The following is a 144179-nucleotide window of genomic DNA, read 5'->3' as shown; positions in this document are numbered from 1 at the left end:
TGTAAATTTCCCTCTTCAGTGTCAAGTTAGGTAAAGACTGTGGATTCTTGCATTACACATCACTTCCATTATGTAAGAAGTGTTTTATTTGGCATGATCGTGACTCTTGCCTTTTAGGAGAGGCACAGTGACTTTTATTATATTCCAGACCACCTACATGGAAGCCGTGGAAATGCAGGTAGATAGTAAGCTATACACAATTTAACCCATAATACATACTATATGCAAGTTGTTTTTATCTCTTTCTATTTTTTACTATGATGTTCAGTGCCAAATAGAAATTGGATCATCTGTACCTTTATTAAACAAGTAGACATAGCAACAGTTCAGCAGGTCATTTCTAGCCTCTACATTCTAATCTTGCTTAGCAAACTCAAAGAAAATTCCTAATGACAGCTAGTTGTAACCGTACCAAAAGTAACTGGCTCAATTTTTTTTCAGCATTTGGCTTTTCAGTTATGAAGTCTATGGACCTGTGGTCACCAGTACTGCAGTAGTAAACTTATGCAGGGAATTTAAGGTGCAGTTTATACCAGAACTTGGAAGCACACTGCCCTTTCAAGCAGACACATTTATTTTATTTTATTTTATTTATATACTTGTTCCATAGATCTATACATGTGAGCAAGTCACTCAGATGTGGAACGTGTCAATGTACATAATAAAATACATAGAATAAAGACATAGTTATAGTATTAATAACAGTGCACAAAAGTCACTTATTAGCTTAAAAACTAGTCAACATAAATGTGAAGATAGCAGTTTCATATTTAGGGCATTATTGCATCTATTTTAACCGTGAACAGTAATCAAAACTCCCCACTTTGGGTTTAAAAGTGACCCAAAAATGGAAATGAGAAAAACAGGAATTTTTACATTAGGGCATTATTACATTAGTTTAACAGTAAACAGTGTCAAAAAATTTAAAAACATCTTTCCAATCTGGGTTTTACTTATTTCTTTGAAAGAATTCCTCTAGTGTATAAAGTGAGGTCTCAAGTAAATAATTTCTCAAGCTACGTTTAAATACTGATGTACTACTACTTATACTTTTGATGCTGTTGGGTAGGGAATTGAAAATTTTCGTTCCAGTGTACTTTACCCCTTTCTGAATAAGTGTCAAGTTCTTTAACTCACAGTGGAAATCCTCTTTTCTTCTGGTGTTATGTTCATGATATAGGCAATTCGTTTCATACAGAGTGGGGTTATTTATTATGAAGCACATCAGTGAATATATGTACTGAGATGTTGCTGTCAGTATTTCAAGTCGTTTAAAAAGATTTCGACATGAGGTTCGTGGGGGTACACCACAAATGATTCTTATTGCTCTTTTTTGTGCTGTGAGGATTTTCTTTGCGGCAGGTGTATTGCCCCAGAAGATGATGCCATAACACATGACTGAATGAAAATAGCCAAAGTAAGCTGACTTTGAGATGGTAATGTCATTGAAGCGTGACAAAATTCGTAAAGCAAATGTTGCCGATGTCAGCCGTTTTAGTGTTTGTAGAACGTGATGTTCCCAATTCAGCCTACTGTCCACGTATACGCCTAGGAATTTTGATAAGTACACTTGCTTTATCATCTGATCATTCTGCGTGATAACTATTTCTTTTGGGTTTTTGTGGGTTGTCTGGAACTGGATAAAATTGGTTTTTTTCAGGTTTATTGAAAGGGAGTTAATACTAAACCAACCCAGAACTTCTTTAAGGATATCATTGACCTCAGATTCTAAGTCAGTAGCTGACACATTATCCACCACAATGCTCGTATCATCAGCGAACATTGTAAATTTACACTTCTTATTGATGGATAAAAGCAGGTCATTAACATATATGAGGAACAGCAAGGGCCCAAGCACTGATCCCTGTGGCACTCCATGCTGCACAATTCCCCACTCAGAGTCCACTGTATATTGTGATACACTATCTGAAACATCTAGAATAATCTTCTGTTTCCTATTTTCGAGGTACGATTTTAACCAGTTCCCTACAGGTGCTGTAATTCCATAATGACAGGCCTTCTTGAAGAGTATCTGGTGATCTACACAGTTGAACGCCTTTGATAGGTCGCATGCTCAGGCCAGACACAGTGCCAAAACTATATTATGTATGACATCCCTACTATTTGCCCCCTAGAGAGCAGCGTAAACTGGAAGTATTGTAATGTAACAGATGGAGACTCACCTGTTGAACAATATGATACACACAACTAATATACACTATTGGCCATTGAAATTCCTACACCAAGAAGCTGACGTGCTACAGACACGAAATTTAACTGACAGGAAGAAGATGTTGTGATATGCAAATGATTAGCTTTTCAGAGCATTCACACAAGGTTGATGCCGGTGGCAACACTTACAATGTGCTGACATGAGGAAAGTTTCCAACCGCTTTCTCATACACAAACAGCAGTTGACCATGTTGCCTGATGAAACGTTGTTGTCATGCCTCGTGTAAGGAAGAGAAATGCGTACCGTCACGATTCCAACTTTGATAAAGGTCGAATTGTAGCCTATCGCGATTTTATCATATCACGACATTGCTGCTCGCGTCGGTTGAGATCCAGTGACTGTTAGCAGTATATGGAATCGGTGGGTTCAGGAGGGTAATACGGAACGCCGTGCTGGATCCCAATGGGTTCGTATCTCTAGCAGTCAAGATGACAGACATCTTATTCGCATGGCTGTAACGGATCGTGCAGCCACGTCTCGATCCCTGAGTCAACACATGGGGACGTCTGCAAGACAACAACCATCTGCATGAACAATTCAATGATGTTTGCAGCAGCATGGACTATCAGCTCGGAGACCATGGCTGCAATTACCCTTGTTGCTGCATCACAGACAGGAGTGCCTGCGATGGTGTACTCAATGACGAACCTGGGTGCAGGAATGGCAAAATGTCATTTTTTTGGATGAATCCAGGTTCTGTTTACAGCATCATGATGGTCGCATCCCTGTTTGGCGACATCGCACTGAACGCACATTGGAAGCGTGTGTTCGTCATCGCCATACGGGCGTATCACCCAGCGTGATGGTATGGGGTGCCATTGGTTCCACGTCTCGGTCACCTCTTGTTCGCATCGACAGCACTTTGAACAGTGCACGTTACATTTCAGATGTGTTACGACCCGTGGCTCTACCCTTCATTCGATCCCTGCGAAACCCTACATTTCAGCAGGATAATGCACGACTGCATGTTGCAGGTCCTGTATGGGCCTTTCTGGATACAGAAAATGCTCGACTGCTGCCCTGGCCAGCACATTCTCCAGATCTCTCACCAATTGAAAATGTCTGATCAATGTTGGCCGAGCAACTGGCTCGCCACAATACACCAGTCACTACTCTTGATGAACTGTGGTATCGTGTTGAAGCTGCATGGGCAGCTGTACCTGTACACACCATCCAAGCTCTGTTTGACTCAATGTCCAGGCGTATCAAGGCTGTTATTACGACCAGAGGTAGTTGTTCTGGGTACTGATTTCTCAGGATCTATGCACCCAAATTGTGTGAAAATATAATCACATGCCAGTTCTAGTATAATATATTTGTCCAATGAATACCCGTTTATCATCTGCATTTCTTCTTGGTGTAGCAATTTTAATGGCCAGTAGTGTACTTCAGGGTACACTTCTATATCTCAATTTTTTCCTAGCTACTTTGTCAGTTCTTATATTATTTAATGGTATTACATTAAAGGTATTCAGTTATGTTCATTTTTCTGTAATTTTTCTTTCATTTACACTTATTATTCTATAAATGAAATCAAATGATAAGAGAGCGTCATAAAACACTGTATTGAAGTGGATGTTCCCTGTTGGGTCAGGGTGAGTCAAGAGCGGCTTGTTGACAGCAGATATTTTAATTTACATCCAGAACAGCAGTGAGGAAGAAATAACCAGTAAAACTTGAAACTTGATTCACTCAGCCAACACTGTTTTTACAAGTTCATGAACTGTTGTTAGTGGACTCTGGCACAGCAAGTCGGTAAGTCATTTACATATAAATAAGATAACCATTGTAATTATGGAACAGTGCAACAAACTGTGTGCAATTTTAATTGACTCAAACAATTTTTAAGTGATAAATGGCTGGGAAAGGATCGACTACATGTGAATGGACAAGGTTCGATGAGTTCCAGCAAAATTTTTGTAGAGATCTGCTGAATAATGAAAAGCAAGGGAAATTGATAATTTCTGAATGGGGGTTGTGAGGTAATGCACGAGTTGTGGCGCACTGGAAATATTCTAAGTTCAGAGTTGGCGGCCACCGCTCAGGCCGCTTGGCAAGCCGGGGCTTGTTAGCAACTGTGTGATGCCGCGTACTGGCCGGACCACGTGGTCCAGCTACGTGGCTGGGAATTCCATGGTGATCCTGTGTCGACGAAGGAGACATGCAGGGAGTGCCAAAGATGGCGAACTTTGTAAAACCTTAATGGCAGACATTTCACAGTTGGTATAGAAATTAATTGTAGCCAGATGACTCATGATACCCCAAAAACAAACATGAACAATACCATTATTTGCACAACGATTCTGATGGTGTAATCAGATTTTCAATATATTTATTAGTTTAAAGTGTAGTATCTTACGATAAGTTATACAAGTAACATCCAGCAACGAATTTCCAAAATCTAAATGCTTCATCTGATTTTGGCGATCGATGCATCTTTAGAACGCTGTTAGTGTAAACTTAAATTGGTATAAATAACAGGTGTGTAACTTGAATAGTATATGAGTGATTGGAGGTCAAAGTGGCCGATTACTATTGATCGCGCCAGCCATAAGTACTCCACAGTTACATGAAAAAACGGTAGCAGCATGCTTAAAAATATATTTATTCATCTATGCCTTTGTTTATATCTGATATATACTATTCATGAAGAAATTGGTCAATAATTTGTGTTTTGGAAAGCACAGAGACATTAGGCTATTGGCTTACTTCTGTTCTATTCCTTTGATTTATGTTTATTTAATTTGGTTATGTATTTAATAATGTGTGTTAGAGTGTGTTTATGGTCCAGTTGTAGTAATACTTATTTAATTTCAAGTTATTTAAATGTAAATCCAGTATTTCGAATGTGTTTCATTACGTTTATGAGTACGCGTTGGCTTGGAGACAGGGTGGGGGTGATCTAGCCAATCACAGCGATCGTTCCAAAAAGGACATGTGGAGAGACTGTATGGAAGTGGGAGTGGCTGGACAGTACAGGAAAGGACACAGAGAGAGTGCTGGACAGTATGACGCGACGGATGCACAGTCGCGGGAAAGACTAGGAGAGCGGAGCAGTTTGTGCGTGGTCACGACAGAGAGAAATACTTTGTAGTGGCGACTTGTTGTGCACTTTTTTTTCCATGGTTCCTGCAGTGAAGACATCAAATGCATTTACACTACTGGCCATTAAAATAGGTACACCACAAAGACGATATGCTACAGATGCGAAATTTAACCTGCAGGAAGAAGATGCTGTGATATGCAAATGATTAGTTTTTCAGAGCATTCACACAAAGTTGGCGCTGGTGGAGACACCTACAACATGCTCACATGAGGAAAGTTTCCAACCAATTTCTCATACACAGACAGCAGTTGACCGCCGTTGCCTGGTGAAATGTTGTTGTCATGTACACTGTTCAAAGGGCCGTCAATGCAAACAAGAGGTGACCGAGACATGGAGCCAATGGCGCCCCATACCATCACGCCAGTTGATACACCAGTATGGTGATGACAAATATGTGCTTCCAATCTGTGTTCACCACAATGTCACCAAACACGGATGCAAGCATCATGATGCTGTAAAGAGAACCTGGATTCATTATAAAAAATGACGTTTTGCCATTCGTGCACCCAGGTTTGTCGTTGCGTACACCATCACAGGCACTCCTGTCTGTGATGCAGCGTCAAGGGTAACCACAGCCACGGTCTCCGAGCTGATAGTCCATGCTGCTGCAAACATCGTCAAATTGTTCGGGCAGATGGTTGTTGTCTTGCAAACGTCCCCATGTGTTGACTCAGGGATCGAGACGTGGCTGCACGATCCATTGCATCCATGCGAATAAGATGCCTGTCATCTCAACTGCTAGTGATACGAGGCCGTTGGGATCCAGCATGGCATTCCATATTACCCTCCTGAACCCACTGAATCCATATACTGCTAACAGTCATTGGATCTGGACAGTGTGAGCAGCAATGTCACGATACAATAAACCGCAATCGCAGGAGGCTACAATTCGACCTTTATCAAAGTCAGAAACGTGATGGTACGCATTTCTCCTCCTTACACGAGGCATGACAACAATGTTTCACCAGGCAACGGTGGTCAACTGCTGTTTGTGTATGAGAAATCGGTTGGAAACTTTCCTCATGTCAGCGCGTTGTAGGTGTCGCCACCAGCGCCAACCTTGTGTGAATGCTCTGAAAAGCTAATCATTTGCATATCACAGCATCTTCTTCCTGTCAGTTAAATTTCGTGTCTGTAGCACATCATCTTCAAGGTGTAGCAATTTTAATGGCCAGTAGTGTAATTAACAGTTTTGTCGACAGTACTTTTTACGTAACCATATCTGTTAATTTCATCATTTAAACAAATAATTCGGCCTAAACCTTGTAGTAGAAGAAACTGTTAAAAGGAATGAATTTTTTGAAGTATGCAGTTAATTTAACGAGCTATGTTTTAATTCCCCCCCCCCCCCCCCCCCCCCCCCCTCCCCCCATGAATCATGGACCTTGCCGTTGGTGGGGAGGCTTGCGTGCCTCAGCGATACAGATGGCCGTACCGTAGGTGCAACCACAACGGACGAGTATCTGTTGAGAGGCCAGACAAACGTGTGGTTCCTGAAGAGGGGCAGCAGCCTTTTCAATAGTTGCAGGGGCAACAGTCTGGATGATTGACTGATCTGGCCTTGTAACATTAACCAAAACGGCCTTGCTGTGCTGGTACTGTGAACGGCTGAAAGCAAGGGGAAACTACAGCCGTAATTCTTCCCGAGGGCATGCAGCTTTACTGTATGATTAAATGATGATGGCGTCCTCTTGGGTAAAATATTCCAGAGGTAAAATAGTCCCCCATTCGGATCTCCGGGTGGGGACTACTCAAGAGTACGTCGTTATCAGGAGAAAGAAAACTGACGTTCTACAGATCGGAGCGTCGAATGTCAGATCCCTTAATCGGGCAGGTAGGTTAGAAAATTTAAAAAGGGAAATGGATAGGTTAAAGTTAGATATAGTGGGAATTAGTGAAGTTCGGTGGCAGGAGGAATACAGGGTTATAAATACAAAATCAAATAGGGGTAAAATAGGAGTGCGGGTAAGCTACTACAAACAGCCTAGTGAACGCATTATTGTGGCCAAGATAGACACAAAGCCCACGCCTACTACAGTAGTACAAGTTTATATGCCAACTAGCTCTGCAGATGATGAAGAAATTGATGAAATGTATGATGAGATAAAAGAAAATATTCAGGTAGTGAAGGGAGACGAAAATTTAATAGTCATGGGTGACTGGAATTCAAGCGTAGGAAAAGGGAGAGAAGGAAACATAGTAAGTGAATATGGATTGGGGGGAATAAATGAAAGAGGAAGCCATCTGGTAGAATTTTGCACAGAGCATAACTTAATCATAGCTAACACTTGGTTCAAGAATCATAAAAGAAGGTTGTATACACGGAAGAATCCTGGAGATACTAAAAGGTATCAGATAGATTATATAATGGTAAGACAGAGGTTTAGGAACCAGGTTTTAAATTGTAAGACATTTCTAGGGGCAGATGTGTACTCTGACCACAATCTATTGGTTATGAACTGTAGATTAAATACCGAAAATACTACAAAAAGGTGCTAATTTAAGGAGATGGGACCCGTATAAACTGACTAAACCAGAGGTTGTACAGAGTTTCAGGGAGAGCATAAGGGAACAATTGACAGGAATGGGGGAAAGAAATACAGTAGAAGAAGAATGGGTAGCTCTGAGGGATGAAGTAGTGAAGGCAGCAGACGATCAAGTAGGTAAAAAGATGAGGGCTAATAGAAATCCTTGGGTAACAGAAGAAAATTGAATTTAACTGATGAAAGGAGAAAATATAAAAATAGCATTGTGTCTTTTGTATTCAGTCCTGATGCAATTTCTTTCTTTCATCGTCAATGTGAAGGTCCAAGGGATACAGTAAAACTGCAGTGGTGCATTGGAATCTAATACTGTTTTCCCAGGAAAGGCCCAAAACGCAAACTCTTAGAAGAATCACTCTTCCTGTACTTAATTCAGCATTGTGTCTTTTGTATTCAATCCCGATGCAATTTCCGTGTTTCATCGACAATGTCAAGGTCCAAGGGGTACAGTAAACCTGCATTGGTGCATCGGAATCTAATACTGTTCTCCCAGGATAGGCTCAAAGCGCAAACTCTTAAAAGAGTCACTTTTCTTGTACTTAAGTTGGCATTGTGTCTTTTGTATTCAATCCCGATGCAATTCATGTGTTTCATCGTCAATGTGAAGGTCCAAGGGATACAGGCAAAAACGAATACAAACGTCTCAAAAATGAGATTGACAGGAAGTGCAAAATGGCTAAGCAGGGATGGCTAGAGGACAAATGTAAGGATGTAGAGGCTTATCTCACTAGGGGTAAGATAGATACTGCCTACAGGAAAATTAAAGAGACCTTTGGAGAGAAGGGAACCACTTGTATGAATATCAAGAGCTCAGATGGAAACCCAGTTCTAAGCAAAGAAGGGAAGGCGGAAAGGTGGAAGGAGTATATAGAGGGTTTATACAAGGGTGATGTAGTTGAGGACAATATAATGGAAATGGAAGAGGATGTAGATGAAGACGAAATGGGAGGTAAGATACTGCGTGAAGAGTTTGACAGAGCACTGAAAGACCTGAGTCGAAACAAGGCCCCGGGAGTAGACAACATTCCATTAGAACTACTGACGGCCTTGGGAGAGCCAGTCCTGACAAAACTCTACCATCTAGTGAGCAAGATGTATGAGACAGGTGAAATACCCTCAGACTTCAAGAAGAATATAATAATTCCTATCCCAAAGAAAGCAGGTGTTGACAGATGTGAAAATTACCGAACTATCAGTTTAATAAGTCACAGCTGCAAAATACTAACGCGAATTCTTTACAGACAACTGGAAAAACTGGTAGAAGCCGCCCTCGGGGAAGATCAGTTTGGATTCCGCAGAAATGTTGGAATGTGTGAGGCAGTACTGACCCTACAACTTATCTTAGAAAATAGATTAAGGAAAGGCAAAACTACATTTCTAGCATTTGTAGACTTAGAGAAAGCTTCTGACAATGTTGACTGGAATACTCTCTTTCAAATTCTAAGGGGGTAAAATACAGCGAGCGAAAGGCTGTTTACAATCTGTACAGAAACCAGATGGCAGTTATAAGAGTCGAGGGGCACGAAAGGGAAGCAGTGGTTGGGAAGGGAGTGAGACAGGGTTGTAGCCTGTCCCTGATGTTATTCAATCTGTATATTGAGCAAGCAGTAAAGGAAACAAAAGAAAAATTCGGAGTAGGTATTAAAGTCCATGGAGAAGAAATAAAAACGTTGAGGTTCGCCGATGACATTGTAATTCTGTCAGAGACAGCAAAGGACTTGGAAGAGCAGTTGAATGGAATGGACAGTGTCTTGAAAGGAGGGTATAAGATGAACATCAACAAAAGCACAACGAGGATAATGGAATGTAGTCGAATTAAGTCGGGTGATGCTGAAGGAATTAGATTAGGAAATGAGACACTTAAGGTAGTAAAGGAGTTTTGCTATTTGGGGAGCAAAATAACTGAGGGTGGTCGAAGTAGGGAGGATATAAAATGTAGACTGACAATGGCAAGAAAAGCGTTTCTGAAGAAGAGAAATTTGTTAACTTCGAGTATAGATTTAAGTGTCAGGAAGTTGTTTCTGAAAGTATTTGTATAGCCATGTATGGAAGTGAAACATGGACGATAAGTAGTTTGGACAAGAAGAGAATAGAAGCTTTCGAAATGTGGTGCTACAGAAGAATGCTGAAGATTAGATGAGTAGATCATATAACTAGTGAGGAGGTATTGAATAGGATTGGGGAGAAGAGAAGTCTGTGGCACAACTCGACAAGAAGAAGGGACCGGTTGGTAGGACATGTTCTGAGGCATCAAGGGATCACAAATTTAGCGTTAGAGGGCAGTGTGGATGGTAAAAATCGTAGAGGGAGACCAAGAGATGAATACACTAAGCAGATTCAGAAGGATATAGGTTGCAGTAAGTACTGGGAGATAAAGAAGCTTGCACAGGATAGAGTAGCATGGAGAGCTGCATCAAACCAGTCTCAGGACTGAAGACAACAACAACAACAACAACAACAATTCCCTCAGCATCACCCGACTTAATTCGACTACATTCCATTATCCTCGTTTTGCTTTTGTTGATGTTCATCTTATACCTTCCTTTCATGACACTGTCCATTCCGTTCAACTGCTCTTCCAAGTCCTTTGCTGTCTCTGGCAGAATTACAGCACCAGAAACTATGGAAAATTATTATTCTGTATCTTTCCTTCCAGTCTTTTCTAAAATGATTGAAAAACTTGTGGCAAAACAATTTGAAATTTTTCTTAAAGGAAATGACATTATTTCTAAAAATCAGTTCGGTTTCAAATAGGAAAAAGCATAGTAAATGCCACCAGCAAATTACAGAAAACATAAGCATTTCATAAGAGCGGGGTAAAAAGGTTTCAGGAATATTCTGTGACCTAAGAAAAGCCTTTGATTCAGTGAACCAGTTGTTATGACTGTACAAGCTTAAGAGCTTCAGGGTTGAGGATAGTGTATTACAGTGGTTCAGTTCTTATCTGACAAAAAGGAGCAAAGAGTTATTTTAACATCAAACTCAGGTAACTGCTGCTCTGAATGGAAAATAGTTTCCCATGGGGTCCCACAGGGTTCAATACTGGGTCCATAACTGTTCTTGTATGTGAATGATTCACCAATGCTCATTCAGTCCTGTTCATAGATGACACCTGTGACAGAAATTGGCACTACTGAAAAAGTTCCAGACAGTGTACAATATCCTCTAGGAAAACTTTACTCCTGGTTCCATAAAATGGACTAAAATTGAATGTCACAGAGACTCATCATCAGCAATGCTCCCTGTAAAAATAGCTCATAATAATCAGTTGATGAGAGAAGAAAGCCATGTGAAATTATTAGGCCTAAACCTTGACAAAAGTCTAAACTGGGAGACACATACAGACGTCTTGGCAAATAAATTATATACTCTAGCTTTTGAAATGTTTATTTTATCTGCTGGTACTCATATTGACACTAGAAAGACCGTCTATCATAGTTATTTTGAATTGGTTATTCAGTGTGGGGTAATTTTCTGACAAAATTCTACAAACAGCACAAGGCTATTAATTTAAATTATTCAGAAGAAAATCATTAGAAATGTGTGCTGCCCATAAAAATGAGTCATGTCACCCATTATTTAAGCAATTAAAAATATTGGCCATTCCTTCAATTTACATATTTGGATTTTGATTTTTATATACAGTAACAAACATAAACTTGAAAAGTACTGCTTTAATCAAAGCAATGGAAGTCACAGCAAGGAGAACTTTAAACTTCCCTCACATCACTTAAAGCTTTACACTCAGACATCACTGTACATGAGGCTAAAGATATATGAAACCACAAGGTAGGAGCATATTAAACATGGACCTTCGCTCTTTGAAAAAATTACTCCATAACATTTTAGTAGAAAAATGTTACTATACCACTGAAGAATTCATGGAAGCCAGTTTTGCACTTTGAACAATAGAAAGACATAGACTATTAGTCTGTAAGTGGTTAGTATATAACACATTTTGTAGTATTATATGTGTTTTGCATCACTGGTAATCTATATATAATGCATAACTTTAAGGTCTTTTGGAAAGCATTATATGCTTTTCAATCTTGATGTGTCTCCTGTACAGCAGATATAATGATTTGTATACAGTATGTAGTGAGACTGATAAATCACACTTCACATTCCCATTGTGTACTGATAACTTGTGCCCATATTATGCGGGTAATAGCTTATGGGCCTTGCACCCATGGACTGCAGTGCACAGTGCACTCAGCTGGGTGTTGCTACATCTAGCTCAGCATGACAGTGAGGAGACCTCGTGATGCATGCATACTCAGGTGACCAGTGGCACTGTCGCTACTGCTGAGTAAAATGGCACAGCCGGCTAGGCCACAGGCGGACAGGTTGGCAGTCGGCCTGTTGTGAGGTGACAGAGGCATCCAGATATGAACCTTCAACCTGTAGACTGTGTTAGATACTCAGGGCCTCAGTGAGTATAAGGTCCTCTGTTCGAACTTTGGTCCATCAATGCTGTGGAAGGAACTCCCCGGCAGGTGACCCTAACAGGATGATGATTAACCCATGATATCCTCACAGCAGAAGACCACAATACAGTGGATGCAAACTCAGTGACTCACCAATATGATCAACCTGGTCAGATGGCCAGTATTTATATGCAGCAATGTGAGTTTGTTGTGATGTGGCTGCCACAAATGTCATGTGTTCTGCATATGTATCATCTCTGGTTTTGGTAACTAGCTGGTCACTGACTGACATTCCAGTTCCGTACTTAGTCGCAGAATACTGTTGTTCTGTCGGGCTCAGTAAAATAATTGTCACACCTCAGTCAAGAAATATCTCATCACATGGTACATTTGTCCTACAAGCATAAACTGTCTACCGGTACTCACCAATATTTCATCACCACCCATAAGAAGATCACAGACTTTGCCTAACATGTGGACAAGAATAAAAAAAAAAAAACCAGAATCACTAATTCATTCAGAATTTTCATTATTGGTACCCCAGCAATTAAGGTCTAGAAAACCATCTTGGTGTGCGGCAGTCAGTGTGCAGAACAGTCATTTTGACATCCAAGATGCCTAGAACAGTCAAGGTTGGGAGCAAAATTTCTTGATGAATCGCCAAATAATTAAAACTACTGGAGAGTGAGCACCAGCTTTTCATCAGTCCCAGCAACACAGGTGTGTAATGAATTGAATTGTAACTGATTGTGGCAGATATGGAGCACTGCTGCCCCGATGGGGATAGTAGTCCACCACTCAGTGTGACTGCAGTGAAGAGCAGCAAACTGCACATCATATAACATTTGAATGTTTCCTCAGAGCTCAGAGGGACAATGGAAAATATTCACAATTTGTTTGCTGAAGCTTCTGACTGGATTTCAAACATGGGTGTAGGGTACAAACCCATTATGAACTTGAGAGTATGTATACCTGTGCAGAAACATGTCTATTTATTGTTGTAACTGTCTAGTATTTTTTCCTGTCATCATATGATGAATAAATAACAAGTAAAAGCAAATTTTTTCACTTATTACTTTGTTTAGTTTTGGGAATAGCTCTATGACAAGGAGTGGTAAATTTGTTGGACATTCTATCAGTCTTATTACTGCCAAAGCATTTTTATCTGCAAATGCATTATCCAGATGCAATATATATTTTTTCCTTATTTTGCAATCCCCCCTCCCTCTTATGTAATTTTTTCATCTGGTTGATCCAGATGACTCATCAGTCAATGTTTTACTCTTTGCAAGGTAATCAAGGAGTGGTAGTGTCCCCTTTAGATCTCAGGCAACAATGGTCATATATTCTTGGCAGGTGAACCTAGATTAATTTTTATTTTATTTTGGTGTAAAGATTTTGGCTTGCACCTATTGCTTTCACTGCATGAAGTGTTGGATAACATATCATTCAAAGTAACAAATTATCAAATAAAAACAGTTTTTTTTAGTGGTCCAAATATTTTTTCCATTAACTTTTGATTAATATTCAGCAAAAAGAGGCACCCAAATTAAAAACAACATTCCCAATGTTAGCTGTTGATGTAAAACCACTCTTGTGTTCCCGGTATGCATGTGCCATCAGCTATTTATTAAAACTTTAATCACTGATTATTCAATACCTTACTGTACACCTTCTCAAGTTTACATCTGTGAGTGCAGTTTTGGAATGTATTATACAAGGATGACCTTGAGGAGAAGTAGGGTGACATTTAATCCTGCTTCCCACATATTAATGATCAAAAATGGTGTCAACCACTTACACATTTTCACCAACTTTGGATAAATTTTCAAAAGTAATAAACTGTCTGGAGCAAAGAATTTTAGGAAGTACGATATACCATTTTATCTATTTGGACAAGACACATACACATTAACACCTACACTATTAAAAAAAATATCTCCCCAATGACAAGGTCATTAAAGACAAAGCCTGAGCTATGGTTGAAGAAGAAAGGAGAAAGAAATTGGTTGAATCTTTTTAAAATGACATACCAGCATTTTTCCTGCTCCATGAGCAAGAGAGTGTATACATAAACTAGAAAACGGATGCTTGTTTGCATGAAAGCAATGAAATTATCCATGGTGTTGAGTATATCTATGCTTTTTGTGAGTGAGTGGTTGTCTTTCCTCACCTTTGTTGTTTACGGTATACAACATATGCTTGATTCTAATGTTCGACCATCATATTTCATGCCGTGAATCAAATAAATAATGCTCTTCTGATCATTACTGTAATGATGACTTTTGATGGTCTGAACAGAACACTTTGTGAGCCAACGGTCTGGTATTGATGTGAAAGTTTTAGAATACATTATTTATTTTCTTTTAATTCTACATATGAACAGCAGAGTGTAATCTTAACCACTTACAATTGGTAAATAATTCACAGTGCACTGTGCTATCAGTAAATCAACTTCAGAATGAAAATGAACCCATAAAAATCAAAATATATTATTATATTAACTGTTACTAAGATCACAGTGAAGTATCGCTCTGTCATTTGTACATTATGTTATTTTGAACTTGGATTTAAGTCTATTTGCAAAGAGCTTTGCTGTTGAGAGATCTTCTTGGTCCTCTTGTGTTTTCCATCTTCTTGCTCTGAATTATCAAATGCTGGATGAAAGCTCCGTAACCCACTTTCTGCACCCTTTGATAACAAGCAGAAAATCGAAGATAATTATGTTTCACACAAAATTTGAATAAATACAGGCTGATTTTTTCCACTGAGTACAAATTCTATGGATTGATCAATGGGAGGATACGGAACAAAAAAGGTCTAATGAACTTATGTCCAGAAGTGCATAGGTTCCATGATAGAGACCATTTATTCAATCGTACATTGTTATGGAGACCGCAGTCTAATACGCACTGTAGCATGCAGCCACAGTTACTGTATGTGTTGTGTGCTGAAAATGCTTTCCATGTGCCTCAATGCAGGTGTGTAAGTGCCATGTTCATGAATACACTGCTTCAGTGTCTTCACATCTGGAATGGGCATTGCTTCTTTTGAGATGTCCCCATAACCAGAAATCACATGGGCTGAAATCTGGTGAATGAGCAGGGCATGCAACTGGACCCCTTCATCTGATCCACTGACCAGAGAAGACACAAGTGAGGTGGTCCAGACGTTAACAGTTGGAGCACCATCATGCAGCAGCCACATAACCCTTCGAATCATCAATGGCATTTCTTCCAGCAGGTGAGAGAATGTCACCTGCAAGAAACACCGATAGTTGCAGCCTGTTAGGCGATGTAGAAGGAAGACTGGTCCCTCAATAAGCTTGCCAATTATCCCTGCCCACACATTCTGGCTGCACCAACGCTGGTGATTCGCTGTCATTATACTATTGGCATTCTGCATACTATCCGTCAGATGACTGTTATGAAAGTTGAAGATACCACTCCCTGTAAAGAAGGCCTCATCTGTGAGTAGGATGGATGACACAAATCCTGGAATCATGGTTGCCTGGTGAAGAAACCAGTGACAAAACTGCTCCTGATGTGGAAAGTCTGTCACTAATAAGCCATGCACATGCTGTAAGTGATAAGGGTAGCTGGTAAAAATTGTCATGAAGAATGTTCCACATGGTCATCTGGCTTGCCCTGTGCTGGTGAGCCAACTGTCTGGTATTGACACGGCGGTCACCTTCCACATTGTTAATCACATTTTCCTCCAAGTTTTGTGTCCGATCATTTTGGGTACATAACATTACAAACGACTATGGCAGATGAGGGCGCTAGGGCATGATGTATGAGAAACACTACCACCCTCTAGGGGGAAACCATGTATACTGTAACCGTGGCTGCATGGTACAGCATGTGTTAGACTGCAGTCTATGTAATACTGTATGATTGAATAAATGGTCTGTAGCATGGAAACCATGCATTTCTGGCCATAAGTTTATTAGACCTGTTTTGTTCCACATCCTCTGCTTGATCAGTCCACAGAGTTTGTACACATTGGAATTATCCTGTATAATGTGACATAATATGACTAATTGAATAATTCCATTCATAAATTTGTTAAGTTCACAAAGATACAGATGGTCTGTCCAATACCCTCCAAGTGCAGTTAACATACATATGTACAAATAAATAACAGGAGGGATCCTATATTTCTCTCATCTTCAAAATCATCTGTTTCTGTTAACCAATGAGAAACTGAGAGTTCCAAGTACTGAACTCCCTCCAATTATCTTTGGTACTGCTGTAATAACCCATGAGCAATTGGAACACTGGTATCACAGGAGGAATGAGGTGGTCATTTGATGATGGGTGGTGGACAGACATTAAGATTCTAAGACACATTATGTGCTGTTCAGAGAAGCAGATATATTGAAGATGATATAGATTTAGAGATTCTTCTTGCATAAATTCTATATCTCAGAAAATTATTACATTTGTAATAAAAAAGTATTGGTTTAGATGTGTCAAAACAGAGATTTGTTTTAAAATGAGTTATTTTAAAGAATGGAGGATCAAAACAAGCTTTTTGAAACTTTTATTTACAGTTCAGTGACACAGGCAGAGTGACACATAATCTCTACAACCACTGAAAATGCTGGGAAAGAAGGTATATATGGAAGCCAGAGAAAAAAAAAAGTGGACTGTGAGAAAGGAAGTGGCGAGGTGGAGAGATTGACAGCCAAAGCCAAGATGGAGAGGCAATGAATAGTTTGTGCACTGTGCCTTTTAAAAATGGAATAGTTCATCAATACTGCACCTGCCCTCCCATGAAGTGCTGAGATACTGACACACCACCACTCACTAGCCACTGTGATTGATGAACTCCAGCATAGAGTTGAAGCAGCATTGTAAGACATACCTGTGGCATTCACATAAGCTCAGTTCAGCTCAATACCCAGCCATTGTTGCTGTCAGAGATGGCAGCTCAGTGTACTAAATTTTATACTGAAAAATCAGCAACAAATTTAATCATCTGTTCTTCTTGCTGTACTGCACATGTGCAATAAGTGAAATTTATTTATTTGCTATCCTTTCTGGATTGCAATTTTAATGACTGTGCAAAAATTTCATTAAAAAAAGGAAATGAGTGTATAGCATCGTTGGCCAGGAGACCCCATTCGGGGAAGTTCGACCGCCAAGTGCAAGTCTTATTTCATTTGACGCAACATTGGGCAAATTGCACACCAGTGATGAGGATGAAATGATGATGAGGACAACACAACATCCAGTCCACGAGCAGAGAAAATCTCCAACCAGGCCGGGAATCGAACCTGGGCCCACTTGCATCGGAGGCAAGCACGTTTCCACCGAGCTAAGCAGGTGGACATAAATTTCATAAATCTTAATAGTCTGGTACAATTTGTAGCATTGACCAGTCACTTTTTGTATTTCATAAATGTTTCAAAAAGTTTATAAATTATAATGAAGGATTCATCATAAATTTGACCATAAATATGATTTGTAAAATAAGAAATTCATAAATTTTGAATTATATTATACAATTATGTTCAAAGGCATGTTGTGTTACAGTGGAATTTTATCATTAAATTTCAATCATGAACTTTCTCCTCCAAAGGCAAAAATATTTTATTGACGCTGACCTATGTAGGAAGAAACAATCATCATACTTTGAATTATATTTTACAATTACGTTCAAAGACATTTTCTGTTGCACGGAATTTCGTCACTAAATTTCAATCATGAAATTTCTCCTCCAAATGCAAAATATTTTTTTAAGCTGACCTATATAAGGAGAAACAATCATCATAAAATAAGGGAATTCAAAGGACGCACAGAAAGATATAGGTGTTTGTTTTTTCCATGCGCTGTTCAAGATTGGAATAATAGAGAACTGTTGTAAAGGTAGTTTGATGAACACTCTGCCAGACACTTAAGTGTGATGTGCAGAGTATCCATGTAAATGCAGAAAAGAAAAATCATTTGCTTTCTCATAAAAGTAATGTTATGTAAAATGCTTGACCAAGTGCTTTCAACTGTAAACAATATCTCTCGAAAGACAATGAAGGAAGACTTCATTGTAATATGTGGTGGTGCAAATGACGTCGCACACAACGATGGTTTGCATGCTGTTAATGCCCTAAAATCTGCTCTAAACCATCTAAATGACTCAAACATCATTGTTCTCAATATTTCACACAGGTATGACTCGCCTCAATTCTCGTGTGTAAACAAGGCAGTAGCATATACAGTCAATATGCAGAAATTTGCAACCGTTATGCAAATATACAAATGGTTAACGTGCAACATTTTAGTAGAGATCTTTACACCACTCACGGTCTTCACCTCAATCAGTGCGGAAAAAGTCACTTAGCGTCCATTATTTTTTGTGAAATCATCGTAAATGCTAGGAACAACGTATACTCAAAACTCACACATTCGAAGAATGAGTGCTCCACAACACAAGAAGACTGCAGGAATGGGTATAGACAGACGACATTGGACAAATAGCTGCTGAAAACAACAGGTAAAGCTGATTCTTCACAGGCTCCCAGTACATGGAAACAGACCAATTCGAATAAATGGATAGTGAAAAATACCAAACCCACTCTGTCAACTGATATTTCTTTTTTAGGGATAAATGTGTAAGTGGTTCTGGTAGGGCGACACGTCCATCAAGCGTTCAACAATCCAAACTCACTTTCAAATTAATTCAGCAGAACTTTCAATGTCTTGGCAATAAGCAACGAGTTGGATACCGTTGCAGCAATTGATAACCCTGATGTTTTAGTTATAAGTGAACACTGGTACACAGATGAGCTAATTAGTGTATGTAAGCCACTTTCTATGATCTTTTGCTCTGCCTTCAGTAGAAAAGAGAAACGTGGTGGTGGGGTAGCTATCTTTGCAGCCAGTGGTAGTAATTATAATGTGATAGATGTAAGTGCTTTCAGCATTGAGGGTGTAATAGAACTAGCAGCAATTAATTATAAGTGGGGGAAAGAGAACTTAATTATTACAGGCCTATACAGACCTCCACCTGGTAGCCTAGATAGTTTCTTTGATGTTCTTAATGACCTGCTTGTTGACATTGACAGTAAACACTGCAATAAAAATGGCTGGGTTAACATAATACTAACTGGAGATACAAACATTGACTTGCTGTCCATTGACTCTGTATCTAAAAAGCTAATGCTAATACTAGCTCAATTTAACTTAGCATTTCTGATAAATGAGCCCACTAGAGAGGTCAATAGTGTAAAATCATGCATTGACAACATTATAACTAACATGTCCCACTTAACATTCAGTGCATCAGTTATGAAGCTTACCATTTCTGACCACCACGCGGTACAGGTATTGATAGAAGCTGAAAATCTTCATGTCAATAGAAAAGAGAAACAATATGTGACAAAAAGAATGACCAATGATGACAATGTTAAAGATTTCAACAGTTTGCTAAAAAGCCTGCTATGGGGTGAAAAAAACAGCTTTACTTTCAGTGAGTTTTCATCAGATTTTTATTATTGCTTCAATGTCTCATGTCCAGAAATGACCTTTACAGTAAATGACTGCAAAAAGATTAAAAAAAAAATAACTGGATAAATCTTGAAGTAAAAACAACAAGAGAGAAACTTAGACTTTTCCAATATGCAATGATAAATAATAACAATAATAATAGACTAAAGGTAGAATTTAAGAACTATCAGGATTACTATAAAGATCTTCTGCTAGAAACGAAAAGTAAATATGTAGCCACAATGTTAAGAAACTCTACTAACACAGGTTTACCTGTTTGGAAAGTAACAAGTAGCTTTAGGGATTGTAAGGACAGATCAACAAGTGATTTTACTATAAACCATAAAGGGCATATCATGAAATGTCAATGTCAGATTGCAAATGTTTTTAATGAGTACTTTTCTTCTGTTGGAAAATCTGTCAATGACCATTTTAAGAATCTTCAGCATAGATATAGGGGCATTCCAATCAAACAAACCATATACTTGGCCCCAACCAATAACAAGGAAGTCAAAAACATAGTAATGTCATTAAAAAATACAAAATCAGCAGGATATGATGGATTGTTTATCAGTACACTGAAAAGATGCATAGACAACATATCTGATGCCATGGCCACAGCAGTAAATGATGTAATTGCATCAGGTTGTTTCCCAGATAGTCTAAAGACAGCACAAGTAACCCCGATTCACAAGAAAGGTGATAAATCTAAAATTGAAAACTACCGCCCCATCTCAATCTTACCTGCATTTTCTAAGGTAGTTGAGAAAGTTATTTATACTAGACTAATGACATTCCTGAGTCAACACAATTTAATATTTGAAAATCAGAATGGCTTTATGAAAAACAAGTCAATATCAGTAGCAGCAGCACAATTAATAGACAAAATAATAACGGCCGTAGAGAATAAGGAGTATGTAAGTGGAGTGTTCCTTGATCTAGAAAAAGCTTTTGATTGTGTCAACATCACCATATTACTTGACAAGGTGTGGAACCTGGGTATCAGAGGAACTGGCTATGAGCTAATAAAATTGTATATGAGCAATAGAAAACAATTTGTCTTGCTTAAAACAAACAGTGGGTCTTACAAATCTAAAATTATTGATATCAAATATGGAGTGCCTCAAGGTTCTGTCTTGGGACCCCTTCTTTTCTTGATTTATATTAATGATATACAGTATTTTTCTCCTAACTGTACAAAAATATTGTATGCAGATGACACATCAATAGTGTGTAAACACAAAGACTATCAGAGTCTGGAGGTACAGTGCAACAATGTAACTAATGAAATAGTCAAGTATTTTAATGAAAGCCATCTAAATGTAAGTGCTTCAAACACTGCAATGATGGAATTTAACACAAGGAAACAAATAGAATTTGACATGAAATTATCCATAGGAAATGACGTTGTAAAAAAGGAAAAATGGACAAAGTTCTTGGGAATTACAATCCAAGACAGCCTCAAATGGGACATGCATATTGATTCCTTAGCATGTAAGCTGTCAAAGAATGTGTTTGCTATAAATATGATTAGCAAATATTGTAAGGACATGTGTGTACTAAGAACTGCTTATCATGCCCTATTCTTATCAAACTTAAACTACGCTGCAGAAATATGGGGTGCAACAACTCAAACCAACCTAAGTACATTATTATATCTAAAAACAAAGATGGTGAGACTTACCAAAAAAAAGTGCTGGCAGGTTGATAGACACACAAACAAACACAAACATACACACAAAATTCTAGCTTTCGCAACCAACAGTTGCTGCGTCAGGAAAGAGGGAAGGAGAGGGAAAGACGAAAGGATGTGGGTTTTAAGGGAGAGGGTAAGGAGTCATTTCAATCCCGGGAGCGGAAAGACTTACCTTAGGGGGAAAAACGGATGGGTATACACTCGCACACACACACACACATATCCATCCGCACGTACACAGACACAAGCAGACATTTGAGGTGAAAGGTGGCATGCTGTTCTAATTTGTCTGCTTGTGTCTGTGTATGTGCAGATGGATATGTGTGTGCGTGTGTTTGTGTGTGTGTGTGTGCGAGTGTATACCCGTCCTTTTTTCCCCCTAAGGTAAGTCCTTCCGCTCCCGGGATTGGAATGACTCCTTACCTTCTCCCTTAAAACCCACATCCTTTCGTCTTTCCCTCTCCTTCCCTCTTTCCTGACGAAGCAACTGCTGGTTGCGAAAGCTAGAATTTTGTGTGTATGTTTGTGTTTGTTTGTGTGTCTATCGACCTGCCAGCACTTTTGTTTGGTAAGTCTCATCATCTTTGTTTTTAGATATATTTTTCCCATGTGGAATGTTTCCCTCTATTATATTCATAAGTACATTATTAATACTACAGAAAAAAGTTATCAGAATTATTTGTGGTGCCAAACCTCGAGAATCATGTTGGAATCTGTTCCCAAAATTAGGTGTGCTTACCATTATAGGTGTATACATATTGAAAGTTATATTGCTTGTGAAAACAATAAATCCAAATTTCAACTGTGACCTGCACCAGTATGATACAAGGCAAAAGTTCAGATACCATGTAAATAGCCACAGAACAGCTTTATATGAAAAAAATGCACTTCATGCTGGGCTGAAGCTAGCCAATGCCTTACCAAAAAGTCTCACAACCCTTCCTACTAACAAATTAAAAGATCAGCTAAAAAAAATTCTAATTGAAAACCCTTTTTATTCCCTAGACGAGTATTATATCTGTATGAAAAGTGCTTCATAAGTATGTCAAGCTCATAGTTTTAAGTAACCTACAACTAATATAATGTTGATAAAAACAATATTTGTAATATCGTGATTGCATACTACCAAATGTAAAATCCATCAAAATGTAAAATTTATTAATACAAACAAATCTTTAGTTTGTAATTTATAAACTGACGTATTCAGAAGAATAATCTGTATGATGTCCTGAAACTGTATTATTTTTAGGGATTGTATTTGATTATTCGATGTTGAATAAATATTATTATTATTATTATTATTATTATTACATAATAAAAAGTTGCACACTGTAAAGGCCGGCCGGAGTGGCCGTGCGGTTCTAAGCGCTACAGTCTGAAACCGAGCGACCGCTATGGTCACAGGTTTGAATCCTGCCTCGGGCATGGATGTGTGTGATGTCCTTAGGTTAGTTAGGTTTAATTAGTTCTAAGTTCTAGGCGACTGTGACCTCAGAAGTTAAGTCGCATAGTGCTCAGAGCCATTTGAACCATTTGAACCATTTGAACACTGTAAAGTATGTGTATGTAACTGATAACTCCACAAGTCATTTATGATTGTGAATTGTGTTTTATTCATCTCATGATGTACCTTTGCAATCCATTTGGTTTGCATACATGGCTGTACCATGGTTCAGTTAATTGTGGTATGTCAATCAAGTTAAAGAGAGTCATGCAGTCAGTTTGTCAGTGTAAGTTTGTAATTAGATGTAATCTATAGTAGTATAAGGGTAAAGGCATGTTTGATAAACAGGGGAGATATGAGTAGAACAACTGTACCCTCAACAATAGCTGTAATTGTGTAATGAATAGTCTCAAATATAGCGTGTTCAGACAGCTTTGGGTATTATTAGTTAAGGTATTGATATGATTCTGGTGTTGTTTGTTTGTTGTTATATTTCCAAGGTGTTCCTGGAGCACTGTGTGGTGACAAAAACTGTGCTTACATCATTCCTTGGAGTTTGCAGTACCATGAACTGCACTAAGTGGCCTCTTCATGGTGAAGTTTGTAGCTTGGGCATCACAGTAATTCTATAAGTTCTCTACATGAACATATCAAACAAAAAAAGAAAACTGTTGATATGGAAATTAAAACTTATGGCTTGACTTCTTTTGGGTTTATAAACATTTTATATTTTCTGTTATTACTTTTATGTTGTAGTTTCATGTATTGACACATTCAGTGACCCTGGTGATTTGGTTCTCAGTTCGAACCAACAGAACTAGACATGTAAATATATAAATAACAATCATATTTGTATGACAAGTGTTTGAGTTGTTAAACATATACATTGTAAACTGAACAAAAAGTCCAAAATTTGTTCTCTACATGTTCACATTACCTGAACAAACATGAAGCACAAAGTTATTTATTTAATATTTTATAACTCATGAGCAACAAATGAAACTAAGGACAGCACAAATATTCATACAATGAATGTGAAGTACCAGTTAAACAAAATTTTGACATTACCAGTGAGCTGACATGTATTAAGTTATGGTTCAGGGCTGTGTATAGTCCTGAAATGAACAACTGCGGATTGAAGTCCTGAATCAGTGGTAGGTCAGTCAAGTTGTTACTCATTTTGATGAGAAGTTCCTCAGATATCTGACCACTATGTGCAGCATCTTGCGAAGGAAGAGTAATTTCAGCTGAGGCTACTGACTTTAGAAGAAGTGACTTGTCCCCTGTAATATTAAATTCATTTTGAACAGTGTTTCCTATGTGAGTGTGTGTGTTAGATATTGTTTCAAAATATTTACCTGCTACTAAAATATAGAAGCCAAAAACTTGATCTGAGCGATGCTGGGCTTTTATCCTGGTAAGTAGATATATTTCATTCTCAGTCAGATACTGGCATATAGTTGCAAAACACTAGCAAAACAGAAAACACATATTTCATATTAACATTACAAATACTTCAATTCAGAAATTCTACCTGTTTTCATTGCTGAAATGCATTTGCATAAATAATTATCCATTAATTTGTTTCTTAAACATGTATTTAATTTCAAAAAACCACAAGAAGGAACTGTTAATCATTGTAAAGTATTTCTTCACCTATTGGTAACTGAAAAGTATTGAATGATTTCACAAAACTATATTTTTATCACAACTAAAAATAATAGCACAATACTCCCATCTCCAATAGGGATTTTTATAGCTTCTTTTTGCCATTGAGCAAGAGGCACATACACTGTTGTTGTTCAGGAACATTACATTGTTAGTGACTGGTCAAACTATTAACATTACTTCAATGACCATCACAAGATGAAATGGTAGAATACAATTCTATGTTTGTGGAGTACTGACAGTATCATGAAAGGAGTATATTGCTAACTTACCATGTAGAAGAGATGTTGAGTTGCAGGCATGCACAACAAAAAGGTTGCTAAACATGTGAACTGTTGGCCAAGAGGCCTTCTTCTAAAGTAGATAACAGACACACATTCACACAAGCACAACTCATACTCACATGAACACTGTATTTGGTCAGTGAAGAGCCACATTATTTCCACAGATATAATTAATATGTAATTTTCTGTACCTTCCTGTGCCACACAAATCTGTTGTACCTCGTCTTACCAAACCTCCCCCCCTACCCCCCCCCCCCCAACCTTTATCCCCTTTTATTTTAGTATGTACATACTGACGTCACCTAGTCCTGTCACATCTGATGTCCCCTCTTCTTCATACAAACTCGCCCACTGAACTCGCCCTACACTATCATCTTTATTTAATATTTTCTCTTTGATCTCATTGTGTTTTCATGCCTATTTCAGTTTGTTTTCGCCTTTCACTACCAGCTCCAGTCCCTCAGGCTTCGCCTTGTTTCCCTATACTTCATCTGTTCCCTAGTAGTTGTGATTTTTCCCATGTATTTTTATTTATTTTGCATATTTTTGCATGTATTTTGCACTCATTTCTACACAATGCATGTATCTTTATGAGTTTTAATCCTCCACCATGGATCCTTGCTCTTTCTATTTGCACCAGTACAGAAACATTTCCTTATCCCTAGCCAGAACCCAGCCTCACTCACTGTTTCTGTGTTCTTGCCTGGCACATGGAATCCCCCAAATGGCCTTACCATTAAATTACCCATTTCCTGCTGTGACCCCTCCTTATGCAATGAGCCACCCTGTGTTCAGATTCTGCCAGTCCTTAGCCCTCACCACAAGATTCTCCTGCTCTGTAATCCTAAATTACTGTGTCCTGCCTCTCACAATGAAACTCTGGCCCTCCAGGAACTAGAGCAGCATGTACAATGCTTCATCAAAAAACTCTCCAACCTGTTCACCTTCTACACTCACCTTGGCCTACCGCTATCCACCAACTCTACAACAGCCTCCAAACATACCCTCATATAGCTAAAAAGCCTGATTAGCAGGCCTATTACATTTATCACACCCTCAGAAACTACTTCCCATTACCATACAGAATCCAGAGCCTAAACAGACCTGGAACTTAATAGGAACAGCCTCAGTGACCAGAGACAGTGGTCATGTGTGTACGAATTGTGCTTGTGTGTTATCTACGTCAGAAGAAAGACTTTTAGCTGAAAGTTTACATGTTCAGCAGTTTTATCTTGTGCCCATCTGCTGCTCAACATCTCCTCTATATGGTGAGTAGCAATCTGTCCCTTTCATAATACTTCATTATTTCAGTCTGGATTTTCCATTGTATTCCATTGTATTCAGCTTTGCCAGACTTGTATTTTTCTGCTGTGTATAAAATCAAACTGCTTCTCAATTGATTATTCAAAAGCACTAGTGTTTATCTGGGGGTATTCATCTTAAATACAGTCATCTATTCATCTAAAAGAGGTTTGTAAGTGTGCATTGACAGAAACAGGTAGCTTTAGTTTCAAAATCAAAGAAAGATATTTTGAGAAGACAGCATCTTTTTATATAGATTAGAGATTAGATTAGATTAGATTAATACTTGTTCCATAGATCATGAATACGGCACTTTGTAATGGTGTGGAACATGTCAGGTTAATAAAAGATGTCTGAACAAGATATTACATTATACAAAATATTGCATGACACTAATGTTTAATTTTTTCCCCCTTAATTTATATCTAAAAATTCAGCCAATGAGTAGAAGGAGTTGTCATCTAGAAATTCTTTTAATTTATTTTTAAATGTTAGTTGGCTATCTGTCAGGTTTTTGATGCTGTTTGGTAGGTGACCAAAGACTTTTGTGGCAGCATAATTTACCCCTTTCTGTGCCAAAGCCAGATTTAACCCTGCATAGTGAAGATCATCCTTTCTCCTGGTGTTATAGCTATGCGCACTGCTATTACTTTTGAACTGGGTTGGATTACACAAATCTTTGCAAAATATAGCAGTAAATCTGTCATTAGTTAAGCGATTTAGAACTGGGAATCTTTCAGTACAAGTATCACTCAAGTTCTACCTTAAATCCATCATGAAATTACAGCGTGTAGGTTGGCCTTCAGAAAAACAAAGAATTGCAATTGGCTTGGCATGAATCTGAGTCATATGTGTTTTGTGCAGCTTAACTCAAAAGAAAAAAGGTCAATGACTTTTTTTACATCAGTTTTTAGCTGCTTTAAATGAGATTTCAATGGACAATAGGCACATGTTGTCATTGCTTGAGAATCGAAACTGATTGAAAGAATATGGGTCACATGAAGTGTCTGTATTTAACACATTCCAGCTGGGATGCAGTGACTGCTGCAGTCCGCCAGACATTGTTAAGTTTTTCGACTTTTGTGTGTGGCTCCTGCTTATAAAATAAAGCATTCAAGCAGATTACCACGCATTTCAGAAATACTGTCATTGATTCAAAACCATTATTATCAATCAAAAGGTGCGACATGGTCACAAATAAAACAGCCACCCGAATATAGGATAAATTTCCTTAACTTTACATCTGTGGTCACAAATTTTTTGTCATCAGGCTACCGGTTTCAATCTATAATGACCACCTTCAGGTCTGCAGCAAAATAGGGAAACCATAAATACACTAGCAGAATGTCTACATATCAAACTGTAGACAATCTGCTAGTGTATTTATGGTTTCCCATTTTGTGACAAACTTTTGCAGTTGAGATAATTATGGAAGCACACTGCACCAATGAATGTGCAAGAAGTGATCACACCTGAAATACGTTTTTCAAGTTTGTAACATCCATTTAGCAGCTCTTCAAAGCACTAAAAGAGTGAGCAATGACTTCAAGCCATCACTGTTTGGAAATGTACATCATGAAGTGACAATCAGGAAAACCACACTCAGTGATCGTTTAGCACTGACTGTTAGGGAAATCACAATGTGCCCATAGTTTTTACGGGCAGTGACCAGAATATATTAATGAACAAATGATCAAAAAGGAAATTTTTCTGGCTACATCATACTTCAAACTGAAATGTTCCTGTTACCTGACAATCATATACACTGTTTGCCTTAACTCTCTTGGCGGCTGTAATTTATTGCAACATGGCAGATTGGGAAACATTGTTATGAAGCTATTGGTTCCAGGACTCACGGTTTTAATGATCCCCCCAGAATCAAATAGAACAAGAATTCTGTACATAGTTATTAACTTATTCAGGCTTGTTTTCACTTACATATGAGTTTGTAATTACTTTTTAGTCATGCAGCCACAGTTTTGGCTTTCAGTTCATTCTTTTACCAAAATTTACTTCCATAGAATTTTCCAGAAAGATCAGCATGTCATCAGCTGTCAAATGATGTTTTTCATTAATTTTTGAATTAAAGATATATCTAACCTTTAGGTAACTATGTCAAATGTTTACCTCTACTTTGTTAAGTACATAAGTAGGTTTCATATATATTTTGAAATCTGAACATTTTAATATAAGTTTAATTATGTAGTTAATAATGCCTTATAAGATTTTGATCGTTGTGTTCATATATTTTTTTTGGGTGGCAGAGCTTGTGAGATGACCTACTTGCAAATCCTTAGTCTGCCATAGACATCTTATTTTTCTATTTTATAGTTCTCATTAACAGCCCAAAAACCATACTGATTTTCTTTGAAACATTTTTGTAGTAATACTGTCAATGTTTTAAAATTTTTGGAGTGGTTAACTATGACAAAAGTTTCACTGTTTGTGATGAAGCAAGCTGTGACAGTTTTACTTCCCTTCTTGTTTTGCCATCTGCCCTATCATTTTGTGCTTAGTTTTATGTATGTAATTGATTTTCCAATTTATTTTGACTATTCCTAGTTAGTATCTTTTGTTATAGGGTGAAATCAGTAATTGTTTTGTAAGTTAAATTCTATTGTTGACATATAAACAAATACCAATTCTATAATAATTGTAAAGATTTTGAAGAAGAAATGCTAGGATTCCTAAAATACGAGGGCTATCCACGAAGTACATTATGTTTTGGAATTAAAAATAAATGAAGTATTGGAATTTTTTTATTTTATACAGATGAAAGCCACACTTAAATACTACATTTCTACATAGTTGCCATTTAAATTAAGGCACTTATCGTAGCGATGGACGAGCTTGGAAATTCCTTCGTCGTAAAATTCGCCCACCTGCGCCTTCAACCACGTGGTTACCTCTTCTTTTGGGACAGAAAAGGTGTGATTTTTGTGGATTTCCTGGAAAGAGGCACTACAATAAACTCTCAAAGGTATTGCCAAACTCTGCACAACCTCAGAAGAGCAATACAAAACAAGCACAGGGGAAAGTTGGGCTCAAAGATCTTGCTGATTCACGACAATGCCCGGGCCCACATGGCAAATGCCACTCGTGAAGTTCTCGAATCTTTTAAGTGGGAATTGTTTCCTCATCCGCTGTACAGTCCCGACCTGGCACCGAGCGACTTCCACTTATTCCCAGCAATGAAGAAGTGGTTGGCTATGCAGTGTTTTGATGACGACACACAGCTTCAAGAAGAGGTAACCATCTGTATATAATAAAAAAAATTTCCAACACTTTATTTATTTTTAATTCCAAAACGTAATGTACTTTGTGGATAGGCCTCATATCTATTTGGCTCTAGTTGGAAACATGTTAGCAAAACCAGCCATTCATTAATTCCAAAGTAATTAACAGTTTTGTCAACAGTATTGTTTATGTAACCATATACGTTAATTTCATCATTTAAACAAGTAATTCGGCCTAACTCTTGCAGTAGAAGAAACTGTTAAAAAGAACCAATGTTTTGATGTATTCAGTTAATTTAATGAGTTAAGCTTTAATTGTAATTTCTGTAAATTAAACATCGGACAATGTGTAGTTTCAGGGCCTATTATTGCGATGATATATAAGAACCAGATTTTTGGTCACGAGACAGTCAGTCCACGGCCGAGTTTCAGACAAGGAACATGTGTTAGTTAGACGACAAAAATGCATCAACTTAACAGTGAAATAAGTGTTACACCAATAGTCAGTGTGCTAAAGCAATGACAGTGACTGTTCAATTTATTTGAAAGACTGTGAACTGTATGGTTAGGCTTTTACTGCTCATAGATGTACAACAGTAAACTACTGTAGCAGTATGTGGATGTTCACCTGCAAACTATTAATGAGGCTTATGGAAAATTAAACAGTAGTACACTGGCCATATTAAATGTGTATATAGGGGGTTGTGAAAAGTGAAAGTGAACATTTGTGAAATTCAACTGTGCACCTGTCAGCTGCATTATTTACCGCAGTCAGTGTCCAAATTACAAACCCCATTTTCCAACAAGTGTAGCAACACAGTACGTCAAAACCAAGGACAATCAACAAATGAAGAATAAAAGTAGGCGAACCGCTGCATGTGGTGCCCCAACATGAGGATTATTGTATGTGGGCACAATAAACTAGTACCCATGAAAGTTGAAAGTGAAGTGTGAACTCAAGTGGTTTACAGTACAGTTTTACATGGAAGAAGTGATACAGCCAGTCAGCACTGGGGTTTCATAACGGAAAAGGTGCAGCAGCCAACCAGTGAGCGGGTTGTATGGAAGCAGCCATTGAGTGCAGGAGCAGCCAGTCAGCATGCAGGTGGACACAGCTGACCAGAGACAAACAAGATGCCTTGCTGAGAGAATCACAACATGCCACAGCCGTGCAGTTACAGATGACAACCGCTAGAACCACAGCAGATCAGCAGCATATGAGTAATTAAAACAACATAATTCATTGCAAAAGCTGTGTTGTATTAAGTGAAACATAATGAGTGACCCTAAGGAACAAGACAGTGTGACTGAGAACAAAGCTGTAGGGGTTAAGTTTTTAAATGAACAGAAAGACCTAAGTAGGAATAGTTCTGTAGACGAATGTAGTTATAAATTAGACATGAAATTAACTTTTTAGGATGGGGGCGAATGTCCTTTTGTAAAGAACAAAATGGACGAAAACAGTACTGAAGTGGGTGAAATCGTTAAGAAGGAGGAACGTAGTAGCAAAAGTCAGCAAGAGCAACAGTTTATGGCAGATGGAAACTTGGAAGCAATGTTAAGGCATATTATCAGTACTACGTGAAAGGTAGAAAAGAAAACTGACAGCATTAAAACTGACATGGTTAGCTCAAAGGATGAACTGAAGAAAGAAATTAAAAAGAAGGTTCAGATAGTCAACTATAATCTTTCAAAATTAAATAACAGAATTGAGGCAGTAGCTAAGATTTGTGATGAAAAGATAAAGAAAGTAGAGCAGAATGCTGATGAGAGCTTAACATTAATGAGTAGCAAATGTGTAGTAGAGAGAAAGAAACTATGTGATGACTATAGTAGAAGGGTGGAGGTTTCCAAAAAATAGTTTAAGGATGAAGTCAAAGATGCCAGGAAATTTTGTGCTGAAAACAGGGTGAAACTTGAGAGCCAAATCGATCAGATGACAAATAATTTTGAAATGGGGGTAGAAACCAAGTGTGTAGTAGTGGTAGAGGTAAATCTGGTAAAAGTAAATAAAAATTTAGATTCAGAATTTGCTGAAAAAGATGGAAGAGGTACAAAATCGAAAGCATAGAGTATGGAGAGTATGCAGTGTCCCAAACAGTCCTCCATTTGTTAGCTGTAAGAAATTTACTAATTTTGAACCATATGGAGAAGTGCATCCACCGGATTTTATTAGGGAATTTAATAATTTGGCTGAAACATGGAATGACAAAGAGAAAAGGCCATTTGTGAGAGGTTTTTTGAAAGGGGATGCTTATGGATGGGCAGCTCAGGTAGGTGATTGTTGTACTTCATGACAAAGCTTTGAGAAAGCATTTTTAGATTAATATTGGTCCAAAGAGAAGCAGCAGAGAATTTTGAGTGAATTTTGGGGAGAAGAGAGATTTGACTCTGGCGACTGTGAAAGGTTTCTGTCACTTTTGAATAAACAAACTGAAATATTTGGACAAAGAGTGTATAAGTACATGATGAAAGGCCCCCAGGACGCTGTAAAATTAAGATTTACACACACACACACACACTCACACACACACACACACACACACACACACACACACACACACACACACACACACACACCGCCTTCTCAAAGTTCGAGGCTTTATTGTGAGCACCTTACAAAAACTTTACATTTCAAAGTATTGGCCATTGCTGGCCACTACTTTCTCCCATCTTTTGGGCAGCATACGAATCCCGTGGCAGAAGAACTAGGCATCTTTCGAGAAGATCCATGCATCGATCCAGTTTTGCAATTGTTCATATGACAGGAAGTGCTGGGCAGCCAGGTCATGTGCCATTGAACTAAAAAGTTGTTAGTCAAAGGGAACAATGTCTGGAGAATACGGCGGGTGGGGTAAGATTTCCCATTTCAACGTTTTCAGGTACGTTTTGGTGCGTTTTGCAACAAGGGGTCGAGCACTGTCACGCTTCAAAATCACCTTTTCATGTATATCATTGTACTGTGGCCATTTGTCTTTCAGTGCTTGGCTCAAACACATCAATTACTTTCAATAATGATCTCCTATGATTGTTCTCTTTGGTTGCAATAGCATCGAAAGCTTTCTCTCTTTCACAACCATGCCGGTCTTCAACGTCAAAATCACCGTTCTTGAAGCATGAAAACCATTCTCTGCAAGGTTCTGTCACTATCAGGCGTCTCATCATAGGTCTTACCCAGCTTTTTATGAGCTTCAGGTGCAGATTTATTCATATCAAAGAGCAGAAAATTAAAACCTCCCACAGATGATGAAGATTGGGCTCATAAGTTGACATATTCAGCCAAGAATAACTTTAAGATGCAATCAAAAATTGACTAATATTCTGATGGTGTTATGTTCACAAATGCCTAAGCTTACGTGTGACACTTACAACCTACGACTTGCACCACTACTTTCCACTAACGCCGTCTACTGCAAAAGGCCAGAAGCAAAGTTGTAGACCTGATATAATGTCAAAGAACCGTATCAAACATTTTATTTATTGAAGTAAATGAAGAGGAAAATTACAGGAAGAGGATTTTTGTGATTACAATAAGTGCCAGTGTGCCCTGAGTCCCCCGCCGTCTGCCGCTTCAACAAAAATGTAAGGAAGTCCGATGCCCAAAAGGATACCAATAAGCACAGAACATTTTAACAAGGCAACCATATTACTATTCTTATTCATTTTTATTGTACAACTGTTGACCTGTGTGCCAGGACTTCTGGGCACCAGTCATGAGTAATGTTTGTTAACTATTGTTATAGTAAGAAATTTCTATGACATTGTTATGAATTATAAAAACTAATTGCCTGTATTCTCTGTTTGCATGAATCACTGCAGGGAACAAGTATTACAAAAAGGCAAAAATTGAGGAGAAAATTTTTGAAAGAGATAAGAATTGGACGCAGGTTACGTAAAATTTTTTCCATAGTAAGCAGTTTTATTTGGTGCAGCAAAGGTAGGACTGCCATGCAAGTTGCTTGCATGGTTACACTTGGTAGTGCCTCTTTTGATGTAGATAGAAACCTTTTCCTCATTATTTCCTTCCTTGGGTTTTACTGGCGAGAAATTTTTCAGTGTGATACACATTTTCAGTAAAACGTAAAGATTTGTGACACAATAGTTTGAGCGTCATAATAGATGTAAAACAGGCTTTGACATTACATAATTTACATTTATTAAGTGTAATAATTAGTGTATGAAATTTTTAACATTTTTGTAAAATTTCCATTTTTTGCAAATTCATATAACATGGCTGAAAAATGTATGCCCATTGTTGATAGTGATAGCGGAAGTGCAATCAGCCAAGATGGCACAGAATTGCAAGATCGAACAATTGAAGTTCAGGTGCCATGCACGCCTACTGCTGAAGGATTAAGTAGATCAGAGATAAGTGTTGCAGGAGTGACAAATGATAGCAACACTCCACAACAGAATAACCGTGACAACACAATGTTTACAATTGATGAGACAATGTCACGCATCTCCCAGAGCGACACACCACTCATGAATGAAACGTGAGATAGCGATTTAATATGAATCTTGACAACATGTTACAAACATCACTTGATTGCAACACAAACATTAATTTGGGAAGTACAGTGGACAGCAATCACAGTAGTACAACTGAAGCACTGCTATGGCAGCTACTATCTAACATAAATGTGAAATTTGATGACATGAAACACTAAACACCAATTTCAGTAATTTGACACAAGATATGAACATGGTAAAACAGCAGCAAAACACCGTTACACAAGATATGAACACGATAAAACAGCAACAAAACACTGTTACACAAGATCTAAACACAATGAAGCAAGAACAAAAACAAGTATTCAAGGATTTTCAAGACATGGTCTCTCAGAAATGTGATGACTTAGCCAAAAATTTTCGCACTGAAATCGAGGAAAAATTGAATGATATGAAAACACAGGTAAAGCATGAAGTATTTTCTGAAGTGAACAGTAACGTTACAGAGGTAAAACAGAAGATAGATGGGACCATCACAATCTAGTAGAACAATGGATAAAAAAAATCACAATTGCAAACACAAACATTGAAGCCACACAAAACCAGTTGATTTCTTTCGACAGTAAAAAAAGGTAACCACTGTCATTAACAAACTAAATAAAGACTATGAAGGCACACCTCTAGCTGTAGAAGAGCTTACTTTAAAGGGTAGCGACATTAGAAGTAGACTCAGCATGTGCTAAGAAGGAGAGAGAGAAGATTCATGAAAATCTGAGTGATATCATTAGTCAAGCTGAAGCAGGCAAGCTAGATAAGGGTAACACCATTGCAGAGAAGTGAGTAACTGATTCTAAGTTGTACACAGATGCAGTAGAAAAGGTCATTCAGTAAAAAGAAAATGAAATTGTGAACAAAGTAAACATTAACCTACAAGCCACGGAAAATAGGATCTGCAATCTGTTAGAAGAAAATATTACCGGATCTCTAACTATGCATGTAAATAATACACAGGCTACAGTGAACAAACCACAACCTGTTGGTATCCATTCACAAACTGTCACAAGTCCCACAGCAGGTAACAGTGACAATTGTAGATTGCAAAATGGTAAACATACCCACAACTCCAATACCTGAGCAATTACCAGCCAAAATTACAGAAAACAACATAAACATGATCAAAAATTCCACAAGTCTATCAACTATTTTTGCACACAAAGTTTTGCTGAGACATCGACAATTTCCTACATTTACTACTGTAGGTAAAAGAATGAATCCCATAGTATTTATTAGTACTTTTCATCATGTATTTCCACACAACAGGATGGAAGCACAGAAAATAAGATTTGTCATGGGATACATGCCACGTGATGTGCTCATATGGGCAACTGAAGTGGCTGAATGTTGCAGCACTTATATCCAATTTGAACAAGCTTACCTCGAGAAATACTGATCTGAGGCAGTGCAAGAAAGACTCTGACACGAGGTTTTCAACCATGCACCATTGAATGGCAAATATGGTAGCTACGTTGATACTTTGAAAAATACCTGAACAAGACATGCTACTGGATGAACCCAATATCACAGGTAGATCTGTTAAAAATTTTGAAAAGTCGTTTACCATTGCACATTAGAGGAAAATTAGTCACAACGCCTGAGCACGACACTTAATATTTTCTGTCTGTGTTCGATTCTATCGATTTAATCTATGAGGGAAGACCTGTACCTCATAGAGCAACAGAAAATCAGGCATAACAACAACATAATTGCGTAAATCAGTCAGTAAAATGTTATTTAAACACACAGCAAGGTTGGTACACACAACAGCAAAATTACATACTCAGAAGTAATGAATACAGTAATGGGAATTGAAAACAAATGATTTAAAAGAAATTTCCAAGACAACATGGGTAGTTTCCACACATGAGTGAATTACAATTCACCACCACAAAGCCCTATGCCAAAAAAGAATAGAAACAGTCAGCCACAGCAGTGGCTGGCACACTGCAACAATGCCATGCCTTACACTGTATTGCAGCTGACCTTTGGGCAGCAAAACAACTGCACAGCAGGTAACAACACAAATTAGTGAAGTACACACACAGTGCAACTCACTGAAACTTCTCCAGGTAATGAACTAAGCCACACTACACTGCCGGAAAACACCAACCGGTCATAGTTAAGCCCCATGCTATTGGCCACACAGGGAGTGGGGGCAAGGCAGAACTACAAACATGTTTCATAAGATCTGACAAATGAGGTGACATCAAGGATGATTTGTATCAACATGAGTTAGGTGTAGAAGATAAAGTCAAGGAAAAACAAGTACAAGCAATCATTAAGGTGAAAATATTTAACATTAACACACAGTCAATTTTAGATACAGGTTCATCTACCAACCTAATGTCAAATGCATTTTTTTGTGAATTGAAGAAGAGAGGAAAGTTCCCAACATTTCCTGTACAAAATTGCAAGGTACAAACTGCTACAGGCAGTAAGAATGAATTGGTTAAGCATCAAGCACTTATTCCAGTACAAATTGAACATTTTACAGTGAAGTACAACTTTCTTATAATTGACAAACTTATAGTTAATTGTCTTATTGGCATGGACACATTTAGAAGGTACAAAACACAGGTTGACATAGGTAATGGTAAATGCTACTTTTATGTGAAGGATCAGATCTTTTCTACTGATGTAGTCAAAACACTTGATGAAATTAAGAAAAACAAACCAGAGTCAAACGTCGTAGTACAATATTCCTTTCCAGCTGTGTATCTCACAAACAAATTTGATACTGAACACGAAGTGAACACTGAGGTTAGTTACAAAATGGTAGAGCAGAAACTAAGTGTATCACAGGCACTAGATGATATCCAGCAACAAGAACTTTTCAACTTGTTATTTAAGTATGCCGTGTTTTCAGTAAGGAGCCAGGAGTAACCAAAGACCATGAATATAAATTTGAAGTCTATCCACATGAGACATTTTGTGTAGTGTCATATCCTATTCCATGGGCAAAATGAGACACAATAAGGGAAGAGATCAATCGTATGATTAAATGGGGAATTAAACAACCTTCATTTTCACCCTACTGTAGTCCAATATTACCAGTAAAGAAACCAGATGGTTCTGTTAGGTTAGTTCTCAATGCTAGATGTATCAATAAGATTATAATACCAGTATGCATAAGGCCAGAGAATTTGGACAAACAGCTTCTAAAGTTTTACAATACAAAATATTTCAGTGTACTTGTTCTCAAAATTTCCTACTGGCAAATAAAACTCCATGAAGAAAGTCGAAAATAAACAGCATTTGTTTGTGGTGGCAGAAGTTATGAATTCTGTGTTCTACCTTTTGGACTGAACATTAGTGCAGGAGTGTCTATATCTGCATTAGACAAGGTTTTAAGACCAGAATTGCTTAGCAAAGTCACTGTCTCTGTAGACGACCTGCTAATAGCCACATCTGCTTAGTTAGGACATATCAGGGTCATTGAACAGGTGCTTCAATGATTTGCAGATTACGAAGTAACAGCCAATTTAAAAAAGTCTAGTTTTGGTAAGGAGCAGGTCAGATTTTTAGGACACGTTGTGTTGGAAGAAGGTACATTACCTGATCTGAAAAAACTTGATGTCGTACGCAGTTGTATTGTATTGTACTGTATTGTATATTTATTGGTCCTGTGAATCATACACTGTACAGGGATACATAATGATATAGGACAAGTCAAATAATTTGCAATGAAGTTTAACAGAAAAACTATTGTATGGTTTTCAGTATGTAGCAATATAACTCTAACATATGGGAATAACATTTCACAAATACACAAATAAATTTTACACACACACATTTCATACTTTCGGCCTTGATTGTACAGACATACACATATATGTAATAGACCACATATAATACACAGATACATCTACATGCACACATTTCTCATTTTGGCCTTAATTGTATAAACTATTTAAATTTTTCACATATTTACATTGTAGATAAAAATTCATCAACACTATAGTAGCAATTCTGTAGCAAGTAGTCACTCACTGCAGTTTTGAATTCATGCATGCCAGTTATTGCCTTAATTTCTCTAGGTAGTTTGTTATACAGTTTTTTTCTTGCTTGCAAGGGTCCTTTCTGTTTTAGTGTTGTATGTGAAAACTGCATATGTAAATCTTGATTACTCCTTGTGTTGTATGAATGGATGTTTTGGTTTTTTGGAGCAATCTTGCTATTTTCATGTACAATTTTCCTTATAGGTAGTTGTGTGTGTTTCTGCCATATTAGGTCATCTTGGATCCAAACTCCCAAAAATTTGGTGCTATTTAAAATTTCAGGTCTTTTACCTAACAGTTCTATGGTTGCAGTTAAAGGCTGTTTATTCTGCACCGTGTGTAGATGCATAGTGTTTGTTTTATGTGTGTTTATTATTAAGTTGTTCATTGTGAGCCATTCTGATACATGTGAAGTGCTCTTTTTTATTTAATTTTGGAGCACTTCTGGGGTCTTTCCTTTGATAAGTATATTTGTATCATCAGAATATTTAATATACTTATATTTAGGGATGGATGGTTCCAGGTCATTTACAAACAGTAAGAACAAGATTGGTCCCAGTACAGAATCCTGCAGCACACCGTATTTAACACACTGTTTTTCTGATTGATAGGAAGTTAAATTTTTTCCTTCTTTGTACAGGACTTCAACTATTTGGTGTCTGTTTTGTAGATATGACTTTAGCCACTCATAGGCTGGGCCTCTGACACCAACATTTTCTGGCTTTCTAAGCAATCAACCAGGGTTAATGATGTCAAATGCTTTTGAAAGATCTCAGAATATTGCGGCTCTGTGTTCTTTTTTATCTAATGCATTTAAAGCTTCATTTAAGAAATCGATAATAGCTGTCTCAGTGGATTTACATTTTCGGAAACCATGATGCTGTGTAGCTGAGGAAAGTTTATTTTTTTCAATGAAATCTACGAGTCTTTTATAAAAGATTTTTTCAACTATTTTAGAATAAACAGATAGTAGAGAGACTGGCCTATAATTTGTTATATCTGTTTTTTCACCCTTTTTGTACAATGGCTTCACTTAAGCTATTTTTAACCTTTCTGGGCAGATTCCCTGAGAAAGTGAACTATTGCATATGTCTACCATGGGCCTAACTACTAAGGGTGCACATTTTTTAATGATATGGTCTGGTATGTTGTCAGTACCAGAGGAAAATTTCGATTTTAGCTCCCCTATTGTTTTTAGCATTTCCTGTTCATCTATTGGGTATAGGAAGAGAGACTTGTTATGACACATAGTTTTAATCTGATTTGCAGTGACAGCATATTGAAAGTTTTGCTTCACCAGAATCTCAGCTGTCTCAGAGAAATATGAGTTAAAATTATTTGCTATGTGCTGGGGATCAGATGTTACAGAAGTGTTTTCGTTCAGTTTGACATTATGGTATTCTCTCCGTTTTACTCCTGTTTCATACCTTACAATGTCCCATATGGCTTTCATTTTATTTTTGTGCATTTGCTATGAAGGAACTATTTGCCATTCTTTTGCTTCTTTTATGACTTTAGTTGAAATCTTTTTGTAATTCTTAAAATAGGAATCAAATTCTGGGGATGTGGTGTGCTGTCTAGATATTTCATGAAGTAATCTCTTTTTCTTCACAGATATTTGTATCCCTGTTGTGTCTCATTTTATTTTCAGATCCTTTTTTGTGACTGTCTTTTTATGGAGTGGAAAGTTCAAAATAATAGCTAAAACTATTTAGGAATTTGTTGAACTTATCATTTGTACTTTTACATTCATAGATGTCTTCCCAAGTTTCTTTACACAGATAGTTAAGTAAATGTTGTATATTCTGGTCATTATACTTCCTAGATGTAGTAGTTAGACATTCAGTTGAACTAAACAGTTTTCCTAATCTTATACTAATTTCTTGGGCTATGTGGTCCCCAAAGCCTGTATTGTGGGTTTGTGTTGTATGTTTCAAAGGCACATTTGTAAATATTTGATCAAGGCTTGTGGCTGAGGTTTTTGTGATTTGTGTTGGCGTTTCTATAGTAGCCTTTAAATTGAAAGTTACTAAGAGGTTCAGTAAAGCAGTTTTTTGATTGGACTCACTTGCAAAGTCAGTGTTGAAATCCCCACATATAATTAGTTTTCTATCTTTTGTGTAGTCTTGTGTAAGATATTTTCAGGGTTCTTTAACATGATGTTAATATTGCAAGTTGGCGCCCTGTATAGACAAATTATAGCAATTTTTTCGTCCGTGATTTCAATTCTATTTACCTCAATATCTTTCTCTATGGATAATTTTTCTACATATGGCATACATTTAAAATTTATGCTATTTTTAACATAAATGCAACTACCACCATGTTTATACAATTTCCGACAAAAATAACTACCCAATACAAAATTTGGAATGCATAGCACATGAAGTTTCACTTTGTCAAGCCAATGTTCAGTAAAACATAATACAGAGGTGTTTTTCATGTCACTTTTCAACAAAATTTGAAATTTGTTTACTTTGTTGGATAGCGATTGTACATTTTGATGAAATACCGCCAGGTTTGGAGTTAAACACGAGTTCTGAAACTTATGATCCTTAGTACTTATATTTATATTGGAATTTATGCCTTATTTTCAATTTTCACTTTTGAATTTTCACCCCCTCCACAGGGTATCAGTTTCCCTTGTTCTTAATGATTTTACAGATGTCTGTAACCATTTTACTGAAATTCATTGAGCCTAGTCTGTTTAAATGCACACCATCCTTTCCCAAGCATTTGTCACTTAAAAATTTGTTGCGGTCAACGAATATTGTGCCAAGTTTGTCGCACTGTTCCCTGATAGCACTGTTTAAGTTGCTTATATAAGAACTGCTTACTGGCCTTCTGTGCTGAATTCCACTTATAACCAGTTTGTGCACAATGCTTTCGCTGAAAGAATGATGTTTCTCGTCTCACTTACAATTTCTTCCTGACTGCTGCTTCATATTGAATTCGTCCCAGAATGAATAAAAATACCTTCGTGATTGGTCTTTGGATTGTTTGCATTTTTAGTTGTAGACTGTTTTGCACTTAAGAGATTTTTAAAATGTTTGTTGAGCTGATGAGGTTGGATACCAGGGCGAACATCGATTTCACAGTTTGGTGAAACTACATTTTTTAGTATAGAATCGCCAAAAACAAAGAATTCATTTTCATTACTCTGCAATTTCATGTATTGTATTGTCCAGCTCCAAGGAATAAAAAACAATTGAAAGCCTCTTTAGGACTAGCTTCGGTTTTTTGTAAATTCGTACCACAACAACTGATGAACAGTGGTGCATTGCTCAACTTGTTACAAAAAGATAGGCTTTGGTTATCGGATGAGAAGTGTCAAGAGGACTGTAATAACATTAAGCAGGCATTGGTAAATGCAAACATTCTTATTCACCCTGCCATGTCCAAAGATTTTTGTCTATGCACAGATGCCTCATCTCAAGGGCTGGGAGCATACTTATTCCAGATGCAAGAGGAAGAAGGCAAGGAAGTGCCCAATGTCACCAGTTTTGCTAGTCGCACATTATCAGATGCAGAAAGATCTTACTCTGTGTCAAAATTGGAAAGTTTAGCAGTAATATGGGCATTTAAAAAGTTTGAATATTTTTTGTTGGGCAAGAATACCAAAGTTTACTGTGACCACCAGCCACTGTCATTTCTTTTAACCTGTAAACTATTGTTTATTTATTTATTTATTGTACATGACATGCACATGGTGATGCACAAACATACATTTGATGTTGGAGATTGTGATAATTTGCTGGCATGAAGTAATACGCCAAAAGTTTACACAAACATGAGCTTACATACATATTTTCTGAGAAGTTATGGACACACAAATTACATACTCAGTTACACATTTGTATTTTAGTGCTATATTCCTCTAACACATATGCACAACAGTACCTGGTTGGATATTCTTTCTGCACTTGTTTGCTTAGTAGCAGATGATACAGATCCAAGATTTTTGCACATACATGCATTAATGTTTTACTGTTTACAAAATTCTTTGCTGCAATTTGTTTCATGTTTCTTTCCACCAATGTGGAGCAGAAATTCACTTGCACTGTAGAAACAATGATCAGATAGGAACGATTTTAATTTTTTATTAGATACAATCAGGGACTTACTGTTTTTTATTTCTGATGGCAGGCTATTGTATATTTTAATGCCTTTGTTGAAGGGAGAGTTTTTAAAGGCAGAGGTGCACATTTCTTTAACATGGAGTTCCATTTTCTGTCTAGTACCATAGTCATGGACATTTACATTTTTATTAAATTTTGTAATATTACTTTTTACAAATTTGCATAGTCTAGTATATACAGGCTGCTAAGAGGTAGGATGAGCAACTTTTGGAAGAGAGGTCTGCAGCTATCAGCCGGCTTTGCCTTGTTCATTATTCTTATAGCTCTCTTTTGGGTGAGGAGAATGTTTGGACTATGTGTAGAGTCTCCCCAGAATATAATACCATACTGCATTACACTGTGGAATTGTGCATAGAAGGCTGTGTGGACAGTTTCTGAGCTTGTGCAGTATGCAATGATTCTTAGGGCATAGCACACTTGGTTTAGCACTGTAGATTAGCTAGGGGGTGTCTATATTTAAAGTAATTCAATTTTGAAATCATTTATATAAATGGAAGTCAGAACGTTATTCCAGACACCTTGTCTAGGCTACTACAGAGTTTAGAGGAATTTAGTGAATTAACAGAGCAAGATGCAGAAATCAAAACATTATTAATGCATGGTACAACAGAACAGTATGATTATCGTAAGTTTTGTAAGCAGATGAAAATTATACAACATCAAGATTGCAGACAGAGTAAAGTCATGCAAAACCTTAAGCAAGATGAAGGTGGAAAGGTAAGTAAATGGTATCAGGAGTACAAGGGCGTTTTGTTTCATAGGAAACATGAAAAATATGATCAATAGTGTGTTTGTATCCCGGAAGATTATATTGAAGAATTTATATGCCACACATATGAAGTATGGGGACATTATGGAGTGAGCAAATCTACTGCAAAAATTGCAACACTTTGTTATTTTCCAAATTTGAGAAGGTAAGTCCTACAGGTATTAAGAAAGTGTGCAATATATCAAAAATCAAAACAGTCCAATGTGTCAAAATATACTGAGCTACACCCAATACTCACATAAAAACCCTCTAGATATTGTATCCCTGGACATAGCTGGTCCATATCCAAGAAGTAAAGAAGGAGTAAGATATGAAGTAGCACTATATGATATTTTCTTGAAACATATCAAAGTGCATGCCACTAAAAATGCAACAGCCACAAATATCAGAAAAAGAATAGAGTAAAAATATTTGAGATGAGTAGGTAAACCAAAGGTACTACTAACTGATAATGCTTCATTTTTCGTTGGGTGGAAGTGGAAACAATTTATGACCTCACAGGGCATAAAGCACATATTACCAAGCTTTCTTCACCCAGAAGCAAGCACAGTTGAATGAGTCTTTAAAGAATTTAACCAGTTTATTAGGACATACACCCCTCACAAACATACCCAATGGGTAGAATATGTAACTCTTTTTATGCAAGTTGTCAATAACCTTCCACATTCTTCAACAGTTTTCACACCTAATGAATTGATATTCTGGACAAAGCAAATGAATGATTGGGAGTTGCCCATACCAAAGGTACCCACTACAGAAATGACACTACAAGATAAAATCAAGCAAGCCATAGTTACTCTAGAAAGCAGGTCTGAGTATAGAAGGAAAATTTATAACAAGAAACTGAAATGTGCTACACAGTTTTTTGAAGGGCAACGAGTTCTCTTACGGACTCACCCTAAATCAACAAAATTTGGCAATTACTCTATTCAGGACCATATGTAATTTGCAAAATACCATATCCTGGGACATACAGATTAGCTTATGAGAAAACAGGAAGAGACAAGGGTCTCTACCCTCACAAAGATATAAAAGCCTTTATAGAATGATAAAGCATGGGGACATTTTTTTTCACACAGTAACTGTACATCGCGTACATAATTCTAAGTGTATTTTTTCTTCTAGAGCGCATTATAAGATAAAGTAATGTGTATAGACATAAGTGATTCTTTTGATTTGTACACATAGGCATAAAAATTATCTGCAATGAGAAGTAACACACTGCTTCCTGCAAAGCGAAAGCATAAATGAAATTAGCTTCTGGCTCAGCTGTTGTGCGCTCTACAACACACGCAGATGCCAGTGGCAGCAGAGGAGACATTGACCTGTGCGCAGGCACAATAGACTGGCAGAAGGTGCAACCAAAATAGGAATGCAATACGTACCTAACTTAAATACAAAGTAAACGGAAATACTACGCAAATACATCTACTCTCTAAGAACTAGGGAACCTATTGATATATGTACACAGAGATTTAATAAAATACAAAGCTATATACAACACATTTACAACCAAAAGGAAGCATTATGAAAAACTGTATGAGACGTGTAAGCTAAGGCTGAACGACAAAATAGAGTAAGAAATGTCATATAATTTTCTTCGCAGGGCAAATGATCATAAAGGGTAACTGAATAAATGAATGTCTATGAATTTAAACAAAATATCGAAATATCTGCGGATGTATGCAATGACTGGTTGTATCAGTGGCCATCGAGCTACAAAATGCAATTAGTTTTAAGTTTTTTTTTTTTTTATTTCAGTGACCAGTGCATCATCCACAGCACAGAAGAGAATTAAGTCAAGAGTAGAAGGTACCAAATTAAGAAATGGGCCACACCTCAAGTAAACAATTTAGTTATAAGGATATTTACAATAAAGGTCATAAGGAAAATGAAATATTCATTATCACAGTGTGTCTCAGTGACAATTATCACTACCTATTCACTGCAGAGTACACAAACATTTAAGCATGTGATTTTACAAAAACCAATTAATTTCTTATCGTCACACATGAAAGCTTGAATAGTGGCATTTCCAGGTATTGGAGAAAGATAACTATATGATGGTTAAAGCACCAGATTTCACACTAAGCTATCTGTGAACTGAAGTAAACAACACTAGTAATTGAAGAAACAACCTGACACTTCATCAATGATTACTCAGTACACATTATTTTGATGAAGCCAAAGTTCCTTGGCAACTAGTCCATGATTGTACAAGTAACATTTCCTCATAAATTCTTGAACCAGTGGATGAGTATTTCCTTCCTTCCCTTCCAAAGGAGGCATCGCAAAGTGCAGTTAGGCCAGCAATGCACTATGTATTACCGTAGTCCTATTTCCAATGTTTTTTCCACTCCTCTACCTAAGAAAGAAATAAGCTCCCATAAGTGATAAAAGCCTATCTATAAAAGAAGCAAAAATGTATCATGTGCTTGTATTGTGTCATAAAAATGTGATACGTAATTAATTTGTGTATGTGATGTGAACGAAGATAAAATGAAACTAACAAATGAACTGTAGTAACAAAATCCAGTTAATGAAAATTTTTATGACGTTTTAGAACTTAAGAAATTTATGTTCATGATATAACCAATGGATGGAACATCAGACATAGGTATAAGCTATCATGTTGTGTCTATTGTTGTAACTCAATACTTGTATGAATTTTCATTGGAAACCAAACTCTATATGAAGAAATTAACGTCAAAGACAAGCAATTTATCCAATGTTTGGGATGGCTATACGTGTCTTTCAACAAGTGCACGGTCAAGTGTGGTGACATGAACATGCATGTGCGATGAAATAACTTATGAACAACGTGGCTCGCAATGCTTGATACATGGACAAGTGAACTATAGTTGTTCGAGCAGGTACCTCATTGACGGATGCTATTGGTCAGGGTTCTCTCTGCTGAAAATGTGACTACGGTGGGTAGTAATGATGCCTGGGCAGTAAAAATGGAGATATTCTGCCACAGCGTCAGATTTTGAACAATAGGCACACACTCACTGCACCCAGAATGAAGGCAAAAGCCACAGCGATTCTTCGATACGTGGCACTCAGGTGAAAGTGTGACACTAAATTTGACATCGACACCAAGAAAATGAATGTACACAGGTAACCAGTAGCATATAGCATGTTGACTGTTGGCAACTAGTTATTGCTGCCAAATCAGCCAGTGCACCAGCGTAAAACCCGGCAATGAGAATGAAACAAACTGGACATTATTGAAACTTCCTGGCAGATTAAAACTGTGTGCCCGACCGAGACTCGAACTCGGGACCTTTGCCTTTTGCGGGCAAGTACTCTACCATCTGAGCTACCGAAGCACAACTCACGCTCAGTCCTCACAGCTTTACTTCTGCCAGTATCTTGTCTCCTACCTTCCAAACTTTACAGAATCTCTCCCGCGAACCTTGCAGAACTAGCACTCCTGAAAGAAAGGATATGGAAGAGACATGGCTTAGCCACAGCCTGGGGGATGTTTGCAGAATGAGATTTTCACTCTGCAGCAAAGTGTGCACTGATATGAAACATCCTGGCAAATTAAAACAGTGTGCCCGACCGAGACTCGAACTCAGGACCTTTGCCTTTCGCGGGCAAGTGCTCTACCATCTGAGCTACCGAAGCACGACTCACGCCCGGTACTCGCAGCTTTACTTCTGCCAGTATCTCATCTCCTACCTTCCAAACTTTACAGAAGCTCTCCTGCGAACCTTGCAGAACTAGCACTCCTGAAAGAAAGGATATTGCGGAGACATGGCTTAGCCACAGCCTGGGGGATGTTTCCAGAATGAGATTTTCACTCTGCAGCGAAGTGTGCGCTGATATGAAACTGATATGAAGCTGTGAAGACCGGGCGTGAGTCGTGCTTTGGTAGCTCAGATGGTAGAGCACTTGCCTGCGAAAGGCAAAGGTCCCGAGTTCGAGTCTCGGTCGGGCACACAGTTTTAATCTGCCAGGAAGTTTCATATCAGCGCACACTTTGCTGCAGAGTGAAAATCTCATTCTGGAAACATCCCCCAGGCTGTGGCTAAACCATGTCTCCGAATACAGAGTTATAAATACAAAATCAAATAGGGGTAATGCAGGAATAGGTTTAATAATGAATAAAAAAATAGAAGTGCGGGTAAGTTACTACAAACAGCATAGTGAACACATTATTGTGGCCAAGATAGACACGAAACCCATGCCTACTACAGTAGTAGAAGTTTATATGCCAACTAGCTCTGCAGATGATGAAGAAATTGATGAAATGTATGATGAGATAAAAGAAATTATTCAGGTAGTGAAGGGAGACGAAAATTTAATAGTCATGGGTGACTGGAATTCGAGAGTAGGAAAAGGGAGAGAAAGAAACATAGTAGGTGAATATGGATTGGGGTAAGAAATGAAAGCGGAAGCCGCCTGGTAGAATTTTGCACAGAGCATAACTTAATCATAGCTAACACTTGGTTCAAGAATCATGAAAGAAGGTTGTATACATGGAAGAACCCTGGAGGTACTAGAAGGTTTCAGATAGATTATATAATGGTAAGACAGAGATTTAGGAACCAGGTTTTAAATTGTAAGACATTTCCAGGGGCAGATGTGTACTCTGACCACAATCTATTGGTTCTGAACTGTAGATTAAAACTGAAGAAACTGCAAAAAGGTGGGAATTTAAGGAGATCGGACCTGGATAAACTGACTAAACCAGAGGTTGTACAGAGTTTCAGGGAGAGCATAAGGGAATGATTGACAGGAATGGGGGAAAGAAATACAGTAGAAGAAGAATGGGTAGCTTTGAGGGATGAAATAGTGAAGACAGCAGAGGTTCAAGTAGGTAAAAAGACGAGGGCTAATAGAAATCATTGGGTAACAGAAGAGATATTGAATTTAATTGATGAAAGGAGAAAACATAAAAATGCAGTAAATGAAGCAAGCAAAGAGGAATACAAACATCTCAAATATGAGATCGACAGGAAGTGCAAAATGGCTAAGCAGGGATGGCTAGACGACAAATGTAAGGATGTAGAGGTGCATATCACTAGGGATAAGATAGATACTGCCTACAGAAAAATTAAAGAGACCTTTGGAGAAAAGAGAAGCACTTGCATGAATATCAAGAGCTCAGGTGGAAACCCAGTTCTAAGCAAAGAAGGGAAAGCAGAAGGGTGGAAGAAGTATATAGAGGGTCTATACAGAGGCGATGTTCTTGAGGACAATATTATGGAAATGGAAGAGGATGTAGCTGAAGAAGAAATGGGAGATATGATACTGCACGAAGAGTTTGACAGAGCACTGAAAAACCGAAGTCAAAACAAGGCCCCGGCAGTAGACAACATTCCATTAGAACTACTGACAGCCTTTGGAGACCCTGTCCTGACGAAACTCTACCATCTGGTGACCAAGATGTATGAGACAGGCGAAATTCCCTCAGACTTCAAGAAGAATATAATAATCCCAATCCCAAAGAAAGCAGGTGTCGACAGATGTGAAAATTACCGAACTATCAGTTTAATAAGTCACAGCTGCAAAATACTAACGCGAATTCTTTACAGACGAATAGAAAAACTGATAGATGCCGACCTCGGGGAAGATCAGTTTGGATTCCGTAGAAATGTTGGAAGACGTGAGGCAATACTGACCCTATGACTTATCTTAGAAGAAAGATTAAGGAAAGGCAAACCTACGTTTCTAGCATTTGTAGACTTAGAGAAAGCTTTTGACAATGTTGACTGGAATACTCTCTTTCAAATTCTGAAGGTGGCAGGGGTAAAATACAGGGAGCGAAAGGGTATTTACAATTTGTACAGAAACCAGATGGCAGTTATAAAGAGTTGAGGGACTTGAAAGGGAAGCAGTGGTTGGGAAGGGAGTGAGACAGGGTTGTAGCCTTTCCCCGATGTTATTCAATCTGTATATTGAGCAAGCAGTGAAGGTAACAAAAGAAAAATTCGGAGTAGGTATTAAAATCCATGGAGAAGAAATACAAACTTTGAGGTTCGCCAATGACATTGTAATTGTGTCAGAGACAGCAAAGGACTTGGAAGAGCAGTGAACGGAATGGACAGTGTCTTGAAAGGAGGGTATAATATGAACATCAGCAAAAGCAAAACAAGGATAATGGAATGTAGTCGAATTAATTCAGGTGAGTCTGCAGGAATTAGATTAGGAAATGAGACACTTAAAGTAGTAAAGGAGTTTTGCTGTTTGGGGAGCAAAATAACTGATGATGGTCGAAGTAGAGAGGATATAAAATGTAGACCGGCAATGGCAAGGAAAGCGTTTCTGAAGAAGAGAAATTTGTTAACATCGAGTATTGATTTAAGTGTCAGGAAGTCATTTCTGAAAGTATTTGTATGGAGTGTAGCTATGTATGGAAGTGAAACATGGACGATAAATAGTTTAGACAAGAAGAGAGTAGAAACTTTAGAAATGTGGTGCTACAGAAGAATGCTGAAGATTAGATGGATAGATCACATAACTAATGAGGAGGTATTGAATAGAAATGGGGAGAAGAGGAGGTTGTGGTACAACTTGACTAGAAGAAGAGATCGGTTGGTAGGACATATTCTGAGGCAACAAGGGATCACCAATTTAGTACTGGGCAGCGTGGAGGGTAAAAATTGTAGAGGGAGACCAAGAGATGAACACACTAAGCATATTCAGAAGGATGTAGGCTGCAGTAGGTACTGGGAGATGAAGCAGCTTGCACAGGATTGATTAGCATGGAGAGCTACATCACACCAGTCTCAGGACTGAAGACCACAACAACAACAAGGGAGTATGACATGGGATGTGTCAACTGGGAAGCTGGGCATCATTTCTGTTTTCTAAAACGAAATTTGCAATCTGACTATTGCCACTACTCATTGTAGTTGTTCTGTCTGAACCTTTACTTCATCAATATTGTTTGCCAACAGTGCCAAATCATCTGCAAATGCAGGGCAGTTAAATTGAATTTTTCTTCCAACCTTAACGGATGGTGGGCATATCTTGTTCCACTCACACATGATTTTCTCCAGCACACATTTGAACAATAATGGAGACAATCCATCATCCTTGTCGAAGGCCAGTATGAATCTCAAAAGGTTCAGAGAATTCGTTTCCGAACCTTACTCTAGCTTTAGTATTTCGAAGGATGACTCCAACGGGGTTGACAAGTTTCTGATGTAAACCAAATTCTTTAAGAATTGACAGTAGAGATTCACAATGGATCCTATAGTAGGCTTTTTTAAAATTGACAAATGTGATAACTATTTTCTTGTCCCTACCCTTTGATGTTTCACTATCCATTTCAGACTAATAATTTGATCAGGACAGCTTCATCCTGGACAAAAGCCTCCTCGATATTCACCTAGTTCACCATCATGCTGTTCATGAATTCCAAAATACAGAACCTTGGAAAAAATTCTATAAGTAATATCCAGCAGGGATATACCCCTATAATTATTTGATTCCAATCTATCTCCTTTTTTGTGTAGTGGATGGATTATTGCAACATCCAATTCCTCTGTTAGCTTCTCAGTATTCCAAATGTCAGTAAGATGTTTGTGTAAGTTCACAATAATTTGTACAGTTGCATATTTTAAAAGTTCTGCCACTAGTTTGTTCTCACCTGCTGCTTTGTAATTCCAAAGTGAGTTAATCACTGCTTGTACTTCATCTGGCTGCAGTGGTATAACTTTTTCTAAAAGCATTTTGTTTCTTGGATAGGGGTCAAAGTCCAAATGATGTTCAGGTTCCACACTATTTAGTAACTGTTTGAAATATTTAGCCAATATCATTGAATTGTCATAATTGTTATGTGCTACCTTTCCATTTGTATCCTTCACCATAAGAATAGGTGGAGCGTATTTCGGCTGGTACTGTTTGAATGTCTGATAGAAATCTCTTGTCTTGTGGCGACTGGAGGCATCCTCGATAGATTTTAGCAAGTCCTTATGAAATTGCCTTTTCACCCTTCTAATTTCTTTGGCAGTTGATTGTCTAGCATTTATTAATTCCTCCCTCGAGCTTTCAGTTCTCTTTTGTTGGACATTTAACCAGGCCTTCCGTCTACGTTGAATCGCTACATCACATTCCTCATTCCACCAATCATGTTTCTTGCGTTTTTGTACAGGAGTTACTTCTTCAGCCAAGGCTTTTAATCAGTTGACAGTGGCTTCTAGATTGTGACTTAAAGGTATTCTTGATCTCTCGTAATATATCTGATTATTAATAATACAACTAGGGTCATATGTTCTCTTTGTACCTAACTTCTGAGGTTTGTTTTTTTCTTTTAGGCATCAGTTTGATTTTAATTTTTGAAATGTAGTGGTCTGAATCAACATTGATGCCATGCAGCACTTTAACATAATAGATTTCCTTATGGAATTTCTGATCCATGGCTACATGATCTATCTGGAACTCTCTGAGCTTGACGTTAGGACATTTCCATGTCATTAACTTATGTGGTCTTCTCTTAAACCTGGTTGTCTTCAGAACCAATCCATTTGTAGTACGAAATTCAATTAACCATTCCCCGTTCTTGTTTGTAAGTTTATGTGCTGGCCATCGCCACACCACACCTCGAAATTTCTTCTCTCGTCCTATCTTTGCATTAGTCTCCAAGCAGAATTTTAATGTTAGTTTCCGGTATGGTCCGTACTAGTTGATCAAGTTCACCCCAGAATTTTTCCGTTCCATCCTTGTCAGTTCTATTTTTAACATTAGTTGGAGCATGAATATTTATCAGTGTGTATCTTTTCTTTTCCACCTTAATTGTTAACAATGCCATTCTTGAGGAATTGGATGAAAAATCCTCAATGGAATCCAATATTCTGTTGTGTACCAACAAACCCATACCAAATTGGGGAAGATTTTCTATTACCCTTTCTCCTGGTGGTCCCTTTTAAAGTCGATATCCTCCTGATTTGATCGTGTCCTGGTCAGTAATATGTAACTCTTGAAGGGCTGTGATAACTATGTTCTGTTGATCTAAGACATCTGTTAAATGTTTCAATTTACTAACTTTCTGTAAAGAATTAATATTTACTGTTGCAAAATACGAAAAACTTCCTGGTTTGTTTAATTTTAGCACCTTCTTATGTGGAGTATGTTGCTTGTTTGTTTGTTCATTCAGTGCATCAGTAGGCACTCCGACTCGCCTTTGTCCTCAATGTGACACCCCACCATATCCGAATAGTGTCTTCACCTGGATAATCTCATTGTGACTGTCCAAACTGGTGGATTCTTTCAATAAAAGACTCCTCATATTTGTTTGATTATCTGACCAATGATCAAGTGTCCGACCAAGGTATATAATAATGTATATAATATTTTAATTCCATGTAGAACTTTAACACGCATAGGATAAGCTGACATATCCATTCCAAAAAAAAAAAGAAAGAGAAGCCGACAATATAGGACATCAACCCTTATCGGCAAATTTATGTAAAAAAAAAACAAAAAAAACACTGTACAGCTCCACAACATATCAACGTACAGTGTGGGGACAATTGTATAAGTACATGATGACAGGCCCCCACTGAGTAACCAGAGGGTTGACAAAGATGTCAATTATGAATGTGCAGTAAGGTGCAGACAAACGAAAACATTTTCTCATTCAATTTGTTGTACAGTTTTTGTTTTTAGACAGACACAGTCTAACTCTCCCATATGTAGAAGGACGATGAGGATGTGTGATTTTAGAGATGAAGTATTGCATTCTCGATGTAACAATACGAGAAAAGTAAAGTTGCTACTCACCATATAGCCGAGATGCTGAGCCGCGATAGGCACAATAAAAAGATTCACACCAACATAGCTTTCGGCCATTAAGGCCTTTGTCAGCAATAGACACACATACACATATGCGCGCGCGCGATCGCGCGCCCACACACACACACACACACACACAACCGCAACTAGCACACACATCTGCAGTCTCAGAAAGCTGAAACTACACTGTGAGCAGTGAGCAGCAGCATCAGTGCATGATGGGAGTGGTGACTAGGTGGGAGTAAGGAGGAGGCTGGGGCAGGGAGGGGGAGGGATAGTATGGTGGTAGTGGTGGACAATGAAGTGTTGCAGTTTAGACTGAGGGTAGGAGAGAAGGTGCGGAGGGGGGGCGGGAGTAAGTAGTGGAAAGGAGAGAAATAAAACTAAAAATAAAAGAAATTAAAAGACTGGGTGTGGCGATGAAATGACAGCTGTGTAGTGCCGGAATGGGAACAGGGAGGGAGGTGGATGGGTGAGGACAGTGACTAACAAAGGTTCAGGCCAGGAGGGATACAGGAACATAGGATGTATTGCAGGGAAAGTTTCCACCTGCACAATTCAGAAAATCCGGTGTTGGTGGGAAGGATCCATATGGCACAGGCTGTGAAGCAGTCATTGAGATGAGGGGTATCATGTTTGGCAGCTTGTTCAGCTACAGGGTGGTCCACTTGTTTTTTGGCCACAGTTTGTCAGTGGCCATTCACGTGGACAGACAGCTTGTTGGTTGTCATGCCTACATAGAATGCAGCACAGTGGTTGCAGCTTACCTTGTAGATCACTTGACTGGTTTCACAGGTACCCCTGCCTTTGATGTGATAGGTAATGTTAGTGTCCGGACTGGAGTAGGTGGTGGTAGGAGGATGTATGGGACAGGTCTTGCATCTAGGTCTATTACAGGGGTATGAGCCATGAGGTAAGGGATTGGGAGCAGGGGTTGTGTAAGGATGGACGATTATATTGTGTAGGTTCGGTGGACGGCAGAATACCAGGGTAGGAGGGGTGGGAACGATAGTGGGTAGAACATTTCTCATTTCAGGGTATGATGAGAGATAATTGAAACCCTGGCGGAGAATGTAATTCAGTTGCTCCAGTCCCGGACGGTACTGAGTTACGAGGGGAATGCTCCTCTGTGGCTGGACTGTGGGACTTTGGGAGGTGGTGGGAGACTGGAAAGATAAGGCACGGGAGATTTGTTTTTGTGCAAGGATGGGAGGATAATTACGGTCAGTGAAGGCTTCAGTGAGACCCTCGGTATATTTTGAGAGGGACTGCTCGTCACTGCAGATGCGATGACCACAGGTGGCTAGGCTGTACGGAAGGGTCTTCTATGTATGAAACGGGTGGCAGCTGTCGAAGTGAAGGTATTGCTGGTGATTAGCAGGTTTGATACGGATGGAGGTACTGATGTAGCCATCTCTGAGGCAGAGGTCAACATCTAGGAAGGTGGCTTGTTGGGTTGAGTGGGACCAGGCGAAGCAAATGGGGGAGAAGTTGTTGAGGTTCTGGAGGAATGTGAATAAGTTGTCCTCACCTTCAATCCAAACAGCAAAGATGTCATCAATGAATCTGAACCAGGTGAGAGGTTTAGGATTCTAGGTTTTTAGGAAGGATTCCTCTTGATGGCCCATGAATAGGTTAGCATAGGATGGTGCCATGCAGGTGCCCATAGCTGAACTGTGGATTTGTTTGTAGGTAATGTCTTCAAGGGAGAAGTAATTGTGGGTGAGGAAATAGTTGGTCATGGAGACTAGGAAGGAGGTTGTTGGTTGGGAATCCATAGGGCATCTGGAAAGGTAGTGTTAGATCGCAGTAAGGCCATGGGCATTGGGAATGTTAGTGTACAGGGAGGTGGCATCAATAGTGATGAGCAAGGCACCATGTGGTAAAGGGAAAGGAACTGTGGAGAGTCGGTCGAGGAAATGGTTGATATCTTTTATATAGGAGGATAGGTTCCGGGTAATTGGTTGCTGGTCTACGAGAGCAGAGATTCTCTCAGTAGGGGCACAGTAACTGGCCACAATGGGGCGTCCTGGGTGGTTGGGTTTATGGACTTTAGGAAGCATGTAGAAGGTGGGAGTGTGGGGAGTGGTAGTGGTAAGTAGAGAGATGGACTCTGAGGAGAGGTTCTGGGCTGTTTAAAATTGAACTGCTTCATAATATCATAAAATTGGAATTCAGCAAGCCTCTTTGTAGCTTCTTCTTCTTTCTTGAAGTCCCATCTTGTCTACATCTAGTTTCTGATGCTGATTCTCATGCATGCAACTGCTGCAAAATAATATTCATGGAGCCCCCATGCAAACTACCTATCATCCAATAGGTATGGGACCTGTATCATGTAATACTGTAGACCATAAGAAATAAAAAATTGTAATTCTAAAGGTATTACATTCATATCCTGGATGAGAAAATCCCAATTGTAGTGTTACCTAATGTGGCTTCCCCCGCCAGCATTACATACAAGCACATCAGCTGCAACTTTACCTCATGGCACTCACACCTACCGTAACTGTGATATGCAACTGTTTAAAAATGAATATCTTCATAATGTCTTTGGGTCGAGCCACACACATCAGCTGTCATGATCAGCAGTTAACTTGGTGCATATAACAACCTATAGCTATGATCCTGCAGTTTCATAGTCTATGCATTGGCTAGAACTGCAAATTAATAAAACATACAAAATATTAAATGAAAGGTAAATGAATAATTTAATAATAAGGCTCATATTCTAATGTCTGTAACTGACATTGATGACAGGGAACTATGCTGAATAATGTTTATTCAAGAAAGTAAAACTCAAATAAATGGAAAGTTATCCTACAATTATCCAGGAAAAGTTACCCTTATGAAACACAGTAAAGTTGCATTGAAAACCTTATGAGAGTGACAGCAAAACCCCAAGTTAAATGGTCATCCAGAACATGTGAAAAACTATGTCCATTTTGTGACCGCAATACAGAAAATATTTGCCAGCTCAAAATAGTTGAGAACTCAGAGTTCCTTATGATGATTTACAAATTAACACATGTGAGATAATAAGTAGGTACTCATACTCTGTCTAATCTCAGTTCTGTAATGCAAGCTGAAAAAGTTAAAATTCTGCACTGGAGAACATTCAGCCCTTGTGACAGTTGAAGTCCCATCGAAAGTTAAAGGACTGTAGAAGCTGTTCCCTACCAGAATCTATCACACACACGACCGAATAACACACATTACCACAGGAAGGTCTGCCTTCTTCCAGAACTAACATAAAGTGTCTTGTTCCCCTGAGTGCAACACTCATAAAGTGTCTGTCTCCAATTAACTCCAGTAGTGTTCCATCGTTGTGTGATTCTCATTGACTGATGCCCATCCCCACCAAAATACATCATTCTGTAATGGGATAGCCTTTATTAACATTGCCCATTTTTTTTTTTTTTTTTTTTTTTTTTTTTTAAGAGATAACCGATACTGTGTGTACAATTGATTCTTGTACAGGTGAACCTTCTCAGCTGTTTCACTGAAAGAATTTCATTTGATTTTTTATATGATGTATTATATTTCAGACTAAAATGTATAACAATAAATTAAGTTGTTACAATCAATACAGCTAAAATTATTCTTCTTATAGAATAATTTGAAATTATGAAATTTCTAGCATACCTAAAATTCATATTATTAATTGCACAAGCTAACAAAAATTATTAAATTTGTTTCTGGACTCATTTATAAAATAATGTTATAACTTGGTGATGGTTCCTCTTTTGTCAAGAAAGTGTGTAAACTCTTTCACTTTGGAAACTCTTTCACTTTGTAAACTTTTTGGAATTTTGTGAGTACCACAGAATGTTAGTAGTAGTGGGCAGGCCTGTGATGGATACAGATGTACTTTTTTATGGTCAACACTAACAATGTAATTTGGAATATTAAGTGTAAAGTGTAAAGGTGGTGTGATATCTAATAATGTGACAAAGAATAAAATTCAAAAATAATACAGGCAAATCTTCATTAGCTATTTAGTCATCAGGAACCCACAATGTTATAAAGCAATTTTTCAGCTACATAAATGTACCCATAGACACAATAACCAGCCAACAGCATGAAAACAAAATGAAGATAAGTAAAAAGTTTTTCTTTTGTATAACTTATGCCTCTCAAAACTTTTCAAAAATGAAGATACTAAGAAAAATTTAATAGTGATATGTGGGCGGGTAAGCTTACAGTTCTTATGTACTGTGTGGCTTTTCTGGCTGTAGCAACTGACTGCACACAGAAAACTCCAACCAACTGTGATCAGGCACTTTTATTAAGTTCGTGTAATTACACAAAACACAAGAAAAACACTACAGAAATTCACAACACGCACATTGCAACCGAAGTCCACAAGACCAAACCAAAGAACTCTGAGACCCCAAAGACTGTTTACTCGGCCCCTCGCAGGTGGCAGTTACTTGCACTCGATGGTCACCACAGAGCCCTCCCCCCCCTCCGCCGGGAGTGCAGAGCAGTGGGGGAAGGACGTGGGTGTCTTCCTGTGTAGTGGTGTTGTGGGATGCTTGCTGGTTGGCAGAGGCGTGTGCGAAGAGTCCATGCTGTCTGTGCAGGGTGGACTAGTGCTGGTATAGTCCACCATCCGGTAGGGAGGATGGACTGGTCGACGTGCACGTGTGAACTGGACTGGTAAGGAAGATGTTGGTGTTGCAGTACAGGTGGAGAGGGGGATGCGAATTTTGAGCTGAATGTTGCAGCTATGCCAGCCGTATCCACCCTATTTTGGATGGGGACTGTGCGCGGGATGGTGATATGTGACATGGGAATGGACTCGCGCGAAGTGTCCCCTATGCGGAGGACGAAGATGGATCCCTCGTGGAGCTGCAAGGAAAGCTTGTCGTGTGGGCACTCAGAGGCATTGATCAAGATGCAAATTTCATTGACAGTGGACATAGGGGGCACTAGGGGAGGTGGTGGGTAAAAATAACATAGTCCAGGAGCAACACTGGAACACTCTGTGGTGGCACTGGCCGCCGACACTTGCGACGGGGTAATGTCACACGCTACGTCTGGTTGGGCCTGAGGTTGTGGGTTGTCACAAGCAGTGCTTGAGTGAAGCATGTGTAGAGTATTGTCACATGCAACAACTGAGCTGCCCACAGGTGTAGGCTTGGTGCACATATGATCATGGTGGGGTGTAGGGGAGTGGGCGGTCTGTGTGAGTTTTGAGTTGTCACCTGACGGAGGAACACTCAACTCAAGATGGTGTGATACCGATTCCTACATCGTCCAGGCTGGTTTTGTGCATTGAAGGGAAACAGTCTGCTGATGGCCACTGATGAGAATGTCCATAGTATTGTCTGTGTGAACCACTACTCGATGTGGGCAGAGTAAGGTGACTGTAATGCTGGTTTGACTGTGTCATCCCATAACATAATGAACTCGCTAGAGTCCAGTGCCGAATGCAGAAAGACCCGACAACAGGTGTCTGGTTGTGGAGGGGGCATATGGATCGCAGCTATGTGTGTCTGTAAATGCTCAACTAGTGCGGGGAGGTTGGACAGGTTGATGATTGTTTTGTCGTTGACGAGCTCTGTGGGGAGAACTAGGATCTCCCCATACAGAACCTCCGCAAGTGAAGCCTGGAGGTCTGTCTTGTAAGCCATGCATATTCCTAACATAACCCAGGGAAGGGCATGAGACCACTCACCACTGTGGCACATGAGGGCCACTCTCAGAGTCCTGTGCCACCACTGGACCAGTCCTTTGCTCTGTGTGTGACAAGGCATAGTGCAGAATATATCCACCCCACAGAGTACACAGAGTCTCTTACACAGCAGGGATTCAAACTGCCTTCCCTGGTCAGTGGTTATGGTTGTAGGGCAGCTGAATCGAGCTATCCAGGATGATACGTATGCGTGTGCTACGGAATCCGCTGGGATGTCCTGCAGGGGTATTGCCACCACCCAACGTGATAACGCGGTCAATTACAGACAGGATATACTTGAAACCATCAGACATGGGTAATGGTCCTACGAGATCCAGATGTACATGTCGGAAGTGGCATTTTGGGATGTTGAATTTACCTAGACGGGGCTATGTGTGTCTGCCAACTTTACTGCGCTGGCACTGTAAACAAGCACGAGCCCAAGTATGACAATCCCTCTTCACACCTGGCCACACAAAGCATTCTGTAACAATGCACATAGTAGCCTTAGCACCAGGATGTGAAAGGTTATGTAATGTAGTGAATACTTGGTGACGCAGCACAGGGGGAACAATAGGCCGGGTGGTGACCATGGACATATTGCACCACAGTGGCCTGACCGAGCCCAGTAATTGCGGGAAACTATCTGGAGGGAAGTATCTGGGTCCAGTCGGATGTTGTGCAATTCAGTATCATTGTCCTGTAAGCAGGCCAATTCATCAACATTAATGGGGGACAAAATTGCAGTGATACGTGATAGGTAGTCTGCCACCACATTTCTGAACTTGGATGTAATGGATGTCTGTTGAGTATTGGCAGATTAAGACCATCTGCTGAAACCTACATGGGGGAAGGTCAACAGCAGGGTTACAGATAGACTCCACGAGGGGGCGTTGGTCTGTGAAAATTGTTATTGAGGGGGCAATGGTCTGAAAATTGTTATGTTCCTTCCTTTGATGTCTGTGCAGAAATATTTTACAGCTTCATAAACAGCAAGCAATTCTCTGTCAAATGCTGACCATTTACAATGAACCGTAGATAGTTAAAAAAAAAAAAAAAAAAAAATGGAGTGGTTGTGTCATGTCACCGATGTGCTGTTGGAGGACTGCACTGATTGAAAAATCACTTGCATCTGCTGTAATAAAGATGCAGGCATCCGGAAAAGGATGGGTGAGAGTGACACCAAGTGCTAATGCTGACTTAAGGTCTTCAAAAGCTCTCACCATGTTGTCAGACCACTGTACTTGGTGATTGCCCGAGGTTTGTTTCCTGGCCAATGGGTCAGTCAAAGGGGCTTCAATTGCTGCCGCCATCAGCAGGTTATGATGGTAGAAATTGATAGTTCCTAAAAACTGGCGTAATTTACGAAATGACACTGGGAGAGGTAGATCGTGAATGCAGTCAACCTGCTCCTGAGGGGGGCGTATACCTTCTGAGGAGATTGTGTACCCCAGAAAAGTGACAGTGGTGCAGCAGAGTTGTGACTTGTCATTATTGCTCTCATCTCCATTACGTGCCAGTAAGACCTGAATCATGGCCAGGTGGAGTTCGTGTTCACTGTCAGAGTATGTCATCAAGGTATGTGTAACAATATGTGCAGTTAAACATAAGTGGGTGTATAAAACGTTGCCAAGTTTGGGCTGCTCTGAGACCATAAGCATGTAACAAAATTCGTAGAGGCCGAAAGGTGTGATCAACACTGTCTTTGGTATGTCACTCTGTTCCATAGATATCTGTAAATATGCCTTGCAGCAGTCCAAGACACTGAAGATGTGCTCTCCGCTAAGTACTTGCGTGAAGTCTTGTATATGAGGTATCGGATAATTGTCTAACACGGTCCGCGTGTTGAGACAGTGATAGTCTCCACAGAGGCGCACTGTGTCAACCTTTTTGGGAACTAATTGGATGGGCAAAGACCAGTTACTGTCTGACGGATAAACAATACCTGCCCGCACAAGTTCCTCGACTGCGGCCTTAGAGAGGCGTAGTTTATGAGGCAACAGTCGGCGCGCTTTATGATGCGCTGGTGACCCATCTGTCATGACAATTTTGTGTGTCTTGCCATTCATGATAGCGTTCAGTTGGGCTGGCGAACTCGCTCGGGGGCTGACGTGCACAGGAGTCGGTAGCACGCAAGAGTCACCAACCTGATGTGCCAGGGAAGCTGTCCGCATTGGTGGCGACAAAGTTCCACGATGTGCGTCACCAGTGTTGGGCAGCGGCAGCATCAAAGTCCCATGCAGTGCATTGCTGGTGTCAGATGGTGGCGGTGTTGACAGGAGTTGTACAAGGCATCATGCCTCAGCGACAGCTTGCTTAGCCGAAGATATGGCGTGGTTCAGTTCGGCGTTGCAAGCACAGAGATCATCGACTGCAGTGCGCTCGGACCGAAGCCAGGCGATGGAAGTTGTGATGCTGTCCGCCAGTGAAGAACATTCGATGAGAGACGTGTCAAAATCATCGGGGAGCTAAGGCGGAGGGGGGCCGAAGAGGTGACTGAACACGCAATATGAGTGGACGAGGCGTGGTGCAATAATGCGGCCAACTGGAGGTCTGGAGAAAGTCTGAAATGAAAAAGGAAGTCAATACTAATACTGAGTCTTCTACGTCAGCCATGTAGAAGGACCAAGTGAACTGTTTGCCAGGTATGAGTTCAATAGGTAACTCGGCCAAACCATCGACATGAAGTGGCGTTTATTTGCTGCTCGAAGGAACAGTTTGGCTGGTGTCGTGTTCTTTATGGTAAATGTGGGAGATACGACACTAACGTCTGCTCTGGTATCGATGAGAAAATACTGGCGGGAACCTAAATCCAAGGCATACAGATGTCCTCGTGAGGTGGGGGATCTGACAGAATGCAACGTCTGTGGGCGCCCTTGCATGCATCCTCAGGCTGTGGCGCCTACTGCAACCTGCGTGCGGTGTTTGGGAATGCGCAGGGTGGGTGGCAATTGCAAGAGGCATCCCTGTAAGTGGTGTGGAACCAGCATATGTGTGAGTTGGCTGTACTCGTCTTGCCAGCTGAAGCATCAGGTGAGGGGGGAAAGTGGGGTGGGCAGGCACTAGCCCAGTTGGGATGGGGAAAGGCTGCTGCCGGGCCTCTTGTGGTACCCCATCTTGGCTGCTAGATGGCTGCTGTTCCGTGTGCTGTCCATGATATGCATGTGCCCAGCCTCTACTGCCTGATGGTGGAAGTACACTCACAGGATTACCAACCTCGGCGGTATTAGGCACTGTGCTGCGCTGAGGGAGGTGGCGGTGCCGAATAATGGCGTATGCCTGGTCAGCCAGCAATAGTTTATCCTTGAGTGATCTTGCAGTATGTGGGAGCAAATGTAATTGTAGTTCTTGCTGCAGTTTCACCAACCACAATGGCCAGAGCACTAAGTTCGGCAAGATCTCGGTACTGACCTGTGTAAGCAAGCGTCGCCACAGCTGTGAGGTGGTCTGTCACCTAAAGGCTCGTCATACATAATGTTGTGAATCGTATCTGCTGGCCGACAAGAAAGGCATTTGGTGAGTAGTGCACTTGCTGAGACATATTTGTCGCTCTTGGGTGGGTTCAGTATCAAGTCACTGATGAGATCAGGGTGGTCATGCAGCTGGTTCACTAAACACACAAAGCAAGAGCTGTCATCTGCAGTACCATGTACGTGCAACATGTTGTCCACCAAGGAAAACCACATCACTGGGTTGTCCGGCTGTAATGGTGGCAGCTTTGGAAAACAACCAGGGACTGGTGCTTGCAGGGGTGTAGGAAAAGCACAAATTGTATGGGGATTCTGCACGGTGTTCACTGATGCAAACTGTGCCTCAGTGACGGACGATGTGTTGCATTGAACATCCATTAGCTGCTCAGGTGAGATGTGATATCCCGTCCTTGTAGGCAGGAAATCTGTACAGCCACACTACGAGCATGGTGTGGCAGGGGCACACTACGAGCATGGTGTGGCGGGCGTGAAAGGATCAACAGCCGATGCAGATGAAATCTTGAGCAGAGGTGCAAAATTGTGATTGAGTGCCGAGGATAGGGCGGAACCATGGTAGGTGCATTGCCTGAAGTGTGCGGGGGGCGGCAGGATGGGCAGGCATATACATTGCCCGACACATTTGACGCGAGTATCCCTTCGACCGACACAGAGGGGGACACTTTAAACGGTGGACCGCTCTGAGGAGGGGACGGCCATGCGTGTGGGCCCCAAAACTGGACAGCCGCATGGTCCATGTTGCACAGTAGAAATGTAGGTGAGAGGGGTCTCCAGGATCTTGTGCTGGAGGAGCATTCTGTCAAGCATAGAATGCCATAGAAGGTGTCCGTGCCGACATGTACAGTGTGCCAGTGGAGGTTAGGGTTGTCTGGCACGTCGAAGCAAACACCGGAGATACGAACATTCCCAGTGTATTAGTAGCACATGGGGTAAAGCATTGTGCTTCATAGTCAAATGTCCATTCTGCGGTCACAGCATCCTGCACTGCCGGAAAAACTGGATGTTGCGACATTGTCTATTGGCGCGAAACTGGTGGTGCACAGGGAGCGAATGAAATGTATTTTTACAACTTGGGGTCACCAATGTGGGTTTCCTGGCTGTATTGACTGACTGTGCACAGAAAACTCCAATTATGACCAGGCACTTTTATTAAGTTCATGTAATTACACAAAACACAAGAAAAACACTACAGAACTTCACAACACGCACATTGCAACCAAAGTCCACAAGACTGATCCAAAGAACTCCAAGACCCCAAAGACTGTTTACTCCGCCCTTTGTAGGCGGCAGTTACTCAAAGTCGATAGTCACCACATGCTGCAGATATGATTTTAAATTAACTAGACCCTCATCACTCTACATTAATATATTACAGCAATTTTTAAATAAAGAAATGTTATAAAAATTAGGTCACACTAAGACCATTCACAATAAATATAAATAAAGGTTTGTTCATAAATAAATTAGCCAGTATTCTTGCACCAGTGTGCTCACATTAAATGACAACAATATGTTGTTAAATACCCTTTATACAAGTATTTATGTCTGCTTGATAGGATAGAAGTGTCTTGTGGTACGTCTTTTCAATGGTGATATTAGCTAACACATGTGACTGACCACTTCTGAATAATTAATTATAAATCTAAAAACAAAGATGATGTGACTTACCAAACAAAAGCACTGGCAGGTCGATAGACACATAAACAAATACAAACATACACACAAAATTCTAGCTTTCCAACCAATGGTTGCTTCGTCAGGAAAGAGGGAAGGAGAGAGAAAGACGAAAGGATGTGGGTTTTAAGGGAGAGGGTAAGGAGTCATTCCAATCCCGGGATGTGATGCTACCACCATCTGTATATGTGCATTTCACTACATCATGACTTTTGTTACCTCAGGGTATTACTCTGTGACATCAATATATTAGTCTATTAGCCATAATATCTCCACGCTGTGGTAGTGTTCCTTACATTCCAGTTGTGTATGCACTATATTGGACATAGATACAGTCCATTTGAGGTCAACAGTCCATAGTATCTTACTGTTTATTGCCATTTTGGACAACGTTGTTTTGTACACAGTATGAGTTTTCACTGCAAGCTAAACAGAACAAGTGTGCAAGTCATTTGTATTTTTCTAGGTTCAATCTACTGTCAGTTTTAGGTTGTTCCTTAGATTAGTGTCTGGCAAAGCAACTCTACTAAAGGCTGGCTGGAGCAGACTGTGGATAGCAGTGAAGACATTGTCAGCTGACCATGGAGCTCTTCATATTGCTAGTGCACTTGAGACTTGTCAGTACTGTTGATGATGTTTGGCACTTTGATATTATTCAATAACATTTAGGACTGGTGCTGAGTAAGCCTGCTAAATTCTCATCATACTCTCTTTCATACTGATGAAGAAATCTTAATAGTCATAGCGTTTATATGAGATAAAGATCATGAATTTAATTTTTTGACCCTAGGATGGTAATTCCATACTTAAATTACAACTGGTTTTGTATTTCATGTCGTGAACTGTCTGCATTAACTACTATAAGAGCGTCTGTCCCGATAGCTGAGTGGTCAGAGTGACGGATTGCCGTCCTACGGGCCCGAGTTCGATTCCCGGCTGTGTTGGGGATTTTCTCCACTCAGGGGCTGGGTGTTGTGTTGTCTTCATCAATCATCATTTCATCCCCATCCACCATGAAGGTCGCCCAATCTGGTGTTGAATGTAATAAGACCTGCACCACGGCGGCCGGACCTGTCCCGTAAGGGGCCTCCCGGCCAATGACGCCAAACGCTCATTTCCATTTACCATAACAACAATAGCAGAGAGCTAAATGAAGCAGTCTCCTGTGTGCTCCCTGGCACCATGTTCATCTGGTTGTCTAATGCAAGGCTAGTTGCTGGTTCAGATCTTGCCGGACTGCTGATGAGTATTGCCAGTTTTTTCTTTTTTCTCTGGAATTAAATTCGGAAAAAAAAGAAGCCTTTGCATTAAGCTAACTGAACATCAGCCTATTTTATTTTTAACTGTCAACATTCTTCTGTAATGTAATAAACTTCATTTATTATTAATTTGTTACTGACACTATTCTTGTTGTTATTTATTCACTCCCAAGAGCTTTCTTATCCCGTTTTGGTGCCAATGCACATGACCAGTGAATCTGGGTGGATGGAATGTTGATTGTTTTGGCATGGGGAATATGTGATGCCAGAAAGTATCAGGAGATAAACTGCTAAAAACCAGTCACACTTGTGCCTCCCTTCTGAGGATCCATATGAGATGAACATGACAAATATTTAGCTACATAGCTGTCCCTAACATAGCTAATAATTAGCAAAATTGTTGCAAATATTTGGCAACACTGTGATAATGCACCTACTTCCTCATGTGGTCCTGCATTGTTCTTCTAAATCCTGGAATTATCTTTCCATTTCAATGACTTATGCTACATATGTCTCATGTACGATGAGAAACCGAGACAGAAAATTTAATTTTTTTGACCCCACGAATACTGTACTTCAGATAAGTAACAACTGTTTATACCTTTAGTGTTGCATTATGAGGCTCAGCAACTAATATTGCAATGAGAGAGACCTGCTTCCAGCAGCATCTCATTAGCTCTGTCATTCCCCACCTGTCTGGATGTGCAAGGCTGGCATGAGTTCACAGTTCTTATCATGATGCAGACTAGTGCACTCTAGGTTCATATTTGCCAATTTTTAATGCAGCTGCAAAGTTCTAGAAGAAATTCTTTAGCAAAATTTGAAGAAAACCTTTACACATTAGGTCTTTTCACAAGCTCGACTCAGTAACCTGTGTTAATGGTCATAGATGTCTGTTTTATGAATGCCAAGCTTCTTCACTAATCAAACATCTCTGAAGAACTTTATCTCGAATGCCAACCACACAAATTTGAGTTCTGCTCATCACATAGGACCCTTATGACAGGGAAATAGTTATTAAGTGAATATCGTTCATCTGTGCCATATCTGTGAAATAACACCCATGTAGATATTTGCTGACACTGACATCAGCAACTTCTTCCACTCTGGGTAGCTCCAAAATTGCACACTTTTGTTGGTTTAAATCTAATTAAATACCTTAAATATCACTTTCAATCTGCATTAAGTTTTCCATGAATCCACACATGGAACTCAGAATGTGCTGTGTGCTTGTGTTGCTATAGAGCATGCACTGCAAAGTGCTCACACAGTTTACCATGTGTATTTAATGTAAGAAATGAAATTATGACATTAAAACTTTTCACACCACAATTACTGTCTGTGGCTTGGTGAAAATATATGAATTTCTGGTGACAACATGGAATGAAGAATCACTTTTAAAGGTGAAAGAAATGAGATGTAAAACATTAAGAATAACATTAAACAACACAGTAATTTAGTTAGATTTGATCACAAACTATAAAATTAAATAGGGCCATACTCATGTCTTACATATTACTGTAATACAGTAGTCATCATATAAAAATGGGTCGTCCACCTCCATTGCTATCAAGTGTGAAATTGCAAATTGTAGACATGTTTTGTGGAGCATCACTCAACATCAGTAAAGCATTTTATATTCTTCAAAGTGATGAGTGTTAGCTGGTGCTTTTGACAAACTGTGAAGAAGCACAGCACCCACTGCTGTGCACCATCAAGTGGGGGAGAGCTTTGATACATGTGGCGTTCAGAGACGGACAGTCTGCCATGAAATCTTCCATAAAAATGTTATTGGAGAAACTGTTATTACTGGTGTGTCAAAAAGTAAAGTACTTTGTAGTTGTGCTACCATTACACTACAGACATCATCATTCAGATGAAAGGCACTATAAAAATTTCAGATGAAGTGCTAATCACTGCTAGAACATGGGTGAACACATAGCATAATACTTTGAACAGAAGACTTCCTCAGGATCTGCCACAGCCTACAGTGTTGCAAGACGATGCAGCTAGCCAATGTCATTATGCAATAGACATGGGCTTATACTCTGCAGCGGCCTGCTGCCAGCCAGGTTTTGCATCAAAGAGTGTACTTTATGTCAAATGAAGGACAGAGATGAGATTGTAAAATAAAGGAGAACACTTATACAGGTAACTGGAAAAACAAAACGCGTTTATCATGCAACCTCCTGGCAGGTTACAACTGTGTGCCAGTCTGGTAGAGCACTTGAATGCAAAAGGCAAAAGTCCCGAGTTCCAATCTTGGTCTGGCACACAGTTTTAATCTGCCAGTAACTTTCACATCAGTGCACACTCCGCTGCACAGTGAAAATTTCATTCTGGACATTTGTAATGCACTTGACACATATTCCACTACAATGTGATTGCTATATTCATCCAATGCTAGGACAAAACATTCTAGTAACTAAAAACCTGTATATATGATTGAGTTTTGCTATCTGAAGCATGAATTATTATTATATTATATTATTTAAAAATATAATTATCTGAGACATTTAATTGTATAATATTAGAAACTTTAAGGCTTAATTGTGCATCAATCATTTAAAACTGTAAACATTTTCTGTATTGAGATCTGGCTGAACTGTTAGTAATGGAGACTGTGTGCTATCTGAGAGAAAGATAAAGCATCAGAATGAAATTGAGGAAAAATGGGTCACTGAAAGATGATACTTCAAATACAAATTTTGGCAGTGCCTGTGAGGTCACAGAGGAAAGAAAGATCATTAAGAAGGCATTTATAAAAAGAAATATATGTTAATAATCTATGTAATGATATGAACAAATGTGTAAGTTATTCTTTGAATAAAATTTCTGCACAGTATTAGTAATAGAATAGAATTTGTTGCTACTTTGTTTCACCAACAGGAACGGACATCACAGTCACTTTGAATCACAACCTTCCTATTCTGTCGCATGCATGCCACAACAGTCCACTCATAATTCTTACGTGCAGTATTTTATTGGTATGTAATGTAATAGAACAGGACAGCATTTAATGAAAACTACAATCCTGAACAAATTGAAGAATATGACATTACCAAGTGAAGCAAGGGCCTGAACTGTAAGGTCACTAGATTACTGTGTTGATGCACATAAAGTCAAATGAAGATGAATTGAAATCAGTGAAGATGAACTATGATTAATTTATAAAGATATTGCACTATAAATTAGTAAAAGATAAAAACAAAGATGATGTGACTTACCAAACGAAAGTGCTGGCAGGTTGATAGATACACAAACAAACACAAACATACACACAAAATTCAAGCTTTCACTACCAACGGTTGCTTCATCAGGAAGGAGGGAAGGAGAGGGAAAGACGAAAGGATGTGGGTTTTAAGGGAGAGGGTAAGGAGTCATTCCAATCCCAGGAGTGGAAAGACTTACCTTAGGGGGAAAAAAGGACAGGTATACACTCACACACACACACACACATGTCCATCCGCACATACACAGTCACAAGCAGACATTTGTAAACGCAAAGAGTTTGGGCAGCCCAAACTCTTTGCGTTTACAAATGTCTACTTGTGACTGTGCATGTGCAGATGGATATGTGTGTGTGTGTGTGTGTGTGTGTGTGTGTGTGTGTGTGTGTGTGTGTGTGTGCGCGAATGTATACCTGTCCTTTTTTCCCCCTAAGGTAAGTCTTTCCGCTCCCGGGATTGGAATGACTCCTTACCCTCTCCCTTAAAACCCACATCCTTTCATCTTTCCCTCTCCTTCCCTCTTTCCTAATGAAGCAACCATTGGTTGCGAAAGCTTGAATTTTGTGTGTATGTTTGAGTTTGTTTGTGTATCTATCAACCTGCCAGCGCTTTCGTTTGGTAAGTCACATCATCTTTGTTTTTAGATATATTTTTCCCACGTGGAATGTTTCCCTCTATTACATTAGTAAAAGATAATGTAAACAAAAGGCCAGGTCATCATTCATGGAATTCATACACAGAAAAATGATAGTAATTACAATGCAGCCAACTGTAATGAGATGGGATTTATGTTAGGAATTAAAATCACACTGTATTTATAAATCAATTAACAAAAATAATCAACACATTGTAAATGTTGCACATTTCACACAATTTTGATATGAGAATTGTAATATTCTGACATGCCAGCAGTAACAGACAGATTGCAATGATCTGTAAATGTAAATTTCATATCTAGTTTTGTAAAAGCATTGAAACCTTGATTGTAAATTCAGATAAGTTTGATTGAAATAATGCAGAATGTAACTACATTGTTCTCAAAATCTATGCAAGCAGCAACAACAGCAGCCAAATTGAATGGGTATTGTTTCAGTTTTAAATGTCAGCCCTATGTCATCTTCTAGACACCAAACCCATGTCAGTTTGTGGTGCAATAAACATACTTAAAAAGTATTTTGAGTGTTTCATTTATGAGGTATCTTGAACAAAATGGAAGCCAAAAACATTGATCATATGACACCCAACTTGCACTTTTCTCTGATGACATATTGAAAGCTTTGGATCAAGGCAGTGAGGTAGATTCAGTATTTCTTGACTTACAAAAAGCATTTAACTCAGTACCACACCTGCACTTATTGTCAAGAGTTCAATTGTATTAAATGAAATTTGTGACTGAGTTGAGGACGTTTTGGCAGGGAAGATACAGCAAGTTATCTTGGATGGAAAATCATTGTCAGATATAGATGTAACTTTGGGTGCACCCCAGAGAAATGTGTAGGGAAGCATGCTGTTCACATTGTATGTTAATGACCTTGCAGATAATATGAATAGAAACCTCAGCTGCAGTTATCTATAATGAAGTACTGTCTGAAAGAAGCTGGGTAAATATTTAATCATATCTGATAAGATTTCAAAGTTGTGCAAAGACTGGCATCTTATTTTAAAAGTTCAGAAATGTAAAATTGTGCACTTCACAAAATGAAAAACTGTTGTATCCTATGATTAGAATGTCAGTCAGCCACAGATGGAATCAGCCAACTCATGCAAATACCTGGGTGTAACACTGTGTAGGGATATGAAATGGAATGGTCATATAGACACAGTTGTGGATAAAGCATGTGGTAGGCTTTGATTTGTTGGTAGAATACTGAAGAAGTGTGATCAGTACACAAAGGAGACTGTTTACAAATCACTCATGAGACACATTCCAGAATATTGCTTAAGTGAGTGGGGGCTGTACCAGACAGGACTAAGAGGGGATATTGAATGTATACAGAGAAGGGCAGCACAAAATGGTCACAGGTTTGTTTGACCCATGGGAGACTGTTATAGTGATGTTGAAGAAACTGATCTGGCAGAATTTTGAAGACAGACATAAACTATCCTGAGAAATTCTACTAACAAAGTTTCAAGAACTGGCTTTAAATGGTGACACTAGGAATGTACTACTACCCCCTATGTATCACTTTGTTTGTGAGGACAAGATTAGAATAATTACAGCACACACAGATGCCTTCAAACAATCATTCTTCCTGCACTCCATATGGGATTGGAATGGGAAGAAACTATAGCAACTGGTACAATGGGACATCCCCTCTGCCATGCACTTCAAGGAGGTTTGCAGATTATGGATGTAAATGCAGATGTAGATATGTTACGTTTTGGTTAGCATGACAAAAATTTCCTGGAATACAGAAAAATGGACTCAGATGTTATTCCAGGTGATGGACTTTTGAGAAACCTGATTTACGCACCTCAATCAAAGTCATCACCCACCAACAGTTTAAGTAATTGAAATGCAGCCATGATACCTGGTTACATTATAAGCTAAACAAGAAATATTAGCTTGTTTGTACATTGCAACCTTGTCAAAGTCAGACTGTGTGTCCCATAAAATTCTACTTGACAAACTAAAGTGTTACAGAATTAATGGTACCCCTCTTGGATGCAGAGAGTCTTACCTTCATAACGGAAAGCAAAGGTTCTCACTGACAGACTACGTCATTGGGGAGAAAAACCCATCATAATGGGGAGACGTAACATGTGGAATTCCACAAAGATCTGTACTGTGCCTGCTCTTGTTCCTAACTTATATAAATGATCTTCCAATGACTTTAAAGATTGATTTAAAAATTGTGATTTTTGCTATTAACACAAGCATACTAATCAAGGCTCATGATTTACCATTGGCAGATAGAGCTCAAATGGTGGCTGAACAGACCTGCAAGTTGTTCACATCCAACAGTTTAAGTCTTAATATTACAAAGACTCACATTATGTGATTTTAGTCATGAAATAATGATCTTTTAGCACCAGAAGTAGACATCAATGATCATACACTAAATGAAACATCCTTGAGTCAGATGAGTCGCAGACATGCACAACAAAAAGACTGCAGTACATGTAAGCTTTCAGTGAAAAGGCCTTCTTCTAAAGTAGAAAAAACATGCACATTCATGCAAGCAAAACTCACCTGCACATGACCATTGTCTCTGGTCACTGATGCCTCAGTGACAAGAGACATAGTCATATGTGTGTGAGCTGTGCTTGGGTGAATGTTTTTGTTTTCTGCTTTAGTAGAAGGATCAAACAAGGGAAATCCAGTATGGAATAATGATAATTTTATGAAATGGAAAGGTTGCTGCTCACAATATATCGTCTCTGACTGCCGGGGCCAGACTGCAAGCAACTATGCATGATGGGCAAGCAGTCTGGGCAGGGTGGGGAAGGGAGAGTGGGGTATGGGTGAGGGACAGTAAAATTCTGTTTGTGGGAGCATACAGGGATGAGGTGGAAAGGGTAGAGCAGCAAGGTGCAGTTCTGAGGATAGATGGAGAATGGGGGAGGAGGGGGGGGGGGGGGGGAAGGAAAGGAGAGCAGTAAAAGAAATGTGAATGTACTTGTGGAATAGAAGGCTGTGGAGTGGGGGAACAGGGAAGGGGATAGGTGCATAAAGGATAATGACAAATGAAGTTGAGGTCAGAAGGGTTACGGGAATGTAGGATATGTTGCAGGGATGGTTCCCACCTGCACAATTCAGAAAAGTTTGTGTTAGTAGGAAAGATCCATATGGGAAAGGCTGTGAAGCAGTCATTAAAATTAAGAATGTTGTGTTCGGCAGCATGCTCAGAAACTGGATGCTCCATCTGTTTCTAGGCCACAGTTTGTCAGTGACCATTCATGCGGACAGACAGCTTGTTGGTTGTCATGCCCACACAGAATGAAGCACACTGTTTGCAGCTTATCTTGTAGATGACATGACTGATTTCACAGGTAGCCTTGCCTTGCATAAATGATGCTTGTGACTGACTGGAGTAGGTGGTGGTGGTGGGAGAATGTATGGAAAAGGTCTTGCACCTCGGTCTATTACAGGGATGTGAGCCATGAGGCGGGGGTTGGGAGCAGGGGTTGTGTAGGGATGGACGAAGATATGGTGTAGGTTTGGTGAGTGCTGAAATACTATTGTGAGAGGGGTGCGGAGGATAGTGGTAGGACATTACTCATTTCAAGGCATGACAAGAGATAGTCGAAACCCTAGCAGAGTATATGACACAGTTGCTCCAGTTCTGGGTAGTACTGGGTCAGAAGGGGAATGCTCCTCTGTGGCCAGGTGGTGGGACTCTCTAAGGTGGTGGGTGACTGGAGAGATAAGGAATGGGAGATCTGTCTCTGTACAAGGTTGGAAGGGTCTTACAGTCTGTGAAGGCCTCAGTGAGACCTTTGGTATAGTTTGAGAGGGGCTGCTCATTACTACAGATGCAACAGCCAGGGGCGGCTAGACTGTATGCAAAGAACTTCTTGGTATAGAATGGGTGATGATTATCAAAGTAGAGGTATTGGTGGTCGATAGGTCTGATATAGATGGAGGTATCGATGTAGCCATCTTTGAGTTGGAGGGCAACATCGAGGAAGGTAGCTTGTTGGGTTGAGTAGGACCAGGTGAAGCAAATGGGGTAGAAGGTGTTGAAGTTCTGAAGGAATATGGATAGGGTGACCTCACCCTCAGTCCAGATCCCCAAGATGTTGTCAACAAATAAGAACCAGGTGAGGAATTTGAGATTCTGGGTGGTTAGGAAGGATTCCTCTAGATGGCCCATGAATAGTTTGACATACGGTGGTGCCATGTGGATGCCCATTACCATACCACAGATTTGTTTGTAGATGATACCTTCAAAGGAAAAGTAATTGCACGTGAGGATGTAGTTGATCATGGTGACCAGGAAGGTGGTTGTAGGTTTAGAATTCATAGGGCACTGGAAAAGGTAGTGTTAAATACTGGCCGGGCTATTGGCATTAGGGATGTTAGTGTAATGGGAAGTGGCATCAGTGGTGATGAGGAGGCACAGCACCATGTGGTAAAGGAACAGGAACTGTGCAGAGTCAGTGGATGACATGGTTAGTATCTTTTGTATAGGAGGGTAGGTTGTGGGTGATAGGCTGAAGGTGTTGGTCTATGAGAACAGAGATTCTCTCTGTGGGGCTACAGTAACTGGACAGAATGGGGCATCCTGGGTGGTTGGATTTATGTTCTTTAGGAAGCATGTAGAAGGTAGGAGTGCAGGGAGCGGCAGGGGCAAGGAGAGAGGTAGACTCTGGGGACAGGTTCTAGAATGGGTCTAAGTATTTGAGGAGAGACTGGAGATACTGCTGGATTTCTGGAATGGGCTCACTGTGGTGGATGAATTTGACAGCTGGTGGAGTCTTTCTGCCAGGTAGTCCTGTCAGTTCAAAACAACAGTGGTGGACACTTTGACAGTAGGTAGGATATTAAGGTCAGAATCAGATTTTAGGTGGTGGACTGCCATTCTTTCCGTAGATGTAAGGTTAGCTTGGACATTGAAGGATTTGGGGAATGGTGGTGAGGCAAGGTTCTGAAAAGTTAACAGGGGATGACTTGGGGGCAGTGGGGGTGGATCATGGTTGCATGACTCAGTTCACTTCTCCTTCCAACTGTGATCCAGCCCCACCTCCACTTCCACTGCTTCCAGACTTTCCAGAATTTCTATACCTATTCCTGTAACCCTCCTGGCCTCAACATGATTAGCCATTGTCCTTCAGCCACCTATCTCTTCCCACTCCACAGCCTTTTATCCCACAAGCACATCCACAGTCTCTTTACTTCTCTCCTCCCCAGCCCCCCCCTCACCTCCCTTCGCCTAATGTCTTGACTGCACCTATGTGCCCTACCCTCTCACCACCCCATTCCTGTATGCTTTCACAAAGAGCAATTTACTGTCCCCCATCTGTACCCTACTCTCTGCCTCCTTCCCACCACAGAGACCCCCACTACCCATCATGCATGCACTTCTCACAGTCTAGCCCTGGCAGTTAGAGACAGTGGGCATATGTGTGTGAGATGCATTTGTGTGAACATGCGTGTCAGTGTTGTTTAGTTCAGAAGAAGGCCTTCTGGCCAAAATTTTACATTTTTAGTAGTCTTTTTGTTGCACCTGTGTGTGACTCAACATCTTCACTACATGGTTAGAAGAAGGATTTTTTGCAGAAAGCTTAGACTTATAGCAGTCTTTCTGTTGTGCCTGTCTATGACTCAACATCTCAAAATAAATTAACATGGATAAGTGTACAGATAAGCTAGCAAGAGGCTAACTTTAGCAAATTTTGCCATAAGGAGCACCTCTCATTGTGTTTACTAGAAGTCAAACTTATTTTCTCATTCACTGCTCAATATTTGATAATAGTTTTGTTAGGGCGGAAACAAAGAACAGGATCAACAATGACAGCGATAAAGAGGGTTTCTATAGCCTGCATTAGTTTTACTCACTTATGGTGGTGAATTGTATTGTAGTGTTGGCATGGCAACCCCCACTTCCCAGTTTCTGAAACCAGGTGGCGCTGTTATGTGATGGAAATTGCACTTAATCTGCCTGCCAGTTCTCCGGGAAAATAGTTTGCACACACAAAGATTGCTCCTGGCCCAAGGTAGATGCTTTGGTGTCTTTTACTGATGCCACAGGCTCTGTATCCTCATTGGAGTGTGATGATGTGACATGAGAAAGGGTGTACCCTGATCACTGTATGCAGGCTTGAATCGTTCTAGTGACCAGTGTCTACTGTTTATCATTTTTTCAATCTTGGAAGTGCAGCTCCCATGGGTGATTACTCTGTATGGTCCTGTATGGCATTTTTGTTAGGTCTTTATGAACAAACACCCACCAGTCTCCATGTCTGACAGGAGTGGTATGCTGAACAGTCATTATTCTGTGACTGAGTTGTTGTGCAAATTGGATACATAGCTTTGGAAGGACCAGTTGTGCAGACATTGGCAAGAACAATTCTTCCAGAAGCTTCAGTCACTCACCCCACATCAATTGTGCTGGTGAGTCCTTCTCCACAGCCATTCCCAACTCGAGCAGAAACAGTGGTAATACTTCTGACCATGATGATGAACTACACATTATGGTCATTTTGAAGGTACAGTGGAATTGCTCTACCATTCCATTGCTTGCTCAATGGTAGCTTGTAGTGCAGAGGTTGCTGCAGCTGCACAGTAAGAGAAGCTCACTGAAAAATTGCCTTTCATACTGTTTCCTGCTATCTTAGTTATTCCTCATGATATGCCAAACCTGGAGAACTGAGAGTGTAGCAACAATCTTGCCAGAGATTCAGGGATATCCTGTTAGCAACAATGTTTAGCTACCTGGTAAAATCATCAATGATCATTAGAAAATAACATTGACTGGCACAGTACAGTAATGGAACTATGCTGTACAAACATGTGTGTGCAAATCTAGCTGATGGCATTGGGAAATGGGCAACAGGTGCAAAGGCATGCCTGTCAAACTTTTGGTGGCACATCCAACATGTATGTGTCCATGCGTGACGATCTTTCTGCACTCTGAACACATGACTTTATTGGAGACCAATTTATCTGTCAATCAGACTCCTGGGTGTGCTAATTTGTGCTGAAAAACTTCCTGATGGTATTGTTCCAGTATGTAAGGTCACTGCTTCCCTCTTTCCACATCACAACAAATATCACCCAGCACATCCAGGGCTGGTCCACATCTGAGCTGCACTCCGGTTCACTGCTCCTTTATGATACAGTGCAAATGGGGGTCATCCTGTTGTTTTAATGCAATCTCTGTCCAATGAATAGAGTTTAAACTGGCAAAATTCTGAGACAGTCAGTCTGCAACCATGTCATTTTTCTCTGCTATGTGCCACACATCGCTTCAGAGCTGTGCAATGTACTTGGCTTGCCTGCACTGACACAGTGAGTTGAGATCAGCATTATGATGAAAAACAACTACCAGCAGCTTGTGATTAGTAAAAATTGCAAAAAGGCTCACTTCAACCAAAGGGCAGAAATGATTAATTGTTAAATAAATAGCAAGCAACTCACAATCAATCACACTTCACATTTGCTGTTGTCAAGTCAGGTTCTTAGAGAAAAAGCCAAGTGGCTGCAAGTTTCCTTCAGCTTACTGTTGCATTCTGTTGCACAGCCACTCCCACAGCTGTTTGGCATGCATCTACCTATGCGGCAAGGCGGTGTTCAGTCTTGGTGCCCAGCAGCGATGCCCGCGCTAGACGTTTTTTGAGGTCTCAGAAAGCTGCTTTTGTATACCAGGTACACGGTATCTGAAGATTCCATGCAGTATCCATGCTGGCAAGTAATGCTGTGAGTAGCTCTTGGATAACAACTAGGTGAGGCAGGTGACGTCAATAATAGTTCATGATACATAAGAACCTGCAAAGTCTCTTGTATGTTGTGAGAAGAGGTATCTGCTGTACTGCTTTGATCCACTCTGGCAAGGGCAACAGTTCTGCCAGGAGACAAAGTATCCCAAAAACTTAACCTTTTGTTTTCCCAACGCACACTTACTATGTTAATAATTATACTATATTCCGGTAGACAGCTGAAAAGTTGCTTCAGGTGTGTTGCATGCTGTTCTTCTGTAGCAAAAAACAAACGGTAATTCTCTAAGCACTGTGTGAATGAACTGTGCAGCATTCCTGAGGTCAGATAGCATAAAACAGTACTCATACAAGCTGAATGGTGTGATCACTGATGTTTTTAATGTTGGCTGGTGCCATTGGAATTTGTGAATATGCCTTGGTGCAGTCTATCACACTGAACATATTTATGTTTTTAATAGTGCTATTAAAATCCATTATGTTGGATACAAAAAGCAGTCTGGAATTGAGCATCTATTAAGCACTCTCTAATTTCCACATACACTCCAAGAATTATCTTTTTTATGAACCATGAAGACAGGAGAGGCCCACTAACTACCTGACCTGGTCACAATACCTGCTTTCAGCAGTTGATTGGACTCTGCTCACTCTACGAGAAGATTCTCTGAATGCAGATGCTATGGGTAGAATTTGATGGGTTGAACTCTTGTCATGCAGATGTGATATTGAGTATTGTGTAAGCGTTTCCTGGTGGCATAGAAGGGTTTGGTGAGTGCTGGAAAGTCTAGTAGTAGATTATGCAAAAGTTTTCCTCAAAAAATGCCATTATATTGCCAACAGCAAACTATTGTTATGACTTTTGGGATTCTTCTTGTATGGTCCACATGTGTGCACTTCATGTTGTTGTAGGAAGAGGAATGAATCAATATCCTCCAGCATGGATGGAACAGTAGAAATGCTGGAAATCTTCGTGTATAGAGCCACAGGCACATTGCACTATGTTTCTGCAATCACAAAAGTCCATGTTGGGTGAAAGTTTGAACCCAGCTGCAGTGCTAAATTTTTTTCACCATAGGTGACAATCCTGGAGTCATGGGCCACAGTAAGTATATGTTGTGTTGTTGCCATCAGTGTGGGACTGGTACCTCTTGGACAGACACCGACTTCCAAACCTGTATCAATAAGAAACTTGTTATCTGATAACTGGTTCTGCATAAATAAATGGTGTGATTGTTTGACTGCTACTAACGTGGAATTTGCATATCTCATTGACCTTCTCTGGTCTGGGTGCTTGGGTTGTTGCCAATTAATGTTAGCACCTGCCTTTGAATTGTGTTATTGTAGGGTTGAGGGCTGTGTTACGGAAGTGCCTAAGGTACCAGCAATACCATTCGTGAGTCTTGTTCCACAACAGTTTTCCTATATTTACAACTATTAATAGCTGCTGTTGGTGTGTGGCTAGCTGCGTCTTCAGTTTTGCCACTTGTACTGCTAGTTGTTCCTTCCTGGATTTGGCTTGCGTGTGCAATCAATATGAGATATTTGTGTGCATTCCACCTCTCTGCCTGTTCCTGAGTCCTTGTCTTGACTGTTGCTGATTTTTGCACAGGAGGAAACCTCACTCAATCTGTTTGCAATGGCATCTGCCTACTTTGCTAAAAATTGCAATGGCACACGTGTTTGTGCTGCAATGATAGTGCTGATGATGGCTGGAAATTTACAAAGCCACAATGTGCAGAATGAACGTTCAGCATAAAAGTTCTGGGCCTGTTAATGTACGTAGAGTTTTGAGCACTTTGATAATGTCTTATCTCCCACATTTTAATCTGCAAAAATCTTTTGCGGTCATCATTCTAGTGACAGCACCAAACAAGAGCTTTCTTTTCACAGTGTAATTTTGCTGTCACAATGGTTTTTCAATTTCCTCACTCACTTCTAAATCCAGATGTGAAACCATGATATTAAATCTATCAGTGTTATTGAACACTTGATACTATTGGAAATTCCGTGTGGTTAGGGCCTCCTGTTGGGCAGACCGTTCGCCTGGTGCAAGTCTTTCACGTTGAGTTGCGTGTCAATGGGGATGAAATGATGGTGATAAGGACAACACAGCACCCAGTCCCTGAGCGGAGAGAATCTCCGACCCAGCCAGGAATTGAACCGGGCTGTTAGGTATGACATTCGGTCGCGCTGACCACTCAGCTACCAGGGGCGGACACTTGATACTATTGAAATACGCAATCAACTTGTGTGAACCAGAGCTGAAATCAGGTCAACCAGAAAGTAGGAAGCTTAACATTTCTATGTTGTGCTACAGACTCCTGTCTTGTATATTTATATCTATCATGCCATTTTGTGGCAAATTAAGAGTTGTGGACGGTGGTCCTGGGTCAAGCGGTAAGCATTGTTCTGTTCCAATTTCAGTTTCTTGTGCTTGCACCAACAGATCCATTATTTTTGACGATGCATTTCACTTTTGTCCTTTGCTTTCCTTTTCCTTTTCAGGGTCACCTCTATGGGAACTCAAACTTCTTCTCTCATGCACAATAAATATTGTTCAGTATTCAATAATAACTTTATTATGAAAGCATAGGATGAAAACAAAGAACAGATCATCAACAACTGTAAATAATGACTGTAACTATGACAACAAAGAAGCATTTTATAGCACATGGTGGTTTTGCTCATGTATTGTGGTGTTGCCTCATGTTCACCTAAAGACAAGAGTTGTGAAATATTTTCATTCCATCACTTTATGGACCATCCAGTAAGTCCCCCTAACCCGAGGTTATGGGCGAATTTTCTGAACTCTAACTCTTTTCCTAAACCTCACCAGTCCTTTTCTTTCCCCTTCATCCCTTCTGCCAAAGAAGGAGCCACTGGCTCTGAAAGCTAGCAAATTTTAGTACATTTATAGGTGTGTTCTGCTGCTGTCACATGGTGAGTTAATTTTTTATCTATACATTTACATCACGTTTTCAAAAATTGATTATTTATGTTCATTATCAATCATTCAATTTGTACAATCTATTGACATTAATAGCTTGTAAAATGCTCAAAAGTGAAATAAAAAGAAAAACAAATTTAAAAAATCAGAGCATTCATGGCATTAATGCATATTGTCTGCTTCAGTATCCTCAGAGTGCATTAAATTGTCCACCATATATTCTTAGCCATAGAGGTATATTGAGGGCAATCTCATGAAAAATCGTAGAGAGTACAAGGTAGACCTCCTATTTAGGTTCATTCTTGTACATTGTTTCCTGTTGAAACAAATCCAAGCATATTGTCATAATATAACTTTCGAGGTCAGTAGAGCAGTACCAACATTAATTTAACATCATACTTTGAAACCGAAAAGAAATATGCCTCTTGTTTCTGAGTAATTCTGAAATAATTCTGAACATCTTACAGTTTTCATGTTGGTAGTCAACTCTTAACACTGCAGGGGAATACAATAGTCGGGTGGCTAAAACCAGTTTTGTTGTTCAGTTACTAACCAAATTCACAGACCACATAAAGGAGGACAACCATGTGGAACACATCAGGGTATACATTAATGAAAGACAAATAAATCTAGAAGTTTAGTCTGTATGCATGCCAGTAGTAAACTATCACTTACTGTTTTATGGATTCATGCTTATATTGGGAAAATTTAATCAAGTAAATTAGAAATAAGGCTGTGATTTAAAAAAAAAACACTGCTACCTCCTCAGTGATCTGGAGGAGGACTACCGTGTTGGTTGCACTAATAATCACACCCATTTAGCAATAGTTCATTTATTAACCTTAACACATACAAGGATCACAAAGAACTGAACTGAACATGGCAGAACAGCCAAAGATAATGCTTAGAGTCCAAAGATGAATGCATATCGATGTTGGTGTCGATTTCATCGGCACCACATAGCCCCCCCCCCTCCCCCCCCCCCCCCCCCCCACAGTACGGAGTACTCTTACTCTTGAGTGGCCGGGGGAGGGGGGGGGGGGGCGTGACTGCGGTGTCGACAGGTGTGGTCGGCAGGAGCTGGACCACAGTCAGCTCGACAGCATCGCTGGGGAGCAGTGTGGGTGGGTAGATGTCGTGAAGGAAGGTTCGGCCACCGAACCTGAAAGTCGGTGAAGCGAGCCGGGTGTCGTACCGGGCATGCCGGTCATACGGCGACAGGTAGGCCGGCGGTTTGCGGGTGGGACGGAGCAATGACAATGATGTCTCCGGTGGGCGTGGCGAACACATGAAGCATGTCCAGGTCAACATCGGATGGGAGGGGAACACATTTCACCAGGTGGCAGGGAATGGCGGAGGTTGTGTCATGAGCACTGGATGAAGAGAAACACATGACGAACAGTCTATAATCACGCAGTACTATTTAAATGTCGAGGATTATGTTCAGGGGGACAGGCACAAACACCTCGAGCGAGGGCATGTTCAAGACGGGGGGTCCATGAGAAACCTCGACAGGGCGAGGCAGGCGACGGTGGAGAAGTCGAAGGGACTGGTGAAGGGCCCGGCGGCGAGGGCTTGATCGTAGGTAAGCTCGATGTGGGGAGCATGTGGTCACTCGACGGAGTACATGAGATTGGAGCAGAGGGCGAGGTTGGAGGAGAGCTTGAAGATTGGAGCTAGATGTCATTTGAAGGAGTGTGTAATTCCAACGTGGACGGAGTGGTCGGAGCGCCGTGAGCCACGACAGTGAGTGCAGTGAGTGGTGTGGTCGTGGCCTGAAGGGGGGTAGAAGAAGGCTCGACATGAGCAGGCTTAAGTCTGTTGAGAGAGACTGTAACAGCTGAATCTTTCATCTGGATATCACAGGTGTTGGCTGAGTGATGGAGAACTTGGTACGGGTCGGTATATGTAGGTTGGAGGGGAGCACCGACAGTGTCATCTCAGAACATGACGTACTTGCAATTGTCCAGAGACTTCGGGACGTGAACCTTAGGGCGAGAATGGCTGGTGGGCGGAGGGATATGGAGGTTGATGAAATGGCGTCTGACGCGGTCCATGAAGGAAGGTAAGTCAGACTGAGGGAGAGAAGTGGAAGGGCTCACAAGTTTTCCAGGGAGAACAATGTTCTGGCCGTATATGAACTTGGCTATTGCGCCTTTGAGGTCTTCCTTATAAATCGCTCGAATGCCGAATAGCACAAGGGGAAGGGCCTCCATCCATAGAGAGTCGTGACATCGAAGAGCCGCCTTGAGAGTGCGGTGCCAGTGCTCGAGTAGCCCATTACTTTGCGGGTGATATGCTGTGGTACGGATGCGCCGCATGCCGGAAATGTTACAAATCCCGTTGAACAGGGCCGACTCAAATTGTCTGCCCTGGTCAGTCGTGATGATAGCTCGACATCCAAAACATGATACTCATGACTCGACGAAAGCTCGAGCAACAGTTTATGCCGTAATATTGGGGAGGGGGACAGCCTCAACCTAGCGAGTTGTTCGGTCGATAGATGAGCGAACATAACAAAAGCTGTTGGAGGCGCAGAGAGGGCTGACAATGTCAATGTGAATATGCTGGAAATGCCAGGAGGATCAAACATGGAATATTTGCATTGTGCATTGGTGAGCTTGTGCGAGAAGAACTGCAGAGGCGAAGTTTGGCTGTTGATTGTCTGGCTAAGGACAGCACCGATGGCAGTATCGCTCACGTCTGTGGTGATGAAAAGCTGCACATTGGGATGAGGATGCGTGATGGTGCAGGCCTCAGCAGGCAGTCATAGCAGGGGTCCATGGAACGGGCCGAGATTCAGAAGGCTTGGTGCCTGCCAAGGCATCCGTCAGTGGAGCCTGAATCTCCGCAGCCCAAGGTAGATGTCGGTGTTAATAATTAACTGTCCCCAGAAAGTGCCGGAGCTATTTGAACGACAAAGGTCTGCGTAGGTTTAGTATTGTTTGTTTGTTTGTACTTTCTCAGGGGACAGTGAAATGCCGTCGGCAGAGACCCGAAAACCAAGAAAAGTGACAACAGATTGATGTAGCTGCAATTTGTCCTGGTTGGTCTCGACGCCTACTGCTGTGAGAGTGTTCATAACAGTTTGCACATGTCGAATGTTGTCCTCAACGGAGGAGCTGAACACAAGAATGTAATCAAGATATGCAAAGCAGAATTTTAGGTTGAATAACACTTCGTTGATGAAGTGTTGCCAGGTCTAAGTCGCTTTTTTCAGACCAAAGGGCATGAATTGAAACAAATAGCCCGATCGGGGTGGTGATTGCTGTCTTCTCGATGTCTTCAGGTGCCATAGGGATCTGGTGGTAGGCCCGTTGGCAATCAATGACAGAGAACGTGGTCGCACCTGCGAGGGAACTGGTAAAGTCGGCAATGTTGGGTATGGGGTAGGTGTCCATAATTGTTCGTATGTTTAGTCGACGGTAGTCTCCGCACATGCGGCAGGACCCGTCTTTCTTGGGTGTTATATGTATGGGCGTAGACCAGCTACTGGCACAGGGTTCAATGACGCTGGAGCTTAGTAGTTCAGAAATCTGATTTTTAAGGTCTGAGAGGCACTTGGGACAAAGTTGACATGGTTTACTGGAGATCGGGGGGACCTGGCATGAGGTGAAGGTTGTAAGCTGTGCCGTTGGTGAAGACGGAAATGTTGCCAGTGGCACGGGAGGTGATTTGTTTACAATGTGTGGCGGGCGGGGCAGGTGAGGCGTGGTCGTGTTGTTCGGAGCCACTCGGCAGACTGACCGGAGCCGAGGCGGCAAAGTGTACCAGGAGTCAATGCGACAAGATGGCCGATGGCCCGAAGCAGTGGCACCGTGGTCGGGTGAGCTCGTGAGCCGTTAGTGAGTCCATTGTCTGAGGGCGCGGCCTGTGGCAGCACAGTCGCGGGTGAAATGCTTGGCGTGAGTGCACTGTTTGTGTTGTCAGTGGCGGTCACACGGAGGCGCGCAGGAACCGAAGTTGCATAGTTTCAGGTGCTGTCCACGAGGGGTGGGACAGGAGCCGTCAGTTCAGGAACACATGATGCTCATCGCGCATGCGCACTTGTGTCCGGCTGAGGGTCAAACACTGCTGTATTAGGAGGGTGTGGCACTGCGGAACTGTCAGTACATGTTATGGCAGTCTTGATAGCACAGTTGCAAGGGGTAGCAGGAGGTAAACACATGGGGGATCGATTGCTGGGATTGCAAGAAGATTCGGCGCACATACTGACCTTGCTTTGTCCTTGCTGTAGTGTCTGTAATTCCTTTGCTGCATTGGAGAGCTGGAGCTGTGTTTCGTGGAGCCGGAGGGAGAGCTTGAAGTTTTCCTTGCATAGTCGAGTGACGTGTTCAAGCTTGACAAGGCACTTGTGTGGTGTCACCACCAGACACCACACTTGATAGGTGGTAGCCTTTAAATCGGCTGTGGTCCGTTAGTATACGTCGGACCCATGTGTCGCCACTATCAGTGATTACAGGCCGAGTGCCGCCACATGGCAGGTCTAGTCTAGAGAGACTCCCTAGCACTCACCCCAGTTGTACAGCCAACTTTGCTAGCGATGGTTCACTGTCTACATATGCTCTCATTTGCAGAGACGACAGTTTAGCATAGCCTTCAGCTACGTCATTTGCTAAGACCTAGCAAGGCGCCATATTCAGTTACTATAATTACTTCAAGAATGTATTCTGAACAGATAATATTGTGAATCGTGTACCATCAAGAGCGACATTCATCATTAATGGATTAAAGTTAAGTATTCAACTAATTTACCCCCCATGAACCATGGACCTTACAGTTGGTGGGGAGGCTTGCGTGCCTCAACAATACAGATAGCCGTACCGTAGGTGCAACCACAACGGAGGGGTATCTGTTGAGAGGCTAGACAAACGTGTGGTTCCTGAAGAGGGGCAGCAGCCTTTTCAGTAGTTGTAGGGGCAACAGTCTGGATGATTGACTGATCTGGTCCTGTAACACTAACCAAAACGGTCTTGCTGTTGTGGTACTGCGAACGGCTGAAAGCAAGGGGAAACTACAGCCGTAATTTTTCCTGAGGGCATGCAGCTTTACTGTATGATTAAATGATGATGGCGTCCTCTTGGGTAAAATATTCCGGAGGTAAAATAGTCCCCCATTCGGATCTCCGGGCGGGGATTACTCAAGAGAACATTTTTATAAGAAGAGAAATAAAAATGGCATTCTACGGATCGGAGCGTGGAACGTCAGATCCCTTAATCGGGCAGGTAGGTTAGAAAATTTAAAAAGGGAAATGGATAGATATTAGATATAGTGGGAATTAATGAAGCTCAGTGGCAATAGGACCAAGACTTTTGGTCAGGTGAATACAGGGTTATAAATACAAAATCAAATAGGGGTCATGCAGGAGTAGGTTTAATAATAAATAAAAAAATAGGAGTGTGGGTAAGCTGCTACAAACAGCATAGTGAACGCATTATTGTGGCCAAGATAGACATGAAGCCAACGCCTACTACAGTAGTACAAGTTTATATGCCAACTAGCACTGCAGATGATGAAGAAATTGATGAAATGTATGATGAGATAAAAGAAATTATTCAGGTAGTGAAGGGAGACGAAAATTTAATAGTCATGGGTGACTGGAATTCGACAGTAGGAACAGGAAGAGAAGGAAACGTAGTAAGTGCATATGGATTGGGGCTAAGAAATGAAAGCAGAAGCCGTCTGGTAGAATTTTGCACAGAGCACAACTTAATCAGAGCTAACACTTGGTTCAAGAATCATGAAAGAAGGTTGTATACATGGAAGAACCCTGGAGATACTAGAAGGTTTCAGATAGATTATATAATGGTAAGACAGAGATTTAGGAACCAAGTTTTAAATTGTAGGACATTTCCAGGGACAGATGTGGACTCTCACCACACTCTATTGGTTATGAACTGTAGATTAAAACTGAAGAAACTGCAAAAAGGTGGGAATTTAAGGAGATGGGACCTGGATAAACTGACTAAATCAGAGGTTGTACAGAGTTTCAGGGAGAGCATAAGGGAACAATTGACAGGAATGGGGGAAAGAAATACAGTAGAAGAAGAATGGGTAGCTCTGAGGGATGAAGTAGTGAAGGCAGCAGAGGATCAAGTAGGTAAAAAGACGAGGGCTAGTAGAAATCCTTGGGTAACAGAAGAGATACTGAATTTAATTGATGAAAGGAGAAAATACAAAAATGCAGTAAGTGAAGCAGGCAAAAAGGAATTCAAATGTCTCAAAAATGAGATTGACAGGAAGTGCAAAATGGCTAAGCAGGGTTGGCTAAAGGACAAATGTAAAGATATAGAGGCTTATCTCACTAGGGGTAAGATAGATACTGCCTACAGGAAAATTTTGAGAAAGGAGAACCACTTGCATGAATATCAAGAGCTTTGATGGAAACCCAGTACTACCGGCAAGCAAAGAAGGGAAAGCAGAAAGGTGGAAGGAGTATATAGAGGGTCTATACAAGGGTGATGTACTTGTGGACAATTTTGTGGAAATGGAAGAGGACGTAGATGAAGAAGAAATGGGAGATATGATACTGCGTGAAGAGTTTGACAGAGCACTGAAAGACCAAAGTTGAAACAAGGCCCCCGGAGTGGACAACATTCCATTAGAACTACTGACAGCCTTGGGAGAGCCAGTCCAGACAAAACTCTGGTGAGCAAGATGTACGAGACTGGCGAAATACCCTCAGACTTCAAGAAGAATATAATAATTCCAATCCCAAAGAAAGCAGGTGTTGACAGATGTGAAAATTACCAAACTATCAGTTTAATAAGTCGCAGCTGCAAAATACTAACGCGAATTCTTTACAGACCAATGGAAAAACTGATAGAAGCCGACCTCAGGGAAGATCAGTTTGGATTCAGTAGAAATGTTGGAACACATGAGGCAATACTGACCCTACGACTTATCTTAGAAGAAAGATTAAGGAATGGCAAACCTATGTTTCTAGCATTTGTAGACTTACAAAAAGCTATTGACGATGTTGATTGGAATACTCTCTTTCAAATTCTGAAGGTGGCAGGGGTAAAATATAGGGAGCGAAAGGCTATTTACAATTTGTACAGAAACCAGATGGCAGTTATAAGAGTCGAGGGGTATGAAAGGGAAGCAGTGGTTGAGAAGGGAGTGAGACAGGGTTGTAGACTATCCCTGATGTTATTCAATCTGTATATTGAACAAGCAGTAAAGGAAACAGAAGAAAAGTTTGGAGTAGGTATTAAAATCCATGGAGAAGAAATAAAAAGCTTGAGGTTCACCGATGACATTGTGATTCTGTCAGAGACAGCAAAGGACTTGGAAGAGCAGTTGAATGGAATGGACGGTGTCTTGAAAGGAGGGTATAAGATGAACATCAACAAAAGCAAAACGAGGATCATGGAATGTAGTCAAATTAAGTCGGGTGATGCTGAGGGAATTAGATTGGGAAATGAGACACTTAAAGTAGTAAAGGAGTTTTGCTATTTGGGGAGCAAAATAACTGATGATGGTCGAAGTAGAGAGGATATAAAATGTGGACTGGCAATGGCAAGAAAAGCGTTTCTGAAGAAGAAAAATTTGTTAACATCGAGTATGGATTTAAGTGTCAGGAAGTTGTTTCTGAAAGTACCGGGTGATCAAAAAGTCAGTATAAATTTGAAAACTGAATAAAAAAAATTGACACATGTTTGGAATGACATGGGGTTTTATTAGAACCAAAAAAATACAAAAGTTCAAAAAATGTCCGACACATGGCGTTTCATCTGATCAGAATAGCAATAGTTAGCATAACAAAGTAAGACAAAGCAAAGATGATATTCTTTACAGGAAATGCTCAATATGTCCACATTCATTCCTCAACAATAGCTGTAGTCAAGGAATGATGTTGTGAACAGCACTGTGAAGCATGTCTGGAGTTATGGTGAGGCATTGGCGTCGGATGTTGTCTTTCAGCATCCCTAGAGATGTCGCTCGATCACGATACACTTGCGACTTCAGGTAACCACAAAGCCAATAATCGCACGGACTGAGGTCTGGGGACCTGGAAGGCCAAGCATGACGAAAGTCGCGGCTGAGCACACGATCATCACCAAACGATGCGCTTCTATCGGACATTTTGTGAACTTTGTGTTCTTTTTTTCTTTGGTTGTAATAAAACCCCATGTCATTCCAAGCATATGTGTCAATTTTTACCTCTCTATCTACATTATTCCGTGGTTTATTAAGTTTTCAAATTTATAGTGACTTTTTGATCACCCGGTATTTGTATGGACTGTAGGCATGTACGGAAGTGAAACATGGACGATAAATAGTTTAGACAAGAAGAGAATAGAAGGTTTCAAAATGTGGTGCTACAGAAGAATGCTGAAGATTAGATGGGTAGATCACGTAACTAATGAGGAGGTATTGAATAGAATTGGGGAGAAGAGGAGTTTGTGGCAGAACTTGACTAGAAGAAGGGATCGGTTGGTAGGACATGTTTTGAGGCATCACGGGATCACCAATTTGGTACTGGAGGGTAGTGTGGAGGGTAAAAATCGTAGAGGGAGACCAAGAGATCAATACACTAAGCACATTCAGAAGGATGTCGGCTGCAGTAGGTACTGGGAGATGAAGAAGCTTGCACAGTATAGAGTAGCATGGAGAGCTGCATCCAACCAGTCTCAGGACCGAAGACCACAACAACAACAACATCAAACTAATTACACCCACTTTCTGAATTCTCATTCCTTGTCATGTTCCAGACCTCATGTCAGTATAGTTCTTCCCTCCTCACGCCAGCCTGCGTGAGTTGAAACGTGTGCATCTCAGCCTCCACTTGTAACGCAGTGTTGGCTCTTCTGCTAACACAAAATTGGCGACGAGGAGTAAAAACGGTGTTCTTAACTATACTGACATATGTTGTTGAGACTGCCCTGATTTAATTGTGTAATGGCTTCGCTACAATCTCCAGATGTACTGTCTTCTGAATTTTATCGCTTACAGAATCAGCAGACGCAGGCATTACTGGATGCCCTTGGACAGCTCGTCCAGGGTCAACGTGCAATGCAGAACGATGCAGCAGCCGCCGCTCCACCGCTAATGCAGCCACAACACGCAGTCGCACCGACCTTCAAACCTTTTGATGCTGCACTGGAAAGCTGGACGGAGTGGTCACGCCAATTTGGATTCCATCTCGCCCCCTACAGAATTCGAGGTAACGAGCGGCAGCCTTTTCTTTTGTTGTCCATCGGTGTACAAACCTACCGTGTGATAGTCAAATTATTTCCCCGACGCAACATAGCAACTCTGTCCTATGAAGAAATTTTGTCTGCATTAGATGCATATTTCAAACAATCAGTCAATGTAGTTGTGAAACGGTATACTTTCTTTCGTACAAAACGTATGGCAGGTCAGACTAATTGGGAGTGGGCTGCAACCTTGCAAGGCCTTACTAGGGATTTTGCTTTTGAGTGTCAATGTGGACTCCCATATTCAGATACTATGGTACATGATGCAATTGCACAGAATGTTTCTGATGTTCGTATAAGGGAACAGATTTTGAAATTAGTCAATCCCTCCCTTCAACAAGTGATGGACATATTGGATCAGCAGGACACACTTGACTTTGCTCATGAATCATTTGAAACTTCACAAGCCGTGTGTCAGGTTAACCGGGGCGAGCTGCACAGTGCAGTAAACAGCCCTCGCGCCCGGCCGCACTGTTGCCGCCAGGCTCTCAGCCACGTGTGCCACGCCCACAAGCAAATGCAGTGCTTAAATCATGTCCACGGAGCGCTACTAAACATTCACGTGAGAATTGCCCGTCACGCCAAGCTATTTGATTTTACTGTAATAAAAGAGGACATGTTCAGAGAGTTTGCCAGAAAAAGCTCATATCGGAAACTCAAACCCATTCCTGGGCCTTTGCTTTGCGCAGGAATCGGAATCAAACCATGGATACTCAGGCTCACGAAACTTCGCCCATGGACATTCATGTCATTCATTCCACTCCGCCCAGTGCCACTCTATCTAACAGTGACTGTGTTTGTCCCACAAATAGTGTGCGTCGACATCGCTGGAACTACCATCAAGTCGCAAGTGATTTTGTACCAGTGTCAATTCACGTTGCACGAGACAGTCGCTCTTGTCATCAGCAGGACAATAAAATTTTTGTAGACTTGAACATTAATGTCAAAGTGATACCATTCCAGCTTGATACCGCAGCTGCAGTTTCACTGATCAGCCAAGACACTTACAAACTGCTGGGCACATCTCTGTTGCATGCCGCAAATGTTAAGTTAACTAGCTATTCAGGTCAAGAGATACCTGTGTTAGGACAGTGCAGCCTTCTTGCAACATACAAAGGACAAACAAAACTTACGTCATTTTACATCCTTCGTTCGTCTTCTGCAGTGAACTTGTTTGGTTTCGATTCATTTCAGTTGTTTAACTTGTCTATAGTAAATCAGGTCCTATCAGTGAACCAGACTGTCCCTTCAGACAGTGTTTCTCGTCTATGTGAAGAATTTGCAGACATTTTTGCACCGGGTCTTCGTTGTGCTACAAACTATAACGCACATTTGTAACTGAAAGTGAATGCGCAACCGAAATTTTTCAGAGCACGCAATGTTCCCCATGCATTGCGTGATGAGGTCGCAAAAACATTACACGATTTGGAATCACAAGGTGTCATTGAACGTGTGCAGGCTTCTCTCTAGGCATCAACCTTAGTAATTTTGCCAAAACCTTCAGGAAAATTGAGACTTTGTGTGGACTTCAAGGCAACAGTGAATCCACAACTAGTGATTGCAACTTTTCCTTTACCCCACCCGGAAGATCTTTTTGACAAACTGTGCCCGGGCAAATATTTTTGAAGTTGGACCAAGCAGATGCGTGCTTGCAAATACCGGTGGACAAGGAATCCCAGCATGTTTTGGTGGTTAACACGAATCTTCGTTTGTATCAATTCAAATGTCAGCCATTCGGGTGTGCATCCGCCCCTGCATTGTTTCAGCAATATCTACAAACTGTTTGTGCATCGGTTCCTACTGCAGCAAACTATCAGTACGATATTGTGATCTCCGGAAAGACAGAAGAAGAACATTTGGCCAATCTCAGAACATTATTTCAGGTCTTGCGACAAAATGGTCTTCACTTACGGAAAGACAAATGTGTGTTTTTTGCTAGTGACTTGCCATACCTGGGACATGTACTCAATGCCCAAGGCATACATCCCAGTCCCACGCACCTCTGTGCCATACAAGACTTGTCTTCGCCGCAGAATTTGAAGCAGCTACAGAGTGTGCTGGAAAAAATCACCGATATGTGCCGCATGCCTCTTCCATTGCAGCTCCGCTTCATCGCTTACGCCGTAAAGGTGTTCCGTTAGTCTGAACGACGGAATGCGAACGCGCCTTTCGCCGGTTGAAATCGGCGTTCCTTTCCAATACTTGCCTTATGCCATTCGATCCCCAGAAGCCCCTTTTGTTGATGGTGGATGCATCGGATTTCAGGATCGGTGCTGTGCTTATGCACAAATATGGCTCCCACGATCGCCCTATTGCCTTTGCGTCCAAATTGCTCTTGTCTGCACAAAGTAATTATTCACAGATCGAGAAGGAAGCATTGGCTCTCGTATTTGGTGTTACAAGGTTTCATGACTTCTTGTAAGGTCGTCACTTTACCATAATCACAGACCACAAACCTTTGACATCACTTTTTCATCCGAACAAGCCTGTACCTCCACGTACAACGCAGAAATTCATTCGCTGGTCTATTTTCCTCTCGCAGTACCGCTACGATATCTTGTACCCGTCCACTGCTAAGCACGGAAACGCCGAGGCATTGTCCCGTTTGCCTGTTGCTAAGGGCATTTGATTCCTCCGAACTTGCTTGAATGTTCATTGATTCGGAAACCGATGACGTGGTCGAATCGTTTCCGATTGATTTTTGTCGTGTAGCTACAGCCACAATTGCCGACCCTGTCCTTGCTACCATTCTGCGTTTTGTTGCTATGCAATGGCCCCTGTCAAAGTCACGGATCAGGGACCCGTTGGTTCATTGATTTTTTGCTCACAAGGAGAGACTTTTTGTTCGACGTGGTGTTTTGCTGTTGCGTTCTGATAATTATCAGTCCAGGGCCGTGGTACCACATTCGTTACAGTCCTCTGTCTTAAAGCTTCTCCACCAAGGACATTGGGGTATAGTGAGAACGTAACACCTTGCTCGTCAGCACTGTACTTGGTTCGGAATCGATGCCACAATTACGAATATGTGCTCTTCTTGCATGGTGTGTGCTGAACAACAATCGGCACCATCACGGAAATTCTTTGCATGGCCAAAAGCCACTTTCTCTTGGCAACACTTACACATCGATTTTGCTGGTCCATTCTGGAATGCTCGATGGTTGGTTGTGATAGATTCATTCAGTAATTTTCCTTTTGTTGTCTGGATGTCTTCCACGACATCATCTGCCACCATCCAAGCATTATCTGCTATCTTTTACATTGAAGGTCTTCCACAGACAGTTGTTTCCGACAATGGCCCACAATTTATGTCTGCAGAATTTCAGTCATTCTGAAAGGCCAATGGTATTCAACATCTGACATCCGCGACATTTTCGCCACAGTCCAACGGTGCTGCTGAACGATTGGTCAGGACTTTCAAGTCACAGATGTTGAAGTTGAAAGAGTTGCATTCTCGGGAGGATGTGTTATTGCTCTTTTTGTCCTCGTATTGCTCTCAGCCCAGAGATGGTCGCTCACCGGCTGAGTTGCTCCACGGTCGCCCTCATCGAACCTTGATGTCTTTGCTACATCTGCCGCATCAGCTTCCTGTACAGCGGCAGACACCTGCTTTTGCCCCAGGGGACGTTGTCTACTACCGCCACTATCGAGGTTCACGGCGTTGGCTCGAAGGGCGCATTCTTCGCTGCCTCAGCTGCGCTATGTACCTGGTTTTGGGGGCCTCTGGTGAGGTGCGTCGGCATCTCAATCAGCTGCACCTCTGTCGTCGCAAGGGATCTGCCTCTCGCCATCTGCTTTCAGCGACGGTGCCGTCCGGTCAGCGCCCCACGGACCCATCTACTGGCTCGCCTCATCCCCAGGTGTTACCGATGCTGCCTTCCATTTTGCCCCATGGCGACACGCCGCCGCCACTGCCTGTTCTCCCGTCGGCGATGCCAGCAGTGGACGCGTCGCTGCAGCCGCTGGGCGCACCCCTGGGTCACGTGCCGCTGATCGCTCCCTGGGATCTATTGTCCTCCGACATGGAACTCTTGCCCACTCCGGACCATATGTCGTCTTCGCCCGTCGGGTGTCCCAGCCCGATGGAGGTCGACCCTTCGGCCCCTCCTGTCTCTCTACGGGCACATACACCGCATGTTGGCGTGCACCCTGGAGTAGGTTTTCAGGCATTCCCTAGCTCCCCGCGGTCTGAATGGCAGGGTGCAGATGGCACAGCCTCGTCTGTTGTTAGGCTCCCTCCCTCGTCGCATACGTCAACATGGGTCCTCCCCACAGCGGGCAGAGGCCTTATACCACAACCGTCCGCCGATTTGCAGGGGAGGAATGTGGTGTCACCGCCAGACACGGGTGGTAGCCTTTAAATCGGCCGCGGTTCGTTAGTATACGCAGGACCCACATGTCGCCACTATCAGTGATTGCAGCCACATGGCAGGTCCAGTCTAGAGAGACTCCCTAGCATTCGCCACAGTTGTACAGCCGACTTTGCTAGCGATGGTTCACTGTCTACATACACTCTCATATGCAGAGACAACAGTTTAGCATAGCCTTCAGCTACGTCATTTGCTACGACCTAGCAAGGCGCCAAATTCAGTTACTATAATTACTTCAAAAATGTATTCTGAACAGATAATATTGTGAATCATGTACCGTCAAGAGCGACGTTTATCATTAATGGATTAAAGTTAAGTATCAAACTAATTACACCCGCTTTCTGAATTCTCATTCCTTGTCATGTTCCAGACCTCACGTCAGTATAGTTCTTCCCTCCTCACGCCAGCCTGTGGGAGTTAAAACGAGTGCATTTCAGCCTCCACTCGTAACACGGTGTTGGCTCTTCTGCTAACACAAAACTAGTGTGTAGTTTCTTGTAACGTCGTCGACAGAGATGAGCATGTAGAGATGAGATGAGCCCGGACCGACGTGTCATGAGCGGGAGGGGGGTGGGGGGGTTGCTCGACGGAGCACAATGGAAGTGAGTCTTGGACGGATAATGAAACATGGTGCTTTGCACTAGGTCCGGTGAAAGTTTGTGGTGTCGCAAGAAGTCAATGCCTAGTATAGGTTTGTCAATTTCACACACTAAAAAAGTCTACTCGAGTTTGCAGTTTGCGGAGAGTGAGACGACGTGGGAAGTTGAACCCCAGCATTGTAGTTTAGTTGAATTCATGGCTTGCAGTGAAGTATGATGAGGGCAGGTGTTCAACGACGCAATGGACGTAGGCAGCAGCGAAACATCGGCACCTGTGTCCACTAGGAAAAGGTATCCCGACGAAATGTCTTTAATGTAAAGTCATCCGCAATTGTCTGGTCGTTCCCGGACAGAATGGAGCACTGGGGGGTGCCCGTCACGTTGTGTGCAGGAGGCGACACCCGGACCTACCTGCGATTGGCGTTTGGGAAGTAGCAGGGTGGTCTGCAGTTCTGTGCCACCTCACCAAACCATGAGTGGAAGTAACAGTACGGGTAGTGTGGTTGCATTTCCTGCAGAAAGTTCATTGCCACTGGGGGTGGCCGAGGTTCGGTGGCCACAGCAGATCCGGTTGCAAGAGGGGGCGTGAGCGTGGGAGGAGCCGGTGGTTTCCCAGTTGCTTGTTTACTGCTCCCTGGAGCGAGCGGAACGGTCGGCACAGTATGGCCCCGGCCACGTCCGGCCGCAAGGCGATGAGCCTGAACCTGAGACTTGTCAGGTAGGCAGTGGCTGGCAAAATAGAGCAGTGATGCATCGTGTAGCTTGTCAGCAATTGTCATTCTTTCCTCAACAGGTTCAGGAGACCTTTGAGCCAGAGCAAAGCGGATGTGAGGAGATATTTTATCTGACCAGATGGCGAGGAGAGCTGTGTCAGAGAATAAATCGGCGCTGACCAGGGCATGTAGCCATCTCCAGAGCTGGGAACGTTTGTCATTGCCTAGTTGCTCGACGTGGAGCACTTGCCGTATTACTGCCTGAGTTGAGCATGCAAGCCGACACAGAACTCTTTTTGGCTAGAGTGTACCGGGTAGATGAGTCCGGGGCGTCGACCAGGTCAGCAATAAAGTCCTCCTGGTCGTGCAGGTGGGTGATGAGGCACAGAAACGTGATTGACTCGTCGAGTTGGTAATGGTCGAACACTTCGTCCGCAATTTTGAACCAGGTTGTTGCTCTGTCGGGATTAAACGGCGGCAGCATCGGTAAGCGTTGTAGAATGTTCGGAAGAACAGGTTGAGTTGAGTTCGTTGGGGCACTGCCTGAATTGAGCTGTTGCTGCTGTAGTATTCCAGGAGAGTGTGCCTCCAGGGTATGTGGCAACGAGGGCTGTTCGGGTGGCAGTGTGAAGGTGACATGTTGTGGTTGAGTGCGATCCGTCGCGACGCGGAAGGCCGACGCGGGTGAGACACCATAATGTGTCGATAGCAGTTGCAGAAGCTCGGAAGCTCAACCCATTGCGGGTGAGTTTGTATTGACGTGTCATGGAAGACCGACGCGGATGAGGCACCGAGATGTGCCGAGAACGGTTGTGGAAGCTCGACTGGAGCCAGTGCAGGGGCAACGGGTGAGAAAAGTTCAAAGTTTGAGAACGCATGTTTGTCTGCGGAAAGCTCGACGTATGATCAGAGCCGGAGCCACCTGTGTTGCAGGGAGGCTGCGGAAGTGCGGGCTGTCCAGAAGCATAGTGTGGGAAATGATGTTGAACATGGGACGGAATGTGTGAATGTTCACTGTTCATAGTCACCCCACTCGAAACGGTGTGCGAATGTGGTGAATGTCGTGGCACAAAACACTGAGGTGTAGCAGTGAGACGGAGGTGGAGGTCAGGCACAGATAATAAGTTATTGTTCCTGTTGCAGGCTGAGGTATCAAAGTAGGAAGGAATGTGCTGATGCTGAACCGAGGCAGGTGCGGGCGTGGTTGGATGCTGAGGAGGTAGAACTGTGAACGAAGCAGTTCCAGTCACGTGGCAGGTTTCCGTGTGGTACTGCATGGACTGCGGCGTGGCAAATCGTTGTCCTGGCGTTAGTAGGTTGTCCGATGAAGCATTTGCAGAAATCGGCATTGGTCCCACACTGCACAAAGATCCGTAAGAGGTAACTGCACAGTCAGTGAGGGAGGGCACATGTGGCGGGAACAAAGGTGTTTGATAGCCGGAGCATGCGCACTCCTAACCTCACTTATTGTTGCAGGCTCGAAAACGTCTGGCGAAATCATCGAGTGAGAGGCATCGTGTTGCAGTCCTGGCGGGTGTACATCGTCCGCAACACGATGCATGTCAATTGCAAAATACGGCGTTAGGCGCTGGGCCGAAGTCATTGTTCGAATGCTGTGTCGATGTAATACATGCGAAAATAACCAACGCGGAGGTCGCGGACACAGTAAAACAGCGAAAACGGAAGACGTTATAACTCGGGGTCACCAATGAGGAGGATTACCTGGTTGGTTGCACCAATAATCACACCCATTTGGCAATTGTTCATTTATTAACCTTAACACATACAAGGATCACAAAGAACTGGACTGAACATGGCGGAACAGCCAAAGATAATGCTTAGAGCCCAAAGATGAATGCATATCGATGTTGGTGTCGATTTCATCGGCGCCACAATCCTAAATATCTGCTTCTTTTATTTTGTTATTAGCCAAAGATTTACCTCTTTTGGGTGGTATTTTTCGAAGAAAATAATTACATCTGTGAACACTAACTGCTATATGAAGTACATTAGCACTTGGCATACAGGTTTAAAATAGACTATTACTTGCCATGTAGCTAATATAATGTCTGAATCCTTGAATCTAAATATTCAGACGATTTGCAGAAAGAGTGTCTAATGAAATGTCATTTTATTTATTTATAGAAAACCTCAATTTCTTGATTTATGTTGTTTTGGAGCTCATTACGTACCTCTGGAGCACAGTAAATAGCTCCTCTCTGAACCCTAGACAAGAAGGCAAAGTCTATATGAAACTTACTATTGCGTTTTGTATATGTTTCATATGTTTATTTATTAGCCCTTCAGCATGTATACCACGCAATTGGCTTCATCAAAATACATTTTACATATTTCATATAAGTATAGTTGTTACTAATTTTTACATTATACATTATGCATACATATACATACATCTTTTTTAATAGTTAGTAATTTGAACATTTTACTCACATCATCATTTTACATATACATAAATACATAAACTTTTCACTAATCAGACAATTCCAGCAATAATCATTATGCAGTTTACATTCATACATTTAGTTAATGATAGTTACATTATTTCATTGTTAATACATTCCTTTCAAATTACTTCCAAGATATTCTTCAATCGAGTAATATGCTTTATTTTTGAGCCATGTGTCTAATACCTCCTTAAATTAAAATGGGTGAGGGTTTTGACGGATTGTGGCAGTTCATTATATAACTTTAGATGTAGGTGTTTGTGACTGTTGTGTGTCAGTGACAGCCTAGAATACAGTATATCAAGCATGCAGTTGTTTCGAGTGCTGTGCAAATGTAAGTTCTCTCTCTGTGTAAATTGTTGTATATTTTCTTTTACTTATATTAAGCAGTTATACTTATAGAGACTTGGGAGTGTCATTATGTTTAATATACTGAAGTGCTCCTTACAGCTTTCTCTTGGACCCAATCCTTGTAAACATCTAATTGCTTTTTTTCCCCATTTGAATACACAGTTTGTGCCTGGTGAATTACCCCATAACAGAATCCCATATTGTAGCTGTGACTGAAAGAATGCATAGCAGCAAAGCATCAATAAACTTTTACTGACAGAATTTCTTAGTTTATACAGCAGGAATATTACGCGTGCAAGTTTGCCTGTCAGATAGCTTATATGGTCATCCCATGAGAGCCTTTGGTCTATTTTTAGTCCCAGTAATTTGACACTCTAATTCTCTGCTTTCTGTACCTTCATATTAAAATAAATTTCCTCTGTTTTTGTGTTGTTTATACATAACTCGTTAGCAATACATCACACCCTACGTTTTTCAAGAAGTTCATTATTTTTGTTTATCACCTCTTGCATACTCTCACCTGTGGAGATCATGGTCATATCATCAGCATATAAAACATTTTTGCAGGCTATGTAATTTGAGAAGTCATTAACGTAGATAATAAAGAGGAAGGGTCCAAGAACGGAGCCCTGTGGAATTTCTCTCTTAATTTTCATTGAATCTGATCTTTCATTGTTCACATACACTGACTGTTGCCTCTTATTTAGGCATGACTTAATCAAATTAAGTGGTTTGTCTGCAATACCATAATATTCTAAGTTTTTAACAATTATCTCATGTGATACTGAATCAAATGCTTTACTTAAGTCTATGAGTGTAGCACAGGTGATCAGCTTCCTTTCAAAAGCATTGTGGATTTCAGTTATCAGGCTTTCAATAGCTTTTATGGTTGACTGATTAGTTCTAAATCCAAACTGGCTGTCATTAAGTAATTTATTGCTCTCAAAATACATGTAAATCTGTGTGTGTGTGAGCAGCTCTCTATGATTTTGGCGAGTATAGGGACAATTGATATTAATCTATAGTTATCTGGCATTTCTCTGTCACCCTTTTTGTACATGGGGAGTGTAACTGTAATTTTAAGGCAATCAGGGAAAATGCCACCATCAAGGATTTTATTTGCAAGGTAGAGTAGAGGAGTTCTAATTTCCTTAATTATAGTCTTCATTACAAAGTTACTGAATACATAGTAGTCTTCTGTTCTAGAGCTGTTCAACTTGTTTACAGAATTATTTATATCTGTAGCAGTTATTCTACTCAAGTTAAATCTTTTATCTGTTTTATTCTGTGATTGCGAAAGAAAAGTTTCTGCATCAGTTAAATCATCACTTTTTGGTACCTGGGCATTTACTGAATTTATGAAGTGTTTGTTGACAATGTTGCAATTAATTGGGTTACTGATTTCTTCTTTCCTTATGTTTATCTCACTTTTAACTATGTTCCAGGCAGCTTTACATTTGTTGTTAGAATTTAAAATATACTCCTCATTTGCTTTCATTTTTGCTGCTATAATTTCAGATTTGTATATTTTTCTTAAGTTTATACATCTATTCTTGTTTTCTTGATTGCCTTCAATTTTGTCCTTCAGCATGAGTAGAAAGGTTCTAATTTTAATGAGGTGTAGAGGGTACCACTTTTTAGTGTGTTGTCGTTTGTGCATATTGCTACCATTACATCTCTTAGTAATAAGAGGGCAGTTACTGTCTAATGTACTTTTTATATTGGATATAAATGCAGAAAAGCTTTCATTTATATCTTTGTCAATGGTTAGTATTCTAGCCCATTCTATTCTACTCATTTCATTTCTCATTACTTCAATGTTCTCTTCCTTGAGAGCTCCATATGTAGTCAGCATCCTGTATTGTGATTGTATGCATCATAGTTCAACTTAAACTAATTATTATCATCAGTAACAAAAACCATTCAGGAATAAATATACTGGGAAATGAGAATAAAGTAATTGAAAAAGTATGAAAATAGATAACCCATGATGTTATAGAGATATGCAGATCACGTTGTGGTCATAAAATTAACTGTATTAGCATACAAGCCACATAACATTTAAAATGTTGTTCACTACAAATAGATGATTAATAAATAGATGATTAATCCTTGTCTAAAATGTCAGACTTTTATCAGCTGTAATGATGGACTAACATTAAAAATAAAGGAACACTCTCTACCTGTTGGTTATAAAGGATTTCTTCCCAATCTAGTCTCCAACACTGTGTGGGATAAAGTCTGTGCGGGAATCCGAAGACAAAAGATTCACAAAGCCCACTTAGGGAAACACGAGCAATAACTTCCAATTCAAATATGGGCAGATCTTTTGCTGTATAAAAAAAATAATAATAATAAATTTATAACGTCAGAAGCTACAAAAAAAAGGAGACTTAGGAAAATCACATATTGAATCATACATACATGAGTTCTTCCCCACACTATTTCCTCCAAATTGGAAACTGAAGAAATCAGTTTGTATCTGATAACGATGTCCATAAGGCAAAGATAGCGTGTTGATTATACTTTCTCTGATATCACATTTTACAGTAAAATCAATTTTAGTTTTTGACTTTCCAGGAAACAACAAACGCAAATGTTCTTGATCACTGTCACAGTCACATAACCAAATTTTAAAAAAATCTTGCATTTTATCTTCTGAATCAGTGAGATAAACCAGTTCAATAAATGCCAAAGAATTTTGAACCCTTCTGCTTGGCATATGCAATAGTTGAAAAGAGTTTTCACCATATGATGTAAGTTCAGCTACCTACGCAAAAAGAAATATACATTGTTACATTACTGAGTGAAATGCTTGGTCAACACAGAATGGATATAGTATAAGTTTGACATTCACCAAAAATCAATTTCAATTAATTACAAAAAGAAACTGATTGCTTAAAAAATGAAAAACCAGCTTCTGAAACTGAGGTTGTTAATGCATATTAATGGAGTGGCACTTGACACGGAGATAGCCAATTTGAATCCTAGAGGTGGAAGAAATTTTCATCATCAGTATTTGGCTACCAAATGGAGAAAAGTTTTGTCACATTCATATTCACTAGAATTTTTGAATGATATGGATAAAGTGCACATGTCTCTTAAGCACCTCACATTGTGAGAACATGCACACTGTCCAAGGTGATCCATCCATAGAATAAGGACATTGCACATGTCAGCACTCCTGATGTGTCCCAAGAGGAGAAAGTTGTGTTCTAGCACTATGTTTCACCCTGTCCTTTCCCTCATAATAATCATCATCAGTAACATAAATGTGATAACACGCTCTATTTTTACTCATCACAATGACTAAACAGCTACACCTATGACACTTGAGACACATAAATAGCTGAAATGGCAACACCCAGAGAAGCTAGCAGTGGCACAAGAACCATAAGAATAAACAAACTATTTTTAATGCTGCTTTCCAGATTGCTGTTTCTCTGCTACTGATACTTTGTGTTTGAAGAAGAATATTGATATTTATTAATGAAAATGAGCTACTTATGCAGTGTCACATCCTAGACTTATTAGAAATCAATATTATATGTAAAGTCTGCAAATCACTGTGAGTTGTACAGCAGAGACTGCTTCCCATTGTACCACATTTTAAGATTTCTTCCCATCTAACTTGTATATGGATTGTGGGAAAAGTGATTGTTTAACTGCCTCTGCTTGCTCTGGCATATATGTAATCTTGCCTTTGTGATCCCTATGAAAGTGGTGCATTGGGTTTGTAGTATTTTCCTTGAATCCACACTTAATACTACATCTGCTTCCATGTAATCTGACGTTTTATTCTATACAGAGTTCTCATAGGGTTCCAGAAATAATTGTCTATGATCCTGCTAAACTGTAGGCTTTGGAAATTCTAGCATAATGTGAATGACCACACCAAGGACTACTATGGCTTCATCAGTAACTGCGTAAGTTACATTTCGTTAATTGTCTAGTCGTTCATGGGAAGTTATACAGTTTCCTGTCTCAAAACTACATTTTTGTGCCAACTTGCATTAAGGCATATGTGAACTTTTGAAGAACACTGCTAAAATGATACCCCAGTCTTTTTTGAGTTACAGTCAGTTTCATGGGCAGTCTGTGGTTGGCCAAATTATTGGGCTTGAAAACTCTATAGATATAATAGTTAGTACAGTAGCAAATAGTAGCACACAGCCATGGCATTTCCTACTGTCAGTTGTTGCTGCACACAGTTCAGTGCTCCCTGACAATATTAAATGGTGCACGGACACAGCTTTCAAACTGAATAATCTGGCCAATCATGGACTGCCTATGGAAATGGCTGTTAACCAAAACACATGTAGTTAATGGGTTAAACATTTTACTTCTAAATTTCCACAAAGCCAAATCATAATAGCAGACAAAATAAAACAGAAATAAATAGCAGATGATACACTAAACTTCTTCTTCTCCCCCCCCCCCCCCCCCCCTCCAAAGATGGTTTCCATACACTGGGTAACACAATTAAAGGATCACTATTTGAAACCTTAAGTGTCTTCGATGTCAGTGCATGCAGAAGTTTGAAATTTGGCTCAAAGGGTTGAGCAGAATTGTCGTGAAATTTGGTGTGAATGTGACATCATTAACCCACCTTAAATCTCACATGAACTTCTAAGCTCTAGCTTTTTTACATATGTGTTGACACCTTACTTTTAATCTTCACCGAGCCTAAGGGTAACATCACAGGGTTCCACGCTTTTGTGTGATTATAGAGGAAGGTTATAGGTACCTTTGAGCCAAATTTCAAACATCTGCATCACAATGGGAGTCAATTATGAGTTTTTGAAAAAGGGATCCTTCATTTGTGTTATGTAGTGTAGCTGTGGACCATGCTGCAATTGTATTATTAGTACTGTAGGTTGAAAATTCCATACCAGACATGGGCTGTATTTAAACAATCTTGGAATGTGTCTTGTAACTCAGAAAATAAGTTTGTAGAAAACATTAAACTGTCATTTTTCCTTGGACAATAATTTTTTTAGCATAAAAAAATCTCATAACTGCCTACTCCAAATAGTGACAAGGATAAAACTGCAGCCAAAGAAGATAAACAGCATGACATTAACCACACTTTCCTGAAGATGGAGCGCTGTGCTAATAGATTTCTAAAGATCATACCACGAGTTGAAGTGACTACTTGTGAAACATAAGTGTATAAAACAATGAACTCTGTATTTTTCACCAGGATATCATGGGTCAAAACAATAAAAATATATATAATAAAAAATGTTTAGATATATGGAATTAATGAGATTAATTTTTCAGCACTTGGCAATGTTCTCTCTTCTGCGTAATTTGACAGTTGTTGGTCTGGGCATTCCTCATGTTTCTATATTTATTGAAATTCTACTTCACTTGGAGTGTATTATCCGCTGCTGAAGCTATCGTCAAATGTCTCCAGCCCTCCATTTCAGGTGTTGGGCAATTCACTGTTGCTAAAAATCAAATAAACACAGTCTCAATCATGTTTTCAGATTTTTATTCATTAGCAACCAGTTTCTACACTTTGCTCAGGTCATCTTCAAGATTTTCCCAACTGCAATACAGTAATAATACATATTCACCATAGAGGGATGAACATATGACTAAACAATGTCTAAACTATAAGCTACAATAATTAAAAATTACTATGTTATACCCATTAAGACTGCTGGTAGCAGCAGATGAAGTGAGACCTGTAGAAGTAAAAATATCAATGCTGAATAAGGCAGCTTTAGTAGAGATTATATACTGTAAGCTCCACCCATTGCCTACAGCACTACATCACTGACCACCAATCATGTGCGAGATATGATGTATTTATTGGTTTAGTTGAATTTATAAGAAAAATTGATACAGAAATAAATACAAAAATTACATACATGAAATTTTGCTTATAATTTGAACTAAACTGATCAATGTATCATATCTCATCACACATGACTGCTTGTCAATGATGTAATGCTGTAGGCAATGGGTGGAGCTATAATCTCGACTAAAGTTGTCTTTTTCAGCAGTGACATCTGTTCTTTGGCAGATCTCGGTCCATCTGCCACCACAAGCAGCTATAATGGGTATAACATCATACTTTTTAATTACTGTAGCTTATATTTTAGACATTGTTTAGTCACATTTCATCCCTCTATACTGAATACATATTATTACTGTATTGTAGTGGGGAAAAGCCTGAAGATGGTCAGAGGAAAACGCCAAAACCTGTTATAGTGAATAGTGTTTTATTCGTCTCATAACATACAATTTCTAATCATATGATTAGTGTACAGGAGAAACGTCAAAAAATGGATAACACAACTTAGGCCTAATTGATACAAAGAATTTTAACATTAATATAAACTTTTATTTTTCTTTCCTCCCTTTTGTGAAGGATAGCTACATTTACACACAAGACTATATGTAAATTTATTCTGCTCAAATGTTCAGTTCATCCTTCATGAACTCCTCAACAGTGTAGTAGCAGCGTTTGACAAGTATATCATATAGCTTTGTTTTCAGTGTCTCTAGCTTCATACTCAGAACATTCTTTCCTTTTAGCTTGTTATGGATTTTCATTGCCATATACTGAGGAGACTGCACATATAGGTTTAATCGATGAGTGGGAAGCATAAAATTGTCTTTGTTTCTTGTGTTATATGAGTGACTGAAACAGTTTTTCTCGAATAACTCTAAATTGCTATGTAGAAAGATGATAATATCATAGATGTATAAGGAGGGAACTGTTAATTACTGTTGTTTTTCAAGTAGTGGGCGACATGATGTCCTTGGATGGGCGGTACACATGTTCCTTATTATTCTTTTCTGTAGCTTTAGTATGCGCAATATATTGCTTGGATTTCCCCAAAAAATAATACTGTACCTTACAACTGGTTGAAAGTAGCTGTGGTATGCAATTTTCCTTGTATTCATGTCTGTTGCACCAGCTAATATTTGCATAGCAGATGAAAAGCTACATAATTTGTTTAACAGGTATTCAACATGTTTATTCCAATTTAAATTTTTATCTAGGTTTAACCCTAAAAACTTTACAGAATCTACTTCTTCTATATCCTGATTTTTATGATTTATTTTAATTTCTTGGGGCTTTGATTGTTTTGTTCTGAACTGGACTATGTGGGTTTTGGGGATGTTCAAACTTAATCCATTCAGTTGGAACCATGTTTCTAGTTCGTTCATTGTGTTTATTATATAGAGAGGGATGTTTTCTGGCTCCTGGTTTTCAATTAATACAGATGTGTCATCTGCAAATAAAATCGATGGAGCATTTATATTGTTCGGTAAATCATTAACATACAACAAGAACAAAATAGGTCCTAGAATCGAGCCTTGAGGGACACCTTGGGCTACTGTTTTCCATTTTGAATAGTAATTTGCTGCATTTGATGAGACAATCACTCTTTGTTTCCTATTTGATAAGTATGAAGTAAGCCAATTTAGAACATTACCCTTGATCCCACACTTGTCAAGCTTACAGATAAGCAGTGCATGATTTACAGAGTCAAAGGCTTTTGTGAGATCACAAAAGATTCCTGCAACTTTATTATGGTTGTCTAATGATGTGCTGATCTTGTCGATAAACTTGTTAATTGCATCAGTAGTACTTTTGCCACGCTGGAAACCAAATTGGTTTTCCGTAATAATATCATATTTCTCGATAAAATTTCGAATCTGCATAGCAGCAGCATTTTCAAAGATTTTTGAAAGGACTGGAAGGAGGGAGATGGGACTGTAATTCCCCATATCCTCTCTTGACCCTTTTTTGTGCAACAGTTTTACTTCCGCATACTTCAGCACCTCTGGGAAGCTTCCTTGTTCAAAGGATTGGTTTATTATTTTAGATAGTGGGTATCCTATTATTTTACACACAAATTTCAGGACTTTTGCTGGTATTCCATCCCAACCTGCAGAATTTTAGTTTTTTAGTTTTAATATAATTTTTTCTACATCTATTGTTGAAACTGTTTTGAATTTTGTGAGGCATTCAGAATTATGATTTAGTCCAAAGGAACGTACATTGTTCCCATAATCTGCAACATTAACATCTGGTTTCACTACATTAATGAAGAACTCATTGAAGCATTCTGAAATTTGAGCCGGATTTACAATGATCTCATCTTCAAGCTTAATTGTACTAATTCCATGTCTAGAGGCTTTGATACCTAATTTGTGTTTTACAACTGACCACACTGCCTTTGATTTATTCTCGCGTTTTAAGATTAATTTATTATTTGTCATTTGCTTTGCTGCTTTGACAACTTTCTTAAATGTACTTTTGTATCGTTTAACATATTCAATAAATTCAATTTTTTTATTATGTCTTAGTTCCTTATGTAGCTGCCTTTTCTTAGCACTGGAGATTTTTATACCTTTAGTGATCCATTTTAATTTTGTCATTTTATTAAAATAAGTTTTTCATGGAAACATTTCATTGAAAACACTTAGAAAATCCCTTAGAAATGCTTCAAAATTTGCCGTGCATGAAATATTTTTATCAAAGTGCCATTCTGTCTCCTTGAGCTTATCATGGAATAGAGTCAAAGTTTCTTGTTTGAAGATCCTTTTTTACATAAGCTTTTTTACATGGGACTTCTCTACCTGCTCTGGGTAGCTCAATGAATAATGCTAAATGATCAGAAATTCCTAGATCTAGACAAAATTTATATCCATTTTCAAATACGTAATTCGTTAAAATATTGTCAATGCATGTGGCTGACTGAGCATTTTCTCTTGTAGATTCAGAAAAATTTAATTTGAAGCCATATTTTTTTATTAAGTCTGTAAATTTTGATACCTCACGTTTCATTCAACACATTGATATTGAAATCAGCAGCAACCACAATTTTTTTCCTCTTTTCTTTACTGAGGTATTCTAACAAACTCTGAAATTTACGTAGGAAATGCTCAGTTGTCACTTTCCCTGGGATTCTATAAATTGATATTATAACAACATTTAAGTCCTTTAACTCAACACAGCAACTTTCAAAAATACACTCTTCATTAAAACAATTGAAGTCACATCTTACATGGTAATGTAAATCAGAATGAATGAGTATGCATGAACCTCCTCGTGACTTATTTATCCCACAAAAGCTGGTAGCTACCTTGAAGTTTTCAATTTTATTTAAGATTTTTATGGTATCACTACTAAGCCAGTGTTCATTTAAACAAATTACTTTAACACTTAGAAATTCAGATAAAAAAACTTGTAGCTCATCCAACTTAGAGCTTCTGTCACATGAGTATTCAGCACTGAAACCATTTATATTACAATGCATTATATAGTTACTACTAAGATCATCACTTTTATTTTTTAAAGGCCTAATATTTAATAATGAGCCATCCTCACAAAAGGGTAGGTCTGGATTCTTCTGTAGCATCCCATCATCTTGCTCACTTGGCTTGTATATTTCTTTGTCACTTTGATGTTGTGTACTTACATCCATAGTTAGGTTCTTGATGGCACTGGATCTGGATGGTGCTGAAGTGATTTCCCTGGTGCCAGCCATAAAAAGATCAATGTTCCTCTCTGGAGCTTTCCTTGTTCTGGAAGACACACGTACAGCAGCTTGTTTGTCTTCCAGTATTTTTGGAGCTTGCAAAATTTGTGCTTCATTTCTTTTTGGCTTGAACCATTTCGTAATTTGAGTTTGTTTCCCAGCTTGAATGTTACTTTCTGGCCTATTGGTTTTAAACCATTTCGTGATTTGACACTGATTGATGGCTATATTGTTCGCTGCAAGAAAAGAATGCTTTGTTACTTGCGATTGATTTCCACTTGTCCTGGGTACTTCATTGCACCGCGAAATACGAGTAAAAATTTTTTCCGTAAGTACCTCCTTTCCTAATGCATTCAAATGAAGACTGTGAACTGTATGGAGCCTTCGCTCCAAACTGTTTATGTCAATAACGTCTGTATTTACAAAGTGAGAACATATTTCACTGAAACTCTTGTTTGCGGCATGAATTTCACTGTTTACACACGACCACCTAGGTAAATCGTGACGATGCGGGATATTTACAACGAGTACATTCGTGTGAGATAAAGTATTGAGACATTTTCTCAATTCTGTTCTAGCCTTGAACGACTCATTTCTATATACGTCATTTGATCCTCCCAGCAATACAACAAAGTCATCCTTACACAAACTAGTTACTTCACGTAATTTTGTAAGGTTTTTCAGTTCACTTAATGGAGCCCCAGGCTTCACGAAACCATTTGCCTTGTAATTGTATTTTTCCGTTAGCAATGCGGCAATTCCACGGCCGTGGCTATCGCCTAACATGCATATTTTTCCGTATTTTACAATGTTAGCAGTTGGAAGTTCACCGTGCAACGGTTTGTTTACTTTTTGTGGTTCATTTCGAAACTTTTCGACTTCGGCTGGCATGTTCATTGAATCTTCAGTAGTGAATACTCCCACAAGGTCGTTATACGTTCTAGTTTGACAGTTTTTATGCATTAAAGTTTCACTGTTTATACACATTGAAGTTTCACTGCTGCTTTGAGATTGTACTTTCTGAGTGCAGTTTTTATGCATTAAAGTTTCACTGTTTATACATACTGAAGTTTCACTGCTATTTTGGGATTGTACTTTCCGAGTGCAGTTTTTTCCCGTCATTGTTTGCCACTTGTGTGCAGAGGTTGAGTCTTTTTGCTTCTTCAGCAACTCACGTTTTTTTGCATGAAGTTTCTGTATGTCCAGCTTTAAAGAACCGATTATCATTTGTAAACTGGATATTCGTTTGTTTAGCTTAGATCTCGCCCTTACAATTTACACACGCATTATTTTTACTACCGAAATTTACTTTTTTTTCGCGAAGATACACGAATTACTTTTACACTCGCTGCCATCTTGTAAAGTAAATATAATTTTCTATAACACACAGAATATTGAACACTTAGCACTAGCTCAACATAGAACCATTATCAGATATTAAAGTATTTTGTGATTCATTAAAGCATTTCACATTTGAATGAATGCGGCCATAAAAATTTTACAGGAATGTCCTGCTCTTGTGGTAGTTAACATACATCATTTCACTCCCACATTTCATAGACCTTGATAATGAATAAAAATCTGAAAACATGATTGAGACTGTTTTTATTTAATGTTTAGCATTTCATGACAATTGTTACTTTACTCCAATACCAGAATACTTTCTAATATTTTAAATTCATTGTTGCTTTCAACTCTTCCATTCAAAGACTGAGCAATTCAGGACCTGCTGCAGTGCATCATTCAGCCCATTCTGGTTCTCCAATTTTTTCTGCACCAATCAGACAGGGCATTCAGGAATTTTGTGTGTTGCAAGCTGGAGCTCCTGCCATCAAGCCTATTTTCCACGTTGTGATGCCTTGCGGCACTTCATTCTAGTTCGAAGTCCCACACCAAATGTCCCTTTGGTATTGGCACAGACCTTGCATGTGACACCATCACACACTGACCCAATCACTGTCAGCACCTTCAGCATCTGTCCAGCCATTGCCATCTACTTCACAGCTGGCCTACCCTGTCTGCTTTCTCACCAGACCTCCAGTCCTCATCAGCCCTATCACAGCCAGCAGCCCTCGCTACGCCATTCTTGGTTGTTGCTGTACATCATCACCATTGTCACATCCATCATCGCGGACAATCATATGGTCTCCTCTGCAGCTGATGCTGGTCCTGTCACTCCCACCACCCCCTGCACTGCCAACCCTGTATCCAGCTGGCTGTCGTCGGTGCTCCAGCAGTCTCATCGTGTGTTGGCTTGCACCTTCTTGGACTTTGTGCTGCCAGCCCTGGATATGTCCAGCCTTTCCAGTTGCTGTATCCTACATGGAGGAGGTGTGCTTCTTTGGCCGGGATCAATTTTTTTGTGTTCATTGACCGATTATCCTGTTGTTTTGCAGCTCTAGTGGCTGCTCAGTGGCTCATCCCCTGGGTGCTGTGCTTCTCTGAGATGGCTGCACCATCTCCCTTAAGAGGAGGAATGTAATATGCAGGGCTGTACCCCTGCATATTAAGTCACCACACATGCAGATATGTTGCATGGGTCACATGTGGCTCTTGCCTTACCTCAGGAGTTTGTTTGCCAACAGCAGTGCAACTGTGCTGTCTACTGATATGTCTTCTGCAGCTGCCACGGAATTAACTCTGTGTGTCATTTCTGGTCTCACAGATGTAGATCCACTAAAGAGTGTTGCCTGCGTGTCCATGTTATCATCAGTCAGAAATTTGTTAATTCTAGCAAATGCTATTGGATTTCTATCAATTCCAAGTAGTCCTGCCAATTACTAAGCTGAGAGTCTTCTAATAGTATACAGCAAAGAACAAATAGTTTACAACATTATTTAGGATGTATGGCTTACATTGTATTTCACAGTAAGATTAAGTGACGAAGAAAGCGACTGTTGGCTCTTGATACTACACCTCTTCTACTTCATAAGTAGTGATCTAACCTCCTTTTCTTATTGTATCCTACCACATCAGTATGGCAAATTCACTATCTAGTTTATGCTAGAAAGTACAAAAGGTACCAATATCATTTGTGTCTCGTATGTCCAGAGAGCTTACAAGGGAAGAATGGCTACAGTTTTCTTCAATAACACAAATTACACCATTAAAACGAGAATGATCATTAGATAATATGCAAAATCATACAACAGAATACTGCAATGGAATAACAACAATACGAATTAAGATAGATTGCTATTCACCTCTTACAGGTGGCATGAGTGGCAGACATGCACACTTAAAATAGGATTGTTGGGTATTATTTCACTATCAGACGAAGTTCTTCATCAGATTTAGAGAAACGTAAAACATTCATTATATACAAATCACATACATATTGTCGCTGTCATCAGTGGGCACTGAGGCCTGACTGCAGTGAGTAGCAATCTTGGCTGGGGTGGGGGAGGGTGAGGGATAGTAGGGCAGAGGTGGGAGAAGATGCTGCAGAGCTATATGTGCAGGGATGCAGTGGAAACAGGAAAGTGGGGTGTTAGGCGCAGTAACAGGAGGCTGTGGTAGATGAGGTAGAGGGGGAGGAGAAGGAGGGTGGGTGGGTGCAGAAGGTGGGGGGGGGGGGGAGGAGCAGAGAAGAGAGTAGGGAAAAATACTGTTTATTAAAACGCCACCCCTAAATATGTGAGAGGAGGGAAGCACTGAGTGGGAATAAAATATTAAGTTTTCGTAGTTCTGTCAATAATTGGACAGTGGTATTAGTGAATTCTCAATCATACCATCAGAGCAACTTAATAGTTTGAGTCTCCACCACTCACAAGTACATATACAAGTGAAAACTAGAAAATTTCAATCACAGTTAATGGAAGTTCACATAATAACTGAGCTGCTCCATGTGATGAGATACTCAACTTTAATATTCTCGGGGGTCGTTGCTTCACAAAGTCCGAGCATGTGATGTTGCTGATGTACTAATTTTTAAATAAAACACAATGTATCACTTTTCTTGATTTGTATTACGACTAATTTGGATGTATATACACTGACGATATATGCATTTCTCGTCCGACAGCCTCCGAAAGAGGCTCACAGAAACAGCTTTTGAAAGACAATAATTCAGACTCACTGATTCTCTCACTGCCTCTGACTGTCTGTCTCATTTTCTTCAACTCTTACTGCCTGTGGCTCATGAGCCAGTTCCTTTTAATTAAACTAAGCAATCCAATAGACTGTTAAATGTAAGATTTGCAAAATAGCAATTAAAAGTTGATAGATGCTTTTCATTACTTACATAAAAAAGTGGGCCACATATTTCCCTACATGTTATGATATTCAATTTGGAAAAGTTTATTTAATTTCATATACAATTTCAATGAGTTTGACAGTACAACAATTTAAATTGCATTTTAGTTAATTATAAACAAATCACTTTGAGTAAAATATTGTTAAGGGTATTTTGAATAACTAGAGCTATTATTTTAAATAACCATAATGAATAAACTTCATAGCTTTTTAGAAATAGGGGAGAAGTAAATTTTCAAGAATAAATTGTGCAACATGACTGCACAGTTCATTACATGAAATTTCAAAGTTTGATTATTAACAAATAGCTTACTCCCCTTAGTTGCTAGTACAAACTGGGTAACATATTAATGTTAAATTTAATCTGAGATAGTAAACTCATTTACACAAATTTTTAAAGGGCAGTTTTCTATGGGAACTGGGTGTAGACATAACAGTATAAAGACCAGAAAGTTAAAAAATTCGAACTAAATTGACCTCTTCAGAGGATGTTGACATGAGGAAGGAATTTCAGATGGAAACGGGAAGGTAGTCCCATTTCAGGTGTCCTGAGGAGACAGACGGCATTTTTGAGGCTAGATTGTGAGCAGGGAAGGGTACAGAGGCGGGTGGAGTGCAGGGACTAGCAAAGGTTCAGGGCAGCGCAATTAAGGAACAAAACTGGTGCTGGTAGGTAGGATACAGATGACAAGGGCTGTGAAGCAGTCAGTAGAATCAAGCATACCACGTTGAGCAGTATGCTTGTCAACTGGGTGACCCAGCTGTCTCTTTGCCATTCTTGCAGACAGACAGCTTGTTAGCAGTGATGTCCACTTAGAATGCCGCATATAGGGTGCAGCAAAGCTGGTAGACCATATGGTTGCTTTTACAGGTGGCCCAGCCTTGAGATGCCTCTGAAAGGACTGGAGTAGGTGGCAGTGAGAGTATTATGGGCAGGTCTTGGATCTAAGCCTATTACAAGAATATGAGCCATGGGGCACAGAGTTGGGGGAAGGAGTGGAATAGAAACAGACAAGGATATTGGGGTGGGGAAGACATTTCTCATTTCAGAGCAGAGAACCTGATTCACTTGTCTGAGTTCTGGGTGGTACTTAGTCACAGGAGTGGTTGGTCAGTGGGTATGACAGGTGACGGGGGGACTATCTCATGTGGCACTATATGCACTCACTTGGTGCTATATTAATATTTTACATGAAAAACTTTAAGCTCAAACAATGGAGGCTTGTTGCCTATAATTCATAGTGAGAAAGAAATAACAAAAAAATATAGTCCTCATTTTACTGATCCAACTGATACCATAAAATACAAGTAATTTTAATATAATTATATAATTTAAATATAAAGTTGCTAGTTAGACTACAGCTAGAAAAGTATTGCAAGACAGTCACATAACCTTTGTTTCAAGAGGAAGATGACAGAAAAGGGACCCCCCCCCCCCCCCTCTGAAAGCCAACAATATGCATTTTATTTCCATTTTTCTCTAAGATTCTGTAGGGTTACTTGAACAAAAGCCATTAATGGAATGCATCACTACATAATGAACAGCACTCTGACACAAGAAATTAAAAAAAAGTAGAGAATTTTTTAAAAAAAGCACAGAGAACAAGGTAATGTTAATAGTATATAAGAATAAGTAACACATTGCAATAAACAGCTTCTAGGTGCTGCGAATAACTCCTATAAAAAATAAAATGAATTTAATCCTCCTTTCAATCTAGATAATCAAATTCACTCATAGTTTCAGAGCTGCTGGAATGCTATTGCAAATGAAACCTGCTGAGTATCTGCAACTATGTAGATCTACTGCAAATCACTCAAAAGTACTTAGCAGAAGATATTTCTCATTGTACTCAATATTAAGTTTTCTTTTCATTCCACTTGTGTATAGAGCACTGGAAGAATGACTGTTTAAATGAGTTTGTGTGTGCTGTTATTAGTTACTCCTCATAAGAATCACAAAGACAGGACAGAATAATTACAATGTGCTGTAGTGGTTAATAAAAAAGAAAAAGAGAAGAAAAGAAAAGGTTGAAAATGTGGGAAGAAATGGTGAATAAAAAGGGGATTTTAAAATCATTAATGACCGTGAAAAAGGGAAAGAATGAAATGCAAATCGGACTTCGTATTACAGAAAAGCTATCGGACTTCGTGATTCGGAAAAGCTATTGTTAGGGTGGTCCTTGTGGCGTTTCTGAGCAAAAGTCAAACCAATTTCCACTACAAAAATTATTTGAAAGAGAACAGAGAATAACAAAATGTGATTAACAGGGGGAAATGGCGTAGATAAGAGTTCATTCATTACCACGTTAATATGTCTTTTCTCGTCTTGTTCTCCAACAATCTCCTGCTTTTCTGCATGAAAAAATCGTAGCTGCTCCAAAACCTTGCAGTAAATTTCATCGTCCAGGAATTACTAATTTCTACAAATTAAAACCATCTTGATATTGAATGCAATGTATTTTACAGCTACTTCCATCCTCCAAATTTCATACAAGCTTCCATAATACAATATGTCTGTACACCAATAAGTTTTACATCTTAATCAGACCAAGACTAACAAATAAGTTTTTAATCTGAATCATACCAAAACTAGAGAATAAGTGAAGTTAAGCTTCTGCTCTCAAGAGACAAGAGCAGGTAGAAAACAAAAAGAGTTACAATTTTTGTACCTTCATTTTCTTATAAATATTTTCTCTGCCATCGAGCACTCATACAGCTGTGACAGTATAATTTATATCTGAGGGAACGAGTGTAGTGCGGTGAAAATCAAAGTCCCGCTACAGTGCACAGTGTGCACCCAGGCCCCATACATGGATGGAAGGGAGAAAGCCCTAATAGCTTGGGCAATTGGAAGAACCCTCTACCCTGCACTTCACTGTGATCTGCATGGAATATAATGTAGATGTCTTTGCCATCCCTCTGAGAGCAATGTATAATGGTTGTAATATATTACTACATTTTTCACTTAATATATGTTCTTTAAACTTTGCCAGTAAGCACATACACTCCTGGAAATTGAAATAAGAACACCGTGAATTCATTGTCCCAGGAAGGGGAAACTTTATTGACACATTCCTGGGGTCAGATACATCACATGATCACACTGACAGAACCACAGGCACATAGACACAGGCAACAGAGCATGCACAATGTCGGCACTAGTACAGTGCATATCCACCTTTCGCAGCAATGCAGGTTGCTATTCTCCCATGGAGACGATCGTAGAGATGCTGGATGTAGTCCTGTGGAACGGCTTGCCATGCCATTTCCACCTGGAGCCTCAGTTGGACCAGCGTTCGTGCTGGACATGCCGACCGCGTGAGACGACGCTTCATCCAGTCCCAAACATGCTCAATGGGGGACAGATCCGGAGATCTTGCTGGCCAGGGTAGTTGACGTACACCTCCTAGAGCACGTTGGGTGGCACGGGATACATGCGGACGTGCATTGTCCTGTTGGAACAGCAAGTTCCCTTGCCGGTCTAGGAATGGTAGAACGATGGGTTCGATGACGGTTTGGATGTACCGTGCACTATTCAGTGTCCCCTCGACGATCACCAGTGGTGTACGGCCAGTGTAGGAGATCGCTCCCCACACCATGATGCCAGGTGTTGGCCCTGTGTGCCTCGGTCGTATGCAGTCCTGATTGTGGCGCTCACCTGCACGGCGCCAAACACGCATACGACCATCATTGGCACCAAGGCAGAAGCGACTCTCATCGCTGAAGACGACACGTCTCCATTCGTCCCTCCATTCACGCCTGTCGCGACACCACTGGAGGGGGGCTGCACGATGTTGGGGTGTGAGCGGAAGACGGCCTAACGGTGTGCGGGACCGTAGCCCAGCTTCATGGAGACGGTTGCGAATGGTCCTCGCCGATACCCCAGGAGCAACAGTGTCCCTAATTTGCTGGGAAGTGGCGGTGCTGTCCCCTACGGCACTGCGTAGGATCCTACGGTCTTGGCGTGCATCCGTGCGTCGCTGCGGTCCGGTCCCAGGTCGACGGGCACGTGCACCTTCCGCCGACCACTGGCGACAACATCGATGTACTGTGGAGACCTCACGCCCCACGTGTTGAGCAATTCGGCGGTACGTCCACCCGGCCTCCCGCATGCCCACTATACGCCCTCGCTCAAAGTCCGTCAACTGCACATACGGTTCACGTCCACGCTGTCGCGGCACGCTACCAGTGTTAAAGACTGCGATGGAGCTCCGTATGCCACGGCAAACTGGCTGACACTGACGGCGGCGGTGCACAAATGCTGCGCAGCTAGCGCCATTCGACGGCCAACACCGCGGTTCCTGGTGTGTCCGCTGTGCCGTGCGTGTGATCATTGCTTGTACAGCCCTCTCGCAGTGTCCGGAGCAAGTATGGTGGGTCTGACACAACGGTGTCAATGTGTTCTTTTTTCCATTTCCAGGAGTGTATAAGACAGCAGGCATCTATCTTCAAGTGTCTGCCAGTTGAGATGTAACTTCCATGTTAAAAGATCTATGTAATGCAATACCTGATATTAGATCCATGTGGGAGTTGAAAATACAGTTTTCAATAGTATTACATGATATCTAACAGTACATGAGTATTGTTATACTTACCTGCATTTTGCATCAATTTTAGTTACTACCACTTGTATTAAAAGATATTTCAGACAATTAAATGTAATTTAATGACTTGTAGACAGTGAAGTTCTTCATCTCACTTCATATACTAAGTTACAAACATGTTGTAGCATAACTCAAAAACAGGCTAAATTCTCATATGAATTACTTGATACCTATTTTACTTTCGATTCCTTTGATGCTGTTTTAGTTTCCAAATAACTAACACATGTTTTCTAATGAATTATGCGCCTTTGGACAGTATGTGTCTCTTATCTGTTTATAATTAATATAATCATTTTGTCACTCACAACAAATTCCCATAATATTTCCCAAAGCTTGTCATTGTAGTCTCCTATAGTTTTGAAGAGCTATAAAGACAGTAACAGCTCACAACTGCATTAATTAATGACAGTCTTTGTTTTTTACTTTTCACTAAGTTTAATCTGGAAAGTTCACAATAAACAAAAATTCATTTAGAAAGTTCCTAATTATAGTTTATTGCCTGTTACTTTATGTTTGTTTTACTGATAAACATGGGCAGATTCATTAAAAACAACTTACTTGAGAATAAATGATTAAAATTCATAACATAAACATACCTCTTATTCAATAAATTTCTGTTGTATATTACCATATAATTTAAAGATAAAGACCGAAAATTGTATTTTGACTACATTTAAGTTGGCATTTTAAGTAAATACATAAATTCACTGTAAATTCATTCTTTTTAGAAAAATATATGTCTTTTGTTCACTTTACGTGGTTAGATAAGACCAAACCATGCACTAGCAGCAGTTCAGTTATACAGCAAATGTCACATGCGAAAGAAGTACTTCACTTAGTTCATAGCTTTGAAATGCACAAGATCTATGTGTGATGAAGCAAGCTGGGATATTTTTTCTTCCCCTCATGTTTTGCCATCTGCCTACTTAAATTCGTTTTTTCATTTTTGAACTAATTACCATTAACATACATGAGTATAATCTGTAATTTCATAAAAGAGAGGTTGGCCCTCAGTTTTAAAGAATATAACAACAGATCTAATTCTGTGATTAGTTCTATGTATGTAATTGATTTTCTAATATATTTTAACTATTCCTAGTTAGTGTCATTTGTTATAGTGTGAAATCAGTAATTGTTTCGTAACTTAAATTCTATTGTTGATGTATAAACAAATATAAATTCTAAAAACAAAGATGATGTGACTTACCAATGTCTGCTTGTGTCTGTATATGTGTGGATGGATATGTGTGTGTGTGTGTGTGCGAGTGTATACCCGTCCTTTTTTCCCCCTAAGGTAAGTCTTTCCGCTCCCGGGATTGGAATGACTCCTTACCCTCTCCCTTAAAACCCACTTCCTTTCGTCTTTCCCTCCCCTTCCCTCTTTCCTGATGAGGCAACAGTTTGTTGCGAAAGCTTGAATTTTGTGTGTATGTTTGTGTTTGTTTGTGTGTCTATCGACGTGCCAGCACTTTCGTTTGGTAAGACACATCATCTTTGTTTTTAGATATATTTTTCCCATGTGGAATGTTTCCCTCTATTAACAAATATAAATTCTGTACTAGTTACAATCATTTGGAGGAACAACTTATAGTATTCTTAAAGTATTTATTTGGCTCTATTCGAAAACATGTTAGCAAAACCAGACCTTCTTTAATTCCAAAGTAATTAACAGTTTTGTCAAAAGTATTGTTTACATAACTATATTTGTTAATTTCATGATTTAAATAAATAATTCGGCTTAACCCTTGTAGTAGAAGAAACTGTTAAAAAGAACCAATTTTTCGATGTAGTAAGTTAATTTAATGAGTTAAGTTTTAATTGTAATTTCTGTAAATTAAACTTCGATCAATGCGTAGTTTCAGCACCTATTATTGTGATGATATATAAGGGTCCAATTTTTGGTCATGAGTCAATCAGTACATGACTGAGTTTCAGACGAGAAACCTGTATTGGTTAGAACAACAACAATGTATCAACTTAACAGTGAAGTAAGTGTTACACCAATAGCCCATGTGTTAAAGCAATAACAGTGTCTGTTCCATACATACCTGTTAATTCTTCAAAGAACTGTGAACATTGTAGTTAGGTTTTTACTGCGCATAGATGTTCAACAGTAAACTATTGTAGCAGTATGTGGATGTTCATCTGCAAACTATTAATGAAGCTTACCGAAAGTTAAACAATGGTGCACTTGCCATATAAATGTGTTCATGGGGGGGGGTTGTGAAAAGTGAAAGTAAAAGACAGTGAAATGCAAACGTGCATCTGCTGGATGCATCATTTATAGTGGACAGTAGTTGCATGTCCACCCATTATTTTTTCAACCAGTACATCAACGCCAAGGACAATCAACAAGAGAAGAACCGAAGAAGGCGAACCGCTACATATGCTAGGCTTCAGCTTCTTATGCAACACACTATCTGTATTTTCAGTTACACTTAAATTGTTACGTCTTCTAGCAAGTACTTGGCATTTATGATAAACAAAATCATAATAAGTATTGAAAACAAGAATCATTTGGATTCTTCAGTCTTACATACATAAAGCCCTTAAGAGTCTTATTACTAATGATCACATTCATAAAATCAACCTCGGACACTGAAGGAAAAATAAAAGATAAACATCTTTCTATTATTACTTATAACAATCATTTTGAGACAGACTTGCAATTCTCATGCAAAAATGCTAAAAAATGCAAACAAATGTTTCCTTTTTTTCAAATTTTTATATCTTGAGGGCTGATACAGATAAAACTTCATTTTAATGTCATTCCAGTTGTTGGATAAAAATTTTGGACAAACATTCATAACTTTATATCAAGGAAATTTCTAGGAAATAATATAAAAAGGTGGCTCTTCATCCAGTATATAAACATTTGAAGTATTAATCACTTTAAACACGACTTTAAAAACATTTCTACTCATGACTTAATAGTGCATTTGTCCTTGATGATCTGCAAATGAAGGCAATTTGAATCTATGAATATTTTGTCTACAAAATTAATGTCTCATGATTTATTGTTCAGGTACAAAAGTTTAGAATCAATGGAAGGATTCCGAGAGGCTTCAGGGATATGAGGAGAACCTTCCTCACAAAAACAGTGACACAATGAGGATCCTTATACTCACTCAGCAACCAAAGGTACATAACTTCCGTGTAATCGCCCCCTGTCTGCTCATTACAGCAGGTCATGCCAAGGCACTACTGACGTCCATCTGAACTTACTCGTCAACTCAAACAATGAGGGGTCACTTCAACAACTCGGCTTCGCTGGACAGACACCCTCAAAGTCACATACAATGGAGGCTGGACCAATCCTGTCTGTCACTTGGACACCCGTCTTCACGCCACAGTCATTGTCAACACATTTTCATATGTTTATGCAAACACCACCTGTCTCACCTGCTGACTAGTCAACACGTGCTGTCTCTTTGGATTTGCAACAATCCTCAAGCAAGATCAACAGACATGCATCACTAATGATAATGATTATCTCAAATTTCATATTCATTCACAGAGAATACAGGGTTATTACAAATGATTGAAGCGATTTCACAGCTCTACAATAACTTTATTATTTGAGATATTTTCACAATGCTTTGCACACACATACAAAAACTCAAAAAGTTTTTTTAGGCATTCACAAATGTTCGATATGTGCCCTTTTAGTGATTCGGCAGACATCAAGCTGATAATCAAGTTCCTCCCAAACTCGGCGCAGCATGTCCCCATCAATGAGTTCGAAAGCATCGTTGATGCGAGCTCGCAGTTCTGGCATGTTTCTTGGTAGAGGAGGTTTAAACACTGAATCTTTCACATAACCCCACAGAAAGAAATTGTATGGGGTTAAGTCGGGAGAGCGTGGAGGCCATGACATGAATTGCTGATCATGATCTCCACCACGACCGATCCTTCGGTTTTCCAATCTCCTGTTTAAGAAATGCCGAACATCATGATGGAAGTGCGGTGGAGCACCATCCTGTTGAAAGATGAAGTCGGCGCTGTTGGTCTCCAGTTGTGGCATGAGCCAATTTTCCAGCATGTCCAGATACACATGTCCTGTAACGTTTTTTTCGCAGAAGAAAAAGGGGCCGTAAACTTTAAACCGTGAGATTGCACAAAACACGTTAACTTTTGGTGAATTGTGAACTTGCTGCACGAATGCATGAGGATTCTCTACCGCCCGGATTCGCACATTGTGTCTGTTCACTTCACCATAAAGAAAAAATGTTGCTTCATCACTGAAAACAAGTTTCGCACTGAATGCATCCTCTTCCATGAGCTGTTGCAACCGCGCCGAAAATTCAAAGCGTTTGACTTTGTCATCAGGTGTCAGGGCTTGTAGCAATTGTAAATGGTAAGGCTTCTGCTTTAGCCTTTTCCGTAAGATTTTCCAAACCATCGGCTGTGGTACGTTTAGCTCCCTGCTTGCTTTATTCGTCGACTTCCGCGGGCTACGCGTGAAACTTGCCCACACGCGTTCAACCTTTTCTTCGCTCACTGCAGGCCGACCCGTTGATTTCCCCTTGCAGAGGCTTCCAGAAGCTTTAAACTGCGCATACCATCGCCGAATGGAGTTAGCAGTTGGTGGATCTTTGTTGAACTTCGTCCTGAAGTGTCGTTGCACTGTTATGACTGACTGATGTGAGTGCATTTCAAGCACGACATACGCTTTCTCGGCTCCTGTCGCCATTTTGTCTCACTGCGTTCTCGAGCGCTCTGGCGGCAGAAACCTGAAGTGCGGCTTCAGCCGAACAAAACTTTATGAGTTTTTCTACGTATCTGTAGTGTGTCATGACCATATGTTAATGAATGGAGCTACAGTGAATTTATGAAATCGCTTCAATCATTTGTAATAGCCCTGTGTGTATACATACTGACAATCATGTGAATATTTAATTTCCCACAATAAGTATAAAGGCATGTGAGCCGTATAGGTACAATACAACAGACTGACAATCAACATCAGAAAGTCAGAAGATGAAAACAGATTTAAAGTAGAATTTAAAGAATTTCTATTTGAACAATGTTTTTACTCAGTAAATGACTATTTATGCCAATAAATAATTATGATAATGTTTATATTAAGGCAAAACTGAAAACACTGCCTTTCATACCCTAAAGTTTCTGTTAGTTTTGTATATCTGATGGGCAGCTGCTGAGTGTGGTAAAATCTTTACTGAATTATTGTAGTGAATATAAGGGTTTCCTGTTTAGGGAAGACAAAAGTAAAGCCTTAGGTCAAACAGACTATGCAGTTACATTACTGTTAGTATACAAGCATAAAAAGTTGTATTACTGTGTCTTGAATGACCAAGTATTATTCTTTGTACATTTTTTGTAAATTTTGTATTGTTTATTCTGTGTACTACTTAATCTAAAAATTTGTATGTTCCTTTTGCACGAATTATTTCTCATAAATTTACATGTACTTTTGGATAATATCCATACAATATTTATTGTCTATGGATGGATAAGTAAATAAATAAATAAAATAATAAAATAAAATAAATGTCCTAATATCTGTAAGTTTTTTCAACATTTATGGGATACAACTATGCAAGCAATTGGTCCAGATTGTCTGTGATGTATCTGACACAGTCAACGACAGTCCATGTTCAGAATTTACATATGGTAAAAGTCAGTGTTTCATTCTGCGGTTTGTTTAAGTTCTCACTCCTCTACCCAAAATATGACAATGCACTGCTCACAAGAGATTAGTATTTAAAATTCAACATATTCCATCTTTCATAACATGATTGAATTGTTTAAAAATTAATATAATTGTTCAATGATATATTACAAAATAGATGAGAAGTTATGTCAGAGTATGGGTGCTCTGCCTGGGATTATGTTCAAGTGAGTTTGAAATACTGATTAGATGTCACATTGCATAGAAAATTTGGTGTGTGTGTGTGTGTGTGTGGGGTGGGGGTGGGTGGTGGGTGGGGGGGGGGGGGGTGGAGGAGGAGGTGAGGGGGGGGTGAGAGACAGGGAGTGTGTGTGTGTATGTGTGTGTGTGTGTGTGTGTGTGTGTGTGTGTGAGAGAGAGAGAGAGAGAGAGAGAGAGAGAGAGAGAGAAATGCAAAAACTGATTTTGAACTTCATATAAAAAACAGTTTACAAAACGATCAGTCAGGGCCTGCCTTGTCTTTTTACATTTATACACAGTCAGAAACATGCAAGCTATCTTTAAGTCAGATTCCAGCTGCCCGATGCCTTCAGGTTGCTGTACTGGGGTGTCATGTTGTCAGAGAGTCTGGCAGTTCACATGGGACACCTCAGGTGTCAATTGTTATGCCCATGGGCTATGTTGCCGAGGTACCTTGATGTGTACCCTGCTTTCACTGCAGGGTGAGTGGAGGGTGGCAAAGTGTTTGTGCCACTCGAGGCAGACATCAGCATGAAAGATGGCCATCTATCCTTACTCCTTTGCCTTTGCGTGTGGACAGGTGACCACTCCTTCAGCAGGGTATGTATAAGCAGGCACATGGTGGGAGGGGTTTGCTAGTTATCGGATGCTCCAGTGTTAGGTGCACTATGGAGCCCATTGGAGAAATAACCTCAAAGGCCAAAAGATATCCACTGTGCACTTGGCATTTATGTCAGGTGGCCTCATTACAAGTTGTGGCTCATGTTGGCATCAACGACTTCTGCCACTTGTGTTGTAAGGCCATCCTCAATTTGTGTGGGCAGCTGGCGGTGGTGGTGAAGAATGTGGCCTCGCTTGCAGTGTGCAAGCAGAGCTCACAATCTGTGGCATTGTTTCAAGAATTGATCAGGTTCCTTGTTTGGATTCAAGTGGAGGAACCAAAGTCTACACTGATTCTGTGATGATTTTGGCTGCAGATTTCTGGACCTGTGTTATGGGGTGGAGTTTTTTTAGACTAGGCGGTAATTAGAGCTCCTTTGCTAAAGGCTCTCCAGTCAATATGCAGAGAGCAAAATCAAACCACGTACAAAGTAAAGAGACTTTGACCGAGAAATTTCAACAGTAAATTGTTGAAATATTCATAATAAAGGTCCTTACTGCCCTCCATGAAAACTGTTGCATTCAATGTATAGGGAGGAGGGGGACAGATTACAGATTAGATGCCATAGGAAAGGTAGTGTTCACTGTAGTCAACTGAATTATTGTGTCTATTGACGTAAAAATTCAGTCTTATTGCTAAGTTATCTGGATGCAAGTAATAGAGCTACCAGCCATTCAATTCCACTGTGACAGTTTTAGAATCATTCAAAGAACTTCTAAGTGCAATAGTGCAGAAAGACGTACATCAAGTAATATTATCTGGAGGTGCTTTTAACCTGTAAGGACTGGGACATCTGTAGATTCATTGCAGGTAGTGTGGACAGGCAGTCTTATGAAGTACTTTTGAACACGAGTTCTGAAAACTGTCTTGAACAACTAGTTAGACAGTCCTTGTGCAATGGAAATACTTAAGACATTATAGCTACAAATTGTCCTGACCATATTGATTGCTTCAGTATAAATACATGGACAGTGATCATGATAGCAACATAGTGATGCTGTTTACTAAAATTAATAAAGCCATCAAGACGGCCAGATGTGTATTTTTACTAGAAAGAAAAGGTAAGCAGTCAGCTGACCATCGCACAGACCCCCATTCGGAAGTTAATGTATAGGCATCCCAGGTGTAGAGAAGCAGGTTAAAGAGGTGAACACAAATAAGTCACCAAGTCTGGATGGAACCCCAATTCGTTTTACAGAGAGTAATCTATGACACTGGCCACTTAATAGTTGGCATTTATTGCGAATTTCATGCTCAGAACAAAGTTCCTAGCAACAGGAAAAAAGTGCAGGTGACTCCTGTATATAAGAAGAGTAAAGGAATGGATCCGCAAAATTGCAGAGCAATATACTTTGCTTGGTTTGCTGCAGAATTTTTGAACATATTCTGGGTTTGAGGATAATAAACTCCCTTGAGTCAGTAAAGATTATGTCCACAAATCAGCATATATTTATGAGACATCACACATGTGGAACTCAGCTTGCCTTTTTCTCCCTTGATATCCTTTGAACCATGGATGAAGGGCAACAGACAGATTCCATATTCCTAGATTTCCAGAAAGCATTTAACACACTGCCACACTGCAGATTGTAAATGAAGTTATGAGCATGGAATGGGTTCTGAGATATGTGAATGGCTCAAAGACTTCTTAAGTAATAGAGCCCAGTACATTGTCCTCAGTGACGAGTGTTCATCAGAGACAAGGGTATTGTCAAGAGCATCCCAGGGAAGTGTGATATGATCATTCATATTCTCTGTTTACATAAATGATCTGATGCACAGAGTGAGCAGTAATCTGCAGCTTTTTGTTGATGAGACAGTGGTGTACAGAAGGTGTCATCATTGGAGATTGCAGGAGGATATAAGATCACTTAGACAAAACCTCTAGTTGGTGTGATGGATGGCAGCTTGCTCTACACATAAAAAAAATTAAGTTAATGCAGATGAGTGCAAAAAATGACCCTGTAATGCCCGAATACAGCTTTAGTAGAGTGTTGCTTGACACAGTCAAATTGATTAAATATCAAAGCATAATGTTGCAAAGTGATATAAAATGGAATGAGCATGTAAGTACAAGGGTTGGAGCTTAAATAGTGGCAACTATTTATTCACAACTAATACAAAAGAGCTACATGTCTGCACCTGTTATTGTCCTTCAAAGTAATCACCAGCGTTGTGTAGAGCCTGTTCCCAGTGATGTGTAAGGCATAGTATACTATTAGCAGAGCCTGTTCTTTTGATGGTGCGAATGGAGCAGTCTACTGCCTGTTGAATCTCTGGAACAGTTCTGAAGTGAATGCCATGGAGTGGTTCCTTCATCTTCGGAATCAAATCAAAGTCACAAGGACTTAAGTCGTATTACTGTTCACTTTTGGAGCATCACCTGCAACCAGCTCTACGAAAGAAGTGGCGACATTTTCTGTGCAACCCACCCACCATTTTGCACGACAATGCATGGGCACATACAGCACATGCTGTGGCTGCTCTGTTCGGTCGATGGGAACGGAAAGTACGGTACCATCCACCATACTCCCTGGACTCCCTGTGACTTTGATTTGATTCGAAAGATGAGGGAACCACTTGGTGGCATTCACTTCAGAACTGTTCCAGAGATTCAACAGCCAGTAGACAGCTCCATTCACACTATCAACATAACAGGCTCTGCTAATGGTATACTATGCCTTCCACATCGCTGGCAAGGGGATCTACACAATACTGGTGGCTACTTTGAAGGACAGTAACAAGTACAAACATGTAACTCTTTTGTATCGGTTGTGAATAAATAGTTGCCACTATTTAAGTTCCAACCCTCATATGATAATATGGAAGGTGAGTAAAGGAGACCAAATATAGCACACTGGTGTAACTTATTCTTAAACACTGTTCAAGTGTTTCAGATGCCCAAAGCAATTCAGAGGCAAGCTGCTAGATTTGTCAATGGTATGTTGATTCAGATGTGACTATTATAGAAATGCTTCATGAACCCAAATGGCAGTTGACATGGGACACCTCAGGTGTCAATTGTTATGTCCATGGGCTATGTTGCTGGGCGAAGACAATATTCTTTTTTGGAAACAGTACTGAGAAAATTCAGAGAATCTGCATTTGAGTTGGCTGCTGAATGATTCTACTTACATTTTGCATAAGGATCAGGAAGCTAAGATAAGAGAAATTAGGGCTTGTACAGAGGCATGTAGACAGTTGTTTCCCCCTCACTCTATTTGCAAGTGGAACAGGAAAGGAAATGATTGGCAGTAGTACAATGCACTCTTTGCCATATACCATACAGTGGTTGCCAGAGTATGTATGCAGCTGTGAATCTGTATGAGGTCTGTCTTTCCAGAGCAAATTCCACTCATCATTGAGTAGTTCCACTACAGAACTCAAACTAAAATCAGTTCTTCATTAGAAACATAATAGGACTAGTAAGAGTGATAAAATACATGAACACAATGGAAAGGTTACAAATTCCACTGCATTGTAATCTACCATAAATGTTAAGTACTACAAAAATTTTTATTTATTATTTCACATGCAAAACACCAGTCATTATTTTTGTTTCTTGATTTTGTATAAGTGTTTATAAAAGTTGTCTGAAATGATGCCCACAGATGACAATGAAACGCCAGTAGGCAGTGTACATGACAGAGAAACCTCTGACTTAGATCAACTCATCATCAGGACGATGGGAGTGGGGTGGGGTTTGAGGGGTGGGGGTGTAACGATATAACCCATCACCTGGAGGTGGGGAGGGGACCATGACTTGAATTAATCAATCAGCAGTGCAAAGGAAGAAACAAAAACTGGAGACCATGGTGAGATTTTATAAGCTGCTGCGGCTATTGGAGCACAATAAGATTCAAAAATATCAGTAGAAACAGAAAACTTGGTGAAAAAAACATATTTTTAAACAAAGAATCGACCCACTAACACCATTATTTTTCAGTGTACAATAAAATAGATTGTATTGTATTGTACTGTATGTTAACCGAGGAACTAGAAACGACGGAGAGGCTCTGTCCCCGCCGCAGCCGCAGTGGTCCACAACCCCACAACGACTACCGCAGTCCACTTCACCCCTCCGCCGCCCCACACCGAACCCAGGGTTAGTGCGCAGTTTGGCCCCTGGTGGACCCCCCAGGGAACGTCTCACACCAGACGAGTTAACCCCTATGTTTGCGTGGTAGAGTAATGGTGGTGTACGCATATGTGGAGAACTTGTTTGCGCAGCAATCGCCGATATAGTGTAACTGAGGTGGAATAAGGGGCACCAGCCCGCATTAGCCGAGGCAGATGGAAAACCACCTAAAAACCATCCACAGACTGACCGGTTCACCGGACCTCGACACAAATCCGCTGGGTGGATTCGTGCCAGGGACCAGGCACTCCTTCCCTCCCGGAAAGCTGTGCATTAGACCGCATGGCCTACCGGGCGGGCATACAATAGATACTCCTGTATGATCGTTACACATAATAAATCCCAATGCGCAGCTATTCAACTCGATGGAAAAGATCAGCTGATCAATGATGACTTGAATGGATCACAACACTGCAACAGAGGCAGCATAGCAGCAGTGATGGCCTGACCATTGCCAATGCCTGCCTTGTGGACATCACAGCCTTCCATGGACACTTGCCACCCATTGCATAACAATGCTTTCAATCTTCTGTCATAGAAATGCAATGACAAACTCTTGTTTTGTAAAACACAGTTATGTAATTTGAAAACTGAAATTAAAACTCTATAACACAATTAAACTGAAATACAAACTTTTAATAGCATAAACTGAAGAGCATAAAGGATCCAATGAAAAGGCAGTGTCAAAAATATAATGGAATTCATGACCTTAATATGAATGAACTTTAAATTAAAAAAAAAAAAAAAAAAAAAAAAAAAAATTCAAAATATCACGAAAACGTGTACAAAAGTTAATTTTTGTTATCTTGCAAGTAAAAAAACTAACTACAGTAGTGAAAGAGTGAGGTGTGTGATCTATGAAAGAAGACACAAGAAGGTGGTGTTTAAGAAAAGTGAAAAACACTCCACGGTTGTTGGAAATCTGTCAGAGGTATTGCAGAAATATCTTGGTCCTCAAGTAACAATATTAGTGTCACATCCATTGTACAGGAATTGCTACACTCACTATAAGAAGAAATTTAGTGATCACCCACCTAAATGATCACCATCACCAAAATGTGAAACTGAAGAAGACAGTGCAGATGTTTATATTCCTGGTTGTGACGTTGTTGATGCATTGAATGTTAGAATTTCTGCTGTAGCCCCTACTATATTCCCCCTTAAACATCCAGGAAAGATAAGAAGCACAAGAAGACAACAGTATGTTAAAAAAGTGGAAGGAACTGAAACAAGTTTTACACAAGCAGCATCTTCAAAACTTTAAGTGTATAATGTACATACACTTGGTACGGAACCTGAAGTACAGTTACTGACATGAATCAGGTAACTACTCTACGCAGCAGATACAGAAATGCACACCCACTTCCTCACATTATTTGATTTTTAAAAGCTCATAAAATAAAGACTGGCAAAGGTATTTGGGGATGCCCAGATTCTTCCTGTGGGCATCCATTGCAAGATGATATGCTTACTGTTGCTCTGGAATATTATCTAAGTGATGATAAAGATTGCAGCAGGGAAAGTCCTAGCCAGGTTGATGCTATCTCTGTTAGTGAAAATGGTGAAAAATTTTAAAAAGTTGAAAGATGTATGACAAGATTAATAAAAGAAGTACATCTCCTAATGAAAAAGGAGAAACCAAATTGAAAAAGTGGTCTCACAAAATTCTACTCCTTATGGCCAAAATGCATAAAATACCAGACACTGAAGGAAGTATACACATCTGTTTACTGCACTAATTTGAAACTTGTTCATTTTGTCATAAGCCATGTTGCAGGATAAAAGTATACAAAGATGGACTTGATGCTTTTGTGTATCTGTCAAGAGCTACAGGATAAATGTTGGTTGCAGGAGTGTGCAATGTGTCCTGGTGCTGAAGTGATGAGTGTTGAAGCATACACCCTCAGGATAATGACAATGACATAACTTATGCATTGTGGGAGGGAGGAGAGTTGTTGAAAAAGATAGTAGAGCTAAAGAAGCTTGTTACAGAAGTTAGGAATTGGGTCATGAAAGGAATAGCTCACCATCATATCCAGAGTATGCAGAGACAGGTCATATCACAAATAAAAGCAGGATACTGACACATTAGTTCTTCATTTAAACTTTGCTGAGAACTGGTCTGTTGCTTTGCAGAATGAAATTCAAAGTTATCACTGGCACACACGACAGGTATCAATATTCACATGTGTTGTACACTTCCTTGGAACATCACACTGTTTTCCTACTGTCACTGATGATCTTACTCATGACAGTTCACACGCATACTACACCATCAGCACGATAATTGATGACACAGAATCAAGAGGCCAAGTATTTTCTACACATGTGTGTGTGACTGACGGAGCAGGATCTCATTTTAAAAATCTCTTTCAGCTTTATGAGCTCGGTCAACACTGTAGTAGAGGAATTAAGATAAAAAATGGATATTTTCAGAAACAGGTCATGGAAAAAGTGCACATGATGGAGTAGGAAGTCTCTGTAAACATCTTGCAACAAGATTTAATCTCCAGCATGAAGCTGTTGATGCTCTAAGAGAAGCTACTGTATTTGTACACACCACATCAACATTAGTAACAAAAATGGAACTCTTAATTCTAAATCAAAGTAAATTGAGGGATTTCCATTTAAAAAAGGGAGAAGAGTGGTCTGCTATGAAGCCTGTAGTAGGAACTCAATCAAGTCACTAATGGGTTGCATCCCGGAGTGCAAGAACAGTTCTCCACAAAATGCAGTTTGTCACTCTATGTGAAATGCAGAGACCACACTATACATTAGAAGACTTTGTAGTGAGCCACTTAATTTCTTGCGTGTATGACAATCAGTGGTGGGTGGGACAGATAATAAGTGTCTCCCATGAGCTGCAAGGTATAACCGTCTCCTTTATGACACCTCATGGTCCTGGTAATGCTTTCAAATGACCATAATTAGAAGATCAGTATGTAGTTCAAATTTCCCAAATACTGCTCTTGTTGGATCATCCTTGTTCGTGGCAAATTCAGCTCAACTATACAAATTAACAGCTCGGCTATTCAAGTTCAATGAGAAGCAAACGAAAAAAACAAATGAACTCTTTTCAACAGTGCAGTGCTGACTGTTACATTGTAGGCAATTTGAATTCATGGAAAGTCATGAAGAAGTAAAATCATGACAGAAGACAATAATAATTTGTGAATAATATCATCAAAAAGAAAAAATGGGTCTAAATATTCTATATATCTCATTTTTGTTATAAAATGGTTTCAAGAAAATTATGAATTGTTGTCTCACTCATTTATAAAGTTGTAAAGCAATTATTTTGATCAGAAATATCAGTTTTGCATGGCATTTACTTAAAATCAGTGATCAATTTAGATATTTAAGTGTCCATGATTTTTTGACCTTGAGAGCAGAGCTAGGTCTACCTAAAAAAATTTCTCACATTACATACCGGACAAATATTGCCCACTCTGATTTTAGATTCCCTGTCACTATTCATATTTTCAAAACATAATTTCGAAATTTGCAAAAAGTTACAAATTTTTTATAGTCTATTTAAAAAATGTTCAGCAGTGTTATATGTTAATTATGTCTCATGGTATTGGGAACAAAGTATTTATTGAAAATAGATACAGATCACTATCATTTTTGGTCTTTTTATTATAATTTTTCAATTTTCCTTTATGACATTTTCACATATACTCTCATTTAGAGAGGTCTGCATTTTCATGTAAGCTTTCAACCACAGCCTTCACCAGAAAAAATGAGAAATACACACCATTAATTTACACACACAAGCACACCTCATGCATACATGCATTCCGGTCCAAGCTGCAGGAGTTGGTAGTCATGTGTGTGAGAGTTGTGCTTGTGGATGCAAATGCATTCTGGTCTGAGCTGCAGACGTTGGTGGTCATGTGTAAATAAACAGTGGTGTGAGAGAGCAGTGCAAACAGACTTGGAGAATTATTCATCGATCCTAATAAATTTTTAAATGATAAATGTCTAGGGAGGGATGGTTTTCATTTGAACAGACTAGGCTCTGCAGTTTTAAGTAAAATGTATATGGATGTTTGCAAAATCATAAACAAGGGAAACTAATATATCTTGATGGGGGTAGTAAACTATTTAAACGCATTTCTGCATCTAAGACATCACAAAGTTGTGAAAAGGCAGTTTTTTAGGAGGAACGTCCTGAAGAAACAAAAAACAAAACAGGTGTCAAAGTGTTACATTAAAACATTCAGTACCTAAACAAAAAGTGCATACAGTTACAGCAAGCACTAAGTGAGATGTAGTTATTCTTACAGAACATAGAGTGTCTAATACTTTAACTACAATGACTAAATTCGACAACTATACTCTGAGTAGTAATTTCTGTCGAACAGAACATAAAAGTGGGGGAGTTGCCATATACTGTAAAGACCATCTACATGCCACAAAACTGGATTTTATCACAGAACTTAGTGTGGAAATGACATTTGAAATTTCAGCAATACAGAAACTTTCTTGTCAGAGAAAAGTGCTATGAGAAACCCAACATGGTTTTAGGAAAGGCTATTCAACATCATCTGCCATATGTAATGTAGTACATATGATACTTATGAAATTAGACGAAACAGAAAGGGTGGCATGTTTGTTGTGGTGTCACCGCCAGACACCACACTTGCTAGGTGGTAGTTTTAAATCGGCCGCGGTCCACTAGTACATGTCGGACCCGCGTGTCGCCACTGTCAGGGATCGCAGACCGAGCGCCACCACAAGGCAGGTCTCGAGATACTGACTAGCACTCGCCCCAGTTGTACGGACAACTTTGCTAGCGACTACATGGACGAAGCATTGCTCATTAGCCGAGCTAATAGAATAGCCTTCAACTAAGTCAATGGGTACGACCTAGCAAGGCGCCATTAGTAACATTGCATGTATCTAAAGAGTCTCACTTGTATCGCCACAATCTCCAGATGTAGCAAAAGGATGGATTAAAGTTAAGTATTCCAGAAGCTACGTACTTTTCTTTATAGCATTCATTACGCCATCCTGCTTTAAATTAGCGTGTGCCTTTCGGCTTCCTCTCATTGTGTCTAGGCTGTCTTGTCTAGACACAAGAATTTTTGGCGACGAGTCAACGGAAAGGGTCTTGTTCTTTCTAATTGCTTACATTTACTTGTGTCATGGCTTCGCCAGATGTACTGTCCGAATTTTATCGCTTGCAGAATCAGCAGACGCAGGCGTTATTGGATGCCGTTGGACAGCTCGTTCAGGGTCAACGTGCACTGCAAACCGATGCGGCAGCCGCCGCTCCACCGCTACCGCAGCCACAACTCGCAGTTGCACCACATTTTAGGCCGTTTGACCCAGCTAAGGAAACATGGACGGAGTGGTCACGCCAGTTTGGATTTCATCTCGCCGCCTACAGAATTCAAGGTAACGAGCGGCAGCCTCATTTATTGGCGTGTGTAGGGGTGCAAACGTACCGTGTAATAGTGAAATTATTTCCCCGACGCGACGTAGCAACTCTGTCCTACGAAGAAATTTTGTCTGCTTTAGATGCCTATTTCAAGGAAACAGTTAATGTAGTTGCAAAAAGGTATACTTTCTTTCGTACAAAACGTATGGCTGGTCAAACTCATCGGGAGTGGGTTGCAACATTGCAAGGCCTTACAAGGGATTGTGCTTTTGAGTGTGAATGTGGACTCCCTTATTCAGATACTATAGTACGTGATGCAATAGCACAGAACGTTTCTGATGTTCGCATACAGGAACAGATTTTGAAACTCGTCAATCCCTCCCTTCAACAAGTGATAGACATATTGGATAGACAAGACACACTTGACTTCGCTCAGGAAGCATTTGCAACTTCGCCAGCCGTGTGTAACATTAACTGGCCCGCCGGGCGCGCTGCACGGCCCGGTAAACTGCCCTCGCACACGTCCGCGCAGCTGCCGCCACGCTCTAAACCAGGTGTGCCGCGCCAGCATACAAATGCAGTGAAATCATGCCCGCGGTGTGCTACTAGACATTCGCGTGAAAATTGCCCATCACGCCAAGCTATTTGCTTATTCTGTAAAAAGAAAGGACATGATCAAAGTGTTTGCCAGAAAAGGCTCAGTTCAGACAATCACAACCATTCCAAGCCCTTTGCCTCGCGCCAGAATCAAACCAAGAATACTCAGGCTCGTGAACCTTCGCCCATGGACATTCATGTAGTTAATTCCACTTCGTCCAGTGCCACTGTCTCTAACAGTGACTGTGTTCGTCCCACAAATACTGTGCGTCGACGTCGCCGGAAATCGCGTCAAGTCGCAAGTGCTGCTGTACCTGTATCAGTTCAAATTGCACGAGACAGTCGCTCTTGTCGTCAGCAGGACAATAAACTTTTTGTAGATTTGGACTTTAATGGCAAGGTCATACCATTCCAGCTCGATACCGGAGCTGCAGTTTCATTGCTCAATCATGACACGTACAAACAACTGGGCAAACCTCCGCTGCGTGCCGCAAATGTTCAGTTAAATAGTTATTCAGGTCAGAATATCCCTGTGTTAGGACAGTGCACTCTTCTTGCAACATACAAGGGACAAACAAAACTTGTGTCATTTTACGTTCTTCGTTCTTCTTCTGCAGTGAACTTGTTTGGTTTAGATTTATTTCAGTTGTTTAACATGTCTATAGTCAATCAGGTCCTATCAGTGAATCAGACTGTGCCTTCAGACAGTGTTTCTCGGCTATGTGAAGAATTTGCAGACATTTTTGCACCGGGCCTTGGTTGCGCTAAGAACTATGAAGCACATTTGGAACTGAAAGTAAACGCGCAACCGAAATTTTTCAGAGAGCGCAATGTTCCCCACGCATTGCGTGATGAGGTCGCAAGAACATTACACGATTTAGAATCACACGGTGTGAGTGAATGTGCGCAATGCCTCTTCCATTTCAGTTCCGCTTCATCGCTTACGCCGTACAGGTGTTCCGTTCGTCTGGACGACGGAATGCGAACGCGCTTTTCGCCAGTTGAAATCGGCGTTGCTTTCTAATACTTGCCTTACGCCATTCAATCCCCAGAAACCCCTTTTGTTGATGGTAGATGCATTGGATTTCGGGATCGGTGCTGTGCTTGCGCACAAAGATGGGTCGCATGATCGCCCTATTGCCTTTGCGTCCAAATTGCTCTCGTCTGCGCAAAGAAATTATTCACAGATAGAGAAAGAAGCTTTGGCTCTCGTGTTTGGTGTTACTAAGTTCCATGATTTCTTGTATGGTCGTCACTTTACCATCATCACAGACCACAAACCTTTGACATCGCTTTTTCATCCGAACAAGCCTGTACCTCCGCGTACAGCACAGAAATTCATTCGCTGGTCTAATTTCCTCTCGCAGTACCGCTACGATATCTTGTATCGGTCCACTGCTAAGCACGGAAACGCCGATGCGTTGTCCCGTTTGCCTGTTGCTGAGGATAGAGCATTCGATTCTTCCGAACTTGCTTGCATGTTCATTGATTCGGAAACCGATGAAGTGGTCGAATCGATTCTGATTGATTTTCGTCGTGTCGCTACAGCCACAGCTGCTGACCCTGTCCTTGCTACCATTTTGCGGTTTGTTGCTACTCAATAGCCCTTGTCGAAGTCGCGGATTGAGGATCCGCTGGTTCACCGATTTTTTGCTCACAAGGAGAGACTTTTTGTATGACGTGGTGTTTTGTTGTTGCGTTCTGATAATGATCAGTCCAGAGTCGTGGTCCCACATTCGTTACAGTCCTCTGTTTTACGGCTTCTTCACCAAGGACATTGGGATATAGTGCGAACGAAACAACTTGCTCGTCAGCACTGTACTTGGTTCGGAATCGATGCTGCGATTACGAATATGTGCTCTTCTTGCCTGGCGTGTGCCGAACAACAATCCGCACCGCCGCGGAAAGTCTTTGCATGGCCAAAAGCCACTTCCCCTTGGCAACGCTTGCACATCGATTTTGCTGGTCCATTCTGGAATGCTCGCTGGTTGGTTCTGGTAGATGCCTTCAGTAATTTTCCTTTTGTTGTCCGGATGTCTTCCACGACGTCATCTGCCACCATCCAAGCGTTGTCTGCTATCTTTTGCATTGAAGGTCTTCCGCAGACTATTGTTTCCGACAATGGCCCACAATTCATGTCCGCAGAATTTCAGTCATTCTGCTGGGCCAATGGTATTCAACATCTGACATCCGCGCCGTTTTCGCCTCAGTCAAACGGTGCTGCTGAACGATTGGTCCGGACTTTCAAGTCCCGGTTTTTGAAGTTGAAAGAGTCGCATTCTCGGGAGGACGCGTTGTTGCTCTTTTTGTCTTCGTATCGCTCTCAGCCCCGAGATGGTCTCTCGCCGGCTGAGTTGCTCCACGGTCGTCCTCATCGAACCTTGATGTCTTTGCTGCATCCGCCACATCAGGTTCCTGTGCAGCGGCAAACTCCTGCTTTTGCTCCAGGCGACATTGTATTCTATCGCAACTATCGAGGTTCACGGCGTTGGCTCGCAGGGCGCATTCTTCGCTGCCTCGGCCGCGCGATGTATTTGTTTTTGGGGGCTTCTGGTGAGGTGCGTCGGCATCTCAATCAGCTGCGCCTCTGTCGTTCACGGGTTCTGCCGCTCCCCGTCTGCTTTCAGCGACGGTGCCGTCCGGTCAGCGCCCTGGGGACCCATCTACTGGCTCGCCTCATACCCAGGTGTTACCGACGATGCCTTCCATTTTGCCCCATGGCGACGCACCGCTGCCACCTCCGCCGCCGCCGCCTGTTCTCCAGCTGCCGCCGCTCGCAGTGGACGTTTCGCTGCAGCCGCCAAGCGCCTCCCTGGGTCACGCGCTGCCAATCGCTTCCCGTGACCAGCTGTCCTCCGCCATGGAACTCTTGCCCGCTCCGGACCACATGACGTCATCGCGCGTCGGGTACCCCGACGCAATGGAGGTCAACCCTTCGGCCCCTCCTGTCTCTTTCCGGGCACATACACCGCATGTTGACGTGCACCCTGGACTAGGTTTTCAGGCATTTCCTAGACCCCCTAGGACCGAATGGCCGGTTGCGGGTGGCACAGCCTCACCTGTTGTTAGGCTCCCCAACTCATCGCATACGTCAACATGGGGTCCTCTCCACAGTGGGCGGAAGCCTTATAACACGACCGTTCGCCGATTTGCGGGGGAGGAATGTGGTGTCACCGCCAGACACCACACTTGCTAGGTGGTAGTTTTAAATTGGCCGCGGTCCACTAGTACATGTCGGACGCGCGTGTCGCCACTGTGTGATCGCAGACCGAGCGCCACCACAAGGCAGGTCTCGAGATACTGACTAGCACTCGCCCCAGTTGTACGGACGACGTAGCTAGCGATGCACACTGACGAAGCCTCGCTCATTTGCAGAGCAGATAGTTAGAATAGCCTTCAGCTAAGTCAATGGCTACGACCTAGCAAGGCGCCATTAGTAACATTGCATGTATCTAAAGAGTCTCACTTGTATCGCCACAATCTCCAGATGTAACAAAAGGATGGATTAAAGTTAAGTATTCCAGAAGCTATGTACTTTTCTTTATAGCATTCATTACGCCAACCTGCTTTAACTTAGCGCGTGCCTTTCGGCTTCCTCTCATTGTGTCTAGGCTGTCTTGTCTAGACACAACATTTGTTCCTAGATTTAGAAACTGGAAACTTATGGTATTAGAGGAATAGCCAAAAGTCTCATACAGTCATACCTACAAGACAGACATCAGGTCACACATGCCACACACAAAGTGGGCAAAGTTATTAAGAAGTACTGCTCCAGTCCAGCAATAGTAAAGTATGGCGTGCCCCAAGGGTCAGTTCTAGGTCCTTTATTGTTCATACTATATGTTACTGATCTGCCCGCAGAACACAACAGTAAGGTACTTAACTATGCGGATGACACAACCATTGTTAACTAGGGAACCAGCAAGAATGATTTGGCCCAAAATTGTTCTGATGTCTTATTTTGATTGAAGATGTGGTAATGCAAGACGGCACCGGGTAAAAGTGTACAAATTGCTGATCCTGCAGTTGCAACGAATTTCGACCGTAATAAGTGCAAAATATATTCAAGAAGAGTTTTACGAGGTATTCTGTGTATTAACTGTAATTACTGGTACCACGAAAAATTAACCTGAAATACTTCAACAGTGAAGAACTGTGGACATGCCGCCAGTGCATCATACTAGTTACTGAATACAAAGTAAACAATACTCTAAAAATGCAGGATCACATAATTACGTAATTGAAACAAGAAATAATGGACCTCAAACTCAAGCATGAAAGCCTACTGGTGAAGTATCATGAACCATTAGTGAAGTGTAATGAACTTGAACTGGCAGTAACCAATAAAACCACGAACAATGAACTCATTATCCGCAACCCGAATGTAAATATCGGTAAAAAAAAACTGGCATTTGATGGGGCAGCGTACTACGAGAAATAGTCAAGCCGTAAATCGTGCTCAGAATGCAATGCTCAGAAATCGTGTGTTGTCTAGTGCTACGTGTGATCGTAGCCTTGTACAATCTGCATGTAAACAAACTGCAACGAAAAACAAAGCAAATGTGAGGGTAGGCCTATGTGAAATGGATCCAGAAAGTGATTTTAAAAGTGTAACTTCTGATCCGCCTGGTGCAAGATGCTAGCAAGGTCAATTTACAGTCTAACTTCGCACAAGATCTTACGCAAAAATTAACCCAAAGTGAACAATCCGCCACAAAGTGTATGAGTAATCTGCCAATGAACATAATTTCTCAAGCACCACTATATGTGCAGGACAAAAACGGAAGAAATTCCAGAATGTTACATAACAAGAAATTCTCGGAAAAAATTAAAGTACTAATATTAAGTGACAGTCACGGAAGAGACTTGCTCAAATACTGCAAGACAAACTACAGCCCTCATACCAGGTAAAAAGCATAGTAAAACCTGGCGCCCCACTAAAAGAGGTGGTAAAAAACGCAGAAAATTTGACAAGAAGCTTCAGTACACGTGATACTTTGATTGTAATAGGGGGTTCTAATGACATAGACAAACCTCTCGATCTAATGTTGGAACATGTGGTAGAACCACTGGAACCAATACTCACTCTAAGTCACAAAATTAATATCATTATCCATCCTATACCCAGGAGATATGATGTTCATAATTGAAATAGTAAAATTAATACTGCAAACCTCCACCTGATACAAGCACTGTATTTAGCAAAACATGCACACAAAAAAAGAATTGCTGTGAACTTTGAAATAGAGAGACTAGTCAGAAACCACTTCACAGCACATGGTTTACACCTAAACAAATATGGCAAGTAGATTATCTGCAATAGACTGGCCTTCCTGACAACTATGGGGGACAATAAGAAACCAAAAGTCAGAAACCATAAACAGACGCTAATAAGCAATTGGATAAAGACAAACAAGTCGGGAAATAAAAAGAGTAATAGTGGCCATACTGTGCAAGCTACACTGGACAAATGGGTCACGAAGTCACAGAGACAAAACACAAACCCCCTGACCCCTGAAACAGGTCAGGAACCTGAAAGGACCAATAATGTGATGGTGAACATTATCTAGACACCCCTCCAAAATGTCAATGTGATGCCTCAGCAGTGTGAAGTGCATGTGGATACTTTTCAGGCCCACCTGGAAGATGAATCAGCTGCCAAGGACGACCAACAGAACCAGCACAACTGCTCGGAAGTAAACATACCTGGAATACAGCACAATTTAAACTAAAGGTCAGTGACACAGTAAATATGACTTTGAGCCCCCTGAGTAAACCCCACTCAGACCTGAAAATCTATTATCACAATGTCCAATCCTTGAGCAGAACTGATGACTTAAGCATTTTGCTGCCCAGTGAACTCGGTGATATCTCAGTAATATGCCTAGCAGAGCACTGGCTCTGCACTGATGTAGTTAAGTTAATCTGACTACCAAACTTCAAATTGTGTGAACACTACTCCAGATCAAATGATGGACATGGTGGGGTTGCCATCTTCATCAAACAACACATTGAATATAGCCCACTTTTTATCCTAAAGGAAATAGGAACAGACAAGATCTTTGAATGTGCAGCCATAAAGCTTACAGATCTAAATCTAATTGTAGCTACAATTTACCGTCCCCCCTCCAGTAGTATTAATGATTTTCTGTTACAAATAGACTTGTTTCTATCCAAAATAAGTCAGTGCAAACAGGATGTGATTATATGTGGTGAATTTAACATAGACTTTCTCACCCACAACAGAAACTTATAATCTGCATGGCCTTGCAAACGAGCCCACTAGAATAACACCCACATCCAAGACAGCTCTAGACCAAATTTTTGCAAATAGAAATAAACTTAACCCGACTCTAGAAGAATACAATGCAGGATTCAGCGACCACCAAGCTGTCGTTCTAAAGGTCGATGTTAGCAAAGATACTTCAAACCCAGTCCCACCTAAAACTTTAGAAAGGTTTTTCACCCAAGATAACTGGAATAAGCTAAATGCCCTCCTTAGTAAAGAAAAGTGGACAGAGATGTACACAGCCAATAATGTCAACATGAAATTCAACATATTTCTTGACAAAATGATCCACCACTTTGAAGAGGCCTTTCCACAAAAACCTGTAAGTATAAATAATAATAATAATAAGAGAAACAAGAGTTGGATTATACCAGCTATAAAAAATCTCTTGCAAACATAAAAGAAAACTCCACATGTTATGTAAACAAAGTAGTGACTCCCCCCCCCAACTAACAGAATACTATAAAAACTACACATGTATCCTAAGAAGAGTGATGTAAGACAAGCAAAAAGGATGCAAAATGACGAGTACATTGACAAATCCAGCAATAAAGTGAAAGCAATGTGGAATATCATAAAAAGGGAAAGAGGGGCAATGAAAGCTCCACACACGCATAGAAATCAAACTCAACAATGTATCTACATCTCATCCCAAAGTTGTGGTGAACTCTTTCAACAATTCCTTTATGAGCATAGCTGAAAAATTGGTCAAAAATAATCCTAACACAAATTACCAACCAGCAAACCAAAAATATCACACATGTACAAAGGCAATTTTCATTACCAAAGTCACTGAAAATGATGTTGCAAAAGCCCTCAGAGAGTTAAAAAATTCATATTCAGCTGGAATTGATGGTATCCCAGCGGCTGTAATAAAAAATTGTGTACACACAATTGCTGATCCACTAACTCACCTCTGCGACTGTTCTTTCCAGGCAGGTATTTTTTCTGAAGCTCTGAAAGTTTCTATAGTAATTCGGTCTTCAAAAAAGGTGATAATAAAGATATGAATAACTATAGGCCTATCTTGATCTCATCCTGCTTTTCTAAAGTTTTTGAAAATATAATGTACAAAAAAATTATGGACTTCATTGAAAAAAAAAAGATGATTTACTAGGATTAGCTCAACATGGGTTCAGAAGCAACAAATCCCATAACAGTCATATTTCTGGATCTGTCAAAGGCTTTTGACAGTGTTGACCACAAAATATTGCTGGAAAAAATGGAACACTATGGCATCAGAGGAATTGCAAATAATTGGATTGCTACATTCCTAACCAATCAGATGCAGAGGGTCAGCATGAAATACACTAATAGACAAAGCAACTCAATAACCGAAATCCTATCAAGTAATAAAACTGTAAAGCAAGGTGTATTTCTTGATCTAACTAAAGTGTTTGATACAGTAGACCACAACATATTGTTAAATAAGTTGGATGAACTTGGAATAAGGGGACTTGTGAACAAAAGGTTCCAGTCATATCTAAAAAATAGAAGACAGATAACTGAAATCTCACATATTTCAAGTTGCTCAAACTATATTGTAAAAACAAAGATGAGGTGACTTACCGAACAAAAGCGCTGGCAGGTCGATAGACACACTATCTATCGACCTGCCAGCGCTTTTGTTCGGTAAGTCACCTCATCTTTGTTTTTATATATAATTTTTCCCACATGGAATGTTTCCTTCCATTATATTGAAACTATATTGTAAAGTATACTTCAGACCCAAATTATGTAAATATAGGTGTCCCACAGGGTAGTGTCCTTGGCCCAGTACTATTCCTCATTTACATAAACGACTTCCCACAGAGCATCAAGCATGGACAAACAATATTGTTTGTAGATGACTCAAATGTTCTAATCAGTGACAAATCACCAGATGCACTAAAAGAAAAAGCCAAACAAACACTAAACAGTGTATGTGAGTGGGAATCCAATAATAAACTAACACTAAATCTTAAAAAAACAAATGCTGTTAACTTCTATGTCTGCAAAAAACCACACTATAACAACTTTCAGTTACACAATGAAACTATAGAATGTGTAGACTACACAAAATTTCTTGGTATGCATGTTGACAGTCAGTTAAAGTGGGAAGAACATATTAAAATACTTAGTAACAGAATCGCTACAGCATGCTATGCTCTGAGAATTCTGACTGCAGTTTGTGATACTACATGTGTCAGATCTGTATATTTTTCTTATATACACTCTGTTATTACCTATGGAATAATATTTTGGGGAGTCAACAGTAAAAATATTCAAATAGTTTTCAAATTACAGAAAAGAGCAATTCGTATAATAACCAAGAGTGGCAGTAGGGCTCACTGCCTTGAACATTTCCAAAAGCTGGAAATCCTAACTGTCCCCTGTGAATACATTTTTCAAAGTGTTATGTATGTAAAAAAAATATTGACTGCTATATGAAAAATTCTTTAGTACACAGCTATGAAACTAGAAACCAATACAATCTGCATCTAGAGAGGAAAAATAAAGTTAAGACTCAGCAGAGCTTGTTGTACAATGCTGTTAAATTATATAATAAATTACCCCAAAAAATAAAAGATATTGACACAATCGGACAGTTCAAAACAAAACTAAAATTTTTTTTATTAAATAAAAGTTATTACGCAGTAATGGACTATCTGAATTAAAACATGTAGTGTAATTAAAGTACCTGCATTGTAATACATGAGGAAATAGTTATAATATGAAATCAAAAATTGTACAGTACTATAAGAAAATTACAAATTACACAAGGATATAAAACTAATTTAAGATACCTCAAAAATGTGTGTAAATACAAAAATATGTGTATAATTGTAGGTATATTGTATTGTATATGATTTTGCTGACGAAATCCACACAATGTAAATTGTTACATGGATTAATAAAGAAATGAATCAATCAAACAGGGCTCAGTATTGGGACCCCTACTTTTCCTCCTGTATATCAATGCTTGAGCCTGAATGTTGATGCACACAGAACAATAATATTTGCTGATGACACAACTGTACTCCTCAAAGGGGAGAATACAGAGGCTGTGCAAAAAGCTGTGAACTTGGCCACTGAACAACTCAGCAACTGGGCTAAAATCAACAGATTAACTATCAACACCAGAAGACAGCTTCCATGAACTTTCACACAACACAAAATGCAAATTCCTCTCAGAAATTTGTCACTGTAAATAACCAGCCAATAGATACCGACACTGTTTTCAAATTCCTTGGTCTGTGGGTTCAAGATAACCTGAAATGGAATACACATACAGGAAAGGTAAATGCCAGAATTAGTACTGGCTGTTATGCATTGAGTGTACTGAAATCATGTGCTAGCCTGAAAACATTAACCAGCGCGTACTACACTTACATACAAGCCCACCTAAAATATGGTGTGATATTCCAGGGTAATTCTCAAACTGCTCTGAGCACATTCAGAATCCAGAAGAGAACAATCAGGATTATTACTGGGAGCAAACCCAGAGACTCCTGCAAACCCATCTTCAGAAAGTTGGAAATCCTTACTCTGCCATGCCTATATATTCTCGAGACTCTAAAATTTTTCAGAAACCACGTAGTGCCAACTGACACCAAAGTCGTAAAAAATAATGAAATACATGAACACAACAGCAGGAAAAATGCAAATCTGCATGTTTTACGCAGAAACACTCAACTGTGTAAAAAGGGAGCTTTCCACATGGGCCTCCAACTGTTCAACAATCTTCCCACTAGTATTAAGTCCACCTAAGACAACATAAAATTTAGCAAAGCTGTGAAGTCATATTTGTTGTGTCACTGTTTTTACTCTGTAAATGAATACTTAGAACAGTAATCTTGCTATTTGCATTAAATTGAAAGCATTGAGCAATATAATACATTAGGATACTATAAGGCCTATGTTAATATATGTTAACAATATTAACTGATATTTTCCAACATCTGCAACACACTGTGTACCATCAGATCACATGGAATAAATAAATAAATAAATAAACTACTTCCAAAAAAATCACTTAAGCTTAAATATCAATAAAACAAATATAATTGAATTTCAAATACACCACAAACAAGATGAAATGCAATGGAATGTTGTGTCTGATGATGGTTCAGAAATAAAACTGAAAGATAAAGCTTCCTTCCTTGGCGTTAGATCAGCATCTCTCTTGGGAGCATCATATCGATTTCTTGTGCCAAAATCTTAGCAAATAAATTTATGCAATGTGGACAATGTCACAATTTCTTAAATATGAGCAAATGAGTATAATCTACTATGCTTTAGTGTATCCATACCTCACATATGAAATTGAAGTATGGGGATGTGCTGCTATAGGGTATTCATCCTTGAAAAAAAGACAGTTAGGATCATGTGTAAGCTTAGATATAATGAGTCTTGCAAAGCAATTTTTAAAATTAAGAAACTACTAACACCCCCATCACTATATATTTATAAAACTGTTCAGCTGATGCTAAAATACAAGCAGTGCAATCATCTAAATAGAGAAAAATTATATAGTGACTTACCGAACGAAAGTGCTGGCAGGTCGATGGACACACAAACAAACACAAACATACACAAAAAATTCAAGTTTTCGCAACAAACTGTTGCCTCATCAGGAAAGAGGGAAGGAGAGGGGAAGACGAAAGGAAGTGGGTTTTAAGGGAGAGGGTAAGGAGTCATTCCAATCCCGGGGGAAAGACTTACCTTAGGGGGAAAAAAGGACAGGTATACACTCGCACACACGCACATATCCATCCACACATACATATTGGTCTTTAAATATGTCTGCTTGTGTCTGTATGTGTGGATGGATATGTGCATGTGTGCGAGTGTATACCTGTCCTTTTTTCCCCCTAAGGTAAGTCTTTCCCCCGGGATTGGAATGACTCCTTACCCTCTCCCTTAAAACCCACTTCCTTTCGTCTTCCCCTCTCCTTCCCTCTTTCCTGATGAGGCAACAGTTTGTTGCTAAAGCTTGAATTTTGTGTGTATGTTTGTGTTTGTTTGTGTGTCTATCGACCTGCCAGCGCTTTCGTTCGGTAAGTCACCTCATCTTTGTTTTTAATATAATTTTTCCCACGTGGAATGTTTCCTTCTATTATATTGATATCACCTAAATAGAGAAGTGCACATGAACAATACTAGGAGGGATGATGATTATCACCTGGAAAGAAATAATACAAAAAGTGCAGACAAGAGCCCCTATTACATGGGGATCCAATTTTATAACAAACTTCAAAAAAAATTAAAAAGCTTAAGTGGAAGCTTCTTTGAAATTGGCTTGAAGGAGTTCCTCAGCAATAAGTGTTTCTATAGTATTAAGTAATTCCTCTCACAGAAGTAGAACACTTTCATTTGTATAAATAGTATTTACATGTACAAAAAAGTTGCAAAATAATTTTTTATCTATTAGACATATTGTATATAATTGTTTCCCACAATGTTATAAGGGGAAATGATCAAACAAATCCTTGTATTTGTCCATGGAGAATAAATAAATAAATAAACGTGCTTGTGAGTGTGAATGGGTAGTGAGAGTTTCTCTTTCTTTTTCTGATGAAGACTGTAGCCAAAAGCTTGTATGTATCTTTTAATTGTGCCTGTCTGCAACTTAATGTTTCATCTTTACAGTAAGTAGGAATCTATCTTTTTCTACTTTGTCAAAAGGATTAATTATATATTTATGTGTGTAAAATTCCTAACCAAATTGTCCCATTGAATTTGTAATGTGTCTTTCCCGAGGCAAACCTATACTCATAAACAGCATACGTTTTATTAATTTAAACCTTTCTCTCACTTTCATCTGCCAGCAAGGAGACATACATTGTAGGGTGGCAAATACAATTTTGCAAGGTAAAATAAAATGTAGACTAACTACCTTTATTATTGTACAATATTAAGAAAAGGAAAGTTGCCACTCACCATA

The 144179-nt window shown here is 40.2% G+C and overlaps 1 protein-coding gene across 1 annotated transcript; it reads right to left on the bottom strand.

Annotated features, from left to right (window-relative positions):
- Positions 1–23864: 23864 nt before the first annotated feature.
- Positions 23865–142568, bottom strand: LOC126456665 (meiosis 1 arrest protein-like). The gene is made up of 6 exons (XM_050092409.1): positions 142546–142568; positions 99368–99713; positions 99127–99275; positions 24295–24406; positions 24005–24219; positions 23865–23873 (listed from the first exon to the last, which is right to left on the bottom strand). The coding sequence occupies exons 2-6, from the start codon at positions 99663–99665 to the stop codon at positions 23865–23867; spliced, it is 783 nt and encodes a 260-aa protein (XP_049948366.1). The 5' UTR covers positions 99666–99713; positions 142546–142568.
- Positions 142569–144179: the final 1611 nt, after the last annotated feature.

This window comes from Schistocerca serialis, chromosome 2 (genome assembly GCF_023864345.2).
Source record: "Schistocerca serialis cubense isolate TAMUIC-IGC-003099 chromosome 2, iqSchSeri2.2, whole genome shotgun sequence".
NCBI classification, from domain to species: domain Eukaryota; kingdom Metazoa; phylum Arthropoda; class Insecta; order Orthoptera; family Acrididae; genus Schistocerca; species Schistocerca serialis.
The sequence above is the reverse complement of the archived record's forward strand: the minus strand, read 5'-3'. Positions and strand labels throughout refer to the sequence as shown.

Excerpts from the sequence above, each read along its gene's own strand:
- LOC126456665 (XM_050092409.1), bottom strand. The coding sequence starts at position 99,665 with ATGCCAAGCAGAAGGGTTCAAAATTCTTTGGCATTTATTGAACTGGTT. Across the intron at positions 99,276-99,367 it reads TAGTGTGGGGAAGAACTCAT|CAAAAGATCTGCCCATATTT; the intron begins GTATGTATGATT and ends TTTTTTATACAG. Across the intron at positions 24,220-24,294 it reads CTTCTATATTTTAGTAGCAG|GGGACAAGTCACTTCTTCTA; the intron begins GTAAATATTTTG and ends TTAATATTACAG.